Below are 144179 nucleotides of genomic sequence, written 5' to 3'. Positions count from 1 at the left end.
GCATAAAAATATATATAAATATTTTAATTAGAACAAGAAAGATATGTAAGTTTGTGTTTTCTCTCATAAATATGTACGTTACGAAGTATGATTATTTTCTTTCAAAGAATTTCAAAATAGTTTGTTTAAATTGAGTTTTTTTCCTTAAACCTATCTTACATAGAATCTGTTTTTTGTTGAAGAAAAAGAACGTACAAACTATTATTAAGTTTGGCCGAATTGTATTTCGAGCTGGGCCGAATTGTCTTTTGGGCCAAATTCACTATAATCCGGCATAAATGATACAACTTTCCCATCACCTCTCTATTTGATCCCACAGATTAAATCCACTTTTTTCTGGTAAACATGGTCTTTCGAAAAATGAAAGAACCCCTTTTCCCATCATCACTCTTTTGGTGTACAAAAGCACGATTGTACGCTATATCACATAGACATTTACGTGGGGAAAGTAAACACGTGAATGGCTAGTTTGAATAAAAGGGATAAATGTACGTCATATCCGGTTTTTGCACGCGGAAAATACCGATTGTTTACGGAGATCGCCGAATAATTTTTCATTTAAACAAGCGGATTTTAAGTCTAATTAAACATTTTTATGGTGTACATACATAACCAATGCGTTTTGTATATAACTATAATAATAAGTAGTGAAGTGGGACGGTCTAGGGACTAGGGGATTTTAATGTTAAAAAGGGGTATATCCACGCTGGGGACTATGTAAATTTAACATGGGAAGCACAGGATATCCACTCTGGGGACTATGTAAATTTAACATGGGAAGCGCAGGATATCCACTCTAGAGACTATGTAAATTTAACATGGGAGAAAAAACTATCCACTCTAGGGACAAGGGGAATTTAACATAGGGAATTTTAACATGGTGGGACTATATAGCGTCAAGGGAAATTGAACATGGTGGGACTGTCTAGGGACATTGGGGAAATTGTATAGGGCCTGTCTAGGGACAATGATGGTAGAGGGCCAAACACAACAGAGACAGAGACAGACATACACTAGTAAAAGCCTGAGATTTATATATAAAGCATTACTAAGACCTGAAATTTTGCCGGGGTGTTCAAAAATTTGCATAATTGTAATGATGCTATAAATAGCTATAATCAAGGAAATGCTCAACGACAAAATGGATGTGACTAAAAGTAACGCTAAAATGACGAAATTGTCCCATGATTTAAAACATATCCCCGAAAATTAAGTTACAATGGTTTAGACTAAAATGGATAAAATTAGTAACTACTTACAATATCAACTTGTGTGACGATCGTGGATAAACACCCATGTATCTATTTATAGCTATAATCAGCTGAAATTCCTATGAAATCTCACTATCTATTTATAGCTACAACTTGTGGGTTATTCCTTTGGAAAACCGCACTATCTTTTTATAGCCTCAGCTTGAGTGACGTTCCTGTTTATGAACTCTAGTACATATGTATAGCTACAACCTGTGGAAAACCCCAAGTCCATATTTATAGTCTCAAAATTTCCAGCGTCAGTGACGTCACTGTACTGAAAACTAGGGGATAAATGGCAACAGTGTTGCAAGTGGCTGACCTGAATACGCGCTACTGCAGGTTGGTAGGTAGAGTGTATTTGATAGGGATAAAGTGAGTTTTATAGGGAAAAACAGAGACCAATACACACACACACACACACACACAGAGGGAAGAGGAAAAAAACAAACCCCCAAATATACTATCAACACAGAGGGAAGAGGAAAAAAAAAACAAATGTACTATCCATACAAACGTACGCGAACGCATACAAACCCCAAATATACTATCCACACAACGTCGCTAACGCGTACAAACCAAAAATATACTATTCACACAACGTATGCGAACACACACACACACACACACACACACACACACGGAGGGAAGAGGAAAAAACAAACAAACCCCCAAATATACTATCAACACAGAGGGAAGCGGAAAAAAAACCAAGATATACTATCCACACGGAAGGGAGGGAAAACAAACCCAAATATACTATCCATACAAACGTACACGAACGCATACAAACCCCAAATATGCTATCCACACAACATCGCTAACGCATACAAACCCAAAATATACTATCCACACAACGTACGCGAACACACACACACACACACACACACACACACACACACATACAGAAGGAAGAGGAAAAAAACAAACCCCAAATATGCTATCTACACATGGAAGAGGAAGAATACAAATCCCATACCTACTATCCACACAGAGGTGAGATGTAAAAAAATAAACCCCATATCTACAATCCAAGCAGAGGGAAGAAGAAACAAATAAACCAATATACACTATCCTCAAAGAGGGAAGAGGAAAAAACCATAATATACTAACCACACAGAGGGAAGAAGAAAACCATTATACACTATCCACACGGAATGAAGAAATGATCCTTTATATATACTATCAACATAGAGTGAAGAAAATAACTCATTATATTCCATCAACACAGAGTGAAGAAGAAAAAGTTTTTTGAAAGCACCTAAACCCTCACCTGCAATGACCAACTGTGCCAAACACCTACACCCCACCCCCACCCCCAACACTACAAAACCCATTTAACCCGTTATTTTATGGCATCAGTACGTGATTTTAGGAAACATTAAGACACAAAATGATGGATGAATAGACTGACTATTGTTTACCGACTTACATGCCTAAAGAGCGTGCGTGAAGGAAAACATCCTTCCATTTCAATTCTAACTAAAACATGATCCAGAGGGATAGAGAGAGATGAAAGAGCACACTTTCATGAAGTGTGAGTAAAAACAAAACACGCCATCCTTATTATAGAATGTCAAGACCAAGAGACACGTACGTTTTCTTTCTGGTCTATTCTCTTTTAGAAGGTAGTATGAAATTTCACATCAGGGCCAACGCATCGGCTCACATTGTCAATTTTTCCATTTCCATGTCTTCACTGGCACAAGTTCTTCCTCATCTTCAATTTCTTCTTCTTCTGAATCCCTCTCCTCTTTTTCGTCTTGTTTCTGTTTCTTCTCTTTTCTCTTAGGGCACTCTGAATCCCAGTGTCCTTTCTCCCGACAACGATAATAGGTATCTTGACTTTTGTTTCTCTTTCTTAGACGAAGCAGGTATTCTGGGGACAAATACCCATTTACCTTTGCAGATATAGCAAACTTCATCAGCACTTCTACACTTTCGTATGACTCTCATCAAATCAACGACCAAAAGAGTAAGTTTTGTTGTCACTTTCGCCTGTGAATTATGCTTTCGTATGACTTTTAGCAAATATTTGACCAGCAGGTCGATCTGTGCTGACTCTTCCGTCTTCTTGATCGTTTGAGAGTGGAATGAATACTCTGACTCTAAGACACTCTCCCTATATACAGGGACCTGCTGCGTATGAAACCTAGTCAAATGTAATTTTGCAATACGATGAAACGATTTCATTGAGAAAGTAAAAGGCAATGACGTGCCGTGTCGCCTCACACAAGAGCTGAAGTGTTAGCTCAGATCCGTGTCAGCGATTTCGAAGACGACATATCTGAGCTTTAATCAATGCTCTCCACTTGTGCCACAAAGCCACGAGTCCTGAATCACGCCAAAAGAAATTTCGTTCGGTCCATAAAAAATAGTATCACATTTGAGAAACGCAAGAAACGAACTTCCAGAAAACTGAGAACGACGGCTTACACCTACAACGTGAAATGTATGAGTTCAAGTAGTGCGTAAAACTTAGTCAAATTAAATTTTTATAGTCAAGACGAAACGATCTATTTTCGAAGAAGAAAGCAGACACCAAGCGACAATGGCGATCCGTGTCACACAACACTTTTCAAAATGTATTATTAGAGGTTTGTTCTAGCGATCTGCACGGTTAAATTAAATGGTTTACGCCAATGGTTTCTATTTGTAATCAAATTTTTGTACAAACTATATGTATGTAAGCGAAAGCTAACACACACACACACACACACACACACACACACATGTTACTGCCTTGGGTGACAATAGAACCGGCAGTACTTTAGTCTGGAGTGTTTTGAGAATGGGCAGACTTAACAGTACATTGGAGAGAGAAAGAATGGTAAAGAAAAAAACGTAGGTCACCATTTTTGGTTTGTTATTTTTTGCGGTATTATAGGACAAAGATAACTAAGATAACCTCACATTCTATGTGAGAAATGTTCATTGCTTTCATTCATTCATCAATTTTATTAAAAAAGGTATTGTGATATCTATTGTCAACTGACTGCTTAACATTTTGCTGTATATCTCAAATTTAAGAGATGTCCTGTGTTTCGTAGCACACGCGACTAACAGTGTTGAAGAGCTTTCACAAATCTAAGGCGGGGAAAAAATCAGCACCAAAACGCGCTTTGTCTTAGGAGTCACGGTATTAATTCAGTCCCCATAGTAAACCTATGCAAACCCCATGATCTTTAAAGTTCAATAACTTACAGTATTTGAGTACTCATGATCAAACCTATATTTATCAGTATAGATGAAACCGGGATGTCAGCTTCTGTGTAGAGGAAAGGATATGAGCCGCGGCATTTTCTGGACCTGCATTTGTTTGAAACATGTGCTTTCAATTCTGCACCAAACAGTCAGGTGCTAAGTTTAGTAATGAGTGTTCCAAACTCAAGAATGTTAAAGGACTGAAATTCCATCAATACAACAATGTCTCTTTTTTTCACTTGCAACTAGGATAAGGTCTCAAAAGATTCTTTTTCCTACAACATAACTTACATTATTAACCAATCCTGGTCAGTCTAACCCATATAAATACTCTATTTTAGCCAGGCTGGTTCCCATTTATCCCTACTATTAGTAAGTGTGTTCTCTATCGACAGTCTAAACTGAGAGAAAATAGGTCGAACATTGGTAAATTTGTTTCTGAACGCATGTTTTGGTTTTAGAATTCAGAGTTAAACATAGGCAGGGTTATACAGTGCAATGACACTCGCTTTATTCTTTAAAAAGTCATGTGTTTGTTGCCTTTCTGAGAAGAAAAAAAAAACGGTAGACCTAATGTTGCAAACTTTTCCGTGACACATTGCGGTGCCAAAATAAGGATAAAGCTAAGATACATGAATTGTCCACGCTCGTCAACTGAAGATTTTACTTCATCCAACGATTTTCTGATAAAAAAAATCATCGTTATACAATTGTTACGGTGTAAGTTTTTGGAAAAAAATGACATGACAAACGGAACAGCTCACTTATTTATGGTAACTACTGATCACATTTTTTGGAGAGGTATCTTCAAAATGAACAAATACTATTAAGATTTCAATAAAAACTACTATGAGAGAGAGAGAGAGAGAGAGAGAGAGAGAGAGAGAGAGAGTATGTTATTCCTACTTTTAAAAAGAATTACGACAATTACGTTTTATTTTTTATGGCATATTTTCCCTAAGAAATTTTCATGGAAACACACATTACACTTAGAAAATAAAATCCATCGGAAAAAAATCCACCATTGTAAAATATCACCAGAGTGAACTGCTGACAAATGCGACTAAAACGTACTCACAGAATAGTACAATTAAACATCATTCTTTGATGTATTTTGCAATAAGACTGACACAGTTTCCATGGGATCGCCCATGGTACGATTGTTCGTGCATTAGTTTAATTTTTTAAATTCTTTTTTTTATATAAATAGTCTATAGGATAGACCCAGTAAAGCATGACCATTCTCGCCACTGTGTGAATAGCTACTCAAGTCAATTCGAAGTGAACGCGGTAAGAAAATAAGTATAGCCAATGAAATGGCTTACAACGGGTGATGCATTGTTTTGTTCTAAGGCTGTGTGCCAAAAGTGTGTGCGTGTTTTGGAAAATGGTAAAAAGTGGATATACAATTTTCTCGTGACACTTATAAAGTGAAGAGTCTGTGCAAGTGTCAAAAGCCAAAGTCATATAAGTTTTGTATTTTGTACGGCTTGTAAAGATTTCCACTTTAGAAAATGTGAGGTATCACAAGTTATTATCACAAACAGAAGTGGAACATAGGGGCTTGCAAGAAAGAAAATAACTCAGGCAGTTGGTGTCATCAAGAGTGCTAGAGACGGTGCCCGAACTTGCTTGCTTGCTTACTTGAATTAAAGTGATTTTCGCTCCAACGGAGCATGTATCACTGGTTTAATCACGCACCGCGTGATTTTTAATTACTCCTGGGGAAGGAAAGAGAGTCTCATCCCCCAGGCTTTTATGTACTCACAGAGTACTTTTAAATTTAGCCACTCAGGTGTAGGACTAACTAGTCCTTAACAACCTGACTGAAAGGCTTTAAACATGAGTGGGAATAGTCTCACCACACACTCATTTTTCTTAGTTGGATTGAAATGCCTCAGGTGTCAACCCAAGCAGTATGTAACGCCCGCTACAATTGGTCGGCAACGATGACGTCACATTAGGACACATGGGCGTGTGGCAGGTGGAAATCGTTTCACATTCTGCCACGTGTACGATGTCTGAGCGTGGTAAAGGAGGAAAAAGGTGCTCAGCAAGCCAGCCATGGATGTTAAGTACTCCCCAAAACGCCAGCCCGTACTTATTTCAAATCAAGTCCAGTTTTTGCTAATGGACAATAAAAAGTACCAATAATGTTTTAGCCGCCTGTGCAATTAGTTCAAATCTAACGATTCTGTTAAATTTCCTACTTCCTAACGTATCTATTTAATATTAGTACTTAGTGTACATAAAAATAGCCATACTGGTTTTATTTAAATTAATATGTCTAAGCGACATATATAAGTTTTGTCACTGGTAGGTTTAACAAGTTAAGTTTGTTGCGGTGTTCCAATGGGTCAAGTTTGTTTCGAGAATAGTTTAGTCAAGGAGGGATACCAAGCCAAATATGGTTCCCCATTTAATTAAAGGCAATCTTTTGGAGCCCTAAAAAGGGCTGTTTTTCTGCTAGAATGTACCACGTCCCTCTTTCGCCCTCTCGATCTTTTCCGCACTCCTAGTCTCATGATTCTTGATATCAGGCAATGAGTAGCTATGATGGGCGGCACTGTAAGCAGCGGCTTCTACCAGTTGACTGAGGGGATATCCAGTGTAGGCTTGTCTGTAGAATTGGGGGAGAACTCTGACCCCAATTTTTTTGTGGTTTTTTTTGTGTGAACTGGAAGCTATAGCCATCTTTTAGGTTCTAAGATGGTGGCCTCCTCTGACGATAGGCTTTCTCCCAGGATAAGGTCTGCTTCTTCGGAAAGAGAAGAAGAACTCTTTGGTATTGATACGACAATCGACAAAGCCTCTGTCAGGTTCAGGTTGCTGCTGCTGTTGCTGTTGCTGCTGCTGCTGTTGCTGCTCTCTCTGCTGTTTCTGAAGTCTGTACTTCTCTGTCCATTCTTCTTTCTCCTTGTTAATTTCTTCTCTGAAGAGCTCTTCTATCAGGTCTTCAGTGACTTTTAAGATTCTCACATTCTTTATCTCTTCTGGCTTCGTTATCAGACTGTGTCTGACCCTATGAAAATTCACGTAGGCTTCGTTTAGCTTAGCTAGTCTGGAGCACATCTTCGTAGGAGGATGGGTCGACAATGTATGGTTAGACTGGAGACTAGCCCCGGTTTTGTGGTCAAAGCGCGGACGTGAAGGAAAACATCCCTACATGGTTTTCGAGTGGGAACGTTCAATGAGTGTCATGAGAGGGATAGTAAGAAGTCAAAGAGCATGAATCAAGATTCCTATAGCCAAACAAACCACAAAGGCATTTTTTTTCAAAACACAACATTTTTTATTCAAAATTACTTAACACTAACAAGTAACTATAACATTTTAACAATAACTATTCAATTTAACATTAAACATTTTTATGAAATCACAAACATTTTTTAACTAACACATTATTTTGGACAGGGCTGACAACGTTGTGAATGAAATTGTGATTTCCACTGTTGGAAGTCATTAGGCCATTGATGGACACTACGTTTCCTAGCTTGAGACAAAAAAAAAGTATAATGGTCACAGAACCATCGATCTACTTTCACGTCGTTTCTAGAAGAAGAACGAGGATCAAAATGAGTCACTAAATGTTCTAAAGAATAGTCCAGACTGCGATGATGCAGAAAGTACACACAATATTGTCCACACACCAAGGAATCTGTGCCTTGTAATTTCACATTATTGAATCGTGTGGTCTGAGCATTTCTTCTCATAAAGTCAATGATATCGTCTTCCAAAAGAGGCTATCCATACGAATAAAAATATTCCACACATCCTTTTTGAGGAAAGTAGACGGATACTCAGTGGGTTCCTGGGAGATGACTGTCGTCCGTGTTGATCACATAAGCTTGATGGTTTTGAGGTGTGCGATGAAAGGGTTCATCTTTAGCACATACGACAGGATTCCAAGAAGCAGTGTACGAACTGTGGTTCAAAAGGTAATAAAGTTCCCAGGTATCCATGTTTTGTGTGGGTTTTTTCTTCACAGGTACTGATAAGTGATCAATTCGATCCTGACTTTTTGCATAAAAATGTCTGACAAGTAACGGTTTCTTCGCCTCGTCTCCCAACTCTGATCCAAGAGAGCTTCGATGCGATGGATCTCTTGAGTTGTTAATGGAGGACAAGCCTTTATACCACTGTTGCAACGCGTCTTCTTCCGAGATGAGACTCCAAGCTTCGTGCAGATATTCGTCCAAGTTTTCTTCTTGACTCAGCATCAGGCATTTATCGTGTTGAATTTGACTTGGATGATCGTTGTGACATCCATAGCAATCTTTCTTGATCAATTCCTTCATTTTTTTCTGCCAAGACTATAGCAAAACAGGAGACTAAATGGGCTTCTTGTTCTGGCCATCGGGACTTCATCATGAGACTTCTTCGTCTTTGTCTTGAGGTTCTTCTTTCATGGTCTCCTCACATTCCATGTCCAAAGTTTCTCCACTACATAAAGAGGGATAACAGTCTTCCATGGTTTCTAATAGTCTAGAATGACTTCTCTCAAACTGTTGATTTCTATCGTATTATCAAATTCTGCATACAGGATGACGTTCACCGTCTCTGTTAGATTTGAAGCAAACTGAAGTTCTACACGAATCTGGCTGGATTTTATAGGGTGGAAATGTCCCTCGTCGCTGTCTTGACTTACAATTCGTTAGAGAACCGTTTTCGAAAATGGAGTTTCACTGTAACTTTCCCTTTGGAGAATGGAATATTTTGTCCCAGATCTCCTTTTATAGCAATGTTGACAGTCTCCAAATGCGACTTACTGACTGGTAAATAGTGAGGATGTACAAATTCACGGTGTACGTGATAGGTGTTTGCACCTTCCTGGTCATTGTTCGTGGAACTATCCACTTTGAAAGGAATGACACGCAGTAACGGCACAGAGGTGTGTCCCACCACGTTGTACTCCACCACATCGGAATACACAAAGATCAAATTCAGTCCTTGGTTCAGTTCTACCGGGTTTCCAAAAGCTCTGTAAAAATCCATATTACTGCTGATCTTGGGGCTCAAATTGTTTGTGACCATTTCTGCATGTCCACCCAAAATTTCAAACAAACTACCATTGAACCTGAGGGACAACGTATCCGTATCTTGAAATTTGATCACGAGACGATGAGCCACTTTATGGTACTCAATCTTCACACTTTTTTGGGCTCTGTTCAGAGCTTTGCCAAAGGCTAAGTTGAACCTGTCCGCAATAGTGTCCACCAAATGTTCACCACTAAAATAATAACCTGAAGGAATTTTCAAGGTGTAGATAATGAAGGCTGGATTGCTGGCTGGTCTTGTGTCCCCTAAAAACCCGATTTTATTGATTTCTTCTTCCAATTGGGCATTCAGGATTTCCACCTGGAAAGTGTTTTGCTTTTCGGTGATGTTTTTGATTTGTGTTGGGTGAATGATTTCCACTAAAGCCACTTCCCAATGGGCTTCGTGATCTAACTGGATGACCTGAGGTAATTTGGCCGTGTAACAGCACAAAGTGTTATTGGGAAACACCTCCATGGAACTCTCACTGGGTAATGTTAAGTAAAATTGGTTAGTGTGACTCATGATTCCAGAGTTATGTGGCTGTCGGAGGGGTTACTAGAAGTCAGAGGAGTGTCTCCGCCTAAAATGGTGTTGTTGTTGTTGGAGTGGTGACTGGCACTGGACACAAGGTTCCCGTTGTTCCCGTTCGAGGAGAATTTCAGGCAGGGATTGGGAAGCAGGTAACCGATGCAACTGCTCAATAAAATGGTCCACAATTGTTTGTCTCCTTGTTGCAAACTCAAATTGGCAATGGCTGCACCGATGACACAATACACCACGAAGATTTGTCAGAAAAAGACGATTTGCGTTTTAGGCACACGTTCTCCACACCACACCCACAAGGGTTGTTTCTGTAAATCTTGCAGAGAAGAACTGGGTGAAGGAGTGGTCGCAGTAGCTGAGTCTGTGTGAAAGGGCATGATGGTCACTTCTTTTTATAGTCGATGACTTGCGAAGCGTCGATCCAAAAATCAAAACTGGGTGGATATCCTTTCCAACGTACTTTGACTTCTTTGACACGTCGTTTGCCCACTTTACGGGTTCTGCGTTTGAGAATGCTTTCCATGTCGTACACGTCTTCTTTTTTGGTGACACGACTTGATTTGAAATAAGTACGGGCTGGCGTTTTGGGGAGTACTTAACATCCATGGCTGGCTTGCTGAGCACCTTTTTCCTCCTTTACCACGCTCAGACATCGTACACGTGGCAGAATGTGGAACGATTTCCACCTGCCACACGCCCATGTGTCCTAATGTGACGTCATCGTTGCCGACCAATTGTAGCGGGCGTTACATACTGCTTGGGTTGACACCTGAGGCATTTCAATCCAACTAAGAAAAATGAGTGTGTGGTGAGACTATTCCCACTCATGTTTAAAGCCTTTCAGTCAGGTTGTTAAGGACTAGTTAGTCCTACACCTGAGTGGCTAAATTTAAAAGTACTCTGTGAGTACATAAAAGCCTGGGGGATGAGACTCTCTTTCCTTCCCCAGGAGTAATTAAAAATCACGCGGTGCGTGATTAAACCAGTGATACATGCTCCATTGGAGCGAAAATCACTTTAATTCAAGTAAGCAAGCAAGCAAGTTCGGGCACCGTCTCTAGCACTCTTGATGACACCAACTGCCTGAGTTATTTTCTTTCTTGCAAGCCCCTATGTTCCACTTCTGTTTGTGATAATAACTTGTGATACCTCACATTTTCTAAAGTGGAAATCTTTACAAGCCGTACAAAATACAAAACTTATATGACTTTGGCTTTTGACACTTGCACAGACTCTTCACTTTATAAGTGTCACGAGAAAATTGTATATCCACTTTTTACCATTTTCCAAAACACGCACACACTTTTGGCACACAGCCTTAGAACAAAACAATGCATCACCCGTTGTAAGCCATTTCATTGGCTATACTAATTTTCTTACCGCGTTCACTTCGAATTGACTTGAGTAGCTATTCACACAGTGGCGAGAATGGTCATGCTTTACTGGGTCTATCCTATAGACTATTTATATAAAAAAAGAATTTAAAAAATTAAACTAATGCACGAACAATCGTACCATGGGTGATCCCATGGAAATTGTGTGAGTCTTATTGCAAAATACATCAAAGAATGATGTTTAATTGTACTATTCTGTGAGTACGTTTTAGTCGCATTTGTCAGCAGTTCACTCTGGTGATATTTTACAATGGTGGATTTTTTTCCGATGGATTTTATTTTCTAAGTGTAATGTGTGTTTCCATGAAAATTTCTTAGGGAAAATATGCCATAAAAAAAAACGTAATTGTCGTAATTCTTTTTAAAAGTAGGAATAACATACTCTCTCTCTCTCTCTCTCTCTCTCTCTCTCTCTCTCTCTCTCATAGTAGTTTTTATTGAAATCTTAATAGTATTTGTTCATTTTGAAGATACCTCTCCAAAAAATGTGATCAGTAGTTACCATAAATAAGTGAGCTGTTCCGTTTGTCATGTCATTTTTTTCCAAAAACTTACACCCTAACAATTGTATAACGATGATTTTTTTTATCAGTAAATCGTTGGATGAAGTAAAATCTTCAGTTGACGAGCGTGGACAATTCATGTATCTTAGCTTTATCCTTATTTTGGCACCGCAATGTGTCACGGAAAAGTTTGCAACATTAGGTCTACCGTTTTTTTTTCTTCTCAGAAAGGCAACAAACACATGACTTTTTAAAGAATAAAGCGAGTGTCATTGCACTGTATAACCCTGCCTATGTTTAACTCTGAATTCTAAAACCAAAACATGCGTTCAGAAACAAATTTACCAATGTTCGACCTATTTTCTCTCAGTTTAGACTGTCGATAGAGAACACACTTACTAATAGTAGGGATAAATGGGAACCAGCCTGGCTAAAATAGAGTATTTATATGGGTTAGACTGACCAGGATTGGTTAATAATGTAAGTTATGTTGTAGGAAAAAGAATCTTTTGAGACCTTATCCTAGTTGCAAGTGAAAAAAATAGAGACATTGTTGTATTGATGGAATTTCAGTCCTTTAACATTCTTGAGTTTGGAACACTCATTACTAAACTTAGCACCTGACTGTTTGGTGCAGAATTGAAAGCACATGTTTCAAACAAATGCAGGTCCAGAAAATGCCGCGGCTCATATCCTTTCCTCTACACAGAAGCTGACATCCCGGTTTCATCTATACTGATAAATATAGGTTTGATCATGAGTACTCAAATACTGTAAGTTATTGAACTTTAAAGATCATGGGGTTTGCATAGGTTTACTATGGGGACTGAATTAATACCGTGACTCCTAGGACAAAGCGCGTTTTGGTGCTGATTTTTTCCCCGCCTTAGATTTGTGAAAGCTCTTCAACACTGTTAGTCGCGTGTGCTACGAAACACAGGACATCTCTTAAATTTGAGATATACAGCAAAATGTTAAGCAGTCAGTTGACAGTAGATATCACAATACCCTTTTTAATAAAATTGATGAATGAATGAAAACAATGAACATTCCTCACATAGAATGTGAGGTTAGTAGTGAATGGGGCCACCCTAGCCTCAATGGGAATTATCATTACAGAGACCCCTGGGCCACTCTAGCCTCAATGGAAAATTAACATGGAGAAAAATCGTGGGCTACTCTAGCCTCAAGGGGAATTTAACATGGGAAATAGTCTTGGGCTACTCTAGCCTCAAGGGGAATTGAACATGGAGAAAAAACCCTGGGCCACTCTAGCCTCAAGGGGAATTGAACATGGGATTTTTTTTTAAATAATTTTTTTAAAATTTAAATTTAAATTTAAATTTAAAAAAGGGGTAGGCAATTGAATAAAGTCATTCTCTTTTCGAGAAATATGGCTGGCCCTGAAAAGGGCCTTTGGGTTTATGTTAATGTATCCATTAACATAAAGGGCACCGCATTGGTCTTCTTCTTGTCCTTAGGCTGCGTTTCACTGTAGGACCGTAAATCAGGACTCTTTTGAGGCATCCTTGTCTTTCTACGTAGATCCTACGTATCCACAGACTGGTGTTTGTCCTGTGGACAACGGTCCACTTGGATCGGACATACATGGGTATGTCCGTCCGGAACATCATGGAAGACACAAGCGTAGAAGATTGCACATCGGTCCACATCTTGAAGCGACGAGAACAAGTGAATCAATGCACTGAACTGCGCTTATTTATAGGTAGAGGTAGGATTGAAACGGATTGAGTTCATTCACCAATCCAAACACGCGTTACAAAATTCAGTCAGCCCGCATCCAATCCGAAGAGATTAGTCTGTGACGTCAGGTGGTCTATATAGATTCGCTAGCGCTTGTGTGCAGTCAATCTATGCGACAGTGATTCAACATGACGGAAATTCAGAAAACGATCCATTGGGGTGCACCAGTAGGGGAGACCGCCCAAGGGAACCCGGACTTACTTTCAGAAGAGGTACATTGGGATTTTGTGGATTTTCTTACCTCGCAAGAATTTGTTCCGGAACCTTCGTCTCATTCTTCATTACCGCAAGTGGAGAATTTTAGACAGAGACAGAAAGAAGAATTGGAGAAATTTATGCAACTACAAAAGGAAGCGGAACAAGCTTTTCTCCTACAGCAACAGCAACAGCAACAAGAAGAGGTAAGAAAAAAAATAACAGCAACAACAGCAAGAAGAAGTAGCAGCAAAGAAACAAGAGGGTGAAAATCAAACGGTCACGGTACTGTTGGACATTTTAGCGGAGTTAAGAAGTCTGAAACAAATGTATCAGACTTCTTTATCACGACCGAAGAGAATACGACCTTCCCGAGCTAAACACGCCAACCCTGTGACTAAGCCTATCGTACCACCCTTAGTGATTTCAACCCAATCATCAGAAGTAGGCCTTGGCCGTGGCAAAGGCTTAAGGCAGTTAAAGTTGATTGGTTAAACTCACTCCTACACCATAAAGAAAAAAGGCCCTTTTCAGGGCCACCCACATTTCTCGAAAAGAAATACAATTTCAATTTGCCAATAACTCAAAAATAAACCCCACCCATTTTACCCTTATAGTACGTGTCTGTGTATGAGTGCGTGAGTGTAGCTTCTTCTTTTAAAATCAAAACTCAAAGACACTTACCTTATATCATTAATGTATTCTTTTCTCCATAGTTACAATCCAATTCACAATTCACAACAGAACACTTTAATTAAAAGTTCATTGACTTCTTCTTTCTCCTTGTTTAGTCTCTCTGTTTTTTGAATTTCTTCACCGTTTTTTCCTCATTTTCTTCCCTTCTTCTTTTCTTCTCCTGTTTCTTTGCCTCTTTTAAATAGAATTGTCTTCTTTCTTCCTCTTCTTCCTCTGAAGAATCCCTCTCTTCTTTCGAAGAATCCCTCTCTTCTTCCGAAGAATCCCTCTCTTCTTCTGAAGAATCCTTCTTTTCTTCTGACTCCTCTTGTTTCTTTTTTGGGCAATCTGGAGACCAATGTCCTTTTTCTTTACAATAATAACAGGTATCTTGACTTTTGTCTTTTTTAGCCCCTGTTTTTTTGCTTTTTTGACGGTCTGGACACTCTGAAGACCAATGCCCTTTCTTCTGACAGATATAGCAAGTATCCTGACTTTTATCTCGAAAGGAAGGAGAGTAGTCCGTAGGCTGGTCTGAAGAGAATTTTCTAATGACCCCTCGCAAAGCTCTGACGAAACGTTCCATCTGGGTAGTCTCTTCCATCGTTGTGCTCGGTTTGAGAGTGAAATGAATAGTGAAAGGACAAGACACACACCCTTTTATATACGCTGGTTTGTCATGACTATAAATTAGTCTATGGTGTTTAAACTTTAGTCATTTGACGTTTTTCACTCAAGATGAAACGATCCTATTCATTCGAGAAGAAAGAAGAAGAAGAAGAAAGTAAGAGGCAGAAACGTGATCTATCGCCTCGTACCAGGGCTGAAATCTTGGCGCAAATTCATGCCAGTGATTTTGAAGAGGACATGAGTGAACCAGAATCAGAACCCTCTAAACCAAGTTCACCACCCTTAGTCAACCCTGAAAAGTACTATTCCATTCGAGAGACGGAAAAGCGCTCCTCTAGAAAATTTAGAACCACGGCTTACACCTACACAGTGAAGTTTAAAGATTTCAAGGCCGACGTACCCTTGGAGAAAGCAGAAGGGTTTATCACCGAGATGTGGGATTCTTTGCTCACCGCACTCAAGCGACAATGTCAACCCAAAGAAGACGATCGCTTGACACTATCCACAGATCACGACGGTTTGAAATCCCCTGTTTGGATCGAGTTTAGCAGACCCGCAGAACTAACCCTTTCCAAAGTCATGGACAAGATTCAACACGTACAACAATCTAATGACCAGTTTGACATCACCGATGGTAAAGCCACACTGAAAATGGCCCACGTCTCTCCTCCTCAAGGGACTGGACGCAAAACGATGTTATTGGTGGACGACCTTCGCAACACCAAAACAAGTCTCGTCCGAATTAACAACCTTCAAGACCAGATGTGTTTAGCTCGAGCCATCGTGGTGGAACGAACCTATGCCAACAAGAACGACACGGTAGAATGGAAAAGAGCCTGGAAAACTATTCGACAATCGGACCGAGCCAAACAACGAAACGAAGCAGAACTCCTGTTGCAACAAGCTGGTCTGTCCAAAGACACACCCTGTGGCATTCCTGAGATGCAAAAATTGCAAGATGCCCTAGCTCCACGCTACACCTTGAAAGTGCACCCTCAAGAAATGCGCGGACCTCTGTTGTTTCGAGGCCAAGACTTTAAGGACGGAAAATACATTCATGTTTATTATCACAATGACCATTTCGATACCATTACCACTATCACCGGATTCCTGGGATACAGATATTACTGTGAGAAATGTGATTATGGTTATAACAATCGAGAGCAACACAAGCATTGTGGATGGAAATGCCCAGGATGTTTGGCCTCTCCACCCTGTCTGAGCGAAGAACCAGTGCCTTGTTCGACTTGTCTGCGCACGTTTGTCAGCCCTACCTGTTACCAACAACATTTGAAAACACAAGGTTCACAGAAGAAATGTGCTTGTCAACTCCTGAGATTGTGCCCTACGTGTAGACAAGGCATACGTACCAACAGTACCAAGGCACACGTATGTCGAGGAAAGAAAAAATGTCACATTTGTCACCACATCGTCGACTTGGAACACCAATGCTACGTGCAAAAATACCAACCCCCACCAGAGAAAGAGGACGGTCACAAGAAGAAAAGCAATTTCATCTTTTTCGATTTCGAATGCATGCAAGAGACTGGCATTCACATTCCTAATTTCTGCGTGGCTCATCGAGCGTGCGGGAAGTGCATTCAAGAACCTATCTTCAGTCATTGCCCTCACTGCAGCAAGATTCCTGGAGGACGTGAAAAAATCTTTCGAGGACCGAACACGTTAGCCGATTTTGCCCAATGGGTCTTAGATCCCATCGACAAGACGTGGAGCCAAGAGGACATCGAACGTTACGGAGATTGTCATCGTCATGCCACGGTGATGGCTCACAATTTCTCCGGATACGATGGACAGTTTCTTCTCAGATACTATACGGAACAAGGCACCGAGCGTCCTAAAGTGACTTTGAACGGAGCCAAAATCATTTTCATGCAAGTGGGACAAGTGCAGTTTAAAGATTCGATGAGTTACTTGGCCATGCCTTTGAGTCGAATGCCTAAAACGTTTGGAATGACAGAAATGGCTAAAGGGTACTTTCCTCACTTTTTCAATACGGAAGCCAATCAACATGCCGTTCTACCCCATTTACCTGAGGCTCACTATTACGACCCCGACAACATGCGTACCGAACAACGAGAAGCTTTCTACGATTGGTACCAAGCTCACGCCTCGGACCCTTTCGACTTTCAGGAAGAAATGCTAAAGTATTGTCGTTCCGACGTGGACATTTTACGGCGTTGCTGTGGAAAATTTCGAGAACTGTTCATGGAACACGGAGGGGTCGATCCTTTGAAAGAAGCTTGCACCATTGCCAAAGCGTGTTCCTTAGTGTATCGACAACGATTCATGCCTGAAAACACTGTGGCTGTCATCAGTCCTCAAACGACCCACTTTGTCAAACGTCAATACTCGGTCAAAGCCCTACGTTGGTTACATTACTTGTGCGACAAGGAAGACAAGTGGATTCAGCATGCCCGCAACGGAGGGGGCGAAAAGACCATCGGAACGTATTCGGTCGATGGCTGGGACTTAGAAAACCCCAAGATCGTATACGAGTTTAACGGTTGCTTATTTCACGGATGTCCAGTCTGTTACCCTGACCGTGGCACTAAAAATCAGTTTTTGCAACGAACCATGGAAGACTTGTACCAGGACACTTGTCAGCGGCGCCTAAAGTTAGAACAGGAAGGATACCAAGTGGTGGAAATGTGGGAACACGAGTACGATCACCGTATGAAAACCGATCCCGAGTTTAAACGCCTCGTGGAAGGTTACCGGTTCATGGACCCGCTGAACGCGAGGGATAGTCTGTATGGAGGAAGGACGAATGCCACCTGTTTGCTGTACCAAGCCGACGAAGAGAAAGGAGAAGAAATCAAATACTTGGACGTGTGTTCGCTGTATCCCTACGTGTGCAAATATTGTCGCTTTCCTGTAGGGCACCCGCAATTGTTAACGGAACACATCGACCTGAAAAACATTCGACAATACGAAGGCTTGATCAAGTGTAAAGTTTTGCCTCCCACGAACCTATACCATCCCGTCTTACCTCACCATTGTCAAGGCAAACTGATGTTTCCATTGTGCCGTACTTGTGCCGAAACGTGCAACCAAGATCAGCCTTGTCAGCACACCCAGGAAGAACGTGCCTTGACGGGAACCTGGGTCAGCATAGAATTGTTCAAAGCTCTGGACATGGGATACCAACTGTTTAAAAGCCCTCGAGATAAATCGCAAGTGCAAGTCTTAGCCAAACAGTTAGGAACGCCTTGGCTGACTCAGGCGTACGACGATGCCACTCAAACTCCACACGCCTATTTACTCGTCGATTTGAAACTTACGACCCCCGAGTATTTGCGATTTCGTACCCACTTGTTTCACCACTGGTGCCAAGACGGAGGGCCTGTCCTGTACACGTCTCCGTCCTCGACTTCATTTCACTCCCCATAAAAAAATCTATAAAAACCTCAGACCCTTTTTCGTCTGTCTCACTCTCAGTGCGAACATGACGTCCCTTCAGTCGCATCTTCCCGTCAAATTGATTCGTGCCTTGTATGGCATCAGTCCAGAAAAAGATCCACAAACACGAGCTCGTGTCTTAGAAGCTAGTCTCAAAGAAGTCTTACGATGGTTCACGGTGACGGCACGTCAATTACTCCAAGGAATCATTCAGATTCCTCATCAAACCAAACGCTTTTTTGATCGAAACAAAGTCGCTTTGGTCCAACTGGCCGATCCCCGCATCGACACTCAAACCAAAAAACAAATCATTTTGAAACCTGGAGGGAGCGGTACTCTAGGAGGGGTCATCATTCGCTCACTTTTAAGATGGGATCCTAATGCCCCCAAAGTTATACCCAAGACAAAAGTCCAACGAAGCCCCAAGAAGAAAAAGACCAGGTCCCCAAGGAGAACTTCTCCAGTGGCAGGACCCTCCTCTTACCAGACACCACCCCGGAAAAAGAAAAGAAGCCCCCAGAAAAAGAAACAGAGAAAAAGTCCCCAGAAAAAGAAAAGTCCACAGAAAACTAGTCGCAAGAGAGGCACTTCGGCCAGGACGCAACCTTACACTCGCAAACCACGACCTGCCACGGCGGTGACTGCGTCTCCGGCAGCCTCACGTTTGTCCACTTCTCCGTTAATGACACCCAGAACTGAAGAGTACTTGGAGACGTTGATCACACCAAGAACTTCTCCGTTGATGACCCCCAAAAGAACTTCCCCAGTGGCAGGACCTTCCAATTTAGTGGCAGTGGCTGCTGCTCACAAAGTACCTTCTCCCAAAATCAAAGTTCAAGAAAGATCGGGCATGTTACAAAGTTTACTGGATTTGTCCACGCAAGAACTGGCTCGATTTAGTCCGTTACGTACCCCTGCACGACGTGTCATGCCTGTCCTCAAACTAATACGACGTAAAGACAATCAGTGGCGACGCGTTCCAGTATAAAAAAGGCCTGTGACCAAGTCGGGTATCAGTGTTTTTTGGTGCTCCTGAAGACTCAAAGATGTCACCCTCCAGAAAACCCCAAGGAAAGAAAAGGAAAGGACTGCCACCACGTTTAACCAAACATGGGGACATGTTATCTGTCCTGTCCAAAGCTTCTCCACCCCTACGAAAAAAACTCATTCAAACAGCCTCCAAAGAGGTCATCGATACCGTGTGCGAATGTTGTTTGAACGTTTTGAAAGGCACGATCCCTTTGTCCAAACACCAGAAACAATGCTTAGGCAAACATCGTCACGTTCTTCGCCAAATGGTTCAAAAGAAAATTCCCATTCGTCAAAAAAAGAAGATGTTAGTGCAACGTGGAGGTATTTTACCTCTCTTGTTAGGCCCCATACTGAAAGGAGTCTTGGGAACCATGTTGGGAGGACTGGTGGGAGCAAGATAAAAAGGCCTCGGAAGTTCCAAGATCTCAGAATCGACCCCTGACAACCCCATGGAAGGACGAAAACTAGCTTTAGTGCCTTACAAACGATGGATGGAATACCATCGGTGGCAAGAACAACACACCCCGCATTTACCTCCCAATCCCAATTTGAGCAAGATGTCCCAGTTACAATACGAATTGCAGTCCTTGATGGATCGCCAAGATTTGTCCGAAACAGAAAAATCGCAAAAGTACGGTCAACTCTTGCAACGACTGCAACTCTTTCACCAGAAAGCTTTAGACGAAACAGCTCTACCCACTCTGAAAGATTTTAAGACCTTGATGAAAAGTCCAGCACCATCACCAGTACCAGTACCAGTACCAGTGACCAAGACAGAAAAAGGAAAAGAAGAAGAAGAAGAAGGGTTTCAAACTCCGCCAGAAAAAGTACGCAAGTTAACAACACCACCTACCTCCAGAATTGGATGGATTAAAAAGATGATGGCCACCCCTTCTTCATCACAAGAGAAAAAGAAAGTGAAGACAGAAGTGAAGACAGAAGTGAAACAAGAACCGATATCCCCCGCTCAGACATCCTCCTCCTCTTGAACACCTATTGCCGGTCGCACACGCAAAGCATTGCAATCCAAGAAAATACCCCAAGAGAAAAAGAGTAGCATCCTCCAAGAGTGGGTGCCTTATTAACACACCAACCAACACAAAAAAATGGAAAAAGTCTTAGCCAGCATTTACTACGATCCCTCGCATCCTGCAGGTTACGCAGGAGTTCAAAAATTGTATCGTGCTGCCAAAACGCGACTGAAAAGTCTCCGTTTACCTCAAGTGCAACGATGGTTACAAGAACAAGCTACCTACACTTTACACAAACCCATTCGACGCAAGTTTGCCAGAAGTCGCACCCGAGTGTGTGGAAGGCATCGATCATCAATGGCAAGCCGATTTAGCCGATGTCTCTCATTTAGCCAGCTACAATCGTGGCTACAAATATTTGTTTTGTGTCATCGACGTCTTTTCCAAATTTGCCTGGGTCGTACCCTTGACTTCCAAATCCAGCAGCGAGTTAGTGCGAGCCCTGCAACGGGTGTTGAAACAAAGCGGTCGTCACCCTCTTCGATGGCAAACGGACAAAGGTACCGAATTTCTGAACCAAGCTTTCCAAAAAGAATTAAAGAAAGGTGACATTCATTTTTTTACCACCGAGAATCCCGAAACCAAAGCCAGCATCGTGGAACGTTTTCAACGCACTTTGAAAGAACGCATGTGGAAATATTTTACGCATCACCACACTCTGAAGTACATCGACATCTTACCGCACCTGGTGCAAGCGTACAACCAATCTTACCATCGAAGCATTGGACGTGCCCCGCAAGACGTGACTCCCGACAACGAAGTATTGGTGTTTGAGCGCCTGTTTGGTACGTCCCCGACGAGGGCTATCCCCAAGAAAAGTGGAGACTTGGCCGTAGGAGAGTGGGTGCGCATTGGCAAAACCAAACGCACTTTCGACAAAGGTTACTTACCTAACTGGACGACCGAATTGTTTCGCGTCACTGGACGAGTGCATGGCCGTCATCCTGCCGTCTATAAATTGGAAGACATGAACGGAGAAGTGCTCAAAGGAACGTTTTATTTGCCCGAGTTACAACGTGTCACCAAAAAAGAAGACGACGTGTACGACATCGAAATCATTCTCGAACGCAGAACCCGTAAAGTGGGCAAACGACGTGTCAAAGAAGTCAAAGTACGTTGGAAAGGATATCCACCCAGTTTTGATTCTTGGATCGACGCTTCGCAAGTCATCGACTATAAAAAGAAGTGACCATCATGCCCTTTCACACAGCAGACGCAGCTACGTCGACCACTCCTCCTTCACCTAGTTCTTCTGTGTAAGATTTACAAAAACAACCCTTGTGGGTGTGGTGTGGAGAACGTGTGCCTAAAACGCAAATCGTCTTTTTCTGACAAATCTTCGTGGTGTATTGTGTCATCGGGGCAGCCATCGCCAATTTGAGTTTGCAACAAGGAGACAATTGTGGACCATTTTATTGAGCAGTTGCATCGGTTACCTGCTTCCCAATCCCTCCCTGAAATTCTCTTCCAACGGGAACCTTGTGTCCAGTGCCAGTGCCAGTCACCACTCCAATCACCACAATCAGAACCCCATTTTGGGCGGAGACACGCCTCTGACGTTCAGTAACCCCTCGGACAGCCACATAACTCTAGAATTATGAGTCACCAAAACCAATTTTACTTAACCTTACCCAGTGACAGTTCCATGGAGGTGTTTCCCCACAACACGTTGTGCTGTTACACGGCCAAATTACCTCAGGCCATCCCCTTAGATCACGAAGCCCATTGGGAAGTGGCTTTAGTAGAAATGATTCACCCGACCCAAGTCCTCAATGTCCTTCCCAATTAAAATTTTTTAAATGTGGAAGTTCATGACGAGCAATTGCAACAGGAGTTGGATAAGAAAGTCATATATGACAAGAAAACCTATAATGACAAAACTCAAAAGTGGACCTACCACTTGTTCATTCCCCCAGGCTATTATTTTAGTGGTCAACATTTGGTCAACATCATAACTACCAGGTTTAATGGCGTGTTTGGGAAAGCTTTGGAGAATGTCAACAAAAGTGTCACCATGGAGTACCACAAAGTAGCTCGTCGCTTCTCAATGAAATTTGAGCGGAGTAAAATCATGTCCATTTTATTTTGTCCTGAATTGTTTGACATGTTGGGCGGAGACATGAACATGAGAATGACCATATTCAATAACAACGAATTACCCATCGTTTACGACAACGAGTCTTTTAGCAAGTTATTTCGTACCCCAGTAGAACTGAACCAAGGACTGAATTTGATGTTCGTGTATTCCGATGTGGTGGAATACAACGTGGTGGGACACACCTCCGTACCGTTACTGCGTGTCATTCCTTTCAAAGTGGATTCTGCCGCGAACGCTGACGAGGAAGGTGGAAACACTTACCACGTCCACCGCGAATTTGTACATCCTCACTATTTGCCGGTCAGCAAGTCGTATTTGGACACGGTCAACATTACTATAAAAGGAGATTTGGGACAAAATATTGCATTCACCAAAGGAAAAGTCACGGTGAAACTCCATTTTCGAAAACGGTTCTCTCACGACTCGTAAGTCATGTATCCAGTGTACCGAGGGGTTGCTCGACAGCGAGGACACGGTTTAGGAGACATGTTAAAATCGGCCTTTCGTTCGGTGGCCCCGGTGTTGAAACCGATGGTGACACGCGGATTGCACGCCTTGAAAGATGCGGCACTGACGCAAGGCAAAGAATTTCTCCAAAATGTCATCATCGACAAACAAAACCCTAAAGAAGCCTTCATGAGGGCAGGCAAAAATGTCTTGCTGCAAACGGGCAAAGACATTTAAGGCCGACGAGACACACCTATAAATGCCCTGCACGCTACCGAGTCAGGCATTCAGCAAGGACAAGGCAGAAAGAGACGACGAGGAAAACACCCTTTCACCAGACTTCAAGCTAGAAAGGCCAAGAAAAGAAGAACCGTTCGAGACTTAGACGTTTTCGATTATTGAGAAAGAGAAAAAAAAAAATGATGCACCGAGAGTCTTGCGCTTGTTCCAAGACGGAACTGGACCTGTTTGCCATGCCACCCACCATGATGACGATGCAAGAATCCCAATGGGTGGAATTTCATCCCGTCTCCTCTTTGACGGAATCGGCTCCCATCGAGTTTGAAATCAAAGGACAGCCCGAAGATTACATCGATCTAAATAGCAGTTACCTGTATTTGAAAGTCAAAGTGAGCAAAACGGACAACAGCAATCCTGGAGCCAATGATAGGGTAGCGCCCGTCAACAATTTCATGCATTCCTTGTTCAGTGAAGTGGACTTGTACTTGAATAACAAACTGGTCAGCAGCAGCATAGATACTTACCCATATCGTGCCTACCTGGAAAATCTCTTGACGTACGGAAAAGAAGCCAAAAATACTCATCTGGATGCTTGCGTGGTATGGAAACCTGACACGGCCGGTGAAACACGTTTAACGACACAGCACTGACAGAAGATGACAATCCTCACAATGTGGGGTTTAACACACGTAGAACTAAAATTCTGCAAGGGCGAAGTTTAGAACTGATGGATCGTTTGCATTTGGACATGTGGTTACAAGAAAAGTATTTGCTCAACGGCGTGGATATCCGCCTGAGACTGAATCGTAGCAGTGCCACTTTCCATTTGATGGCCCATACCAATGAATACAAAACTGTTATCCAAGAATCCAGACTCTACGTACGACGTGTGGAAGTGTTACCCAAAGTGAGAAACGACGTCAGTCAGACGTTGAGTAGAACCACCGCCAAGTATCCGATACGAAGAGTGGAAGTGAAAACCTTCACCATTCCCACTGGACAGCGATCCATGATCGAAGATCATCTGTTCCAAGGACAGTTACCCAAACGTTTGGTCGTTGGTATCGTCAGGAATTCATCTTTCAATGGAGTCCACAACGAAAATCCTTTTGAGTTTCAACACTTTGGCGTGTCCAAGATCGAAGTCAGTCGCGACGGCAAGGTCTTGTGTACCCGACCCTTTGAGCCTAACTTTACCCAGAACAATTACTTGAGATCGTACTTGTCCCTGTACGAAGCCACGGGACAGTTAGGAACCAACACCAGTCACGGCATTACGTACGAGGATTATGCAGGAGGCTACGCTTTGTGGGGTTTTGATTTCACTCCAGACCAAGGCAGCGACGAGGGACATTTCCACCCTATAAAATCTGGCCAGATTCGTGTGGAAATTCAGTTTGCAATCCGAGACCCCGCTGTTACTAATCCAACGTTGAACGTCCTCCTGTATGCAGAATTCGACAATACCATAGAAATCAACAGTTTGAGAGAAGTTATTCTAGATTACTAGAAACCATGGAAGACTGTTATCCCTCTTTACCTAGTGGAGAAACTTTGGAGATGAAATGTGAGGAAACTGTGGAAGAAGAATCCCAAGACAAAGACGAAGAAGTGATCATGATGAAGTCAAGATGGCCAGAACAAGAAGCCCATTTAGTCTGCTGTTTTGCCAAACACTTGGTGGAAAAAATGACGGAATTGATCAAGAAAAATTGCTATGGATGTCAAAACGATCATCCCAGTCAAATTCAACACGATAAATGCCTGATGTTGAGTCAAGAAGAAAAATTGGACGAGTATGTGGACGAAGCTTGGAGTCTCATCTCGAACAAAGACGTGTTGCATCAGTGGTATAAAGACTTGGGTAAACATTCTTGTCCACCATTAACCACTCAAGAGATCCATCGTATCGAAGCTCTCCTGAATCAGAGTGAGGAAACAGAACGAATAACCGTTTATTCGTCAGACATTTTCAAGCAAAAAGTCAGGATCGAATTGACGACTTATTATTACCTGTGAAGAAGAAGAAGAAAGAAAACACACACAAATTAATGGATACCTGGGAACTTTATTACCTTTTGAACCACAGTTCGTATACGGCTTCTTGGAATCCTGTCGTCTGTGCTAAAGATGAACTCCCTCATCACAAACCTCAAGACCATCAAGCTTAGGTGATCAACACGGACGACAGTCATCTCCCAGGAACCCACTGGGTAGCCGTCTACTTTCCTCAAGAAGGATGTGTGGAATATTTCGATTCGTACGGATTGCCCCCTTTGGAAGACGATATCATCGACTTTATGAGAAGAAATGCTCAGACCACCCGATTCAATAATGTGAAATTACAAGGCACAGATTCCTTGGTGTGTGGACAATATTGCGTGTATTTTCTGCATCATCGAAGCCTGGGCTATTCCTTAGAACATTTAGTGACTCATTTTGATCCTCGTTCTTCTTCAAGAAATGATGTGAAAGTAGATCGATGGTTTTGTGACCATTATGCTTATCTTTTGTCTCAAGCTAGGAAACGTAGTGTCCATCAATGGCCTAATGATTTCCAACAGTGGAAATCACAATTTCATTCACAACGTTGTCAGCCCTGTTTAAAGTAGATTGTGAATTGAGAAAAAAATGTTGGTGATTTGAAAAAATTGTTTGATGTTATAGTGTTGGATTATTGTTAAAAATGTTAGAGTTGTTGTTGGTTAGTGTTAAGTGATTTTTGAATAAAAATGTTGTGTTTTGAAAAAAATGCCTTTGTGGTTTTGTTTAGCTATAAGAATGTTGGATTGATGCTCTTTGACTTCTTACTGTCCCTCTCATGACACTCACTGTACATTGCGACTCGAAAACCGTGTGGGGGATGTTTTCCTTCACGTCCGCGCTTTAACTTTAAGAACCGGTTTGTTTCCAGTCTAACCATCCATTGTCGACTCATCCTCCTAAGAAGATGTGTTCCAAACTAGCTAAGCTCAACGAAGCCTACGTGAATTTGCATAGGGTCAGACACAGTCTGATACCGAAGCCAGAAGAAATAGAGAATGTGAAAATGTTAAAAATCACTGAAGACCTGATAGAAGAGCTTTTCAGAGAAGAAATGAACAGGGAAAAAGAAGAATGGACAGAGAAGTACAGACTTCAGAGACAGCAGCAACAGCAGCAACAACAACAACAGCAACAACAAGAACCTGAAGCTGACAGAGGCTTTGTCGATTGTCGTATCGACACCAAAGAGTTCTTCTTCTCTTTCCGAAGAAGCAGACCTATCGCCAGAAAGTCTATCCTCAGAGGACACCGCATTCTTAGAAACTAAAAGATTGCCATAGCAAACAAAAAAAAAAACAGCCCTTTTCAGGGCTACCCAATACTCTAGAAAAGAAATAACTATCCATTTGCCAATGTGTGTAGGTAGAGTAGTGTGAAAAAAAACACTAACTCTTTTTAAAAAAATGTGAGGGTATGTGTTTGTGAGTTTGTGTGTTTGTAAGTGATCAAGTACGTTGGTGTGGTTAGTAGATTAAAATGATGTTTTTATTTGGTGTTTGAGGTGTAGATTTCGGGGTTAGATTGGATTGCTTTGAGTATGTGGATAGTCAATTGAAGTGATTTATAAAAAATTTTAAAATAGTGATCTGTAGAATAAAAAAGTGAGTGAGTGTTTCTTTTAGGTCCGCGCGTTGTTGTTTTTTTTTTGGTCATGATCTAGGTAAGATCAATTTTATGTTTTTAGGGGGATGTTTTCCTTCACGTACGCGCTTTCACTATAAATTGAAACTCGTTCGGCAGTCTAGCTACCCTTGTTGATTGATCAACACAAGAATGAATAGTAGCAGAATAAGCAAACTTCTTGAACTCCAGATACATCTGGAATATGTCAGGCGCCTGGTAAATGAACTGGCTGCGGAGGCTATAATAGAAGAAGAAAGAATAAAGAAGGAAGAGGAGGAGAGAAGACAGAGGGAAGAGGAGGAAAAGAAAAGAGAAGAGAGGATGTCGTTCAATATTCCCGAGACAGAGGATTGGGGTGCTGAAGCGAATCATCCTCCCTCTTCGCTCCCCAGAAGAAAGGTGAAAGGAGACTGGGGAAGAAGATGCGTGTGTGGCGCCAGGCCAGGAAGGTGCAATCATTAGATAGTTGCATCTGGAGTTAAAAAAAACAGCCCTTTTCAGGGCTACCCAATACTCTAGAAAAGAAATAACTATCGATTTGCCAATGTGTGTGTGTGTGTGTGTGTGTGTGTGTGTGTGTGTGTGTGTGTGTGTGTGTAGGTAGAGTAGTGTGATTATAAACACTAACTCTTTTTTCATAGTGCGAGGGTATGTGTTTGTGTGTTTGTGTTTGTAACTGCTCACGTAAGTTTGTGTGAATGGTAGATTATGGGTTTCTTTATTGTTTCTTAGCGTATGTGAAGAGTATAGTTTGGGTTTTGTAACCGCTCACGTACGATTGTGTGGATAGTAGATTATGGATTTTGTTTATTGTTTCTTAGCGTATGTGGAGAGTATAGTTTGGGTTTTGTAACCGCTCACGTACGATTGTGTGGATAGTAGATTATGGATTTTGTTTTAATGATTTGCGTGTGTAAATAGTAGATTTGGGGTTTGTTTATTGTTGCTTCACTTATGTGGATGGTATATTATATAAAATGAGAAAAGTAGGGGATGTTTTCTTTCACGTCCGCACGATGTTAGGTCATGATCTAGGTAATATCAATTTTATGTTTTAGGGGGATGTTTTCCATCACGTACGCGCTTTCACTATAAGAACCCACAGTATTCGTCGTTCAAACCATTCTACAAAGAAGATGGTTTCTAACCAAATTGACAAAATGCAAACATTGCAAGACGTTTTGGACAATTTAGGAATGATGGAGCAGATGTTAATAAGACTCGTTGAAGACCACTATTCCTATAGTCCCCATCGTGTAAAGATGGAAATTAATAACTTAAGAAAGGTAAAGGATAAGATAAGTGGTGTAATGAAAGAGATAAAGGAGGAGAAGGAGGATGAAGAGGAAAGGATAAGAATACGCAAATGGAACGAAAAAATTGAAAAAGAAGAAGAAAATGAGAAGAGGAAGAAAGAAGAGGAGGAAGAGAAGAAGAAAGAAGAGGAGGAGAAAAAAAAGAAAGAAAAGAAGAGAAAGAGTGTAGGAGAGAAAATAAGAAGTTGGTTGAGAAAAAGAAGAAATTAGAAGCAGAAGAAGAAGAATAACCAAAGGCCCTTTTCAGGGCCAGCCATATTTCTCGAAAAGAGAATGACTTTATTCAATTGCCTACCCCTTTTTTAAATTTAAATTTAAATTTAAATTAAAAAAAATTAAAAATAAAATCCCATGTTCAATTCCCCTTGAGGCTAGAGTGGCCCAGGGTTTTTTCTCCATGTTCAATTCCCCTTGAGGCTAGAGTAGCCCAAGACTATTTCCCATGTTAAATTCCCCTTGAGGCTAGAGTGGCCCACGATTTTTCTCCATGTTAATTTTCCATTGAGGCTAGAGTGGCCCAGGGGTCTCTGTAATGATAATTCCCATTGAGGCTAGGGTGGCCCCATTCACTACTGAGGTTATCTTAGTTATCTTTGTCCTATAATACCGCAAAAAATAACAAACCAAAAATGGTGACCTACGTTTTTTTCTTTACCATTCTTTCTCTCTCCAATGTACTGTTAAGTCTGCCCATTTCTCAAAACACTCCAGACTAAAGTACTGCCGGTTCTATTGTCACCCAAGGCAGTAACATGTGTGTGTGTGTGTGTGTGTGTGTGTGTGTTAGCTTTCGCTTACATACATATAGTTTGTACAAAAATTTAATTACAAATAGAAACTTTTGGCGTAAACCATTTAATTTAACCGTGCAGATCGCTAGAACAAACCTCTAATAATACATTTTGAAAAGTGTTGTGTGACACGGATCGCCATTGTCGCTTGGTGTCTGCTTTCTTCTTCGAAAATAGATCGTTTCGTCTTGACTATAAAAATTTAATTTGACTAAGTTTTACGCACTACTTGAACTCATACATTTCACGTTGTAGGTGTAAGCCGTCGTTCTCAGTTTTCTGGAAGTTCGTTTTTTGCGTTTCTCAAATGTGATACTATTTTTTATGGACATTATCCAAAATGTCGTGTGTTACGCTTAGAGTCTATAATATCCACCCACCCACACTGTCCAAAGCGTCTTGTGTTAGAGTTTAAGAGAAGGGACAAAATCCAACAAAAATGCTATGCATGCATCATCTTTGCCATCCAATACCTCATGCACACTATCCAGAACATCTTGGATTACCTTAGAGTTTAAGAGGAGATGAAATCTAACAAAACTACTCTCACATACTACTTATACTATCCAACACACACACAAACACACACTATACACAGCGTCTTGTGTTAGCTTTGAGTGTAAGAGATAGATCTGAAATCCAAGAAAAACACTATCCATCACACCATATATACCATCTAACAATACACACACGCATATACACATTCTTTTCCCCCATGATATCTGAATAGTGCACGTGTGCTTATTCATATTATAAAAATATCTAGACTAAGATTTATTTACTAAAAGAGAGTATTTACTGAAGTTTACTTTCATTCGCACAAGTCGTTTTGACCTAGGTACATAAGCTAACCATAACTTTGTAAAATGTAGGATTGCCAAATTTTTTAACATTTATCCTTCTTGAGCTCCATATAGAATTTATAAAGAGAGAAACAATGAACATCTCTAACATAGGATTATCTTTGTCACTATACGCTCATAAAACAGTAACTTAATTCTAATCATATTTGATTGAATTTATACTTGATTTAATTTAATTGTTTGTAAGTTTTGAAATCATTTTATTTTATTTCATTACATGTTAAGTAATGCAATTTTGTTTACTGGATGTTGATACTTTCCAGAAATTAGTTTGACCTGACTGTTTAGTCGAAGACACCTAAACATAGAACTTTGTATCTCTTTGCTGACCTAGTTCCTGACCTTGATTGAGAATCAAGCAAACAACTTTTTTTAAAATTTATATTTATTGTGGAATACATAGTGAGATCGAGGCTGTACTGAAATTCGTGACCTTAGACATGTATATAGCTTCTAAACTGTTCTGGAAGATGATCACGAGACCCCCATCCGGGCATCTGTTTCGCGCAGTATTCAGGTTTTCTACCGATGTCTGTTGAGAATTTAGTTAGTTGGGCTTTTACACTGGAAAGTGTTTGTTTGTGACCAGCTTGGAGTTAAATTATATTTTTTATTCAAATTATTTGGAATTTTTAAAAAAGATTTACTCTTTTTCCTGGAAATGTTTGAGTGCTTATACGGAATTCTTGGACAAAGACATTTCTCTTGGACAAAGACATTTCTTAAAATTTTATTCAGAAGTTCAATCACCGGAATATTGTTTGTGAAACTGTAGACACAACAGCACAAAACTAGCAGCAGTATATGTCATCGCCTTCCATTTTGGAATGTTTGAACTTGAATTCATTAGAACATTTCATTACTAGGACTTCTAAAACTTAATTTGTGGATTATTCTTAGATTATTTCTGAATTTGATTTATTAAAACCGTAAGTTCTTATTTTTTCGTTTTTGCATTGTTTTTCCATGTAAATAAATTATTTGTTACATATTTCAAAGCTTGTTGTTTTCACACTTTCTTTGTTACTGTTTATTAGAGCCTAAGCACGTAACATAAGATACTGCTGATTTATCTTTGACCTATATTGCTCCAAAATAATTAAAATAGTGGCCTACCTTAATTTCTTCTCTCGATTCTTTGGCAAAATATAAATAAATAAATAAATAAATAAATAAATAAATAAATAAATAAATAAATGAACAATACATTTCTTTCTAAACATGTAAAAATGGTGGCTTATTCTTAAATTCACCTTGCCATTATATATTTTTTTTACCTTGTTTAATATCGGTGCTCCATTGTCGCTACAAATTCATACCAATGGCAACTTAATGGTAATTTCTCCTTGTACTATAATGTGGCCCCCCCCCCCCCCAACCCAAAAAAAAATGGCGGCTTAATTTCATTTTTTTTGTTCACTCCTCTGCTAAAAATATGGATTATGAGAACAGTAAAGGGATTGGTTGTTTTTAATTTTGAAGGCTGTGATGGACGGTAGGGACATTAGAGAGGCCATAGCATTTCGTACGACTAATATTCAAGAGGATATGCTTGTGGGAATTGAGTTTCAGTCCTATGCTTGTGGGAATTCAGTTTCAATCCAGATCAAGGCAGCTAATAAAGAGTGTGATAGTGAGTATATGGTTATAGTTTGTATGTTAATTTTTGTGTATATTTATTATGTATTGTGTGCTTGACCTTTGTATGTAATCGAGGGTAGAGTTTTAGCATACCTGACTATTCTCGTGTTTTTTTTTTGTGGCCATGTTTGTAAGTTCTAAATAAGTTCTTTACTGATATTTAAAGTCAAGGTCTAGCTTTATTTAGAATCTTAAAATGTTCGGGAAGAGAACTTGTGACACATATCCTTGCCGTTTAATTGTATCTATTTTTTAAAATATTTTTTATAAGGTTTGGTAAACCAAACTATTAATTTCCATTTTAAGTTCAGTCTGTGGAATCATTAACTGCTGTGTTTAGAGAGGATACATCTATATAAATTATTCATTAGAATGACAAAGTTCTCATTGATTTGTTTTGGGACGAAAATAATATTTTGGACTTGTTGTGAATCCATTCAAAGACGTTCTGGGTTATATTATTGTGATACATGAAGACTGTAAATACATAAACACAAACAAATACAATATCGGAATTCATTCGGAACACTCTGTACCTTGTACTTGTGATTTGATATTTAATTCACAATGCTGTACGTTTGTCTTAGATTTTCACTTTGTATCTTACATAAATAAATTTATTGTTGATTTTGCTAAACTTTCTTTTCTTCTTTTTTTTTACATAATTTAAGACTTATAGTAGTAACATAAATTGAGGGCTCGTTAAGATCTGATCTCTTAAAAATATTTCAGAGATATTAAAAAATTATCTTTAAAATTTAAATTTGCTTTGTTTCTAAATATTTATTTTGGTTGCCCTTGGTAAAGATTTTAATTTCATATATTTAAGAAATCTTGAGCCAGACCTGCAGGCTTTCAGAATGTCATCGAGAGTGGAGAAGTTTGTTTTAAATCATACCCATGAAAGGTTTACAGTCTTTGATAAAGTACAAGTTACTTGAGCTTTAGATCCTTTGAAACGAAAGATCCTTTAACAAAAGAAGAGATAAAGAATATTTTCGTTCAGTATTTAGTAGGAAATAAAAGTTTGGATGATATGACTTTGGGTTTGATTATTAAGCCTGTCTCTGGTTTAGGAAGGATATTAAAGAATGATAGTTTAAAATAACCCAGATATAACTGGAAATATCAAAGCTTCGGCTTCAGAAAGAAATGCTAGATATAACAAACTGCTGGCAATGTAGGTTGAAAAAATAATTTTTTGAAGCCGGAATTTTCTTTTCACGTTGAGTAGGTGTGCGATAACTTAGAGATGGAATATTATTTGTATTGTCCTACTTGAACGTAATTAGATTTCAATGGCTAAGGTAATCCAGCTATCGTGAATATATAAATGCACGGATTGTGTTACCTCTGAAAAAGAAAATTGGCATGATGCAATCAATGGAATGTGGTTTCTTGCATTCAGAGCACCTCAGCGATTTTTACTGTACAAGCCACCGCATCCATTCAAAATTTAGTTGTTCAAATATGAACACTGTTCCTACTTGAATGGACTCATAAATAAGCACTTTTCCACTGCCAGTCCGTGTTTGTACAAATAAATTTCACCCAAATACAAAATGTAATGTATTCACTCTGATACGTATTCATACCTTCGATGTTAAACTTACAAAGTATACTTTTGAAGTCAATTACCTCCACCATTTTTTGCCGATGTACAATGCACCACTGTTACACGCTATTGGTTAGTTGGAATTACATACTAAGGGAGGCTACTCATGAAATTCAATAGATGTCGCTACGACAAAGAACTAAAATATCTGCTTGATCCACCAAGTTGTGGATAGGGTTAACATATCGGAACCTCAGTTGGCGAATGTGTATTGTGGTATGTATTGCCAGAACAGCAAACCACAACATACCAGTATACCGGCATATCGTTGGGCAACTACCTTCGTGGTATGTGTAGGTCTTGAGCCTACCCCTTCACCGGAAATGGACTCTTCCAGTAATCAAAAGGTGAAAGTCAGCAGGTTCATCATTTACATTGAAAACTTTTGTTTGACTTGAAACGCGAAGATGACAATGTTGTGGACAGATTAGTGACAATGGCGTTAAACATTAATGAATGAAATGAGTAAGTTTTGTGCATTTTTAAAATATATATCCTTGATGCTTTTCGTTTTTGAAATAGGTAAGGGGGTATATGCTGCAAGGTGGAGGGGGAGGCTCGAAAATATAACATGACCTACTTTTGCGACTACTGTTTAAAGCAGAGTTTCTTTCTTTCTAAGCCAAACACTGAATCAAATTGAGCGGAGCATTTAAACTCATCGGAAAGCTAATGCTTATATTTTTTACATTCCAATTTCAGTACTGCATTAAGCGTCTGGGAACTTTTGTTTGAGAGAAGAAGCTAGTGATCTCTCTCTCTCTCTCTCTCTCTCACACACTTTCTCTCTCTCTCTCTCTCTCTGTCTCACACACACACACTTAAAAAATAAAAATAAATAAACATAACTATATTTTTTACCACAAAAACGAGTGGGACTCTTTGATTCAACGATGTGCACGTATTCGAGAACCGTATTTACATCTCTCAAATCGAACCGGTTCTTGGTGCGGCGCCCGTTTCTGAAATGAAATTTAGTAAAATAAAATGGAAGTAATTAATTGGCAAATGTATTTCAGCAGTAGACGTGAAGAAAATTCTTAATTTGAATAATTGTAAGCGATTAATTACAGTTAAAATATTGAATGAAGATTCACCGTGTTGAAAACATCCTGAAAACCAAGAGTATTGAGCGGTGCTGCTTGCATTTAACGAACGTTGAGACTCATCTTCCTGTCTTCCGATTTTCGATATCACCCCCAAGAACAAAACTATCGGGTAATGTTTCTTACGTAGCACTTAAACAAAAACAAAATGTGCTATGTCTTACATTGTAGGACTAGGACTACGTTGTAAATATACCAGTATATAATATGGAAAAGCAGGGACTTGTACGTATATGCCTATAAGCACAAGACCTGGAAAAAGTGGGTAGTACATTAGTAATGTCATTAGCTACGATGTCGTGGCCTCAGCTTGATTTGTTGTGGTTGAGGTAGGAGTAAGGATACTAATATTAGTACTAGGTAGTATATGAGCACGTCAGTTTGTAGCCAGATTTACGTTTTATGGAAAAGGTTGTTGTTGTTATGGGGTTTAACGCCATTTTCAGCACAAGATAGGCTATACATGGCGGCCAGTATTAATGGCAGAGGAAGAACCCGGGAAAACCCCTGAAAGAACCACCGACCCACGAGAAGCTACTGGTAAGCTTTCTCACATACCCACATAAGCCGAACCTGAGACTCGAACCCACGCAGACAGGTGAGATGGCACAGATCCTTAACGGTGAGCGCTTTATACCACTCGGCCACTTGGCGCCCCTTATGGAAAAGGTAGTTCTATCCGGTGCAAACTATGTTATCTTGAATTGAGAAACAAATTATATCACTTGGATTTACAGTGCAATATGCATTTTAAATCTATGCTTTGTTTTCTTGAACTGAGAAAGATTATGTTACTCAGATTCGTTGTATTGATGGAAACAAAACACTGTAGAATGTAAGTGGTAAACAGCAGACATTACCTAAGAAATATGCTAGTGTCAGACTCATTATACACTTTAGCTAGTGAACTTGTTTAACCATAAAATCAAAAGAAAATTTTGTTATGAGCGAGTAATGAGTAAGTTTTGTGCATTTTTTAAAAATATCCTTGATGCTTTTCATTTTTAAAATAGGTAAGGGGGTATAAGCTGCAAGGTGGAGGGGGAGGCTCGAAAATATAACATGACCTACTTTTGTGCGGCGCATGTGTCTGAAATGAAATTTAGTAAATTAAACTGGAAGTAAGTAATGGGAAAATATATTTCAGCAGTAGACGTGATGAAAATTTATAATTTGAATAATTGTAAGCGATTAATTACAGTTAAATATTTAATGAAGATTCACCATGTTGAAAACATCCTGAAAACCAAGAGTATTGAACAGTGCTGCTTGCGTTTAACGAATGTAGAGATGCATCATCCTGTCTTCTGATTTTCGTTATCACCCCGCAGAACAAAACTATCAGGTAATGTGTGTTACGTAGCACTAAAACAAAAACAAAATGTGCTCTGTCTTACATTGTAAGACTAGGACTACGTTGTAAATATATCAGTCTGTAGGACTAGGTAGTACATGAACACGTCAATTTGTAACCAGATTCACGTTTTATGGAAAAGGCAGTTCCATCCTGTGCAAACCATGGAAGTGTTTATTCACACGACCGCAGTGTTCCAACTTTTGGAAAAACTTTTAGCACGTCCGCCATGTACCCACAGTAGAAGAGACATGCACGGCGACCGGTCAGTGTATTATATTCGGAATGTATGATGCAAACTCGGCTAAAGATAAATATACCCATCGCTACCTATACAAGTTTTGGTGATAGTCCTACAATGTAAGACATATCAGTTATCATATGTTATTTATGTTTTAGTGCCAGCCGCCCAAAACATAAATAGTGTCGAGTTCTTACATGTAGGAATAGTTTGGCAGCCGATTCATTGGACAACAAAACATAAAAAGGGACATTGCCCCATTGTGTCTATTTCTTATGTTGCCCATGTACTAAATTTTGCAAAGAATTTAACCCCATTAGCTAACAATATTTGCACTGCAAGCATTGTCTCACAGTTTGGATAATAATTGCACACAATATGGTGTACAAACAGTTAGAGATTAGTATGTGACTTAGTGATTTTCCTCAAAAGAAAAGATGCTGATAATTTAATTTACATCAACAGTCCAGAATATGCAGCCATAATAGTATGTACATGTAGTAAAGAAATTTCATCCTTTAATGTATTAATTCCAGTAGTAGGCTGTAAATATGCTGACCACTCAAGCATAGGTTCCAGGATTGATCTCACTGTTCTTTTTTAAAGATAATTATTTTGGTACGTGTTTTGTTATCTTGAATTGAGAAACAAATTATGTCACTCAGATTTACAGTGCAAATGTGCATTTTAAATCTTTGCTTTGTTTTCTTGAAATGAGAAAGGTTATGTTACGCAGATTTATTGTATTAATGGATATAAAACACTGTAGAATGTAAGTGGTAAACAGCAGACATTACCTAAGTGTCAGACTTATTATACCCTTTAGCTTGTTTAACCATAAAATCAAAAGAAAATTTTGTTATGAGAGTAATGGAAAAAGTACATAGACTAGGTGGCATTACTGAAATTTTTCTCCTTTTAGATAAACTCCATATTTATTGTACAATTTTAACAGCATTGACCTGCAAATATGGAATTAAAGGCAATAAGTTGTGAAAATAAGTATGATCAGATGTGCAGCATTCATAAGAGTAAATTATATGTAAATGATTTATCTGGCAGCTGTGTGAATAATCTTTCCAGACAAGGTACCTGGCAGCTGTACAAACTCTTTCTCAGAAAAGATGCATGGCAAATAAAAATATATAAAGTATACATTAACAGGGTAATGTAGGTGCCGTTATCTTAAATATGATATTAACTGTTGTTTTAAAATGTAATAGTTGTTTAAATGATTTAGTTTGGACAAAGCTGGTTCTTTTCTGATTGTTGGGTGATATGCAACTCAGTTGTCATTACAACTTGAAAATTATTGATCACTTTAGACTTGTAAAGTGGCAGTTGGATACCAAAGTGAGTAAAGAAAAGGGGTCTGGTTTAATCACTGCCAGTGCCAGGTAATACACATTTTTTATATCATTGATGCCTTTTGTTTTAAAATTGCAAGGGGAGTACAAACTGCAGGGGTAGGTGTATACTTTAATTAGTACAACATGCCAACCTAGTCTTCATGACTTGTAATTTGCAGGGAGGTTAAACTTAACCAAATGAGTTTTAAAATGTATGAAATTTTGCTGAATCACGCAATACATCACTATTAGTACATGCATACATTAGATGAAAACCACAGTAATTCTAGTACATTATTACACAGATACATGATCCAGGCCTGCCAAACATTTTTGGTAAGAAATCCTGAGAGTTTTATTTAGTATCTGCCTTTTATCCAGGGCTTTGGCAGGCCTGTACAAGAAATTGTTGTAAAAAGGAAGTGGCAATAAATCAATCATAACTATTGTTAGTAATCAAAAAATGGCAGATTGTGTTTACAGGAAATCCAAAATTGCCTCCAAACTTCTGTCTTTGGTGTTGATTAGTAATTAGTTGATGAAAATACATTAACCAAATAAAATTTATCATAAATGCTTTTGTTTCCTGCTCTGGGCTAAGCACTCAGTAACTCGATCAACAATCTACTGTGTAATCTACGCCCAAATGATTACATGTATTAACAATTTGAGAACCTGACATCCGGAAATTTGTTAAAATACAATAAAAAATCATGAGAAGGAGCTAAAAAGCTGGAGAATCTGGCTTTTATCTGGATATTTTGTAGTCCTGTACACTTTACTATGTATTATACTTTTAGACTTTTGTAGCTATATGACATTTCATGTATGCAGATCCAGTAATGTTTGTTTGATAGTGAAGATTAAACTAAACTTAAAATGTTGCATCTCAAGTGACCACAGGGGACATTCTCCATCTTCCAACTGTCATTGTCTCTGTAACTGGAATAAATCCTCATATCTTCATCATTACTGGGGACAGCTCAACCAGAGTGCAGAGTGCAACATTAACATATTTTCTATAATGTTAATATATTACTTCAGACTTTAGCAACTAGTGCTTCTTGCCTACTGAAGATTTCAAAACTAAACAACGCATAGCAGGGTACCCATAGTACAGGTGTTGTACATAAAATAACCATCCTGACATACATTGTACTATAGCTGACTACTTGATAAACTGATTTTAATTTGAGTACATGTAGCATGCTATATTTTGTGGCACACTGTAAAGGTGTCCATACAAGGAGGGGTTATAAATATGAGTCCTCATTCAGCATAGGTGGCAACATTGTTGTTATCCCTATTGTGATAATAAAATTTGAGGCATATAATTTGATGTATTCATTGTACTAAACAACTAAAACAATTTTTTGCAAGCATTATTAAAGCTTTTTCTTGAAAATTTTTGATATCATTAATCTGATTGATCAGTGAACTGCAAAGTTTGCTTAGTTTGCTTCTGGGATGAGTGTTGTGGAAAAGGACAAGTCTTTCTGCACATTGAATATAATGTTGTTTCCTAAAGGAAACAACAATGGTGTTTATGTAAAATCTGCCACCACCAAGTTGGTTTTTAAACATGGGGTCATGAAGATGTCCTATAAGTAAGGTGCTTGCCTCGACAGGTCATTCACATTCATTTGTGTGAGTTCCAGTATTGGCTTGGCCAACATGGGAACGTAAGAAAGCTTTCTGATAGCTTCCTGTGGGTAGGTGGTTCTTTCTGGGGTTTCCCCCAGGTTTTTCCTCCACCATATATACTGGCCTATAATAGGCTGAAAAATGGTATTAAACCAAAATAAAAAAGAATATTTGAGATGTACATCTATCTTGTATCTATCTGTCACATAATTTTTTTAAAGGTACCTTTATTTTTGTTTGTGTTGAAAATTTGTGTTGGGACTTAAGTGTGGTAAGAATTTATTTACAGTGATGATATTTTACAATTTCAGGTGTTTTGCTAGAAGTAGATAAAACATCAAGAGGACATTAATGAATGGATCATACATGATACATATAAGTTCCAGCACATGTAGGAATTTGAGGAAAGATTCTCAATGTCAGGGCAGAACCTAAAGATTTAAAGGTTAGTTGTGGAGAAAACTTCAGAATGTTTTTTTTGTCATGTTTTTTTTGTAGAACATCCTGTGTAATAAAATACAATTTCCCTGGTAAAATTTACTCTAACCGATTTCTAAAAATGTCAAATTAAAGTTAGTGAAAATTTAGATTGTTGAAAATTACCAACCACTTTACCTTCTTTGACTAAGGCTTTTTTTAGGGTCTGTAGGGGACCTTGAAAACCTTGAAAAGCCTTGAAAAATGAATTGTTCCTTCATGGCCTTGAAAACACCTTGAAAATTCAAAATATTGTCTGGGTACCTTGAAAAACCTTGATTTTCATCAAACCAGAAGGAATTAATAGTTTTTGTTTTACAGACTTAAATAAAAGAAAAAGGAAGAACAATTGCTAAGTTTGTGCTGGAATGGAAATTTTTCCACAATTGGCCACTGCACAGTCTTACATTTTAAACTTTGATTGTATGAAGCCTGGATGTTGCAGTGGTTTAAATTTGAATCATTCGCTTCATGTCTGACTGCCGATTCCAACTTTGGTGACTAGAAAAATATAGAATTTGGATTATGAGATCTTTCTCAGAGAGCATTGCAAAATGCAAGTTCTGCCAGAAGGATATTGATTTCTTTGCAATGGGAGAGAGTGCTCCATGGTCACATGCAGCTGAAAAAAACAAGCTCTTATAATGGCACTTAATACAGGCAAAACAAGAAGTCTTTAGCATGAAATCATTTTTGTTAAAAGAGGTACGTGTGTGAACAAGAGATTAAAGTTTTAAAATAGAAACCGTATATAGTCTTAATTTGGGATTGAGTGGAAATAGGACAGACAATAATTGCAATGAACACAATAACTCTAAAAATAGAATACAGCTAAGCTGAGAGAAATATTAATATATCTAATATATAATAGTTTAAAATATCCATACGCTGTTTTTAAATAAGCAATAATATAAAAAAAAACAAATATCTTAACTTTTTGTTTATGGGGATGAGTGAATAAGAAAGGAAGGTACTGAAAAAGACACTGAATCACTGACAGCTGCTGATGATGACTATGCACTGAAAGCAAAGATCCATAGGAAAATTGCCATTATCACGACATCAAAATAATTTGAGGAAAAGTGAAAATGACAAAATCGTTAAACTTGGAGCTCATGAAAAACAGCTTGATGACAAGCTACAAGAACTGAAAAATTCACTCTAAAATATTTTGTAAATAGTGTAGTGTAGACAGAGTTGTTGTTGTTGTTGTTGTGGGGTTTAACGCCATTTTTCAGCACACGATAGGCTATACATGGCGGACAGTATTAATGGTGGAGGAAGAACCCGGGAAAACCCCGGAAAGAACCACCGACCCACGAGAAGCTACTGGCAAGCTTTCTCACATACCCACATTGGTGTAGACAGAGTAAAATGAACATTGTTCAGTGACTACATTATTCTAATTTCCAGATGTAGCATGTTTAATATTAATGGGAAAGATATCAGTGATCATACTAATGACTTCATGTTTTATTTATTTTAATAAAAAAAAGTTTGCAAGAAATATTCCTTGTATAGAGTAATAGTAAGTATTAATTTGTGTTTATATACAGTTTCATTTATGTATCCTTTAAAATTAATGTAATAATGCACCTTGAAAAACATGATTTTGAACCTTGAAAAACCTTGAAAACTTTGAATGAAATATGCTACTAACCCTGTTTTTTTGTTGTTGCTGTAATGTTTGTATTCATTGTAGAATATATCTGCCAGCCATTAGTATAGAATTGTATTGATTGCATGATCGATGCAAGTAAAAATGATTTTGATTAGTAAAATATTGTGACCAGAAACATAAAACGGGCTATTGGTTTCCCTTTTTTGAAATTTGAAGTCAAGGAAGATGCAGAAAAAAATGATCTACCAGTTATACTGAGACAAGCCAGGAAGCATTACGTAGAGCTGTCTTAGTGGGTTTTTCTGCTACATCAGATTTTGTTTGCAAGAATATTACTGATGACAAAATCTTCTGATGGGGGCTGGGTGTATGGAATATGACCTTGCGAGTTAGAAAGAGAGAGAAGAAGAAGAATATTGAATACAAGTCATTCCCTTTCGTATGATATGTAAATCTGAACTGCGTTAAACCTTTGCTGTATAGATTTATGATGGGAAAATAAGGGCAGAAAGTATAAAGTACATTTAAAGAATGTGCCTTTTTAAAGAACTGCAGTTTTTTCAATGAGTTAGTGCCCAAAATATTGACTAAATTAGGGATCAGTTGTATTCATTTTCTCATTGTGGCTTATATAATATAAATGTTAGAAAATATGCCAAATTTGAATTTTTGTATTTGAATGCAAAGTATTTTCATAATACTTTACAATTGTTTTCATTTATATTCCCTTTTTTCTTCTGATCTGTTGATGACCATATTAACCTTTGATCTGTTGATGACCATATTGACCTTTGATCTGTTGATGACCATATTGACCTTTGATCTGTTGATGACCATATTGACCTTTGATCTGTTGATGACCATATTGACCTTTGATCTGTTGATGACCATATTGACCTTTGATCTGTTGATGACCATATTGACCTTGGATCTGTTGATGACCATATTGACCTTTGATCTGTTGATGACCATATTGACCTTGGATCTGTTGATGACCATATTGACCTTTGTTGATGACCATATTAACCTTTTTGATCTGATGATGACTTTTTTTACCTTTGATATGTTGACCATATTGACCTTTGATCTGTTCAAGACCTTATATACAGCATTGGTCTTTTCATTTCTTAAATTTGCATAAATTCATACATCCATAATCTCTGTGTTAGCAGGTTCTTTGTTCCAGTAATGCATCTCTTTCATGTACATAGCAGTAATAGGTAATACCTGTACAAGTTTTTTGAGCATCTTAATTTCAAATGCAATTATTTGTAAACAATGCAACATAAATTTATAGGAAGACTGATAATGGGGTTTTTAGTTATAAAAGATCAAAAACTGAGTTGAAAAAGAAACTCAAATAATCAACTTTTTAAAGTATTGCAGAGAGTTCAGGAAACATTAAAACTTAACAGACTGTTTATTATCTAGTTGTATACATAACCAAAATAGTGAATTATTAGGAAGTCAGTTAATAAAGCTGCATTATAACAGTAACAAGAGTTGATTGAATATTTTGTCATATGTCCATATTGCATTTTATGGTTTGAGTCTAAGTATTAGCAAGACTCTTGAGAGCAATAAAGGATAGGCTACAATGCCCTTTAACATCTTAAACCTGCAAGCAAATAGTTCCTTCTTTGCCCCTCGCTAAACCCTTTTTACATTTTATTGAAATAAGGTGATAAATTCTAATAAAACATCAGTAGCATATTTTATTTCCATGTCATTCTCAAAAGATCTGTGCCATTATATGCTGTATTAAGTTTTTATAGAAACTTTGTCCCTTGTTTTTTCAAAAGTGACATTGAACTTTGACCTCGAGTACCCCAACCCACCCCCAACACCCACCCCACCCCCAATACTAGGTTTCCTTTTTTGGTCCCAGGTGCAAGCCATTCATTTAAGTTGATCAATTTAAGTTATGTGGTCAAGCACCAAACTTAACTGCTGACATAGTTTGGTTAAAGAACTTGGTCTACTACAGAAGTTACTGTTATTTGCAGAAGCTCTTTTTGGTTCAGTTGCAAAGTAGTTTCTGATGATAGATTACTGATGTCTCTCCATCCATCTGGTATGAACATTCAGGTTTATGTCATTTTCTCAAACACTGCAACTTGAAGAGCACTTATGATGTATTTTGGATATATCATTGGAGTACTACACCTTGCAGTGAAAATTAGGTCACTGTGACATATTACAATAGATTGATTTTGGTTAACCTTTGCATTTTCTCTCATTTTCTCAGGCATTCTTGCCTGTGGAGTCTTCAAACATGATATCTAATTGTATCCAGAGAATTTCTATGCCCTTCATTGAAAACTAGGTCACTATGACCTTATTTCACGTTTCATGAATTGATGCTTCCCATTGCATCAAACTCAGTTTCTCTAGGTTACGATTGCTTAAGATCATTTTCTCAAACACTCATAAGGTGATGCCCATAGAGACATAAACATTGGTATTTGGGTCAATCAGTGGTTCCAAAACAAAACAATGAACAAAAGCTACAAAGAATGTTACTCCATGAGTAAAAATTAAATAGTTTGCAGTCAGGCCATACTGCCATTGGTAGTTATTTATTCTTATGGTTACGGTAACATTGACCTTTTGACCTCCAAAATCAATAAGGCTTTGTAAGCACTAAAAATGAAAGTCATCAGGGTATAGAATTGAAGTTATTGCATTCAAACCTTTTTTATTTGTTAATCTTTGTATTTTTTTAACCTTTCAACCCGAAATTCTATAGGCTTTGTCCTGATCCCAAGTACAAACAGTTGTCTAGCTGGGTGGATGCAAATGACTAGGAAGAAATTATTATGAAGGAACCAAAGAATGCACAAGGAGATGGATAGATGGACAATTTTATAGCATAATTACCTTACAGATGATATAACCAAATTGCACATATCAATCAGGCTAAAATCAAACCAGCCTGTTCATGTAAGACTGTTTTAATGCTCAGATTCCCACATTTCTATTGCAGGACATGTGTGCATTTTCACCTTAGAACCATTCTGGGATGGAAAAAGTATTTGTCAACACAGATCACAGACCTCAACTGGTCAGTCAACTGTCTTCTCTCTGGAGATGCAAAAAATACTGTGATGCAGTTATTCATCAGGGGAGCTCATGCTTTGAAGTAAGCAATGGTGAATACTAGTTGTAAAATGCAACCAATCATACAGCTGACAGTTCTTTATCAGAGTCCCATACAGTTAGAACAATGTAAAGTGTTTTGATTAGATAAAATTGGAACATGATTTAAATTCATGACACAAAAATAAGGCCAGAAAATGAAAAGAAAAATATTTAAGATTTTTATGTAATTTTTTATTTATGAGTCACCTCAAATTCCATCTTATTTAACATGAAATTCTTGAGCAATTAAATGAGGAAAGTAACAGTGAAATTTACTGTTGCAAATAGAGTTTTATTGGCAATCCATTAACATTACTGCTATCCCATTCTAACAGAGCTTGAAAATTTCAGTTTGAAAAGAGCAGAAAGTGTAATTCTCAATGGCAAGAAGTTACATTAATTGTGCGACATTATATCATATTATATCATAGATTTTATTGCTGCTGATTTAGACTTTTGACTATTCAGACAGCATATTGCATTTGCTGTGTTTATTCCAGAAATGGAAAAAGTGGCATCCATTGTCCCTTGTCAGGTCAAAATAAGGAGTCATTTAGAGAAACAAAAATTGGGTTGCAAATACCCTTGCCTGTTTTTTGTTTATTGAAGAAATTAAAATATACATTATTATCAGGATTTTATGTCTTTGATTTATTAATTTCTACAATAAATATTCAGTTATATGCTTTGAATCAATTGATCTGGATTCAGACTACAGTATGGTTTTCTACAAAATTCTTGTCTGCTAAATAACTCAGTTTAGGACATGTTTGTTTTAGTAGACATGGAAACAAGCACATCGTTGGTGCAGAAGGTTGTGGGTTCAAACACTGGCCAAGTCAGATCAGATATTTCAGTGCTTTGGGTCTGTGAATCTTCATTGGATGTGGTGGCAAGCCACCGCATCCAATCAAAATCAGGTTGTTTAAACACTGTTTCTACATGATCAAGAGAAGGGGAACACAAAACTGGAATGGACTCATAAATAAGCAATTTTCCACTGCTGGTCCATGTGTGTATAACAGATCCTTTCCCCAAAATACACTTGTAATGGCTTCTTTCTGGTATGTAGTCATACTTTTGATGTTAAATTTACAAAGTTTCATTTTGAAGTCAGTTGTCTCTACCATTTTTGGACAGTTTCAAAAGCACTGCTGTTGCATGCTGTTGGTTAGTTGGCATATCAGAACCTTGGCTAACGAAGATGCCATACTCCTCTAAACTTTATTTTGGACATTGTAGTCTACAGTTTTTATTCCTTTCATATGCAGCACTGTTTTCACTGAAGAGCTCATCTTCTCTTTTTGGCATATGTTACCAGTGATTCACTGTGTGCTTTTGATTGGTGTCTTAGCAAATCAAAATCAGTAAAACATTTCTTTCAGCCAATGAAATTGATCATCTTATGATTCTTTGGCAATGAGTGCACTCTATTCATTAAGCATGTATGTGCTCTGTTCAGCCTAAAGTCAACTAGCACAGTCTTTTATCTTTATTTTTTTTTTGTTGCACTGTATGGGTGCCATGATGGGAACTTTATTGTGCCAAAGATGACCCATAAGGATTGTTGGCCCAAGAGCATGCCTTGAAAAAATCCTGCATTTGCAGATGTGTTACCATAAATCCTTACCAGTCCAACAAAGTTTGAGTGTGTTCCTGGCTACTGCTCATTAGGTCCTTTCTTATAATTTAGAAAAAACTTTCAAAAATTGTTTACCAAGATTTTTGAACAATATTTCCATCAGTCTAAGCTAAGAAACATGTCAAAGAATCTAGATTTGTGTAGGATCAGGTTGGCACATTCGTAAAGCAATGTTTGTAACTAAATCTTTTGCTTTGACACATATGGGCATATTCAAAACTTATACGTATAACTTAAGTACAGTTTAATTGCATTCTTGTTTAGAGGACGACATGATGCACATTGCATTTATGCACTATTTGACACTAATAAATGATGTAATTATGCTTTTGAAGTTATGAAACATTTGGAACAGCCGCTGCTATTTCTGCAAAAGAAAAATATGCCTTGGATGTATGTTGGTGCAGTACTTTCCAGAAAAATGATACATTTTGTTTGCTATATTTTTTTGTGCAAAAACGAAACCCCAACCTATTTGGACCATCTCTGGTTTTCTGTGATTGGATTAACTGTAGAATTGGCAGAGAAGATATGAATGAAATATAGCTTGATGCATTCGTAACCCTCGTTTCATAAATAGCCAACATGGTTCTTATAGCAGCTTTCAATGTACATTCATCGTATCATCCAGAGGATTGGCTTTGACTTTGAAAATCGTCATGAATATCTGCAGTTGATTTTTATTATTGAAAAAACAAATTTTGCCAGCTATTCTTGTTTGCAACAAATTTTTATGGTAAATCAGATCATTTTGTGCTCTTTATAATGACTTGAAAACTTGAAAATGCTGTCTTTTAAAAGTTATATTTGTACTGATAATAATTCATGTGCATGTGTATCTGCTAGGGAAATCCCACCGTGGGTGTCAGATAGGGAAATCCCTCCCTAAGAATCAGAATTTGTAGGTAGTACAGCAAAGCCTCATACCTACCCATAAATTCTGATCTTCAGTGGAATTGCCTTATCCAACATCAGTGCATATTTTGGATTCTATTAATCTGTTTCAGTCTTATCATTGTCTTTCTGCCCAGTCATGTCATTTTCCATCGATTTAGCTTGATAACTTTTGAAGGACTTCATGGATTGAAACCAAATTTAGTATAAAGATTTATCTTAGGAAGACTTGTATCAGGTTTGATTTTTGCCAGTTTACAACAGAGTTTTCAAGAGTTATTGCCCCTTTTTGTACTACTCTGCCTTTCAAATTTTTGAGAGCATCTGTGTAGTATTGATTCATATCTAAGTACAGTTGAAGGTTCTCATTACTTCACGCCTTTTCATTTTTACCATGTTCTCTATTACTCTAGCATGTCTGACTTCCAGAATATAACTTGTTTAAAAAGTTGTTACATACAGATACATGTATAATTGCAGATCTCCTCTTTGTTCCTTTCAGCTACATAAAATAGTGCTTTTTGCCTCATGTCCAAATGCCTTGAAACAGCTTATGCATACGGAAGACAACAATGTGTTTGATTTCTATCTGACCGAAGAATTTGAGGACCTGTCTGTTAATGCATTTCTAAGTTACCTTTATGATGGCACCATCCAGCTAAATCAGAACAATGTAGAAGGGCTTGAAAGGATAGCAAAAAAGCTTAAATTGCTTCCATTATTGCAGTTTTGCAAGGAATTTTGGAACATGCTCGAAGGACAGGCTGGCTTTCAGAGACAGATTTCATCGGTTCATGATCAAAGGGATGCAGCTTTGCAGTCTTCGTTTAAGCCTGCAGCAAGGGATAATCTTCATACTCCAGATAGCACTACCAATATTTTAACAATATCAGAAGTAATCCATGAAGAAAGAGGTCAGGCATCTTCAACTATAGTCGCACCATCTAAAGGGACCAGCTCCATAAAGAGGACATTAGAGTTAACAGACATACAGATTAAAATAGAACCTGAGGAAATGGAAGAGGATGTGTTATATTTAGGACCTGGTTCTTCAAAAGTTGGAATTCATGTAATGTTTTTTTTAATTATTATTATGTAATAATATCATGTCATTTCAAGCCCTGAAGTATGATTGATATTACAAAATCAGACCAGACTACACATTTTTAAAATAGACCTTTTCTATAAAAGACTTACATGACATCATTAGTTCCTTATTAAATTGTTGAAATAATGTTTTTCTTACTGTTGCTGTGTCTTGTAAGTATAGGTTAAAATGTGTAGTTTTGTGTATCTTGACTGTAATTAATCTCATTTATTTAGTTACAGCCTTATTGTGTGTCAGTATGCAATTCTGTTTTGTGTCAGTGTCATAAATGGTTATTTATATCAGTCACTGTCAGTTATTATGTCTTTACATTCTGTATCACTGTCATAAATGGTTATATATTTCAGTTGGTGTCTGTCAATCTGTCTTTCCATCTGCATCAGTGTTAGAAATGGTTATTTATATCAGTCAGTGTCTGTCAGTCTGTCTTTCCATCTGCATCAGTGTCAGAAATGGTTATTTCATCTGCATGAACGTCAGAAATGGTTATATATATCAGTCATTCTGTCTTTCCATCTGCATCAGTGTCAGAAATGGTTATTTATATCAGTCACAGCATCTGTCAGTCTGTCTTTCCATATGCGACTGCTGGTGGCCTAGTGGTTAGAGCGTCTGCCTCAGAAGCGGGAGGACATGGGTTTGAATCCAGGCAGAGTCATACCAAAGACTTACAAAAATGGTACTAACAGCTGCCTCGCTTGGCGCTCAGCATTAAGAGGTTAGTGTTAGGACTGGTCAGCCTGGTGTCAGGATAATGTGACTGGGTGGGACATCATGCTACATGTCTGCGGCATGATGCCCCAGTGCTAGACATCACTATAAACTGCCACACAGCAGACATAGCGATATGACTGAAAAATTATTAAAAGCTACGTTAAAAATCCTAATCACACATAATCATACACTTTCCATCTGCATCAACATCATAAATGGTTATTTATATCAGTCACATCATCTGTCAGTCTGTCTTTCTATCTGTGTCAACTGTCAGTGTTTTCAGAGGTATAGTATAATGAAGAGTCAAATAACATTAGTTGCAGATGATGTAATAAATTTACAAATCACAAAATCTGCTCTCAGACCACTAAATACTGGTATGGTGTAAGGTTTTTATGTGCGAGTCTTATTTCAAGTGCATTCAGCAATCCATAGAATTCAGTTAATCTTTGGGTTCCTGGGTGGCCGAGTTGTTTAAAGTGCTCACCTTTACAGATCACTGCTATCTCACCTTGGTCTTCATGGGTTTGAATCTTGGGCATAGCCAATGGGTTTATGTAAGAAAGCTTGCCAGTTGGTTCCCATGGGTCAGTGGTTCTCACTGGGATTTTCCCTGGTTCACTCCACCAGTTATACTGGCTGCATTGTATAGCCTGTCTTGCACTGAAAAACAGCTTTAAACCCAAAAGAACAGGAACAGAGTTATTCTTGAGTTGAAGAAAACACATGAACACATACTCAGCTACTCTGTATGTATAGCTTATTTGTATCCAGATTATTAGCTTATGTGCAAAATGTATTTAATAAAATCCTTATTTGAAGTTAGAAATCTGGTGGTTCTCACCAGGGTTTCCCAAGTTTCTTTCTCCACCATTTATGCTGGTCGCCATGCATAGCCTATCTTATGCTGAAAAATGGTGTTAAACCCTACAACAATTTATCGTTTACTTATTCTGGTGAGAAGTTGGGTTAATAAATTTCTTAGGTCTTTCACCCTCTGTCTACTTTTGATGTACCATATCTTGACATGTATTTGCATAAAGTAGGCTCAAGGGCTTGTGTATTGTAGGTGGAGTCTGTGTCTTCACAAGTAACTGACTTGGGTCAAATATGGAAAGTGTCAAAAGAAATGTCAAAATGTTCAATGCATTTTTTTCAAACCAACTGCTTCATTTGCATAAATAATTCGGTCACTATCAATACACTGAAGTGACAACCTAGAGCAGTAAGAATCCATTGTCTGGTTAGGGAACACTTGATCATTGACTGCGAAAAGCTGGTTACCATCAGCACAATAAGTCTATCCTGGATATTTTGTGGGAAAAAATGTGAATGACTATTGAGGCCAGGTGAGTAAAGGTGAACATGAAGACAGATTTAACTGTATTTTCAGTGTGAAATTCACTTTGCAGGCTAAACTCACAGGAAGCACTAACAAATCAACCAGACTCCCAGCAGGTGGCCCTGCCAAGGTTTCAGCATCCAGAACAGAGACTGCCCCTAAGCCAGCATTCTTTAGAGAGAGCAATGTGGAAGTTGTATCACAAGCCCTTAAAACACATCCCTCTGACCAGCCGGTTAAAGTTGAGGACATTCAGGTATACTATGGATTTGAATAATATGTCAAATTCAGAATTGCTGCTGATTTTGGTTTTCATTGCCACCACTGCCTCATACTGTTTGTGCACACTGCTTGTTTCAGCAGGTTGTGTGGTCTTGAATTAAAGGCATGTTATGAAGTTGATGTCACATTAGTCCTGCAATGTAAGATGTATCACATGCTATTTATGTTTTAGTGCTACATCTTACTGCTCAAATGATGGCCTTGTGTAGTGTGTTCCAATGTTCACCGACATTGGAACAAATGACCAAGAATATCTTATACACTTGGCATCAGATAATGAAGCTTTTCTGCAAATTTGATTCATGTTGATTTAGGCAGACTTTACTTACTCAGATGTCTTTACAAAAAAAAAAAATCAAATTCTTGCACATGCAAATAGACGTGTTCTCAAGTTCCATTGATCTACATTTCAATTGGTTGGAATGCAATGCATGCCTGGATTGCTGAAATTAGTTTAAAGGATGATATGTATCTTGAATGAAATGAAGCTGTCTCAACACTTTCAATATGAGTACATTTTTATTAATTTCATTAAAGAAAGATTCTTCAGCTTAATCGGATTTTGCCATTTCCAGCTTCCATCGCATACCAACCAGCTGAACAGAACATAAAAATGTGTCCATTTGTTACTGCCACAATTTGATTCCATAAGGATAAAGACAGCAAAGTAAGTATAATCAGTTAGATTTGAATTTGTATAGGACTGTCAATATGGGCTGCCAAGTGTGTGAGATATTCCTGAAAATGTTACTTGTTCTCCTCTCAGTCAGTTTGGGAACACGCTACTCAAATCTGTAAATAAGGCATTAAGACATAGCACCAGAACAAAAATATCATGTGATACATCTTACATTGTAGAACTAAAGTCAGAGTCATTGCAGCTGGCATTTTGCCAGAATCTCGTCTGATTTTTACTGTGGGAAATGTAATTACTGGATAACCTTGGGAACTGTCAATGCATTGTTACAACAGCTAATAATTGTGTCTGTGTGTATGTTTAAGGGAGAGAGAGAGAGATAGGGAGAATGTTACAGTTAGATAATAGCTTTATTCAAGGTATGGATCAACAAACATTATATGCTTGTCTAATGGAGTAAAACTTAAAATATAAAGGAAGTATTTACTCATTAAAGTCTAAAAAGAGTAAACCCTCTTCTGTGGAACAGACTATTTGGTAAGCTGGCCAACATTTTCTCTGGCTCTCTGAGAAGAAACAGTTGGACCCCAATCTCTACCAAAGGCTACAACCTCATGATAATGGACACATTCCAGCATCATGGCAGAAATGTTTCTGGCATTATATAGACCTCTCAGATCCTTTAGACAATTTTGGTCTCAATCGACCAATATCCATCATTTTGTCTCCAGATGTAACTAATCCTGGGTTTAACATGGCTTGATTCAAATCCATTTAAACCTCTAGCCTACATTTCACTAAAGTCACTCTCATACAAGTCATGTTTCCTGATTGCTTTAGCTTTTGCATGCAGGGTAAGAGAGCTGCATATCCTTTACGTTGACCTGAACTCCCTTCAGTTCATATTGGAGGGTTCGGTGGTTCCCTTGATACAATCAGGGTTTGTAGCCCAAAACAGGTTACCATCTGTCGCCAATCAAAGAGTCATCACTCACACGCTTTCTTCCATGGACAGATCAAGAACAGCAGCCATGCAAGATCCTGTTCTTGCTCTTCATCACTAACTTGAAGCGTACAGAGTCATGGCATGCACAAACACTTCTTCCTTCCAGTGTGAGCCGGAACACAGGATATCACACTTCAAGCCCTTTCATCATTTTTTAATTGGGTCATACGTTTGGTGCAGTCGCCAGATCAGAGTCACCTCATGTAGATTATTGCACAGAACTTTCTAGCAATCTCTGCAAACTTCACTTTCGAATATGACATTCTGACCTGAGATATAATAGAAGCTATTGGCTGGCATTCAGAGTCAACCTTCTTGAGCCTCCATATCAGAAATTTAACATCACTGAGGCAACCTTGAACCTGGTAGGTCTAGTGGCAGCAGCACATATGGCCACCAGACCCAACTGATTCAATCAACACAGCCTGTTAGCTTTGCTGGATTCAATGGTGAAAGTTTGTATGTAAGATTTCAATAATCATGTTGTTAACCAATTTTAGTTTTTGAGTAGGGCTGGATTCGTAAGATAGCAGGCTAATATTCCCAATGTAATGTGACTGGGTAAGTATTCTTGGACAAGCAAATTTTACTTAAAAATGTGTTTTCATTTGGAAACTCAGAAGTTGACAGTGATATTGCCACTTTGGGGATGACATAGCCACACTCCATACATATGGATCTGATGGCCTTTAATGACACTTGGCAGTTAGTGCACAGTATTATTACCATGCCTTTGATCTTGGATTTCATCTCTATGGCTTTCTTCCAACACAAAGAACATAGCTTCTCTTTTCCCACAATGAATACCTCCAGGCATGCATAGGAATCGGTTTCAAGAATGGCCTGAGTACTGAACAGAGCCACTGAACACATTTTGGCCAATGCTGTGTCCACAGTTACAAATTTACAATTGGCAGAATGCGACTCGGTGCTCTCTGCCTGTACTTTCCTGAAGGACCACCATAAGGCCAAGCTAAGAGCACGGCCTTTTTCCAAACTGAAGTCTGCAAACAAGCCATGAAGGAGACCAATTTCTCTCCTCCACAACCACAGCGTCAATACAGGGATAGTATGGGAAAGCAACAAAAGGATTCAGGGGTCACATGTAAGAGACAGTACTCTGAAAACCAACCTATCCAAGCTCGCAAGACAAAGTGGATAAAGCACCAAAGAGGGTCCTACCATTCTAATGATTATCCAGGGTTTTATCCTAGATACTTTTTGGTCCCAAAGGCAACAGCAATCTTCCTTAGGTCATCGATCTTTGTACCTCAATTCATTCACACCCTTTGGTTCTCAATGGAAACACCATGGTGCAGTTTGGAATGCTGTCCAATAAGGAGACTTCACCGTCAGTGTGGACTCCTACCTTTATGTCCTTATTCACAAGGCTTCCAGAATGTTCCTATAATTTGCCTACAACTTCATATACCAGTTCAGGGCACTCCCATTGGGACTCGACATCAGCCACTGGGTCTTCACTTGTATGATGAATTGAGCAATGGTGCATGTCAGGACCATTTCTATGGGGGTAACATCAAGTTACCTGGGCGACATCATGCATAAACATCAGGTGAATAACATATCTAAACACAACATGATAACCCTTGTTACACTGCTTACCAGGCTGAGTATCCAACCTAGTACCATCTCATCAATTTGTTCACCAAGGTATGCAGTTCAATACAGAGGCATCATTGTTCATCTCCCTCAGGATTGGGCATTGAAAATATATGCCATGTTGACTTCTTTACTATAGAAAAAAATTCTATCCACATGGTAATTCCTTCGCTTACTAGGCTTTCTCAACATGGCAGCGGATATCATTGTCCTAGGTTACCTCTTTATGTGCTCATTGCCAAAAGTTTACCCACTGGACCAACCTTTCCCCATCTGCACACATTTGAGGAACCATCAGGGGCATCAGCTTGGCTCATGGTAGGTATAACTCTTCAAGTACAACCACCCGAGGTTACAGTTTGTACTGAGGCAAGTATGGAAGGCTGGGGAGCCCACTGTATACCATCCTTTTAGGAAGCCAGCGGTGCATGGTCTGTCCAGGAACGCCATCTGCATATCAATCTTCTGGAGATGAAGTTTATTGTGAAAGCCTTTCAGTGGTGGCAGGAATGTTTAAATGGCAAGGAAATTCTCATTCTGTCTGTTAACTCTACAGTAATGACATGTCTCAAATGACAAGGAGGAATCAAGTCCCCAGACCTTTGCATCAGGGTGTGGGACTTTCTACGGTGGTGTTGTCAACAACAAATCCACATACATGTTTGACATACATATCCCGGGACACCTAAACATACTGGCCAATTCTTTGTCTCGGAACAATCAGCTAATACAGATGCAGGGATGGTCCTGGCTTTTAAAAAGCTGTCGCCAAAAAAATCGGCAACCTCAATATTTTGTCGCCAATTTTCAAAAAGTGTCACCAGAACAAGTAGTGTACAGTTTTCCAAGTGTTAATTTAGTCTATTAATGTAACAGGCAATGAAAATTACAAAAGATGAGTTACTTAATTCTTTAATTACAACAAGCATTAACAAAATGTTACAAAGTGTTACATGAAGATCCGTCGCAATTTTAGGGCTGCCCACTTGTTGAATGCAGTTTCAAAGTCTAATTTTTCACATCTGTACATGCTGATTCTCATGAAATTCTCGAGAGATGAGATGCAGAGTTTATTTCTGATGTCAGTTTTTATGAGGTTCATCTTACTGAATCCACGTTCACAGTCCACAGCACTGACAGGTGACACCAGTAGTCTATCAGCAGCCCCCCACCCCTTATGGCTAGCTTAACAAAGCTTGTAGTGAATTGCTTCCTAAATCCCAAGAATGATCACTGAATGCTGTATAAATTTTCTCGACAAACAAAATAGGATCTACATTCCCACGAATGAAACTTACACGAATCAACACCTGGCAATATTGGACCGTATATATAAGCATAAATTCACACCCAATTTAGAGATTCTTTCACTCTTGTATTTTGAGAAATAAATAAATATTATTAATTATGCAAAACTGGTTGTTGTTTTTGTTTTGTGCTATTTCTTGTTTTGGAGTTTAAGTCTCAGCAGCCGTAACACGGATTGATGGCAAAAGGAAAAGATCAATGAGTAAAATGCTGCACTGGCGACAGACATAATTGTGATTGAGATTTTTCCATTTGCTTTGTATTTATACACAGTAGTCGGTACTTCAAAGGTTAAAAGGTTATCAGTTTTCTATGAAGGTTCAGCAAAACTATTGTACTGGTATATGTAAAAAAAAAAAAAAAAAAACCAACAGAAGATTTAGCCATTCAATTAATTGTATCTGTTCTATTCGCGTCTTCAGAAGTCGGTCAGTTGTAGGTATAGTTCGGTAGCATGATTGACTGTATCACAGCATACTCAGCCCAGATGTCAGCATAAGCAGATTATGATGTAACAATGCACTGTAAAGATGGGGTTGTTAATATGAACAAAGGATTGTTTGTGTAACAGATTGATTCCAATGCATTGCTTAGTCAAGTTTGTGGCTTCCTTTCGTTCTCCCTTTTAATTTATCCAGTCCAAATCTATGATTGTATGTACAAATTAAATAACCAAAAAGTCTGTCGCCAAAAAAATCGCCAGATGGGATATTTTTGTCGCCAATAAGGAAAAAAAATCGCAATTTGCAACATTGGCGAAGCCCAGGACGATCCCTGCAGATGGAATGGTATCTACAGTCATCAGTTTTCGCTCAGATATATACCCAATGGAACCGACTATTGGTGGACCTATTTGTGACAAGTTGGAATATCGTAACTCCCAACCTTCGTCTCCAGTTACGGACCCAAAAGCTTGGGCAGTCAACTCTCTATCACTGAATTGGAATGACCTGGACAGATACACCTACCCTACAACAAATCTGATTCGTGATACAGAAAGCAAGAGGATAAGCCTGTCACATCATCCACATTGCACCACTCAGATAGGAGAAGTTGTGGATCAATCACCTCATCAGTCTTGCATTGGAAACTCTTCGGAAAAGTTGGATTTTTTCTCTTCTACTCAAACAACTATGATGGCAGTTGTTTCATCCCTGCCCAGAGCTACTGAACCTGCACATCTGAATCAGAATTAAACAGTTCTCATGGAGAGAATTGCTCAGGCACAAAGGCCCTCCACTCTGAACGCATACAAAGACAATGGCACATTTTCCCTTAGTCATGCACAAACAAATATATCCTGCCACTCCAGGCATCTATACTGCAGAGAATTTCCTCCTCTGGCTCATCGAGGAGAGAATGTTAGCACTGAGTACAATAAAAGGTTAGCACTCTATGATCACTGACACCTTTAGTCATCATTGAAGAGATGATAATGAACAAAAGGACTTGTCCAACCTACTCACCAACTTTGAGTACACATGACTGAAACATTAACCCTATGCCAAAGTGGAACCTATCTTGCGTAGTAACCTGGCTGAACAAGACACCTTTTAAAAAATTTTTGGGAGTGCCTGTGGCACACCTTTCGTGCAAGACTTGCTTCCTGATGGCGTTAGTGACTGCAGGCAGAATTAGCAAAATACATGCCCTATCAGCAGACCCGAACTCAATGCAATTCCAAGACAGGTTGGTCTTACGCATGATGGCATCCTTTTTCATTGCCTAAAACTGGACTTTCATCATGGAGGCTCTGTCTCATCTGGACACATCATATGAAGGCCACCTACAAGACTCAGTTCAGGCTTTGAAGTGGTACCTAAAAAACAGCTGTTGCATCGAGGGAGATCACGCCTCTTTCTACCTTTCAAGACAGAACAGGAGGATATATCAACACTATCTCATCCTGGATTAAGTGGGTTATTTGCTCAGCATATAGAGAAACAACTCCAGCTTTCATGAACTTGTTATGCATTTCATCTCAGAAGGTTAGAGCAGTTGCCACCAGCCTAGTTTTCATCTGGAACCACTTGTTAACCGACATCATTCAAGCTGCATGATGGAGATCCGAGTCCACATTCTCTAGCATTTATCTCCAAGATCTGTCATTCCAAAGGATCCAGTTCGATATGGTAGGACCTATATCCACAGCTCAACAGTCAACCTTCCAGCTTCACGACTTCTGCTGACTTAACTGAGAGGTTCTTACACTTTGCCACCAAATTTATATTTAAAGGGAGATCACTCTGTCTGACTGCCAGATAGGCTAGCAGACAACTTTTAGCTCCCTTGTGCTAAAAGTAGTATCTGGGAGGGCTGGATTTGTGGGCTAGTAGTAGTTCTCAAAAGTTATTATGTTTGGGTAAGTATTGTTGAAGAAACATTTTTTAGTAGGAATAATTGGTTTCCAAGCTTTTTTTTGAAAAATTACTTTTTGCTGGTATTTAAATGTGTTGATTTGTGAAGGGGTCCTACTGTTTCTTGTTTAAATATGTTGCCCTATCACATTAACAATGGGATTATAAGCCATACTATCACCCAAATCCAGCCTTCCCAAAAGACAAAAAATCCGTCTTTCCTGTCTATATTGTATAAGCAAAGAGAACAACTCTTGCCATTACCTCCCCTTGCTGACTACAGTTGGTGTTTGAAGCATGTGTCTTGAACTAACAATACATTGTTCATGGCCTTCCAAAATACATAGGAAATTTGTGTTAAATTTCATTCATCCACTGCAGATTTTGTACAAGTCTAGAAGTCGCTTGTCTGATCTATTATTAGAACAAAAACGAAAATACCATGAAGAAGTTTTAAACCTAATGTTTTGACAGACTCCAGATTGACACAGTAAATAGAGTTGAGATTGAAACTGGTATGAGTCTTTCTATATTGGAGAGGGGACAGTAAAATTTTATTTGTTCTTTTGTGTTTAATATCACTTATAATAGATTATCCATGATGGTCAGTATATATGGTGGAGAAAGAACCCAAGATAACCTGGGAAAAACCACCAAACCCATGGAAAGCTACTGGCAAGTGTTTTCACATATGTTGGCCAAGCATGAGACTCGGACCAATGCAGACAGAGGTGAGATGTCGGTGATCAGTAAAGGTGAGTGCCTTAGCTCACTTGGCCATCTGGGACAGCAAAGTGTAGCTTATACAATTTTTTCTGTATATTTCAGGATGTATCTGGTACTGGCATAGACAGAGACATTTTTGGAATTGAGAGCCTAGGATCAGCTTCCTTGGATGATTTGGCAGGAATTTCTGACTCTATGCACTTAAATGCTTTTGACACTTCATACAGAACTGTAAAAAGACGGAGAACTAACAACCATTACTCACCCGAGATAAGGGCTGAGATAGGGAAATATGCCCTTGAACATGGCAACACAAAGGCGGCCAAAAAATATAGCAAGGAGCTAAACATGTCAGTGGGAGAAAGCACTGTGCGCAGCTTTAAGAAGCAATACCTTGACATTTTAAAAAGTTCAAAAGGGGAGATAACTGAATTGATGAAAGCACGTAGGGGTCGACCATTGGTGCTTGGTGATCTGAATCAAGAGGTTGCAGATCAGATTTATCGTATTAAAGAAGCTGGAGGTGTTATCAGTCAGGACATTGTAATTGAAACAGCTCAAAGAGTTGCAAAACAGCATAATATTTTGGATAGTTTACACATTGCTAAAATGAACAAATCCTGGGCAACTTCATTTTTAAAAGGGCTAGGATTTGTAAATATTGGAGAAAAATCATCACAAGTCAAAACAGTGCCCATTCAGGAATTTGAATCTCACAAGCAAAATTTTGTTTCACTTGTTAAAGCAGTGGCTAAAGAGAAGAGGATACCAAGAGAGTTGACAATAAATTTCCATCAGGTTTGTCTGAATATGATTCCAGTATCAGATTGGACACGTGCTGCTTCAGATGCATCACAGATTACTAATAATGATAGATTTGATGGGGCATACAAAGTTTCTCTTTTGATAGCTACTTCTGCTTCTGGCACATTTTTGCCACCACAAGTAATTTATGATAATCGGGCCAAGCAAGAATGTTCCATTGATTTTCCAGACACTTGGGATGTCCTGAGTACAGAAAACCATCAACCAACTGAGGACAGTATGATCCAGTATATTAATAAGATCTTGATACCATATACAAATAAAACAAAAACTAATCTGGAATTTTCAGACACAAAAAGGGCAATGGCAGTATTTCATATCCATCCTCAAATATGTAGTGAAAAGGTCCTGGTAACCTTAGAAACTGCCAGAATTGATCATGTCTTTGTGCCAAACAATTTTTTGGAAGAATTACAACCAGTCACTCTCAGTGTTGTTGCACCAATTCAAGCAGGGTTAAAGGAGAGTTTTATGAACTGGTATTCTAAGGAAGTGGCAGCTCAGCTTCAACACTCTGCCCAAGGCAGTGATGGTCAGAGAAACAAAACGGGCATGTCCATTGATCTCAGCATTCAGACACTTAAGCCTTTGCATGCAGAATGGTTGGTCAAAGTGATACAAAACCTTGAAAATGTGAAGGATTTAATACTGTCTGGATGGAGCATTTCAGGTACATTGGATGTGCTAGAGTAATGTACTCCAATGGAAACTGTAGCAATATGCATTGTAACATAGAGCTTTCTGCAGGGTTTGGAAAACAAATGTTTTAGGACTGCAGGTCAAAAGCATAATTATTAAAAGTTAGAGTGTAGGACCAGAGACATGAGGAGGTTGATACAACCATGGTAATTATAGCAAATCTCTTGTAGCAAAAACAGTTATATCTATTACAGAAAGGTATGGAATGACATGCTCAAGGACTTTTGCAATACTCATATTGTTCCTGTTAGGTAAAGAAGGATCTTAAAGTAGCGTTCATAATGTATGTAAATCATGAAGGAGTTGAATAATATTTGTATGTCATGTTCTACTTGCATGAAGTGGCATATTATATTATTCAGTGATTTTATTGAAATTTTAAAGTACAATGAGAATGAGTGTAACGATCTGTTGGTCACATGACATTGATGACATTGTATTCATTGATGACATTTTTTGAGGAATTTCTACATATCTTGTTTGGATGCTACTTAGATTTATGCACATTGATCAGATGAGCTAGTGGGTTGGCCTGTTGTCCATTGTGCAGTGATCTTCTGTTAGCATTTGTGTTCTTGTTACTCCTAAACTACTTGGAAGATGGCATGAAACAAAAAAATTTTCCCCAAGGTTGAGTTGGTCCCAAGTGAAAATAGTTTTGCTCAGACAAGCAATTTTGCTACCACAGCAGCCATCTTGAAAATCTTATTATTGTTACTCCTTTTGAATGGATGGTCATAAAATTTGTTCTTAAATGAAAATTCTGCTGATCTGACATCATGTATGACTGGTCATGGCAGCTAACTTGAAAATCTTATTGTTACTTTGCTGTAATGTAAAGTTATACTGACTTCTCATGATATCTGGTACTTTCAAAAAAAAAACCCCAAAAATGGTTCCACTTGGTCATCTTATCATTACTCTTCCTGGTTGGATGGTCATAACAATGGGTTTTCACCTAAAGACATATGTACAGTTGATCCTAAATAAAGATGGTGTAGATGTGACATCCAAAATAGATGTAATGTCAGAAGACTTCATATGTCTAGTTGGTCCTAAATTGTGCTTCTCTGACATCCATTATAACATCTTGAAACTCTTGTTATGGTCTCTCCTGAATGAAATCATGTTGGCGTGGAGTTATCACCAGAATTCTTAGTATTTCTGATTGATTCTGAATGAAAATGATGCCACCCAGGCATCCAGTATGGCCACCACAGTGGCCATCTTGAAAATCTTATTGCAGCTCCACCTGAATGGCTGAAAGGCCATATCAACATGGGTTTTTCTCTGATAGATTTCTCATGATGTCTAGTTCATCCTAAATGAAAATCTTGCCCATCTGAAATCTAGTATGGCCACTTCAGCAAACATCTTGAAAATTTTGCACATGTTACTCCCCCTGAACAAAAGCTCATATCAGCATGGGATTTTCACTGGAAGTCTTCTTACAGTGATTAGTTGGTTTTAAATAAAAATATGCTGGTCTAATATCCAATTTGGTCACCACAGTTGCCATTTTGAAAATCATATTGCTAAACTTGATAGGTGCAAAGTCAAATTAAAATTAGGTTTTCACTTAAAAACTTCTCATGTTTAGTTGATACTAAAAGCAAATGGTGCCAATCTGACATCCAATATGACCACCATGGAAGCTATCTTGAGAATCTTGTTATTGCTATTCTTCTAAAATGGAAAATCATATCGACAGTGGGTTTTCAGTGTTAAACTAGTTATGAGAACTAGTTGGTCATAAAGAAAATGGTGCTGATCTGACCACAAATATAGCCACCATGGCAGCCATCTTGAAAATCTTGCTGCCACTGCTTGTCAACATGGAGATTTCAGCAGAAGATTTCTTAAGGTGTCTAGCTAGTCCTGAATGAAAATTAAGCCATACTAACATCAAATATGACATCTTGAAAGTCTTGATACTTCTGCTACTATAGATTTTATCGCCATATCAGCATGGGATTTCACAAAAAGGCTTGTTATGATATCTAGTTGGTTCAAAAAAAATGAAAATGATGACCTGCATACATTTAGTATGGCTGCCACAATGAATATATTGAAATATTGCCACTAATTCTCATGAATGAATGGTTATATTGGCTTGGAATTTTCAGCAAAAATCTTCTAATGGTCTTAAGTCTTACAGTCAATATAGCTGCCTCAGTAGCGGATTTGAAAATCTTGTCACTTAGGAATATCGTAAATGGTTTCAACACTCAGCAGTTGAAAAGAAGAAATTGTCTTGAATTCCTGGAAATTCTTTTTGATAGTAGCATGTCAGTACTTTTGAGGACACGATGGTTTCAACACTCAGCAGTTAAAAAGAAATGGTCTTGAATTCCTGGAAATTCTTTTTTGGACAGTAGAGTGCTAGTCCCTTCAAGGGACTCTTGATACAAGTCTGTCTTATGGCAGAGTATATTATGTTATCATGTAAGTCTGTCTTTTTCTAGTTACGTTTTTGCACATTTGCATGGTAAGTTTAGTTCAAGGTTGCTAACCATGACTGGAATTCATGGTCATTAAGACCCATTAGTCAATAATCTTTGAAGAAAGGCATGGCCTACTAGTGCTTACACAGAGGAATAATAAACACAAGTTGGGCAAATAATGTACCTTGTTATGACACGATATCATGAGAATGATAAATATGAATATCAGATAAATATTGGACAAGAGTATGATCATTAATTCTATTTTTAACTCAGAGTGGTTTCTACGACTTACAGACCTGACCTGTATTCTTGAAAACGGGTTTTTTTTCTTCTTTTAAAGTTAAGAATAGTTTCTACAACAAACAGGCCTCATCTGTATTCTCCCATATTTTAGGAGGAACCAGTGGCTTAGTGGTTAGCATTCTGGACTTGTGACAGAATGGGTGCAGGTTCAAAACCTACCATTGGACAATCCTGGGTCAGCTACCATGGTGTGTCCCTAGGCATGGCACTTTACTCTGATTGCCTCAGCATTAAAAAACCTACTTGTGTTGCTGTGCCATAAGACACCAAACCAAACCAAAATTTCAGACACAAACACTTGAGTTCAACTTCTGACATATACATTTACATAAAATTGTTTTATAATTACGGAATTTTAAAGTTTTCTCAAGTGGCTCCCATATTTGAGTTTGAATTTTCTTGCCCCCAGAGTTTCAGTAACACAGGATATAGTGTTCCCAGTCCAAAAATAATGATGTTACCAATTTGTTTTATTCACTGGTATGTGACATTTCCGGGACAAATGTTCAAAACCATACAACCTACCGCTAAGGAATTTGGTCCACATTTTAAACTAGTGTGTAGATGTGCTTTTTTCTAATCACAATTCTTCAGTTGCAATATTTTTACTGTTTTCATCTGCTTCTTTATCAATCCATCCATTATCATCACTTTTGGGCCAAAACTTACAACCATATAAGTTATCACTGTTTTAGACTACTGTGTAGATGTGTCTTTCATTATTCTCAAAAGTTTCATTATATTTAAGATTTTCATAAAACTGTCTGTTTGTCCATCATTGACACTTTTATTTCACAGAATTCCTGAACTGTTCAGTGTATTATTATTAATATTAGTACACATATGAAACTAGTGACCCAGGTTTGACTTTAGCTATTCACACTTCTTTGGTTTAAATTTTTTTTTTTTAAATTGTCCATTTGACCATATATCCAGCCATGGTTTCTAGGACAATACAGGAAAAATGTTAAAGATATCTCTTAAGAAATTTGGTACTCATTTGTCTAGTGATGTAGTGTCCCTTTTGCTATTGCAATTTTCAATTTTAGTATTTTTAATGTTTTAATCTCTCAGTTGATCCATTCATGCTTTCATTTCTGTTGCAAAACTCATGATGCCTATAACTTCCCTGTATGCTCTGGACATAAGAAATACAAATATTTGAAATTTCTGACAATTCATTCTGACCGTGGCATATATTTTGGCAGGGTTGGGAATGAAATGATTGCTTTATTTTGGCCCCTGACCTTTCCCAGTATGTATTTCATTGGAATTTAGCTATCACAATGTCCATATATGTTTTCATTTTGCATGGCAAAACTCTCAAACCTTTAAAGATATTTCAGTGAAAATTGGTACAAGCTGCACAATAGGCATTAACATAAGTAGTATAAACATTGTCAGTACAGGACCATAGAGTGCTTACTGTTAAGTGTCTTTACCTACCATACATTTCTTGCTTCCAAGTCAAACAGCCAACAACAATCTGATCTACGTAGCATAATGTGCCTGCAGATCAGTGTCTATGTTGTTTGTTCTACAGATTGATTCAGACACACTGCACAGACCCAGGTGTATTATACAACAGTAGATCTTGGTCTTTGCAGTTGGGCTTGTCTTATAAGTGAGCATATATGGTACACATAACCAAGGAAAAGAGGGGGTATACGAAAGTTCAATACAAGTAACGTGGCTTTAACTGGGTACTCAAGTCCGACTCATAAACCTAATGTTTATTGGCTTCAAAAGTGCTATATGCATGCACACTGTTTAATGTATATCTACATTGTTGTGCTATTAGATTAAATAAAATGTTGTCACTGATGTTTCCATTGGTAAATGTATTTATTATCAAAGTTTAATTTTTGTCTTGTCTGCGTTAGCATAAGCAAGTTATATGTATCACTTCTGGTGGTGGCATAACAAAAAAAATTATTACATTTTTGATTAAAAAATGTTCTGAGGGTCAGTAGTCCCAGTTTCTGGGAAGGATAACTAAAATGCATGGAGATGCAGAATTTATGCATTTATTTTCACCCAGTCATTCGTTCTTTCTCATCCTCCCTGTGGTTATATTACTCCTTTTCCCCTGGAATTCCTTGTCATTTTTGCCTGGAATAGGGGTAATAATAAGAAAAAAATTTGGCCGTTTTTTTAATATATACTTCTGATTGCATCCAAACACATACATCTGTTTCACCGAGATTGTCATTTTTGCCAGATGCTTAAATCTATAAAATCTAATTTCCAATGTCTATTTTGCTCATATTGGAGCTGAAGAAGTAAAATTGGACTTTTTCGTTTTGCTTATTGGGCCCATAATTTTTGACATCCTGCCCAATTTTTGCTAGAAATCTCAATCTTATCTTACTGTTTGCAAAGGTTCATTGGTCTGTGCAGTTGGATAGGTCTGCTTCTAATCTAATGGCAGAAAGTCTGAAATCCTTGCACAAACTCTGGCTCCCAAAAGATTATATTTAGCTTTAAAAAATCTGGTTTAAAATGTTTTTTCCCTGATGTTTTTTTTTTAAGTAAGCAGAACGTGTACATTAATTGGTATCATTGTAGAGCTTAATTTTCCCCATTTTCTCTAATACCACCCTCTTTTCATCTCATGGCTTTGATGCCACGAAGCTCGGAACTAGGTTACTACCTCAAGATGCCAAAACATGGCACACAGGGATAGTCAGTTAACAACTGACCGCTCCGGTGGCCTAGTGGCTAAAGCGTCTGCCTCGGATATGGGAGGTCATGGGGTTGATCCCCGGCCGAGTCATACCAAAGACTTACAAAAATGGTACTAACAGCTGCATCGCTTGGCGCTCAGCATTAAGAGGTTAGTGTTAGGGCTGGTCGGCCTGGTGTCAGGATAATGTGACTGGGTGGGACATCATGATACATGCCTGTGGCATGATGCCCCAGTGTTAGACATTGCTATAAACTGTCACACTGCAGACATCGTAGCAATATGACTAAATTTTTTTTCAAGCTATGTTAAAAATCCAAATCACACATACACACACACAAATTGAGGCTTCTGACTGACTGAACCTGCTACCACTGTGTTCACTGGTAAACAGTGTATTAAGCTTAAATCACCGAGTTAAAAAATCAAAGAGCAATGCCAATCTTGGGATCAGAACTCATAAAGTCATGGAAATTGATAAAAATGGTGACATAAAGAATAGGAAAAGATGCAAGAGTAGAAAATGATGTGATTTTATAGAAAATTCTGTTTTCTGGTTTAGCATAAATTCAGTTTCAGTTGCCAAAGATTTTGTATTTTAAATGTATGGTTTGTAGCAGCCACAAAATCTACAAAAGGATGGAAATGTTATATATGTGGGAAATTATAATTTGAAAGGTGGAATCCTTATCTTGAATGTAAATTTTTTTTTGAAGTATGGAGCCACAAGTAAAATTTTGATTCAGTATCCATTATCCAACATTATTTCTACAATAAATTCATGTAGCTTAAAAGGGCTGCAAGATAATATTACTACCCCCACGATAAATTGGCTGAATACAGGATCTGTTTTAGGACTGCGTTTCCCCATGACTACAGTATGCTATACCTGACTACTTCTAGTGTGCACTATTGCCACTTGCCAGTGTTGTATGACTTAACATGATGGTAAGTAATTTACTAAATCTATTGTTGCTTTCTGCTATGGGAACTGACCTAAAGTTTTGTCTGGTGGAGCCTAGCCCCATCATATAGTAAAGTTGGATCAAAGTTCTCTCAGGAGAAAAAAAACAAAACAGTAAAATAATGTGTATTACTGTGCATTAGAAAAAAAGAAACCCATTTACCATGCAAATGTACAGTTTACCATACTTGAAAAAAAGTAAATTGTCTGTGTCAGTGAGAGAAAAAAGAGAGTCATAAAATTGAAACCATGTCACACTCTTTCAGGAAACAAATAAGAACAGTATAGTAATAAAGCAAATAAACTTAACATGACTGCTACCATGGGCTAAGCCTTCCTTGTTGGTACAGTTGATTTTTATCCATCTAAAAATGACTTGCTACTAAAAATAGAAAATATTTAAAGACTATCAACAACAACTTGAAAAAAGTTGGACCGTATTTGACAAGTACACATTAAGACTTTAATTTTGTACACAAGAATGAGCAGATTGTAATTAAATATGGCTTACATTATTAAAAGTGAAAAATCATTTTAAGTAATTTTGTGTAAGAAAACCCCAACTCCTGTAACAGAATTGGACCAAATTTAATTGAAAGCATCCAGACACCAAGGCCTTGGATGAAGAAGATCCCCTTCAAATATGGCTATTGTTACTAAAATTAGAAAAGTTTGAATTTCTTTTTTTGTAAAAAGAAGTTCAAGAGCATTTTACTAATTTTGGCATGAATCTGGCTTAATGGCTCTTCAGCTAAAGGTGCCAGGTGAGCAATCTTAAGACCCACTTTTTTTTGCTTTCCTTTTAATGCAAAAAACTTACACCAAGCTGCACCCAAAAATGTTGACAATAAATTTTAGCAAACCAAGCCATAATGTAAATTGAGCAAATGGTGTGGTGTTCGCAGCTGTCAGCATTGGTTAATTTCAACCTTTTCAATAAAAAAAATATTAAAAAAATGAGAGCAATTTCAATCTTTGACCGAGAACATCCTGGCATCAAGATCCATGAAATTTAAACAAATGATGCGGTAAAACAGAAGAACCTTTCAACAATTTCTTAACAAGGTTTATCAGAGACCACAAAACATGCCTGTAAGCAGTTATTTGTCTGATGCTGTAGATAACCTGTGCACAACAAAGTAGTGTTCAAAAGTGAGACAACTCCAGTGGCCTCAGTGGTTAGAGTGTCTGCCTTGGATGGGGGAGGTCACAGGTTTGAACCCTGACCAGGCCATACCAAAGACCTATAAAAATGGTATTAGAAGATGCCTCACTTGGTGCTCAGCATTAGGGGGTTAGTGTTAGGACTGGTTGGCCTGGTGTCAAGATAATGCGACACATCTGCAACATGATGCTCCAGTGCTAGACATCTCTATAAACTGCCACACTGCAGACATCATAGTGATTTGACTCAAATTGTTCAAGTTATGTTAAAAATCCCAACACACACACACACAGTGTTACTGTGACCTATTTTCCCATGGGGGAGAGGCACATTTATGCAAGAACATACTGACCAAGGTCATGTAGATAACAATGCATACAGCTGGAGATTTGTCTGATTTGTACAATATTTGTACTCTGGATTAAGAAATAAATAATGATGGGGTTGGAAAACGTGGTTCCTGTGACCAATATTTACTTGAAATGGTTTCAATATCTGTACAGAACATTCTGACCATGTTCCATGAACAACGTACCTACAGATGGGGTTTGCTTGGAAGACAAAAATTTTACAGCAGGGTTAACCTGTGAACAAAAAATTCATTAATGTAAGAAAAGAAGATCACCATGATCAACTTTCAGCTGTGATGGCTTAGAAGGATGCAAGGAGCAACCTGACCATGTTCAATAGAAACAGCATAGCTACTGTTGGAAAATTATGATTAAGAGACCACTTGTAGACTGAAGTTAACAATGACAATGTTCATAAATGCAGACCTGCCAACCTTGATGAGCTGTCTCAGTAAGGCAGTTGAATTTTTCCCCGTAAGATTGACCAGTTTTCAGTAAGGTGTAACAAAATATCAATAACTGCCACTGTAAAGCTGGAAAACGTAATTAAAAGTTTGGCACATCGACGATAAACATTATGTTCAACTGAAAAGTTTGTAAAGTATGTGTAGACTTTATTTACAACTAGTACAGTTGCACAAACTCTGCTTCCAAACCCTATGCAGCTCAATGGCTTGTTGCTATCTCTACACTTGACATGATTCTTGGAAATTCTTTTCCATTTCACATGACGACGGCAATCATATCTCCCGCCACAAGACTTACTCAAATTGTCATGTGATGTTTAATAAATGTAATTGTGTCCTTTCCAGCTTTTATTCACTAGAATCTGAATACTCCTTTTTATTCTTCTGTGTTGATTATTAACACTTTTCTAGAAGCTTATTTTCCCTTTCATCTTAAACGTGCATTGCTTTGTGGATGCCATTTAAAAAAATTCTATAATTAACAGTTTGATTACACAGATGCTTCGCTTGAACAAATAGGTGCAGTTTAAAGTGTCTGGGGTGCTGCTGTAAAGTTAGTCTGGTTCCCTGACTAATTTCACAAATTCAGTGATGAAACCCGGATCCAAATAAAACCCGGATGAACCAATTATCAGGATTTTTCGGCAATGATCATTCTTCTGTAGTTTTAACTAGTATGCCGTAAGTCCGTATTTTATGGGTAATTTTCATAAGACTTATGACAAAATCGTAAAAGTTGGCAGGTCTGTAAATGTACATGTAAGAAAACACTACTGTGAATGACATTTATCTATGGTAGTTCACAATGATGCAAGAAACACCTTGATCAAATTATATACACACAGCTAGTCTACAGCTGGAGATCTGCCTGAAGACAAAGTTTGAATCTTGGTTTTAACCCTCCCAAAAGGTCATTTATATTTAACAAAGTAGGTCATGGTACCTTGTCTCCCTTGGGACACCCTAAGTTCCATGAAGATTGAATGCATAAAGGAGTAAAACCAAGCTTTTACACTATTATCCTAAGGATGATGCTAATAATGATGGTGTAGACTGTACTGCATAGGCTCTCCCGTGAGGTGAGGTAAAAAATATCCCACATAATGGAATCTGACCACATCTAATTTCATTTAATTTTAGCTCTTGTCTGATAAAAACTGGTCATCATTTTATTTTTATTTTTACCTAGACAGTGGTATACTTTTATTCTTACTGTGGAGCTATACCGAAAAACAGGGATCGCTGTTGATTACAATAATGAAGTCAAGTCAGGTGATATTTAGTATCAATATTAGGATCTTTTACAAATCACAGAAGTTATAGAGGATAGCACGTTCTTGAGAACCAACTCCACAGTATTGCATTCCATACAAGAGATGTACCAATGTACTAATATTTTGTAAATACCACATTTCAGATATTAGTTCTACCTTTTTGTAGTGTATGCTGGCCATTTGTGGACTGCACCCAGTCAAATATTTGTCAAAATGACTTTATTCCGATATTATAATGTTATAATGGTTTCCTCAGACTGGTTGCACATAGATTATTGAAAAATTAACACAAATAAATAACAATATCAGTGAAACAGATGAGAACAAGCGGAAACAAATACTTGTAAATTTGAAATATGTTTTTATATGGATTATACTTGATGTGTCACCACTCTCCGAATACAACTCAACAACCTCATGTCTGCCCAGTTTTAATAAATTTACACCAGACATGGAAGCTCAAAAGCCAACAAGCTAATAATGATAGTAGTTCTGATAGAGCTGACTAGTATCAGTTGTATAATGGCCTACATTAGTTTGATCGTATGTATGTTGATTGGCAATTGGCACCGATGAGATCGTCACAGATGCAACTTCTGCTGATTGGCCATTCTGGGGATCATGTTGGAGAGTGGAAAGAACAGAACCAGAGACAGAGGTCAAGCTGCCTTGCTGGCTACCTAAGAGGTAGGAATCAGACGCTGCAGGCTGAAAGTGAAGGGGAATAGCTCCTGTTCCTGTTGAGTCTGCAGCTGATGGGACACTTACTAGTTTGAGGGAGGTTTTTGTTTGTCCAGGATTGGCTATTCCAGGATTAACTGACTGAAGGGGGGATTCTGTTGCTCTGCCTTGAAGGGCTTCTTGAAGCATGCTTCTGTGCCCTGAACGGAAATTGGTCTGAGACTGAACGAGTAATAATTGGTCCCTTTCTTGAGGATGGGAGTTTACAACCATCCCATTAGGATCTGGAAGTACACTTTGTGTTACCTGAACCAAGTTTTCATCTGAAGCAAGTGATCTTGAATCCATTGATTGAATTTCCTGTGACTCAGTTGTCTGTGTTTGCACATCTGACAGGATGGATCTAGCTTCTGATGACTGGAGGATATCACGTATAATCATACGATTGTCTGCCCCTACCTGTTGGTCTTGGGTGATGTTCAAATGCTGATCTGGACGAAGAGTGTCCGGTAGACTAATGATACCTGATGATTCAGAAGGTTGAAAGTCTGATGGCAATAGGATTCGATACTCCTGTGTTCCCTGCATGTTTCCAGGATCGTGAATCAGAACTCGCACATGCTGTGGAATTGATTGATCAGTGAAAAAGACCTGTGTGTCACTACTAGACCCATTCAGTAAAGTATTCTGATCTACAAACAGAGCCTTGTGTGCTGAACTTTGTGCACCAATCACTTGCATGGCTTGCTGACTATCTGTATTATCTAAATTCAAGTCTTTTTGTTTGTTTTTCATTGTCTGAATATGAAGGTATTCCAAATTTTCTGCATCTTCTGACATAGTCTGACTCACTCCTCGATGATTAACTGCCACAATCATTTGCCTTGTAGTACAAGACATGTTCTTTTTACCCATCTTTCCTTTCTTTACAAGAGGAGGTGATACAGATATCTCTGTTGACTCCAAGGATAAATCATCAACAGTTTCCTGCAGTGTCTCTTCATCTGTGGTACCAGGCTGGCACTTGATCTGCATCATTAAGTCTCTGATTTTCTCTGCATCTAACTTGTGACGATTTGTAAGGTGCAACCGCATGTTGCCACGTGTTGTGCTCTTGTAATGACATTGAGGGCAGTGAAAAGGCTTTTCACCACTGTGTGTTCGGAAGTGTACCAACAACTGTGTTCTGGTTTTGAATGTTTTGGGACACTGGTTACACTGGTGACTGCGTACACTACTGTGACGATGAAACACATGACTATTTAAAGAGGTTCTACTTTTAAATCCACTTCCACAGTGCTCACATACAAATGGTGTTGCTTCAAAATGTACCAGTTTGTGATCTCGAAGCTGAAATTTTGTGAAGCATTCCTTTCCACATATGTCACATGTGAATGGTTTCCAGCCCTTTGGCAATGGGACTCCATGTCGGAAGTATTTATGATAATGGATATAGTAAAAATTGGGATCTTTTGTCTTGTAGCCACAAATGTCACAAACCTTAGGGCTCAGTACATCTTTGCTCTCGACGAATATGTACTTAATAACCTCTTCCAAATCAATATCATGTGTTTTTATTATATGAGAGACAACCCTTTTGGGAAATATAAATTCATTTCCGCATAGAGTACATTTAAATTTGTTATCACCTCCTGTGTCTTTAGCCATCTGTTCAACCTCATTAACCATACGTGTGATGGCATTATTTCTTGGGAGGTATCTTCGCTTTGCACGTGGTTTGGTCCCTTTTCCTTTCTCTGCTGAGCTAGATGGTAAATATGTTTTATCTTCCGAGTCTTTGCTATCAAGAAAAGAATCAATGTTTTCAACAATTTCCCCACTCTCATGTTCCATCATCTCACGGATCTCCTTTGTCCGCTTTTTGGGTGGTGGTCTCATTACAACTTCTTGCTTCACAATGGGCTCTGGGGATGCAACTCTTCTGTGAGATAAAAAGTGAAAATAAAGTTTAAATAAAATGACTATCAGTGAATCACACTTAATCTCAATATTTTGTTCTAAAGTGCAGATTCTAGAGCTTTCAATGAATGTGACTTATAAAATCCATGATTACATGTTTTTTGATTGGATATCAAAAGGTCATGTGATCTTAAGTTATTCAACATAGTGCACTGACTTGCTGTAATTGACATTTGCACAATGTAATGACATTATTCCTGCATCATGCTGCTGAAATTGCATTTTCAATATTGAAACAAATTACAAAGTTTTGCACTAAATAATTTAATAAAACAAACTGTTTTGGGTAAATACAGATCCTGAATCAGTTTATTATCCTGATAAAAGTGGAATGCAAATTAAATGCAGCATAAATGCATACAAAACTGATAACTACATTTCGATGAAAATGGAGAGCAAAAATAAAAATTGAGAAATAAATGAAAAGTAGAAGTCGAAAAATAAGTAAATGTATTTCAGGAAAGTAATTTTTTCAGGCTGCTCCTAAATTTCTATAGTCAAAGGCAATTTTGCATGATGATCTGGGGGATATTCTTTATGATGACAGTTCTTCAAACTGTGTCATGTTCTTGTTCCGTTACCCGTAGCAACCACCAGTAATAGCATTACATCATCACTTGTGGTTGTACCTACATGTACACAATTTTTAATATAATGAAATATACCTGCAGCAATGAAACCTTGAACACTGCATTAATGAAATCATCACTGTTTCACGTTTCTTCTGACATAAATTTCTATGACTACTCAAATTTCAAAGGTTGCCATGGTTACCAGACCACATCATTATTCAATCAACTGCAGTAGTTTCAAGGCCAGTGAAAAATACTGGAAGTTCTTGACTAGCCAGCAAGTTTTCCATTCAAACTGCCTGTGGCTAGATCTATTTTCAGTATTACAGCCAATGGTCTTGTTTTGTTTTGGAGGTGGGTGGGTTTTTTTTAGGCCATGTCTGATGCTGCTCTTATAAGTTCTTACTAATGAATAAAGCCTTGTACTATATCTCTAACATTCAAAGTATAAGTATGACATGTTTTAATTAAAAAATACTAAGATTTTCCTCTAAAAATTGCACAAACTTAAAATAATAGGAGAGAGATAAGTGTGTGTGTTTGTGTCTACACTGTTAGGAACATGTATGTTTTCAGGAAATTGTTATTTTTCAAGCTTCTTTGGCACAATAGATGTATATTTTTGCTACAGAGAACAGCATGTAATACAGTGATATTTTGCTGTATCCATTTTGTGTTATTAACATTTCCATTCTTGCAAAAATAATTTATATCAGTTAAACTAAATTCTCTTGACAACCTTGGGGTTTTATGAAGTCAAGTTATTTACACATAATAATAATAATAATAATAATGAGGACTTTGTATAGCGCCTAATCTTTAGAAGCTCTATAAGCGCTTTACAACATTAGACAACACCTATAAGATAAAAAAACATATACATGTATAATGATATGATTACAAAAACAAACACCATGAAATTAGAAAACAAAAAACATGCTGGGAATATTTAAGGCAGGAAACATTTTTATGTCTTTATGTTTGTTCTTGCAGTCGAAATAAGTGAGTTTTGAGAGCACTCTTGAATGGTATCACTGTGTCTTTGTGTCTAAGTTCAGTGGGCAATTCATTCCATGTTGCTGGGCCCTGGTATGCAAAAGAACACTGTCCATATGACTTTGTTTTCATAGTGGGAATAATAAGTATACGATTGTCAGAAGAGGAGTGTAAGTATCTTGCTGGTGTGTACACATGAGTGAGGTCGGATAGGTATGTTAGACTAGAGTCCGTCAATGAAACGTAGCACAGAGAACAAATTTTGTATTTGATTCTGGATCGAATGGATAGCCTGTGTAGGGTAGAGCAGCGGGGAGGTGTGCTCTGATCGTGGTGCTCTTAAGTATGATCCGAGCAGTTGTGTTTTGAACTTTCTGGAGTAGATATTGAGATGAACCAGACAGAACTGAGTTACAATAGTCCAGTCTTGAACTGGGCTATAGTGTATTCCATTTGCAGACACAGTTTGTGTCCTGTTGACCAAGTAGGACTCGAACCACAGTAAGGCTGTATCATGAATGCCAAATAACTGCTGGAGACGGTGAAGTAATATATCATGGTCTATTGTGTCAAACGCTGCAGACAAATCAAGGACAGTGAGGACTGTAATCTTTTCGCTATCCAAAGCAGAGAGAATGTCATTAACTACTTTTAGAAGAGTAGTTTCAGTACTGTGGGAAGGGCGATATGCAGATTGTACATTGCTAAAAAGACTGTTTGAATTCAGATGAAATACAAGCTGGGATAGAACAACCTTTTCTAAGATTTTTGATATGAATGGGAGATTAGAAACTGGGCGGTAGTTCTGTAAATCATTATGGTCTAGTGTTGGTTTCTTCAGCAGAGGCTTTACAATGGCAGTTTTGAAAAATGATGGGAATTCCTCTGATGAGAGAGAGGTATTAATAACATCAGTTAGTGAAGGCAATACTGGATCTAAGCACTCAAGCAGCAGTGATGTTGGAATTTGATCAAGTTCAGATGACTTTGGTGCACTCTTCATCAATTTTTCAGTCATATCACTACAATGTCTGCAGTGTGGCAGTTTACAGTGATGTCTAGCACTGGGGCATCAGGCCACAGACATGTAGCATGATGTCCCACCCAGTCATATTATCCTGACACCAGGCCGACCAGTCCTAACAGTAACCTCGTAATGCTGAGTGCCAAGTGAGCCAGCTGTTAGTACCATTTTTGTAAGTCTTAGGTATAACTTGGCCAGTATTCGAACCCGCAACCTCCCGCTTCAGAGGCAGATGCTCTAACCACTAGGCCACCAGAGTGGTCTGCACTAAATGCCAATTCGTCACAGACGACACCAGCTCTAGTGCAGCATCATATTACACCTTACGTTTCTGATACTGAGTACAGTGATGTTTTTTTAAAATGGAATATTCATTTCTGGCAATGAGATGCAGATAGTACCAAACATGAAGATGTGCCCATTCCAGCATTGGTTCTGACTCAGACATTAAATAAAACCAGCACTGGACTCGTGCAAGCATCTCAGATGGCACCTTACAGGTGAATTAATCCTGGATATAAATAGTGAACATCTGAAGATAACTATGTCTCAACACTGCAAGACAAGAACCCCAGCCTTCTTCAGCCTTGTTCACCATGTTTCAACATACTTCCACAGTTCAGTCCCATGCACTGCCCGAGGCTTCTCTATCATCATATTCCTTAGTCTGAAGATTCACCCCCATAAGCTAATTCTTCCTTTTTCACTTAACAACATACATCAATGGCCACTAATAATGTTGCCTTATCTGCCAATCTATTATTCAACAAAGACCAACCGTTATTCAAACAATTACCGCGCTCTGAGTTGGAGCTTTAAGATGGTCAACAGGCTTTTCTTATCACACTGTTGTTATTCTACTTTCATCCTATCTATCTACAGGACACATAGCTGGCTTTTCACACACAGTTTCCATAAATATTAGCTCTCTCAACAAATTCATTTAGGATCCATGGTTCAGAAATGAAGACACATAGACTGGTTCTTAATCTAGTTCATAATGGAGATTATGCAGAAATTCCTTAAGTTTGCATTTATGAACCCAGTTTACCAGCTGAAAGCACACACATTTGGTGTGAATATGAATCACAAGGTCCGCACGAAAGTTATGGACATAGGTATGTAACACTTTAAGTCCAACTACATATTATACATATTTAAATATTGCACAAGGTAAGTTATCCTAGGAATCAAGACACGAAAAACCTTTGTTTTGCTTTTCCTTCATCATCGATTCCTTGATAACAAGAACAAATCCAATCTGATTCCATCCCAACATTTTACAAAATCAAGTATGGAGTTTAAAAAAACCATTTGAACTGAGACTTTTCTTGACCTCTTGGGTCACATCAGTGCAGCTGCAGATCTTCTTATCCTGGGCTACCTATTCATAAGACCACTGCAGAGGGGTCGATATCCCAGTGGCAGCCAAAACTCTGAACACCAGATCAAGCAATTCCAGTTTGGGAATTTGAAGTTTCATCTCAGCCAATTGGACAGTCTCATTTGGCCTATCATTGACATCCAACTGCACGATCATCCACTGGAAATTACAATCTGCAGATACCAACATGGCATGCTGGGATACCCCTCCAATGCCCTCCTTCCAACAAATAATTGGGGTTTGAATGCTTTAGGAGTATAATACCAATCTTTTGAAAATGAGGGATGTAGTGAATGCCTTTCATTTGTGGCAGATCACATTATGTGGAAGGGCATTTTCATTCTATATGACAACTTAACTGTTGTTGATTGCATCTACATTAAAGTGTGCCACATCCTAGAAATGTTCAGTGCCCTAGAAAATTCACTGTCCCAATGGAATCAGTCAATACAATACATACCATATGGTCCACTTTTGGGGTGAAACGATACACCTGTGCCATAATTCATGATACACAGCCTGTGATAAAATACATATCGATACCCTTGATGGTCTTTCCATCTTTGAAAGGTCAATGATGCACCTTTATGTATGTTGAAATAATGTTTGTACTTCCAGCATGCAGATTATGGATGGAGATATAGTTTGTTGAAATAATGTTTGTACTTCCAGCATGCAGATTACGGATGGAGATATAGTTATCATATATTTATATGCAATTCTCACTGATCACAAGAAAATAAAAATAATTTCAAACAGGCTACCTGTTGGTTGTCAGTGAGCTTTATTCATCATTTTAGGCCATTTAATGGTGGCTCCATTAACTCACTTTAGCCACAGGTCCTTTGTTTTGCACTGCATGAATTCTCTGAAAACAGCTTATTACCAATTTCAACTTAAACTTGAAGACAAGAACAGTTAAATAAAAATTGTATAATTTGCAAATCTTATGTTACAGGTTTAGGTTCAAATAAACAGTAACAAAAGAATGAGCGAAAACAACAAGCTTTGAAAAATTTAACAAACAATTTATTTTCTTGGAAAAAACACTATAAAAATGAAAAAATAAGAACTTACGGTTTTAAGAATCAAGTCCAAAATTAATCCAAGAACATGGTTCCCACGCTTTTCTAAATATAAATTTCCAGGTCTTTTCCAGGATTAAATTAATTTTTTCAAGGTTAACATATGACCATTACTGAATGGAACTAAAGAACGTTTTGGATTATAAAACATGCATTTTCCAAATCTGAAGATGTTTATCTTTCAAGACCCTCCAAAACATATATGTCAGAAAAGAACTGATCATGTACAAAACCAAAAAATGGGTCACACGAAACAAATATGACTATATTCCTATAAACTGGCGTTTAAAGCCATTTCAATGTACAGAATACAAATTCTAACTTACTTTGCTGACCTGCATTATGTTGCTACGTGGAAATAACATAATGAGCATAAATTGTTTTGTTTCCATTCAAACCTTTAATTCTAAAGAATTTTAGAGCAATATATGTGCATGTTATACAAAGTAAACATCTACTATCATAGTATGAAAAAAAACCAATAAAGTAAAGTATTAGAATCTTATCTTGTAGCGAAAAAAGTTTAACCCTGAATTTGTGTGTGTCAATAACATCTCAAACAAGATTTTTCAACCAACTGAAACTCCTTAAGACGATTTGGTTAAAAATTCCATCATTTAAAGACATTTACAAAAGAGTTTCAAAATTATACATTGTTGTATAAACAATGGCTGAATTTTCTGTAAAATCAACTTGTCTTCTTGTAGTTCAATAAACCAGTCCCCAAACCTGTATTAATACATGGGCTCTTATCATTTCTTAACATATAATAAAAGGGACGACAATTTCCCATTTCTCCTGCGGTCCATTAAAGATCTGAAACCAATGCTTCAAGCTACAAGTCACTGTTTGCACCAAAGATCAGCTCAGAGATTCAACATTTTTCTAATCCGGGTTTCCTCCGAATATTCCAACCATATGTTTCACATCTGGACATTTCGGATGGAGTGTGGGTTCAGAGCAATTACATATAAAAAATTTGGAATATGCCACCACTGTAAGATAGCTTACCAGCGGGACTAGCAAATTTAAAATTTGTTATATCGATTTATACCTGCGTGAAATCGATAGGAAAATTATTTATTTTCTCAAAAATGGCAAGTATTATGATCATTATGTCTTTAATCCGCTGACGACTAGATGAAACTCAGCATGGATGAAACCTGACCCGGTACTAGCCATTTGTGTTAATAGTCACATGACTTCACAAATCTTAAACAATGACATCTTAAGTCTAACAGTCACGTGATAGCAAACAAAAAAAACTCCTTTTCAATGTTGTTGTACAAAATGTAAATTATATTAAATGAAAGTCTGATACCTTTTGTAAAAGCCAGAAAGAACATATAATTCTCAATATTTTTATTTCGAGAACAACTACAAGAAACTTGGCCAGTCTGATTCATCAAGAAGAGTAGTCTGGTTCCCTGCTTCGTATGCTCCCTGCATGAGAGAGCACATGTCAATGTGGTAGTCACGTGATACAACAAACTCCGAAAGTTGGTCTCAGAATAAATATACAGAATTTTGAGCCCTTTTGTTTTTGTATTTTTATTTCAACAACTTTCATTTAAATTTTTTCTACAATATTTGAAAATGACGATTGTGAGATTGTGTTCCTGTGCAACTAGCAATCGAAATAGCTAATACCAGCTTAAATTTCATCAATGCATTAGTTTTATCGTCGTTCAGCAGATTAAAGACATAATGATTTTAATGCTCGCAATTTCTGAGAAAATAAATAATTTTCATATCGATTTCATGCAGGTATAAATCAATTTAACAATGTTTAAGCTTGCTAGCCACCTGCTAAGCGGCTATGCTTTAACGCCACCACGTTGGCCTCTTGTGATGCTAGACTGGTTTTCATACCTTCCATAAAAATAAAAATAAATATGTATATCGAGCTGTGAAACAAAAAGTCTTCTAGATGAATCTAATCCAAGGAGTGTTTGGATTGTCTCTACAAATATATTTATGGCAAGCACCCAAATGCTCCATACTACAACATCCTAATATTCTAGTTAGAACTTGATAAATTTAACTTACGATCAGTTCAGTTACGACTCGATTACATAACTGTTTTAGGCATCAAGTTGTGGAGATAAATTTCCGGGTTTTCCCAACTTTCATCAATATTTGCAAAATTCAATGACTTTTCACGGTTGGGAGAAAAGTTATCATTTCTCCTGACTTTTTCCTGATAGCGGGAGAACATTGCAAGAATAATCCACAAATAAAATTTTAGAATGAAATGTTCTAATGAATTCAATTTCAAGTCCCGACGAAGAATCCAAGATGGAAGGTGATGACGTATGCTGTATCCTGTACAGTGCTGTTGTCTACAGTTCCTTGTAGAAACACAAGAAATAATACTCGTGTTGGAAATCTAAATAAAATTTTAAAGAAATATCTTTCTTCAAGAATTCTGTATGAGCACATATATTTCCAGAGAAACTAATTAATCTTTTAGAATCCAAATAATCTGAAGAAAAATTAACATGCAACTCGAAAAATGGGTACAACAGAAGAAAATGACTTGACATCAAGTGTTTTAAGCCCAGACTGAGAAAAATCTCTTTAAACAATGAGTATACAGTAACTCAAAATGCAAAACAAATTCCCGTATAAGGGTCAACTTTCCAGAACCTTCGAGAAGTATTTATGTATAAAAGCACATAGTTCCAGTATGACCTTGACAACAACCAATCATTTTACTCTAAGAATAAGACAAAAATAAACTTTAGGTGTTTACAACTTAAGAGTCAAGTTCAAACTATTTTCTGAAAAAATATCAAGTTCCTAGTAAGCAAAACTACATTATTTTGACATAATGAAATAAAAATAAAAAGATTTAAAACTTACAAACAATTAAATTAAATCAAATATAAGTTAAATCAAATATACGTAACACAGCACATTTTCATATGTGAGACTTTCAAATAATTTGTGGGAGTTCTTGCGCATCACTGATCTCAGAGTGTGTGAATTTGTAAATATTTTGCCCTATTCACGCAATCAGACACCCTGACAGAATCTCTGTTTAAGTACTTTATATATCAATGACTTTAGAGCGAAGTTTCTCTGTTGCTTTGCTAATACTTTCTCTCTATCACACAGGGAATATGCTATACTGATTCCTGATTGGTAGTTATTATTTAACCTCATCCGGAACAAGCAGTAACCATCAATAAGATTTGAACGTAACATATTTCACTGTGTTACACACTAGAAGTGTACCTTTCAAATCAACCAAAGCAGACAAGATCAAATTCAATGTAGAAACTTCATGTAAAATTGGTTATTAAATGATAAGTAAATTATTTCATTATTATTATGCATGTGGAACACATTTGGAATGTATCCTTTATGCTGAACATGTTGCTGGGTTAAGAAAATTAGCATGAAATTGGAGTGGGGGGCAGATTACAAACCATTTCACTTGTTTGAAAACAAATTTGCAGATGGCATGTGAGTATTCTCAGTCATCTTTTTACTAATAAAAATGATTGCCTAGGACTGCAAATGCTGTTTCAGATGAATTCTATATTTAAAGAATAAGAAGGCGAACTAATAATAATTATTCATAACTGATGAAGACTACAACTAAAATAACATGTATCATATGGTAAGTATCGTTTTGTATCGATTCTCCTTCTCTTGTATCAGTATGTGTATCATTCCAGTAAAAGTATCAATGCATTGATATACTGATGAATCGTTTCACCCCATGTCACTCACACCTCGGTCTTAACTGTAATTTGCAATTATTGTGTTGACCACTTGTGGACCTACTTATGATGAGGTGGAAGGCAAAGCTCTAATTTTATTTCTCGTCTCAGATATAAAAGCCAAGATAGTCAACTTTCTTTCCCTGATCTGGTCTTCCCTCAACCACCTTGATCCCAAAGATCAAAATGACCCCAGTGAAAAACTTCTTAGAACAAGTGTTGGACATGAGGGGAAATGGAGTTTTCTCCCAGTGATGTCAAAGGTAACATAGATTTTTCAAAGCCATGTTACCACAGGTAGCTAACTTCATCCTTTGGTTCTTTTAGAAAAAGTTAGCTCTCATCACAGCAAGTACTACTGTTCTAGAATTTCTGACAAAGACAAAAAACTCTGACCTTTCTACAAACTTTGCAGCATCTTGTCTGAAGTCTTTGGCCACTATAAATGGAATCTTCTAGGGGTTCTGATTTTGTTGAACAAAGAGCCTTTCTAAAGCCCCCTTGATTCACCTTTGTTCAAAATCTACTTCCTAGTCATTCCATCTACAGCAGCACAATCAGTAAGGTATATGATAGACAGTGGATCCAAACTATCTACAGTTCTGCCATGATGGTTCAGTTCCACTCATCATGACTCCTGCTTTCATTGCCAAAACAGGCTTTCACTTAATGAGAATCAATTCCTTGTCTCAAAACCCTTGTCTTCTCTGTAAGGGCTCTCAAGTAGTAATTAATGTGAACTGAGCTAATTAGGAGGGAGATCTTGCTTGTTATTACCACTCAAAGAAGGAAGGGATGATATTTTAGCTCCGTCTCTAACATCCTCAATATAATAGGTTATCCAGTGAGCTTAAAGGATCTAACCCAAGACTAGATAAAGCCCTTGTACATGACAGCTTACAAGTGCAACTACTTATCCAAATGGCACCATCCAACAGTGGGATGGAGGTCAGAGATGAAATTCTTTAGTTTTTACTGAAAATACTTGTATCCCAGTTTGGCCAGGTGAAACCTGTACGAACACACAACAGACTACTTTTTAGGGTCACATAGCAATTTCATAATGATGTGAGTTACTAGATTATTGCTGGATCTAAAGCATTACATTTTTTTCTCTCTTTAAATTGCATCCATGCATCTCACATAACTTAAAGTTGCTCATGTATATTTAGAAACAAGAGAAACTCTGGTGTAAGAGAATATAACTCCCAACTCTGGTGTAAGGTATATAACTCCCAACTCTGGTGTAAGGTATATAACTCCCAACTCTGGTGTAAGGTATATAACTCCCAACTCTGGTGTAAGGGAATATAACTCCCAACTCTGGTGTAAGGGAATATAACTCCCAACTCTTGTGTAAGTGAATGTAACTCCCAAATCTGGTGTAAGGGAATAAAATTCACAACTCTGGTGTAAGAGAACATAAATCCCGCTTTCTCTTACATATTCTTCATGAATACTAATATCATTTAATGTATTTAAAGAAACCAATTTTCAGATTAAAAAATGTTTCTTCGACAATGCTTGCCAATTATAGTATTGGCACACCCTCATGGTTCCTCCTGCAGCCACATCCATGGAAGATGATGCATAGCTATTCCAACAAAAAGTGATGAATTCACAGAATTTGGTGCCAATCTCTCAATTTCAGGGGAGAACACACTCTCATCTAACTTCCACCCTTGTAAGCAGATGATATTTAAGCAATTCTGTCACTAAGACAAGCTAATAGACATGGCAACAGCTTTTGTAGCTTGAAAGGATGGGATCTGCAAGGTAGTGGATGCACTATTAATCTACTATTTTTGGATATATATATTACAGCCCCCCATACTTTGTTCCAAATTGTGTTGTTTTTTAACGGGCTTTAAATTCACCCTTATACAGGAACCATGATTTAGATAATTTAAATACCTGTTACCTATAGCACATATGCTTTTGAATTTTGGAACAGTCACGAATATGTGTATAAACCTGCACTATCATGGCAGAAAGAATTTTTATTCTTCAGAAGTATTTCTAAGACTGTAATTGAAAAACAATGAGAAATGCAAACATGCAGTGCAAATGAAACGAATTCTGAATGCATCTTAAATGCAAGAGAAATGCAGCTTTGGTAACATTACCTGTTTTTGTGTCTCGATGAAGTTTAATGAGCCAGTAAAGCAATGATAATGAATGTGTTCATCAATATGAAGTTCACTGTTCATAAAACTTAATATTCACCTCAATGAAGGTCAATAATTGTATACTGCTATACTTTAAATGAAAAAATTATAAGAATGTCTTAAATTGACTAATTTTCTGAGTGCATCTGCCTCTCAAAACAGTATAATTCAGAGACAAATCTTGTGATTTTGTTTACTAAAAATTAGATTGGATTTCATTAAAACCAATGTTTTCTTTTGGTCCTGCTGAAAACCATAAACCAATACTCAATAGGTTTGTTTTCTGAATGCTGCAAAAATCTCCATATGTTTCAGAATCAAATCTGAAAACATGAAGTAGAGGCACTGATCTATTTTTATATCAAAAGTGCAGCTTCATGTTTCATGATTAGTTCATGTCATAGTGCTGTTGATGTCTCACAATTACAGAAAACAATCGCTCTATAGATCAACTTGACCAGCGTGAACCAACTCTTCTAACGAAATGACTCAAAATACAATGTAATTATCTCAGTTCCTTTTGGGTGAAAAACGTTGACTTATAGGATTTTACTAAGTTGCTAACCCCCCAGCTTAGCCAAACTGTCAAATAATCATATTGGTACTGCTCAATATATTAAACCAGTGATGCATTACCAAGTCAGTGTGAGCCTGGGACAGCTCATTATTATTAATGCATGACAAGTTAACACTAATTATAAGTAACCAATGAAGTATGGAAAACCAATAGCATTGTTCCCCATTTACCAGTCCCATGCCTTGCTTTATACACAAAATTTATAGCTTTTGATACAATCAGTCAGAGATAAGTTGGAGGGACCTACAAATGGATGTGGCTTAATATTAATAAAAATTTACCAGTGTCTTTCAAGAACTTCAAAATGAAAATGGCTCATTTCACTGCTGCTCAAGGTTTCTTTCAAGCAAATGTTATGACATTTGTTCTCTTAAGACTGAGAGGAAACTCATTTAGAAAATGGTAGAGGCTTCATCTCGATTTATAGGTGCCCCAGGCATTCACATATTGATTTAGCTTTTGCTATTACCTGGATTTTCCTCTTTTTCCAGTTACAGCCTTCTCCATTAGATTTTCCATTTCCGAGGCAACATCCACTGTATTAAACTCTGACAAAGTCTCCGATGACTTGTCCTTGACTCCACCCTTACCCTTGCCTCTGCCCTTCTTTATCTGTCCAGTGGTTGCAGGACTCAACTCCCCATCTGCCTGCTTCTCGATATCACACTTTTCCTTCATCTTCACACTCGAGTCTACCAGCACTTCTCTTTTCTTCCCCATAGAGCGTGTGAACATGTATGTTTTAGGTTGGGTGGAGTACGATATTTGTATTTCATCATTGGATGCACCTTCATCAATACCTGAACTAGATACAAGTTCATTAAAATTTACATTGGAGACACTTTCTTCAAAATTTGATTCCAGTGGTAGTGATAAAATGGTTTTTTCCTTATCACTGTACACGAATAATTCCTTCAATACCTTTGTATCCTCATGTAAATTTGGTTGAACATCTTGCAGATTTTGCCTAAGGTCATGTTCTGCTGTTGCAATGTTCTGGTCATGACTGCATCTAGTTCTTCCTCTCTTTCTTACTGGCATGTTAGACTCAGATTTGTGTGCTAGAGAATTGAATGATGGAAGAGTTGCCTGATTTGTATAATTTGAAAAAGTCTTTTGCCGATCAACTTCCAAAGTACCTGCCAACTTATGGTCTGCATTATCTCCTGATGGCAGTATGTTAGAATTCATTTCCCTAACTTCAACACCCCAAAAGAGCAAACTCTTTGGTTCACCTATCACAGCTTTCTTTCTGATGTTTTCTGCAGCCTGAATTGCTTGTAGAAATGCACGACAGGAGTTTTTCAGGTCTTCTAGATTAAAAAATGTTGAGACTCTGTGCAAATCTGAGACATTATTTCTTGTCAGTGTGATTTTACCAGAGTATAGGTATGCAGTGAAACTCTTGACACATTCAAAGTTGATATTGGAGGGAAGATCTATGCGGAGAACTGTGCCACTTTCATAGTCAGCTGGATTATGTAAGAGGAGTGGATTTATGGCTGCAATCAAGACTTTGTGCACCTGAAAAGATGAAGATATCTGTATGAGTACAGAGCTGCAGCTAGCTTATATACACATTTCCCATTTCTTTTTTAAAGCAATTTTTCGCAAAGTTTTGACATTTTGTTACTTATCTTAGCATAAGATTAAAATCATAGAACCTTTGGTATAATCTCAGCTTTTGGTTCTTACTAACTTAGAAGACAGTGTTGTTATCACAATATTTTATCAGACGGTGTTGTGTTTAGTCCAGAACTGAAAGATGCAAATAGTTTTAACAGGTCCAGTATATCAAGCCCATATTTAAAACCTTAACAAATGGTTGACACTGCCACTGCCCGAAAAGGGACTGCTCTTTCACTTACCTCTTATGGGTTTGACAAAAAGGTGTTCTAAGGAACCGGGTGCCTTGTCTATGTCTTACATGCAACTGAGTGTTAATGTCTCCCCGTGCATTTAACTAGAAAATCTTCAACATAAACTTAACATTATTGATGACGATGACACCGTTGCTGCCAGAAAAGTGATACCAATGTCTCACCTTGCTCATGCAGACAAAACCCAAGAAAATATATAATGACCTTCATGTTTGTTGAATTCTCAGGCATTGCAGTAAACCTCCTTATCTTGTCCACAATGACAAAGAAGCAAGTGAGCATGTCACAGAATTGTGTGTAGTGAAATATTTATGCATTATATATGAATGAAAATGAAGGCCAGTTTTGTTGCTGTGTACAGCATTACCTGAGGGTGGTTTAGTTTTAACATTAGCTATTTAAAAATACTGAGCCTGGTTTATCAACTGCTGCACACAGAAAATTCAGACAGCAAGAAACACAAATGCCTTAAGTTCTCTGGCTGTGGATTTGACCAGTGTAATTGTAGCCCTAAATTCTCTCTCTGTATTCACAATACATATGAGTTTTGTCAGGAAGCTGTCCACTTTCCAGAAGCAATCTTCAACTGTAGAGTTGTTTATGGGGATGCCAGATGCCGCAGTTGATGTTGGCTTGAAGGATGGTACTGGTTTACTAGTAGATCGGGACACAAAAGTCTGCGTGGAAAAATGTTTCTAGATGGATCCTTCAGCAGACTGGGAGGAGTTGCCATGATACATGGTTTACTGAAAGTTTCCCACTGAATAAATAATATATTTATTCTTACTTCCAACTATACTGGTCAAAAAGTGCTGTACAAAATCAGGAACAAAATCTGTAGCCACAAATTAAACAGATACTGAACATACTGAAAATCTGTAGCCACAAATTAAACAGATACTGAACATACAGTACCTAATTAACAGTGCTCTTCTTTAGTTACAAGGATGTAGTACTAACAGATGCATCCAATTATAAAGTTTCATGATTCTGAGATCAAAAGCATCCAATGTGTCCTTTAAACACAAAATTTCAACAAAGTCACTGATGCATGAAAGATAGGTCTCCAAGATCTCTTTTGCATTAAGGGTGTAGTACTTATCAAGATGCATAATCTCATAAAGTTTTCATGATTCCAAGTATAAATAACAATAACATAACATAATCCAGTACAATGTAAAATGTAGGTTGCAATGACCTTCTGATGTAAGGGTGTGATAATAACAGAAAGGCATACAATCATCTAGTTTGATGACTTTGCATGAACAGTGCTGAATAAAAGTGAAGCATGAAATGTGGGCCGATCATCAACTTTTGCGATGAGGTATCATGATACATCCCTTGCATATTATCATCTAATTTGATAATTCTTGCATGTTGCTTGAGAAATATAATAATGAAATAATCAGTATCGGCAATTTTAATAATCGGCTATACGTGGTATCGGCATAATTGTGACCGGTACAGCTTTAGTAAAAGTGGGTCACTGTGACTCATATTTCACTGTTCATTAACTTCATTTTTTTTTCTTCAAGTTTTTGTTTTATAACAATGACTGGTTCAGAAGCATAAAACTATTAGTGTAATGCAAGCAGGTACTTTGCAGTGTGAGTTATAACAAGGTTGTTTATGTGGCAAGTGAATTTGAACTTCTATACAAAAAGAAACAGAATATGGATAAGAAGTACATTGCTATTTATAGAAAACAACGATCACACAAACATAAAACTTGAAATTTTTGCAAACTAACACTAATAAGACTTATGGTCTGTCAATTCAAGATATAAATGAATAAAAATGTATTAAACAAGTATGTTAACTTATGTTCAACGATGCAGGTCGCCATTACTAAATTTCAATAAATGACCAAAAAAATGTTAATAATGATAGCCCAATAATAAAAACGCATACTTTAAGACTAAAGTCAGACGCCACTGTACACTGGCTGCAGCTAATACTGAAAGCCTAGTAGGTTGTATTTAAGCAACAGTAACATTTCTCTCTTCCCGCCAAGTAACGATCCACAACGATCCAAAAAAATCTGGCCTGCGCCACAAAATAGCTGCTCGCTCGGAATACTTGAAGCTGGTGCAGACAAATAACGTCTAGCTAATTTGGCCAAGTAGGGGAACTGAAATCTGTGAGCGTTCCACCAGCTGTATATGTCTTCTTCTCGTGGCAACAGAGGGCTGGCCAGATACAATTCAAGCATCACATCAACGGCGTCATCCATGTGGGTTGTTTCATTGACGGTAGAGACAGGTTCGTCACAGGCCACAGAAACACATAAAACAAATCCCAGTGACGCGAAGTTGATGGTCCAGTGGCATTTGTTTAAGTTTCAGTTTTGTTTTTTGTTTTTTTGGGTTGGAGGTTCCTTCTGCTTGTCAGCTGATGCAACTATGATGCATTCTGCTCTAAGCCATTCTTTGGATCTGGTCACAAGTAATTCTTCGCTGAATAGGCTATGTTTGAATCGTGGATCCAAGATGGTAACCAAGACAAGCTTCTTGTTGCTGGCAACATCAGCAAAGCATGTGTTTAGTGATGTCAACATATCATGGTGCACTGTCTGAATACCTTGACTCGCTTCATGCTCTCGAGCCAGCAACATTTGGAGCATTTTCAGCATAGGAAGAATAATGGATACTGATGTTTGGCTATCACATACTTCCTTTAATGGATAATGTGTCCACAATATTGTTAATCAAGACCCACTGTTGGGCTGTTAGGCTAGGCAAGTCAGAGAGAGTAGTGAAAGCCCCCAAGACTTGTTTTTGTTCATATAATGAAAGCAACATATCGTATGTAGAATTCCAGTGTGTCTGGACATCCTTTATGTGTTTCTTATGGGCAATGCCAAATTTTTCCTGCTGCTCTTTGAGCTGCTGTTATGCCAGGATGGAGTGCCAGAACTAGCTGACTAAGGATCAAGAGATCGCCAAAATATCTTTGACAGCTTGTCGCGACAAAATGCCATCACTGACAATGAGCTGCAGCGTGTGTGCAAAACAGCTGATGCTGTCGAGTTCAGCCAGATGCATTGCTTTAACAATGTTTGCACCTCCGGCACGCAGAAGAATATGGATATGAGTTTTGGGAATGTTGTATTCCTCGCATAATTTGTCCAGTTTGCTCGCCAAATATTCTCCAGTGTGTGATCCATCGATAGGCATTGGTGCTAAAATCACCTGTTTCCTATGAAAGTCTTCCATCAGCCAATGTGCCGTAAGACTCAACAAGGCTATGCCGATGGACGGGTCTGACCACACATCAGAGGTCAAACTAAGGTCAGATTGGGCAGAAACTAAATCACGCACCTTGCTTTGTATCACCTTATTCATGTCAGGTATCAAAGATGTGGAAAAATACTTCCGACTTGGAATTTTATAGCGCGGTTCTGCCTTGGCCAAAAGTCTTCAACAACAGAAAATGGTTGCACATCTACTGCCATGAACTCTGCAATAGCTTGTTCCAACTAATAGCTCTCGGGTTGTCAAATGAAAATGGCTGCTTCCAGTCTAGCATGGCGTCAGTAGTCAGAGTACGGGGGAGTTGATGCAGCTGCTGAGGTTAACTGCGCAGCATCCTTTTCTTTTTTATCTGCCAGAAACAGGCCATGTTCGACGATGTGCTTGCAGCACAAGTGCTGAACAAGATTTGATGTATAGTTTTTAGAATCTTTTTCACCTCTGGAAATGCATGCTTTGCAAAGTGTGCAATTTGCTTCAGACTCATCGACTGCATTTACTTTGAAGTCATTCCAGGCTAAACTTGAGTGTTTTGAGTTTGACATTATGCATAGGCTTGGTAGTATATTTAATAGTGTATAATCATTAGTCAATATTAATAATCCAAATGATTTGCACTCTTGAAACAATGTTTTAAATTGAGTAAGTTACTATTAAGTGGTCCATGTGGCTGGATGGATGCGTGCATCATGCTGTGAGTCGCGCACTGAAGCAGCTAGGGTATCTATGGGTAACGTTGCTGGCGCTGGCATGCCAATATCAATGCTGCATAATATTTGTATGTCAGTGTTCAGCTGCTTCAGCGAGCGAACACTATTCATTGATTAGCAGCATTGCAGGACTGGTTAAAGCACAGATTAACTATAGCGAGTTATAGTTGGAAATATCGCTAGCTATCTAATCTGCCTAGCTATCTGCTAAATCAAATGTTTATTCCTTAATTTCCACTACTTAATTTGTTTACACTGGTACCAATTATTTCTGCCGATACTGATTATTCTAATAATCGACCCGATTATAAGTATGGCCGGCTAATCGGTACAGCTTTAACTTTTACTCAAGATGTATCCCCTCACATAGTTTCATGATTAAAGTATAACAGTATTATACAGTGTGCAAAAACCCCAGCTAAATGCAAAATCTTGACCAAAAATGTACAACTAATGCACACAGTAGCCTTTGCTCCTTTCCCAATAGTTATGTGCTATGAAAACCACTCCAAGCTGTTGTCTAGGACCTAATAAGGGCGAATGTCTGAGATGCACTGGGACTATGCAAATGTATCTGCTTTTAGCTGTGCATCGTGATGCTAACACTGAAGCTGCTCTTTTCTATTTTGGACATGTAAGCTAAAAATGTTAAATCTGCAGCAAAGCAAAGATCTAATCTGTCCTCTTTTAAAACATGCAAATTTCCATTCTACCATACAGACATCATATGCCTGCTTTTAGCAGCCTAGGTTTAAACATAAAACAAGAATACTTAAAAAGATATTTTTATCATATACAGTTTATCACTTTTGTCTGACATTGTTTACATGACTTTCCAAAAAAGTCAGCTCCCTTTTCTTCCACATGATCAAGCCTCATAATAATGTAATGAAAGTGTTAATAAAAGGCAAACAACCTAAAATGTGACCTTGAAAATGGTAGTAAATAATATCAGTTCAATCCATTAAAAAAGAAGACCAAAGCGTGCATGACAAGCCCAAGGTCAAATCAGTGCTGTAAAAACTCTGGGTCAAAAGGATGACCATGCATATTGCAGAATGAATTGACAGAGATTCATAATGATTCATCCTAAGTAGGGGTAAAATAACATGTATCAACACCCGAATGCAAATCTTCTATGACATTCACCTTGACCTCAAAGTCATTTGGGCAGTGTGTGTGTGTGTGTTATTTGGATTTTTAACGTAGCTTTAACAATTTTTCAGTCATATCGCTACGATGTCTGCTGTGTGGCAGTTTATAGTGATGTCTAGCACCGGGGCATCATGCCACAGACATGTAGCACGATGTTCTACCCAGTCACATTATCCTTACACCAGGCCGACCAGTCCTAACACTAACCTCTTAATGCTGAGCGCCAAGCATGGCAGCTGTTAGTACCATTTTTAAAAATCCTTGGTATGACTCGGCCAGGGTTCCAATCTATGACCACCCATATCCGACGCAGATGCTTTAACCACTAGGCCACCGGAGTGGTCTAGCACACATGTTGCAGACTGAATTATTGTTTCTTCCTAATGATTCATCCAAGTATAAACAAAATCCATCAAAGGGTTTATGAAATGTTGAAATGTAGGCAAATGAAAGGCAATAACTGAAACCATAACATAAAAACACAAAACTGAATGGACTGTGACCTTGGTGGACAAGTAAGCTTGTTGAATGTATATTCCAAGCTTCATAATGATCCATGCTAAGTACGAGGAGAATCTATCGAGGATAAATATAAATATATAAAAATGGAAACTTAATCCTATACAAACTATTGACAATGTTACAGCTGGTGAAAAAATTACTGCTAGGTCTCACTTTTCACACTAATGTTGGCTGTTTATATACAAACCAGTTTTATTTTACTTTGCAACTGGCAATGGTTAGCATTGAACTAAAATGTGCCACATTACAGAAAGATGCATATATCCCAAATGTATTTACTTTTATGCACTTTGGCTCATATCTTTGAATATCTTTAATATATTAATATATATTCCACGAAGGTCAATGGTCATCATTTCAGAAAACTAAATTTCACAAAATGATTTCAGTGAAATGAGAATGAACAGATCTTTTAAAACACAAAATGCATAGTATGCTTACAGCGCTTTTCTCCAGGATATGAGATCATGCAAACCTCCCTAAATGTAATGAATTCCCCCTTAAATACAAGTGAGCCTGCAAAAATGGTGCACAGTCAATATGCCATGAAGGTAGTCAAACCTGTAATGTAAGTTAATATTAGCATGGTGATAAAGCTTTAACTAACCTGAAAAAAAAAGACGGCAAGAAAATATCAACTTCACTAATGAATATTGGCCGAACAAAAATCTTAAGTACTTTTAAGTAAATTTTTTGTAAATTACAATGGTTCAATATCATTTTATACACAGATTTTACCAATGAATACATTTTTGCATAAAATACATGCAAATGATAAATATAATTTACCTTTTCCAATGGTTCACGAGAAACAATAGTGCATTTATTCAAGGAATGTAATGTGATTAATATTAATAGATTATGGAGTAATCTTTCCCTGGATTTGAGATGTACTAAAATAAGCGCTTATCCCAAGTGCCAGAATGATTTTATTTGGAGATACCGATGTATAGCAAAGGAATGACAAACCTTTATATTTTTTGCTTCTTCTTGCCAAGTATTACAGATATATACAAGATGGAAAAAATATACACCTATATTAAATGGCTTTAGAAGAAACATTCCAGACAAGAAAGCAGGTTTCATGATAATCTGGGAAAGGTGGGAACCATTACTTCTTACCATGCATAGTTAATTTCTGTATTATACACTACATATATGCAAACTTACAGTTGTGATATAAAGTTTAACATAGCCATTGACAGAAATAATAATCACTCGCTCTCTGTCTTTCTCTCTTGCCCATCTTTATTTATTTTCTCATCAGTGAACAAGATATTAGATATAATATTTCGTACCACCAATGCTGGTGATTTGTATCTGAAAGACATGCGATAACAAATGGTCCAATCCTTGCCAATCTTTACAGAAAACAATAAAAATGTTTGAAGAAAAAAAAAAAATCATCTCAGCATCATTAAGCTCCAACTTATCATGTAAGTGATTCAGTTCTATGTCAGCCTCCTTCAAGTAATTACTGACTTTTTGTGATTATCAATGAGATACATTCATTTATTATCTGGCTGTCAAAAGCACTGTATTTGTCAAAACTACCATGCCAGTCATGCAGGTTTTGCTACTTGGGGGTAATGTGTCTGCTGTTACCATGATTACATGTAATTCTGATGCATTTTCCTCTTTTCCTCTAACCAGCATCATGTTAATAACAACCTGAACCATATTCAGGGCCTGAACATTTCAGTTCTGATGCTCTGGTTCAGTACCAGTATGACCCAAATTGCTCAGATTCACAAAAGTCAATGACTGGTAAAAAAATCTAAGTCAGATGTGTGAATATTTGCATTAACATAAACCAAATACAAAAGAAAAGAAAAAAATTAATACAAACTTCAAATTCAGACAACTGCGGAACTTAATTGCTTTTTCAATCACATAAATATTTTACTAAGCTTAACATTTCACAATTTTCAAATCATGTGATCTTTAATTGGTTGATCCCTCTCTGAATCCAGTTGTTTTAGTTAGCTAAAACATCAAGTCTAGAAGTTTTCAACATAAATAAAATAGAACACATTTGCCATTAAAAGCTTGTTCTGTGAAATAGATGGGAAAACAGCCGACAAAGCAATTTATATATGGTCAGTGGCCCCAAAAGAAACGATTTATTTGGCAGAAAGTCGACTTCATTGCAACTTTCCCACCCCAATTTTAGACATTTTGACATTTTTGTAATCAAAATATCTAAAATGGAGTGGGAAACGTCAGAGAAAACGCAGATGACCTGGCAGATTGATCAACCTCAGATGAACATTGCCTTGACCCTTGGAGTGTATGTGTCAAGTGCAGTATTTTCTCTGAGAAAGCAGTCAGTCTGCAATGATCTTATCAGGTCAGAACTCAGGTGGATTTGGTTCCTTTTCACCTTAGCTTTGTAAATGTTCAGGCAATAAGGCTTTTATGATTGAGAGGGGTATTTTATATTTACTAGCAATAACATTTCTGGTGCAAGTAATGTGCTCTTCACTTGCGTCACATGCTATCAACGGGTCAGCTCTAAAATTGGATGGGTCTTTGAATAAGGCACTTGAACGACTGACTGACTCTGGAAATGCCATACATGCTGAACGAAACATAAATAAACATAAATAACCTCTGTTTATCATACTCAACCCATGGCAAAGTCTTTTTCCATTGATCCTGGAAAGTCTGAATATGTTTATTCGAATCATAATATTCATCCTTTTCAGACCCGGAACATTTTAAGCCTTTCAATGCAATACTTGTTGTAGTAGACGAATTCCCTGTGGTCAATTCTTGCCTCGGCCAGTAAATCCATACCTAAACAAACTCATAGCATCTAGAACATAGAGTAAGCCAATGCTGTTGATGCTTTGTTTTAGAATTGGTCAAACTCTGTTTGGTCATCAGCATATTTCTTGCTAAATTTGCAGAATTTCAGCAGTGTTTTAAAACACCAGTCTCCTATTATCAAGCAACATCTGCTTGCATCAGTGCACTTTTATGACTCATTTCAGATGTATCAAGGATTAAAAAGCACATTTTCTTCCATTTAAAAGAACAACTATGAATATTACAGATGGACTACTTTCATGTCTAAAAAAGAATTAGCCCCAGACCCTGAACCAGAGTAATTTAATGAGGTAAACTCAGACAACCATAAATATGGATAAATACACTTATCTATTATTTGTTTAAACTTGCATGATACTCTTCCATTAGCAGGACTGATGGAGAGTTCAAAGTACTCCATCCAATTTGGACTAACGACATACACAACAAAAGTTGTTGAATAATTTTGATTCTGGCAATCTTGAGGGCAACTGTAATAATTTCCTGGGCAACCATGGATTTTCAAAATTTGTCTACCCATGATATGATGTAGTGCCATTGCCCTAACAATTTATTGGCACTTTAATGCCACTGCTGCACCAGTAATGAAGATAAACTAGTGCAAGTTTCAACTTTATTCATTGAAAGTTTTTATCACACACACACACATTTCTTAAAGTGTACTATAAAGATTTTATTCATTGATACATTTCTCATACAAAAGATGCCACCACTTCAAAACTAAAAATTCCAGGTTGGAATCCCCCTTCTGTGTAAAAAATCCTGAAGAAATCACCATTTACAATCAAGCTTTATGGAATGGAGTGTCTCATCTGTACTCTGTGCTATAATGTACCATTATATCTGACTAGCAACAACGCCAACATAAAAGTTTTATACAACTGTAATTAGTGTTGACAGCAATGAAAAGTCATCACCTTAGCTGTCTGAAAAAGAGATACCTACGTCTCACTATTTAATTGTAAGACAGGCTAGATAAATAATAAAAATTATACCTTCAGTTGGTGGACTCCTACAGTTATAACAGCATCACACAGCTTCCCATCCTTCCATAGGTCAGCCAACCTCTTCAGAACAAACTCAGATAAATGTGAGGAGTAAATATGTTCTTCCATTACTGAGTTATCTCCCTTGCCCATTTCTCCCCCACCTGCTTGTTGAAAGAAGTCCATATCTCAGCTTCTCCTTCAAAAGGTAGTTAAGTGTCAATATTGTACCTACCAAAAAAGATAAGAATGGAGTTCATGTATTTGAATTAATACTCTGACCATAATGGCAAATTATTTGGGTGGAGGCACTTTGCAATCAGGAGCTTGAAAAGTCAAGTGTTCTCATTTCTTTTCCACTGTCAATATACGCTACTGTAATAACTTGTGTACACTGTCTACTTCCTTTTCAACACTGTGACATTCCCATGTGCCTATCCCATGCCTGTAATATTTAAAACTATCAGTCTGTAAGACCTAACAAAATGTTCTCTGAGATTTTAGTAAATTCTAAGAGACCTGATTATTTTCTGAGATCTTCAATGCTTATATGCAAAATGAAACAAACTGTCCTTTGGGTTCACACTTAATCTAATTCATGGTATAGCAAAAGACCATACTTTAAAGTCATTAAATATCACTAATGCATTCTTAAAGTCATCATCTTTAAGACAAAGTCACGATACTGGCACCAATTGCTAAAATGTTATGCAAGATTGACAATTTTCACTCTTTAGTGTGAGTATTTTGTCTTCAAGATATTTCATAACAAAACAGTAATGGTCCTATACCAATGACAATGATCATAACAAGAAAAATCCCCATACTTTCTACTTTCCCATGGCTAAAACTCGTACAACTGTACCAAAAGACAGTTTCTTTTTTCATACCAACTTCCTATAAACTTCTGGACAATTAACAGGTAAATGGACTTGCCTACCAAAAGTCTCAGATTCTGTCCCAGAATGCTCAACAGTGGACATTTTAGTTATTATCTACTCAAAACATCAGTCATTATCTCCTCAATCAGTAATATAATTAATACTTTGTTTTTGATTATATACACTGGCTTTGTGAATAAATGCTGCTACAAAAATATGATTCTTTTAAATGTAAAAAAAATATTTTAATATGCAATGAACCAAAATATTCATCACTAAGAATTACACATATATGCACAGGATTTAATAGCACATCAGCACAATACTGGCATGTACTCCTAAAATGTAGATATTTGGAATTGCAAGAAAACTTAGAATTGTAAGCCATTCCAAAATAAATATAAACATGCAGAACAAGATAAAATCAAGGATAAAGTCAAAATAAAAAATCCTTAAAATATACATAACGTCAAAATTTGTTGCATTTCCTGAAAAAGCTCATCATTTTTTTTTACAACAACATAAAGTTTCTTAACTGAGTTCACATCAAAGAACTTTCGCAAAAAATGAAAGAAAATACATGTGACAAGAATGTGTTATGTATGTACTCTGGGTGAAGTTTACCATTTGGGAGGAATGTAGAAATGAAATATGCGTGTCCTATATGCAATCAGCACAACATCATCTAATCTCTGTAATCGTTTCATAAGGAATAGCATTGTCCAATGATAGATTTAATGTTCTAAAGCCAAGTATGTAGAAGATACAAATTTATATACAGTAATATTTGAAATCCCTATATGGAACATTTCATTCAAAAACAGGTGACTGCACTGCTGCTTTATCTGCCCTTCCACTGAAGCTCTTGTTTCACTGAATTTACTCTAAGACATGACATAACTGACATAATAAATTGGTTCATTTGCCTCAGCAAAGAGGATTTCTGAATGAGAAATTCTAACACACTCATACAGTCCAAATCCATAAATGTGCATTCACAAACATGTGTGAAGCTGTGTCAGGGTTGTATTTCACAAAGTTTAATTATATTTATATTTGTATTACTCCAGAGGAAAAATGTAACTTAAGGCAATCCATATGGACAATTATTAAAACTAGCTGACTACTGCATAATGCAACTAAATGTTGGAGGATACAACAATCTTGTTCAATGCATATTTTTAACATAATATAATTATTTAAAATAACCTAAATTATTATTACTTTAACATAATAATAATAATAATAGTATTTTCCACTGTGATGGTCTAAAATACATGTTTACAGGTGTTATGTGTTAAGCAATTTGGAGATTTACTTATCGTGTGATCAAAATATTTGCTCTCGTATGAACGACTTTTATTTGCACACCAAATCTACAGTTTATTTCAATCTAGTTTCTACTTTCCTAAAACAGACTACAAACGACCCATTGACATAATGACGTTTAAGGAATCGTCATTTCAAATTATGTTTTGTATCAAAATTGTGCTGTTATGGTACGTCACATGCTGTGTCAGTGCAAATATAGATAAACTGCGACTATTGACGACATCGAAAAACAACCAAAATGTATAAAACTGTCAAAATGGGATAAATACTTTCATTGACAATGTCCAAAATTAGTGACAAATACAGAACAAACATGGCTTCACGCCTTGGGCATTCCAAATAAAAATCCATTTTCTAAGCCATTTTAGGTACTTATAACCATTCTTTAACTGTATTACACCAAAAATGATGCGAAATGATCGTTTTGTCTTACCTGTACAATACTAATATACGCTATAGATAATTATCAAGGTCATTTAGAAACTATGTCTTGCTCCATTTTATCGAAGCCATTTTGTAAGGCAACGTCATATCGATAAATACTTTGATTGGTTGAATCGATCTTTGTAAGGGAATTAAGTGGAGTGAAACGTAAAAGTCCGAAATGAGTTAGCTGCCCTAGACTGATGCGCTGACGAACTGTTGCCGGTTTTAATTGTTATGTGGCAGATTTCTGCCGATCATTGCCACCAATCCACTTAAATTAGTCGACTTATTCATTCAAATATGTTGACATAATTGTAAATAAGTTGTCTTAGGACTAGAAATAAAATAACTATGTAAAGTCTAAGTAGACATACCTTGTACATTTCAGCTTAATAACAGGATAATTTGATCAAAAAATGTGTTAATACCCACAAATGCCATCTGTGGTGGCAATATGCCTGCCACTTATTCATTAAAATTTGTCGAAGTATTTACAAATAAGCTGTCTTCAGACGAGAAATAACTTGACTATTCCAAATCTTAAGGCAACATAATCATTTTTCTACGTCGACGTATTAACAGTCAAGTTGAACAAAGGTCGTGTTAGTATCATTTGCAGTAGCAGCAGGGAGGGTGAACAGACCCCTTTTTTTAAGTGTCTAAAATTGAAATAAACCCTTGTAGAAAAGACGATTAAATAACGTAAATAACGTTCAAATCAAAATATTCTAATCACCAGTGGAGGTTTCTCTAATTGGGTTAGTTCATTTTATTATTTTGCTTTTTCCCGAACTGAAATATAAATATGTACTCGTATGTTACGAAATTGGACTAACTCGGTGGTCGCACCCTCCCTGCTGCTGTGATTAAATCATTATCATATCAATAATGCCACCAGCCAATGAATCTTACACAACTAGGTTAGCTCGAGAACAGTTAGACACAATAAAGAAATTTCTTCCTGTTCGTGATTCTGTCCGGAGAAAACTACAAGAACGACATTAAAGCTCAAGTTGAATTTGTACAAGGCTCAGAACAATTATTTAAGCCTATTACAAAAGTTACTGAAGGAGTTGTGGAAGCCACTGACGGTCTTCTTCCGACGTTAAAACAAACTGCTGAACAAATTAAAAAGATAGCGAGAAGAAGTCAACAAACGAAAAAGATTTTACGAAATCTTCCAGCTGGAATAGCTGCTGCTCAACCTCCTCCTGAAGAAATAATTGAAGGTATTAGCAGAGTTCGTGCTGATATAGGTAAAATAAAAAGTCATATATCAAAACCAAGACAAGACGATGAAGATTAAGATAGGGTTATTCTGGGTGATACATTTACCATTGGGAGTATTAATTTTATAAAAAGAGATATTAAAGACGTTGATACATTATCAAAACTTGAAGCGGAAAGTATTAATAAAAAAGAAGAATTTGTTAAAATATAGATACAATCCTAGTTATGTAAGTCGTGAGACCTGATAGAAATGGAGATTTCGTATACACTACAGTGCAAATCGGGTCCTTTCTGATGATAAAGATATGTCAATTATCGTTAAAAAAAATAGAAGAATATCTTGCAGAAAAAGAACAGCCACAATTAACGCAATCTCTCGGAACAATAAGCGAGGAAGAAGAAGTAGCAAATGGAAGTGGTCTTGATACCTTGACAGTGTCAAGAAGTAGCAACTGGAAGTGGTCTTGATACCTTGACAGTGTCAAGAAGTAGCAACTGGAAGTGGTCTTGATACCTTGACAGTGTCAAGAAGTAGCAAATGGAAGTGGTCTTGATACCTTGACAGTGTCAAGAAGTAGCAAATGGAAGTGGTCTTGATACCTTGACAGTGTCAAGAAGAAGTGGTCTTGTCGCTTGTCCTAACAATGTTCTTTCTGACGTAGATAGATTAGAAATTCTGATTGGAGAAAAACGTGCTGGAAATAATTCTCCAGAAATCATTAATGAAATATCTGATGACCACAGATAGCATTCAGAGTAATATTGCTGGGTTATTTACATGGCATATTGCATCACAACAAGGAGTTTCTTGCGCCAAAGCATATATTTATCTCTTTACGAAATGCTGATCGATTAGATAATCAAGAACATATTCATATGATATTTGACAACTTTACGGTTAGTGAAGTTTCTTTACGGATAAATGGACATCAAGAACTATCCGAAGATATAACCTTAAATTTTGAAAATAATTACATAGCACATGCATATCATCGTTTAATGATATTTATGGGACGTGATCAAAATATAGATACCGGTTTACAAATATCACAGTTAGATTTTAGAAATCTGTATCCGATTTATTACTTTTCGTTGGAACATCTTGATTTATCTAGACAATCTGTTGCTGATGTTCATTCTGAGCTCGTGTAAATCCAGGGGCTGGTGTTAATTACAGAGCAGTTGCTGTTATCCTCATCGACAATCAATATTGCTTGAATGTACTGGTGGACGGATGAGAGCTATTGATGCCACATTTGAAAATATGTAACATCGTGTACAAAGTGATGTGTAATTAGATCACTCACTATTTTTATGATGTCATATCATCATGTTAGTGTTAATCTGACTCCTGGTCAGTTTAAGAAGATTCAATCAAATTCAGCAAAGAACTGCGGAATGAAAATATCACTAAAGTAAGATCTACTCGTATGTGGTGAAAATAAATTATCATTATCAGAACGTCAACTTAAATATATCAATAGCGCCAAACAATCAAAAACAGGCGTTAAAGTTAGTCTCTCTGCGGGTGCGATTAAAGACTCAGTTAAAACAAGTGGTATATTTCCTCTTCTTGCAACTATACCAGCGTTAAGTGTCGCTGCAGCTCCAGCTGTTACAAAGCAGTCGCACTTTGTGCTGTTGAAACCGCCGCTGGAATGGCACTAAAGAGCGCAACAGGAAAAGGAATACAAAAAAGGGAGAGGTCTGAGATTATCAGGAACCCTTTATCTATAAGGAAAAGGTCTGAGACTTCCAGGAACACTTTGTTAGACACAAAGCGTCTTCTTCTAATGTCAAATTTTGATTTACTTGATACTGCTAAAAAGTTAAATATAACAAAATTTCAGGGGTGTTTTTATGCGTGATCAATTATCAGAACGACCCAATAATATTGAAACTGGCATCATTAATCACGATGACAGTTCTCGCCGCGGTACTCACTGGGTTGCATACACAGTTGATCCACGTGGAATTGTTTATTTTGATTAATATGGGTCAGCTCCACCAAAAGAATTTATAAATTACGTAAACACAATAAAATCTCAGGCGTTGAAAACGCTTATCTGGTACTCAACATTACCAACGCAAACAATAACAGATCTGCCAATTTGCGACCGTGAAGTAATTTCTGTACTTAACGCTGTATCGAGATCAACATTACCACCTCATAAGGTCGTGCACGATTATACAAGTAGACGATTTAAATAAATCTTAAAGTATAATGGTAGATATTCACAGAAGATCTTCTACGATCACTTGAGGCAAGAAGAAAAAAGATGATATCGATCTGTCGAATTACGCGACTAAAGATGAAATTGCCGATATTATGAATCTTTCTGGAATTAATCCAGATGAGGTTGTTATTTTTCAAGATAAATATGGTGTTTTGAAGACGAGTAATAAATATCAAATAGATTGACATAGTTCGTAGAGTTCCCGGATCCTGTGCTATATAAGATAACTAATACTCAGAAATCCAAAAGTAGCTCACGAATGGGCGTGGCTTATTTGCTGTTTGTATTTGTATTTTTTTATTATTAATTATTATCGCTGACAAAATCTAGATAAAGCAAGAACCCTGACAAATTATATTATGGTTATATTATTTGCAAGACGATGGGGAGACCCCCCCCCCCCATATAATTTTTTTATAAGCGAATAAAATACAGGCGAGATAACTCTTTACCGCATTACGTATCATTGACAGAGTTATCTCTCTTCTAATAAAGCTCAAAACAATGATCATTGAGAAATAATAATAATAATAATAATAATAATAATAATGATAACGAGGACTTTGTATAGCGCCAAAACTTTAGAAGCTCTAAGCGCTTTACAACATTAGACAACACCTATAAGATAAAAAAACATATATAATGATATGATTACAAAAACAAACACCATGAAATTAGAAAACATAAAAACATGCTGAGAATATTTAAGGTAGGGACATTATTAGGTCTTTAAGTTTGTTCTTGCAGTCGAAATAAGTGAGTTTTGAGAGCACACTTGAATGGGATCACTGTGTCTTTGTGTCTAAGTTCAGTGGGCAATTCATTCCACGTCGCTGGGCCCTGGTATGCAAAAGAACGCCGTCCATATGACTTTGTTTTCATAGTGGGGATAATGAGTATATGATTGTCAGAAGAGGAGCGCAAGTATCTTGCTGGTGTGTACACATGGGTGAGGTCAGATAGGTATGTTGGACTAGAGTCCGTCAATGAAACGTATTACAGAGAACAAATTTTGTGTTTGATTCTGGATCGAATGGATAGCCAGTGTAGGGTACAGAGCAGCGGGGAGATGTGCCTGATCGCGGTACTCTAAGTATGATCCGAGCAGCTGTGTTTTGAACTTTTTGAAGTTTCTGGAGTAGATATTGAGATGAACCAGACAGAATTGAGTTACAATAGTCCAGTCTTGAAAGTACTAATGAACACACAAGTGTTTTAGTGGCATCTTCTGAAATATATTTGCGAATGGAGCTGATGTGTCTCAGCTCAAGATATGCAGCCTTGCATATGTTCATGACATGTGGGTGCAATGTGAGAGTACTGTCCAGAGTAACACCTAGGTTTCGTACTGATTGCATGAATTTAATGTTGGTGTTGCTGATATTTATTGTTTGAGGTAAAGGATGTGAATGAGAAAGTCTTTGTGTTGTGATCAGAATGGCCTCAGTTTTATCATCATTCATCTGCAGCTTGTTACATGTCATCCATGATTTCACATCAGAAATGCACCTCTCTACACCTTGGATGGTAGCATCAACTTCAGTTGGGTGGCTAGATTTGTATATTTGGGTGTCATCAGCGTACAATTGGTGAGACACTGGATGATGATCTATGACACTTGAAAGCGGTAGAGTGTATAGAATGTAGAGAACAGTTCCAAGAACAGACCCCTGTGGAACACCACAACATAGATCAGCTGGGCTGGAGTGTATTCCATTTGCAGACACAGTTTGTGTCCTGTTGACCAAATAGGACTTGAACCACAGTAAGGCTGTATCATGAATGCCAAATAAATGCTGGAGACGGTGAAGTAATATATCATGGTCTATTGTGTTGAATACTGCAGACAAATCAAAGAGGGTGAGGACTGTACTCTTTCCGCTATCCAAAGCAGAGAGAATGTCATTAACTACTTTTAGAAGATTAGTTTCAGTACTGTGGGAAGGGCGATATGCAGATTGTACATTGCTAAAAAGACTGTTTGAATTCAGATGAGATACAAACTGGGATTGAACAACCTTTTCTAAGAGTTTTGATATGAATGGGATTTTAGAAACTGGGCGGTAGTTCTTTAAATCGTTATGGTCTAGTGTTGGTTTCTTCAGCAGAAGCTTTACAATGGCAGTTTTGAAAAATGATGGGAATTCCCTTGATGAGAGAGAGGTATTAATAGCATCAGTTAGTGAAGGCAATACTGGATCTATGCAATCAAGCAGCAGTGATGTTGGAATTGGATCAAGTTCACATGACTTTGGTGCACTCTTCATCAGGATTGTACCTACGAAATCCATACGGACAGGTTCAAATGCTGATAATGATTGCCGCTCATATTCTGTATCCCAACTGTATGGTGACGACGAGTCAATTGAAATTGTGGTGTCAAGCTTATCTCTAATGGTTTGTACTTTGTCACGGAAGAAATTTGCAAACATGCCTGGAAGGTCGACTGGAGAGAAGGTAGTTGGAAGTGGTGTAGATTTGTTCCTTGACATTATCTTGTTAGTAATCTCGCAAAGCTCTTTGCAGCTGAAACTTTCCATGATCTTAGTAGTGTAGTGGGCTGATTTCGCTGTATGAACTATATTTGTGACATTCTTCTTAACGGCTTCATAGATTTGCTTATGAATAGTGAGTCTGGTGGAAAGCCAAAGCCTCTCAGCTTTACGGCGGTCTCTTTTAGCAGTGCGAATCTGGTCCCTAACACTACTATACCATGGAGAACACTTTTGAATTGATACTCTGCACTTGGTAGCTGGGGCATGTTTGTCGAGCAATGAATGCAGGCAGTTATCGAGTTGTTCTGGTGTAGGAATTAAACAAATTGTTAGGTTTGCTTGGATGTCATGCATTAGTTTGGTTCTATTTATCATACGGAGGTTTCTCTTAGTAGCAGATAAAGGTAGAGGGTTAGGGACTGATACGTCAAGATAGCATATAATACAGAGGTGATCTGATGCAAGTTCATGGGATACCAGGGAGGACCGTAGAATGTTATCATCCGGTCTATGAAGAATCCAGTCTAAAATGTGACCATGTTTATGGGTGGGTTGGTTAACTGACTGTTTAAGGTTGAAAACATTAATGGAATCTAGGAGTTTTGATGCGTTTGGGTTTCCGGGACAATCAAAGTGAAAGTTGAAATCTCCAAGAATAATCAGGTTGCCACCTATCGAATTTACATACTCCAGGAGAGTCGGAAACTGCTCCAAAAGGAGAGATTCGGTCAGCTTGTTTATTCTGCTAGGAGGAGGGCGGTATAGGCATAAAAAATGGACTGACCTTTGCTCCAGTGTGAGTGTGGTTTGGACTAATTCAAACGATGTGTGGTCGAAATTGAATGTTGTGGTGTCGTTAAGACGTTTGATCATGGAGTTCTTTGTGATGAATGCAATTCCACATCCGCGAGAGTTACGGGGGAAACGACTTGATGGAATAACCAGTGGGTGTTAGATCCGCACACTTGGGCTCATCGCCTGATGTTTTTAGCCATGTTTCTGTTAGAAAAAAAGACGTCAATATTCTGGTCGTTGATAAAATTAACTATTTCTGTGTGCTTTTCCGGTGGTCCTACTGATTGGGCATTGAATAATGCAATACGCAGAGGTATCTCTTGGACAGTTGACACAACAGTTGACGAATTAATAGTATCTGAATTAGGTTGTCTAAATGAACGATCGAATTTTTAAATTGTTGAGCCGGAATGGGCATAAGGCAGATAACTGGAATTCTTCTTCTAACTGTTGTAGCAATAAATATGATGACACAAAAGGAAACAAAAAAAAAAAAAAACCAAAAACAAAAACAAACAAAAAAAAAAAAACCCAACAAAAAACAAATAGCAAATACACAGAGCTTAATAATACTGAAAATTATTTTTTGTTTATATTTCTTGGAAAACGCCGATCTGGTAATATTAGCTGCAACATGTTATATTTGCCAGCTGCTTTCATTGACTGAAATATTATTTCTTCGCCAGTATCCACATTTGAAGTCTTGCAGTTTTTGAATGTTTACCAGTAATTTCCAAATCTGCTCTTCTGGCTTTGTGTAATTACATAAATTATTATCGATTTTTGCACCGTTGATATGATCGATCACAAGACCGTCTTCCATTAATCCATGATGACACTCGTAAATAAATTTAGATAAAGATAATTTGTATTTCCCTTAGTATTAATCATGAGATAACCAGTATTAGTGACATTATCAACTGGTATTTTTTAGTCGATAATTTTAAATTACACCATCACGAGATGCTTCGTAATTTTAGATAATGGGATGTTTCACAAACTCATTTTGCTCCATTTATATATAATATTATTTGTCTAAATCATTATTTTTAAAATCTAGCTAGATAATCTTTCACATTTCTTATAACTTTGTCGTTGTTATTGGTATTAATTTTTTTACTCATAATATCGCTTCAGCTCTCTGTATTTGTTACCATCACATTGCACACACAATTGCGTTTCTCCTCTAACCACAACACCACATTTCAAAGACTGTTCACGTCCTGAACTCCCTCTCCGTAACTTTCGTAAATGATATTCGCAGAATTCATTTACACAAGATTTGTTACAAGGAGTTGTAGAACCTATCATTAGCCAAATAATGTTATTATTTGTTTGAATCATTATATATACAATTATATATCGATTTAAATATATATTTGTCTCAATTATAACAAAGAAGAGTTTGAGAGATTATCTACAATCGAGCCTTCTAAAGCCAGATTCGATCTTGACAGAAGAAAACCAGACTTGCCGAGGCGAGCTCTGGTTAATCGTACGAAAACTCGGATTAAAAGTATTCGTGACACCAAGAAAGAATTTCGTGACGATGGTGCATCTCATGTGTGGTCGATGTTTATAATTATTAACAATCAAAATGTTATCAATGCTACAATGAACGATGATCGAGAAGCGACGATTATTAATTATCTCGACAATCAAAGATTTTTTTTAGAAAAAATTTATTGCGGAAGTAGACGATACTTGGACTATCCGCGATAAACGTGACCCTGTCGTGTTCACACTGGAAATATTATTACATTAAATAAAATTTCCAAACCAGGAATGTTGACTGGTATTGACAAACTTTATTATGAGCGAGTGTGTCATGTTACCGCAGTTATTTTTGCAATATATCTGTCGAATGACCAACCTAGCGTTAATAATCTCAAACCAATGAAATTTACGTCCTCGACATTAAATTGTGTAGCCGAGCAAATTACTGAACACTTCACGATACGTGGAAAGAAACTAACAGATCTACGACGTGAAAAAACTATACAAATGGGCAGAATCAGTCCAGGAAAAAGGAGTTACAATAAGCGATGTTGCTAAGTTAGAAAAAACACTAAAATTCCAAATAATAATAAAAACAATAATATCAGAAGTATTATACAAATCGAAATATAAATCGAGAGGAGTTCCGATAAATATCGTTGATCACAATTCGCATGCTTGGACTTCTACGGTGACAATATTTCCAAAAGAACATGATAAATATCTGGTACACCAGGATTTCCTGAGGAAAAACTAATGACCTGAGCTCAAATCCAAATAAAGATGTTTTCAAACAAAATTAATGATCTTACTTTGTAATCTACAACCATAGACAAAAATTAGCTTTCAATATGTTATTGATAAAGAAAGACATTATTCAGATAGGCCCAATCTCCTACCCGCAATTATGGAGAAAAAGCAATCAAACAATAGAAATACTAACAGTTTGCCTTTCAAAACAAACTAATTGTATGTTGTTTACACATATATGTATGTTTGCGTGCGTGCATGTTTGCGCATTAGGATATATTTTATATTTCAAACGGTGTAATTGTAGATATAACAGTATGTCGTACATTTATTCTTAATGACGTTGTAGAGTTTTGAAATTGCAGGCTGATTATAGTTCTATTTGTTGTCCTCTGAAATGTAATGAAACCCATGGCAGGTTGATCATCTAAACATTTACATCTCCAACGATGACTTTCCTAGATATGACATTGTGCAGGCATAAACTTTGAACTCTTGTGTGATAACGAACGAGAGAGAGAGAGAGAGAGAGAGAGAGAGAGAGAGAGAGAGGTCAATGATTGTTTGATACAGTAATCTGTAAATAACACAAAAACATTGTGAATGGGAACTTAGTATCATTCCTTTCAGTCTGGATTTGAAATCAGTTCAATGAAATTCGAGTCAAAGTTGGCTGGAGAAGGTCAAACGTGAAACGAGGTTTACAGACAGACATAAATGTTGAAATAAATTGAAGACATCTCTTAAAGAGTATTCTAGTGTCATAAAGTAAATGATAATAACACGTTCAGTACACTGAAATGTTCTTGTGTTAAAATAATTAAGGGCGATAGGCATCGTCATCCGGATTTAAAGATTAACCTCTGACTGAAAAAAGAAGGTTATTACGCTCTTCCTACAGTTCCAATTAGAAACTCCTTATAGACAAGATAAGGATCTGTCCCATTGTAATGGAAAGCTGTTTTGCACCAACATCCATGTTTTTTTCCGGGAAGCGAGGGACACTCAGTGTGAGACATCCAAGCTTCTGATTCAAGGACTGTTCCAATTTCAGTTGTGAAGTTGGCATAAAACACAAAAGTGAGCGAAAATTAGACTAGGGCAAGAAAGAGTTATTACAAATATTGGATTATGCAAACATTCCAAAATTATAAAATTTTTTTTGCATCGGCCGGGAATCGAACCCGGCGAGCATTCTACCACTGAACCACCGATGCACATTATTCCCTTGCTTCGTAAGGGCCTATCTCCCCACCGTGTCTTTACCTTAACTGCCTAATGTCATTTACATGTCTGTGTCATCTAATTCAGTAGGCGTTGCTTTATTGATTGTCTGCCTATGGGGTTACAATGCATGCTGTTAGAACAAACCGACACAACACATCTCTTTATTTGATTCTGAAACGGCGTAGATTACTTGGATTGAAGCACTTTCTAAATTGGAGACAGCCACATGATTTCTCACTTGCTAGTCTCTTCAAAGGTATTGTCTGCTTTGACATATCGTAGTTTAGTTGCTAGTTCTAACTAATAACTGCTCCCCTTAGTAGCTGCAACATTAGATAGGGACTGCTCCCGGAGGCAGAACGCCCCGGGATTTATCATGGAAGCTTATTGATGTGTACTCAGCACGTGTGTGAATAAATGCTGTTTGTGTAACAACTTGAGACTCCCTCATTTTCATGACATGGTGTCAGATGTGTCTCCAAAGGATATATAAACTTTTGCAGTGAGTGAAAATGGCGAAATTCCAGGCACCGGAGAGCTTTAACTTTGGGAAGCCAGTGGAGTGGCCGGATTGGAAACAGCGTTTCGCGCGCTTTAGGATCGCCACCAAACTAAATAAGGAAGATGAGGCAGTTCAAGTAAGTTCACTAATATATGCAATGGGGAAAGAAGCAGAACAAATAATTAAATTATTTGAGTTTGCTAGCGACGAAGATGCCGACATATACGCCCCAGTTTTGCAGAAATTTGATGATTACTTCGTCCCCAAGAGCAATGTAATCCATGAAAGAGCGTGTTTTCACCAACTTAGTCAAAAACCAGGAGAGTCTGTGGAGGAATTTGTAAGAAAGCTGTATGAAATCGCCGACCATTGTGACTTTGGCGCACAAAAGGATGAAGCAATAAGGGATAGTCTTGTAATTGGAATTCTGGATAAAGAAGTTTCGGAAAAGCTACAAATGGAGGCCGACCTTACCTTAGTGAAGGCCATACAAATAGCGAGAGAGTCAGAACTGGTAAAAAGTCAGATACGCAACCAAAGTCAGACGGTCAAAGTTTTGGATGAAATCTCTAAACAGAACAAGGCATCAAGCACTAAACCAGGATCGACCAACCGAAATGGACAGCATCAGTGGCGCAAACTAAATCAGATTGGTCAAACAACAGCACAACAAACATGTCACAAATGCAACAGGAGGCATGGTAGAGGTGAGAGATGTCCCGCCAAAGGAAAACGGTGCAAGTTGTAACAAGCTTGACCACTTTGCCATTGTCTGTCGCTCAAAAAGAGTAAATGAGGTCACATTCAATGAAACACCAGCTACAGATTATGCAGAACACCAAGAAGCATTCTTCCTTGGCTCAGTAACTATGTGTGATGATGATAAGGAGGCATGGCGTGTGATTTTGAACATTTGTGGCGCCTCACTTCACTTCAAAATAGACACTGGAGCGGACGCAACAGTTATGTCTGAAGCAGCATACAACTCTCTTCCAACAAAACCAAAGCTGAGACAATCGGAATCCAAGTTGTGTTGCCCTGGAGGGATTCTGGATTCAAGAGGAGAGTTTATTGCACATACTACCTATAAGAATGAATCATACCAGTTTCGGGTATTTGTCGTCAAGGGACCACGTGCCAATAATCTCCTTGGACGTGCAGTTGCACATGCAATAGTTCTTGTGAAAAGAGTTGAAGAGATCAACAAAACAGCCTTTGGGCACTTTGGCCTGTTGAAGTGTGAGCTAGTAAAGATCATTCTCCAGGATGATGCCAGGCCATACAGTATAGCTGCACCCAGGCGTGTACCATTTCCCTTGTTGTCGAAGGTGAAAGAAGAATTGATCCATATGCAGCAGGAAGGCATCATTGAGGAAGTAACTGAGCCCACAGAATGGTGTGCGCCTATGGTATAAGTCCCTAAGAAAAATGGCAAAGTCAGAATTTGTGTTGACTTGAAGAAGCTCAATGAGGCTGTCAAACGGGAAAGATATCTGCTCCCTACTCTAGATGATATATCACCGAAGCTGATAGGCTCCACTGTCTTCTCCAAACTTGATGCAGAAAGCGGATTTTATCAAATACCTTTACATCCAGAAAGTGCAAAACTGACCACCTTTATTACACCACTGGGTCGCTTCTGCTTTAAACGAGTTCCATTTGGTATTACGTCGGCTCCAGAGATTTTTCAGAGAAAAATGACAGAGCTGCTGACTGGCTATGAAGGGGCAGAGGCCATTATGGATGATATACTCATTTATGGCAGAACCTTAGAGGAGCATGACAGACGCCTAAAATTGGTACTGGAAAAGCTCAACAGGAGTGGTCTCAAGCTCAACAAAGAAAAATGTGAATTTAGGAAGAACAAACTGGAATTCTTCGGTCACGTGATTAGCTCGGATGGCATACTCCCCAGTTCAGCAAAGGTTGCCGCAGTGAAGGAGCTACCTGATCCATTAAATATCAGTGAGCTTCGTCGCACCATGGGCATGGTCAACTACCTTGGTAGATTTCTCCCAGACATGTCTACAATAATGCGACCAATTATGGACCTGCTGAAATCAAACACAGCCTGGTATTGGGGCCCAGACCAGGATTATGCCTTCGCGAAAGTCAAGGAGATGCTGACATCTACACCAGTCTTAGCATTTTATGACCCTGACAAGTTAACAGTTGTCAACGCTGATGCCAGCAGTTATGGAATTGGTGGGGCAATATTCCAACAACATGGAGAGAAACTCAAGCCAGTTGCCTTTTGTTCCAGAACACTCACCCCTGCAGAGGTTAAATATGCACAGATAGAGAAGGAGTGCCTTGCATGTGTGTGGGCCTGCGAGAAATTTTCACGATATCTTGTTGGGCTGGACTCGTTCAGATTGCACACGGACCACAAACCTTTAGTGCCATTCATCAACACACATGATTTAGATAAAGCTCCTTTAAGGTGTCAACGACTGTTGATGCGGTTGAGACGCTTCAACGCAAAGGCAGAGTATGTAGCTGGGAAGCTTTTGGTAGTTCCAGACACCCTTTCTCGGAGCCCTCTCTTGGGCCAGGAAGCCACATACGAAGACGAAATGGAAGTTTTTATAGAGTCAATGGAGGCATGCAGGCCAATTTCCGATATGAAATTAGAACAAATAAAAGAAGGTTACAGGAGTGACCACAATCTGCAGACTGCAATGACTTTCACCAAAAATGGATGGCCGGATAAGAAACATAGCTGTCCCCTAGATGTACATCGATACTTTGCTGTACGCAGTGAACTCTCGATTCAGAACGATCTATTTCTCTTCAGGGACAGAGTTATCATACCTACAGTCTTAAGGCCCGGAATTCTTGATAACATTCACGAGGGTCATCAGGGATTAGCCAAATGTCGTGAGAGAGCCAAACGTTATGTATGGTGGCCTGGAATCGCGAGACAGATCCAAGACAAAATAGAGACATGTGAATTTTGTCAGATTAGGAAGCCAGCACAGAGGAGAGAACCATTGAAGACAACCTCTCTACCAGACAGACCATGGCAGAAAATTGCAATTGATATTTGTGAAGTCAAACAAGAAAGATTCCTGGTAGCTATTGACTACTTTTCACGCCATTTGGAAATTATGCATCTAACAAAAACAACCTCCCAGCAGGTAATTGGAAAGCTAAAGAGCACATTTGCACGATGGGGAATCCCAGAAATTGTAGTTTCAGACAATGGGACCCAGTTCACTTCCTCAGAATTCAAAGAATTTGCTGAGAAATACAACTTCAGTCAAGTATTTACCAGTCCTCACTACCCACAAGCGAATGGTGAGGCAGAAAGTGGTGTCAAAATAGCAAAATCCATACTTAAGCAGGATGATGTATTCCTTGCCTTGATGGCTTATAGAGCCACACCGACAGCTGCGACAGGTGCCAGCCCAGCCCAACTGATGATGGGACGCCAGATGAGGACCACATTACCCATTATTGAAAAGAAGTTAAACCCCAAGTGGCCAAACCTCAAAATCATCAGGCAGAGAGACCTTAAGACAAAACAAAGATATGAATTCTTTTACAACCGGCGCTACACTACACATAATTTGCCAGATATTACTGAGGGAGACAGCGTCAGAATCAAATGGCATAGAAATGATAACAAGTGGTCAACGCCAGGCGTAGTTATTCAAGCTGACAAAGACCGAAGAAGCTACTTGGTAAAAACTCCCCAAGGGATATACAGGCGCAATCGAATCCATGTACAGCGGATGAAAAGCCCTGAGAATCTACTTCCAGTCGAGACAAATACGTCTACAGACATTGCAACAGAGTCCCCACAGTGTCCTGTTAGGAGTCATTTGGAATACAGCACAAAGTCTCTCAATAACATGGAGCCCGTGCCACCATCTGATGATTGTACCACCCAGTGTGACCCAGTCCAGCCAACCCCCAGCAATCCAGCTGTACCCAATGGGCCAAACAGTCTAAACACTCCAGTGCGGACTTTAAGTGGGAGAGTCGTCTGAAAACCAGCCAGATTCAGTGATTTTGTCTAAGAAAGTGACTTTTATAAATGTGCCAACGCGTTGTTTTGTATTCGTTTTCTGAATTATTGCATTAGAATTGGACTTTTAGGTTTTTCTATAGTATTAGAATCAGGACTATCCTGTGCAAGTTTACAGTAACCTATTATATAAATCAATTCCGTTAAATTCTTTCAGTGGACAGTTCAGATACAAGGACAGTAAATTCATTGCTTACGTATTTAATGTTTTCATATTGGCGGAATTTTATCATTGTTTTTCATATCTACTCATAAGCAAAATCTTATGTACAAATAATCTTAAAAGAGGGGAGATATGACATATCGTAGTTTACTTGCTGGTTCTAACTAATAACTGCGCCCCTTAGTAGCTGCAACATTAGATAGGGACTGCTCCCGGAGACAGAGCGCCCCGGGATTTATCATGGAAGCTTATTGATGTGTACTCAGCACGTGTGTGAATAAATCCTGTTTGTGTAACAACTTGAGACTCCATCATTTTCATGACATCTGCTTGAATTTCATCTCACATCTATCCACAAGATGCATTTTAGTAGAAAACGGTATTCGTTTTCAAGGAGGTTGTAAATAGAACAAAGTCTATCCGGAATTGGTTTTTAAGCAAAATATTGATGGACGAATTCATAATATTTATACAGATTTCCTATCATATCTTTAACGAAAGATGAATGTGCTGCTTAGAGAGAACCTAAAACGAACCTTGCCTAATCCACCTACTGGAATTATCTTTTTTGTTGTTGTGAAAATCAACTGTCAAACTAATGGTATGACCGTCGACTAGAATGGCAAATTTGGCTTCCATCGACATACATCAGCATGCATTCATCTTTATGCATAATCCAAGTGTCAAACGGGGACGCCGGCGAATGGAGAATGCTGTTTGATCAACGAATTGTCCAAGGGTCTATCGGCAGCAATTAATATTATGTAGATCTGAAACTCTTGATTATTATCAACAGTAAAATTCAGATGAGTTGGATTTCATTTAGAAGCATGCAAATAAAATATCATTTTAATTCTAAATATGTCTTCGTCATCGGAAATCGACTTTATCTTAAAGCATGTTAGTCTAACCAAAGTCAACTAATTACTTTTCATTTATTACCCACAACAACAATCAGCTTGATTGCATAGTTTCGGTCATGAATTTAGAGAACCAGTCTGTGTATACAACAATGAATAATGTCATCCATAAATTACATATATTACAAAACACACTCTTCAGAGAAAACTAAGAGAGAAAAAGAAAACACTTTATAGGAACATTAAGTTCCTTTCTATCATCTGGTCTTAAATGATGCAAAGATTATTAAAATTCATTAAATTTAGTTTGATCATGGGTCATTTGCGACAGTTTTTTCTCCTTGGAAGAAGGACTTATATGTGTATGTCTCATAGATTTGGGAGATTAGCTTTGAAGCAAACTGAATAGTAAATGATATCAAAAGACTGATATTTCGAAACAATACTATTTGTGCATGAAATGTACACAAGGAAATGAAATATGTACGTTTAATCTATGATATAATCTTTTCATGTGCAAGGATCTGAGTAACAGCAGCGCACTGATATCAAGCTGTCGATAAGGTAGCGGCTCGTATGCAGGACAAATATAAAGGCGGATAATGGCACGATTATTTCCCATGTGAGGCTCGTTGGTCTAGGGGTATGATTCTCGCTTTGGGTGCGAGAGATCCCGGGTTCAAATCCCGGACGAGCCCACCATTTTGGAAATGAAAGTTAATACTCATTTTGTAGTATCCTGGTAAATGGTTGAAGCAATCTCTCGGGACAGCCATGAGTGAAATATTTCATTTTCAATTATTCGTGTAAATGCAATACTTTTGACGGATTGATTTCGGAAACGCTGGTGAATTGCCATTTCTCCAAAACTTGAAATAGGTTTTCATATAGTTAGTCAAGTACAATTAATTGGAAGTTAACTTCCCAGAACCCCATTTACGACTTCAGCTTCAGGGGATGTACTGAAATTCTTGAACAAATATAACTACTGTATGGACCAGTGGATTAGCATAGTTTTTCATTGCACTCTTATCTTCCTCTGAACAAAGTTAACCTCCACACCCATACAGAAAAAGTTTGTTTTAGACATCCTTATCAAAATGTATGCTAATAATTATTTAACTTCTGCCAGTTTTGATTGCATAGTTTCATTCTTGAATTTAGAGAACCAGTTTATGTATACAAGAAAGACTAATCTTAACCACAATTACATATGTCAGAAAACACCATCGTCAGAAAAAACTAAGAGAAAAAAAAACACTTTATAGTGACACTAAGTTCCTTCTTATCCTATGCAATAATGATTAAAATTCATTAAAATCAGTTTTTCCTTTGGTCATTTGCGACAGTTTTTTTGTCCTTGGAAGAAGGATTTATATTTGGGTCATTATCTTCATTATTTGGACATAATGTCGACAAGTAACTGGAGAAGAAAGCCTGGCGATGAATGTAAAAACAAAAGTAATTTGAAGTTATTCTGTCTTCTTGTTCTGAAGCAAATTGAATAGTTTAATGATGACGAAAGACTAAGATTTTGAAACTTTACTAGTTGTGTCTGAAATGTACGCATTCTCAAAAAGGAGCATGCCCATCAAGATATATAGACAGATAAAGCTATCGGTCAATCGATAGATTGATATATAGATATATATTTCATCATTCCAACGAAGGAAGATACCCATCAAGAGAATCAAAATACTTGAACAGGCAATACAATAGACATATAGGCAGACAAACAGGCAGACAGGTTTACAATGGATTGAGATTGAAACAGACATACAGTTATACATAGAGACAGACAGATAGATGCGAATGAATCTATGTACCATAATGGTCCCGAAGAATGTTCATTAAAAGTAAATAAATTAAATGCCTTTTGGTTTCCTCTGCATTCTCTTTATACAGTTTAAACAATACATAACATAAACAGTTTTCGCATCATATGAACGATATTTTTAACTTTACAATTTTCACTTGTTTTAACGTTAATTGCTAGGTCTGAATTAATTAGAAACATTCACCACTTACTACCATTCGATTTACACTTTTAAAAACCAGGCTTGTCGATATTCGGAAGACTGGATCACGCCCAAAAGGATCCTTATATTTTCATTTCCTTTGTAAGCTCTATTCAAAGTGTAACTTTGAAACGCATCAGGAAATTGTTGTTGCAAATCACACAAATATTCTCTGGCAAACTTTGATTCATATGCTGAACATCGATTGAAACTAACAAATAACGTAATTGATATCTTTTGTTGTGTAAAGTTGTAAGGAATGTAAAGAAGAAAAAATAAGAACGTCGATTAAAACCAGCAAAGAACATGTGTGCGTGTGCGTGTGTGTGTGTGCGTGTGTGTGTGATTTGGATTTTTAACGTAGCTTTAATAATTTATCAGTCATATCGCTACGATGTCCGCAGTGCGACAGATTATAGTTATGTCTAGCACTGGGGCATCATGCCGCAGACATGTAGCATGATGTCCCACCCAGTCATATTATCCTGACACCAGGCGGACCAGTCCTAACACTAACCTCTTAATGCTGAGCGTGAAGCGAGGCAGCTGTTAGTAGCATTTTGTAAGTCTTTGGTATGACTCGACCGGGGATCAGCAAAGAACGTAATTGGTAGGTTGTGATTTTTCTTGTTGAGAATCTTTATTCTTCTTAAAACATCAGGTCTCAGTTTACCCACTTTCTTGATTTTCTAACCTATTCACGAAAAGCAACAAGCAAACGTCATTAAATGTTGTTGATTGTTACAAATCGTGTGGGAGATATGTATTGGGAATTTGACAATGCTCCTGAACGTATGACTTACTGGAAAAGTATTTTACGTAACAATTGATGAATCTCCTTTGAAAATATTCTAGTGTCCAGATTATGTTTTAAAGTAAATATATGATACTAGTTTAAGATGATGCGCCAAAGCATATTCACGCCTGAATTTTCAATCAAGTGTTCGGTTCATTAGAAAGCGAAACCATACAAAAGGCATATGGTCAATTAAGTGTTTTATCGTTGCAGTTCAAAGATGAACAAGTAAGTCAAATTAGGAAAATTTTGATGTTCAAAGCAATTAATATTTACTCTGCGAATGTATGTCTGTCCATATAATCAGTAAGAATTAAGAATAAAATGTCTTCAGTTAGTTCGCTCTAAAATTGTAAGACATGTTCATGAAACTTGGTCTGTCCTTATTTCGAAATCAACAAATTTCATTTTACTCCCGTTCTCTTATTGTGTGTGTCTGAAGGTGATAAATACTGACTACCACTTGATCAATATCATAAGTAGGTAACATCTGCGGCTAGAGAGTTTATTCTGTTTCTCGGATTTTCAAATGCAACTGTTTATGTTATAACTGTGCATCACCACGGTTCCTGTTCATTCACTGGCTTCGTATGTAACTGCACGTGTTACATTTCCAATAAGTACCATGTGCTTGAAGAGGGTTTCCGTTCTTTTAAATGTTTTGAACGCAACTGATCGTGCAAAAATTGTGATAATCACCATGTCCTGGAAGTGTCTTCTGCTCTTGCTGAGGAGTATAATGCAGTGTATGGCTTCAGACACCATGTGCGGCCAGTGATTTCTCTCCTTTTAAAGGTTTCAATTGAAATAAATAGTCGCATAATTGCGATTCGAATTCAATTGAATATATTATAATTTTCTTCCTAAGTTATGCTTTCGGTGAAAATAATATCAGTGTTTTATCGTTGTGTATGTGACATATGTTGGGAAGTTATATTTGTAGTTATAGATGGCTAGATGATCAACCTGTCTTGCATTTCTTTACTTTTCAGAGATCAATCTTCAGGACTTCAATCGGCCTCAGCTTTGAAAAGTTGACAACCCTATTAAGAATAAATATGCTTGATAAAGTTATATTTACAATTATACGGTGCAACATTTTGGAATTGTTATCTTCACAGAGCTGTAACAACAATAAGTCATCTTGCAGATGCGGAACGTCGATTGAAACCAAAAAAGAACATAATTGTTAGTTTTAATTTGTAAGCTTGTAAAGAATGTAAGAAAGAAAAAAAGAAGATCGACTTTAACCAACAAAGAACGTACTTGTCACACTTGTTTTGCAAGCTTTTAAGGAATGTAAAAGAAAAAAAGAACGTGGACTGAAACCAACATAGATCGTAATTGTTATTTTTTGTTTTGTAAAGTTGTATGGAATATAAAGGAGAAAAACTAAGACTGTCGAATGTAACTAACAAAAAACGAAATTGTTAGTTTTGTTTTGTTGAGAATATTTATTCTTCTTAAAACTTCAGGTCTCTGTTTAACCACTTGCTTGATTTTTCAACTTATTTCTCGAAATACATCGAATAAGCGTCATTAAATCTTGTTGATGTTGCAAAATCGTGTGGGAGATATGTGTTTGGAATTAACAATGCTCCTGAACCCATGCCTTACAGGAAAGGTATTTAACGTAACAATTGATGAATCTCCTTTAAATATATCCTAATGTCCCTATTATTCCCGTTTGCAAGTTTATTCTGTTGTATAATGTCAAATTTAGGAAATCTACTCCTTATTCCATTTCTTTTTCGTTTTAATTTTAATTGATGAATGTTGGTTGTTTTATCCAGTCAGGAAACTATTTTTCGTCCACATGGGTCCAAACGAGGAAACTATCCTCAATAAACCTAACGTACAAAAATGGTAATTTATGGCCGTTGCACACTTTTCTTTCTCCCAGTATACATTTTTAAGAGGCTGTAAGTTTGGTCAGTTTTTTCCAGGAAATCATTTGTATCTTTAAAATATGGATAGTGTTTCTGCGCCAAAGTGTTGCGATTAAAATAAATCCGCTCGGCAACACGCTCAGTCTGTCTTGAACAATCTGAAACAATGTGCCACTTGTCCGAACTTCGCTTGGCATAGTCCAGTTCTAGACCGGTTTGTGACTTTTCGGATAAATATAACAATACCTTGGTATTGAATTCGGAATACAGCAGTCGAATTCCCTTGTGTTCAGAAATCTACCTAAACATACTTTTCCAAGACTTCGTCTGATTTCCATTTACTATTCAAAAATTTCGTCTGACTTCCATGTTTTCTGCAAGTTTCCGTCTGACTTTTATTTACCTTTCCAAGATTCAATCCGAGTCACATTTTTGTCTCACTTCAAACTGGGTTTGTAATAGGCTGATAATATTGCAAAATCATTTCATTGTAGCTCTAATTCCAAAATGTACTGATGAAAGACATTGGTGGCATTACTTTTACTAGATTTCTTGATTGCCAGAGAATTGTTTTAGCATTAATTTTGCAACTCCCTATTTTATGATTTACTGAGGTTTGAGTTCTGGATAGAAACATCAGGTGTGCTTTTGTTTCGATAGGCAGAAATGCATTTCTGCACATTCTCAGGCATACAGTTCTATGAATGCTATGGCATGCAGTTTAATACATCCTCAATGACAAAATAATTGCTTTTGATTTTGGATTCACGGGGCATCTATCAAACGAGGGACATTCTGTATGAGAAACCCCATCTCCTGATGGAAGACTTTAAGTTGTGGCGTTGGCATACAAAACATAAGTGAGCGACAATTAGGTTACAGCGAAAAACGCTAGTACAATTTAGGACCATGCACACATTCTGAATGTAAAAGTATCCTTTCATCGACTTGGAATCAAATGAAGGTCGCCAGCGGCTGTGTATATATATATATATATATATATATATATATATATATATATATATATATATATATATATATATATATATATATATATATATATATATATATATATATATAGATAGATATATATATATATATATATATATATATATGGCTCTTAGATCTTTCTACAAGACACATGCAAGTAGAGAAATGGTGTTAATTTCTAAGGAGGTTGTGAATGAAATAAAATCCGTCCTGAATTAGTTTGTAAGCAAGACATTAATGGACGCAATTCGCACTATTGGTACAGTTTACCTATCCTAAAGTTTGGTGTATTGCTTAGATAAAACGTACAATCAACTTTGCCTAATGCATCTACTGCAAATATATTTGTTTCGTTTACTATAATATTCAACGCTGGCAGCAAGATCATGTTGAATACTAAAGGTTTAGTAAAGAACATGCCAAATATCTGGTACACCAGGATTTCCTGAGGAAAAACTAATGATCTGAGCTCAAATCCAAATAAAGATGTTTTCATACAAAATTAATAATCTTACTTTATAATCTACAACCATATACACAATAAGCTTTCAATATGTTATTGATAAAAAAGACATTATTCAGATAGGCCCAATCTCCTACCCGCAATTAAGGAGAAACTTCAACCACACAATAGAAATACAGTATAGATAACAGTTTGCCTTTTAAAAAAATGATTGTATGTTGTTTACACATATATGTATGTTTGCGTGCGTGCATGTTTGCGCATGAGGATATAGTTTATCTTTCAAACGGTGTAATTGTAGATATAACAGTATGTCGTACATTTATTCTTAATGACGTTGTAGAGTTTTGAAATTGCAGGCTGATTATAGTTCTATTTGTTGTCCTCTGAAATGTAATGAAACCCATGACAGGTTGATCATCTAAACATTTACATCTCCAATGATGACTTTCCTACATATGACATTGTGCAGGCATAAACTTTGAACTCTTGTGTGATAACGAACGAGAGAGAGAGAGAGAGAGGGAGAGAGAGAGAGACAGAGACAGAGACAGAGAGAGAGAGAGTGCGAGGAAGAGAGAGGGAGAGAAAGAGTTTAAGCGAGAGAGAGAGAGAGAGGGAGAGAGAGAGGTCAATGATCGTTTGATACAGTAATCTGTAAATAACACAAAAACATTGTGAATGGGAACTTAGTATCATTCCTTTCAGTCTGGATTTGAAATCAGTTCAATGAAATTCGAGTCAAAGTTGGCTGGAGAAGGTGGAGAAGGTCAAACGTGAAACGAGGTTTACAGACAGACATAAATGTTGAAATAAATTGAAGACATCTCTAAAAGAGTATTCTAGTGTCATAAAGTAAATGATAATAACACGTTCAGTACACTGAAATGTTCTTGTGTTAAAATAATTAAGGGCGATAGGCATCGTCATCCGGATTTAAAGATTAACCTCTGACTGAAAATGAAGGTTATTACGCTCTTCCTACAGTTCCAATTAGAAACTCCTTATAGACAAGATAAGGATCTGTCCCATTGTAATGGAAAGCTGTTTTGCACCAACATCCATGTTTTTTTTTCCGGGAAGCGAGGGACACTCAGTGTGAGACATCCAAGCTTCTGATTCAAGGACTGTTCCGATTTCAGTTGTGGAGTTGGCATAAAACACAAAAGTGAGCGAAAATTAGACTAGGGCAAAAAGAGTTATTACAAATATTGGATTATGCAAACATTCTAAAATTATATAATAAAAAATTTGCATCGGCCGGGAATCGAACCCGGGCCGCCCGCGTGGCAGGCGAGCATTCTACCACTGAACCACCGATGCACATTATTCCCTTGCTTCGTAAGGGCCTATCTCCCCACTGTGTCTTTACCTTAACTGCCTAATGTCATTTACATGTCTGTGTCATCTAATTCAGTAGGCGTTGATTTATTGATTGACTGCCTATGGGGTTACAATGCATGCGGTTAGAGCAAACCGACACAACACATCTCTTTATTTGATTCTGAAACGGCGTAGATTACTTGGATTGAAGCACTTTCTAAATTGGAGACAGCCACATGATTTCTCACTTGCTAGTCTCTTCAAAGGTCTTGTCTGCTTGAATTTCATCTCACATCTATCCACAAGATGCATTTTAGTAGAAAACGGTATTCGTTTTCAAGGAGGTTGTAAATAGAACAAAGTCTATCCGGAATTGGTTTTTAGCAAAATATTGATGGACGAATTCATAATATTTGTACAGATTTCCTATCATATCTTTAACGAAAGATGAATGTGCTGCTTAGAGAGAACCTAAAAGGAACCTTGCCTGATCCACCTACTGAAATTATCTTTTTTGCTGTTGTGAAAATCAACTGTCAAACTAATGGCATGACCGTCGACTAGAATGGCAAATTTGGCTTCCATCGACATACATCAGCATGCATTCATCTTTATGCATAATCCAAGTGTCAAACGGGGACGCCGGCGAATGGAGAATGCTGTTTGATCAACGAATTGTCCAAGGGTCTATCAGCAGCAATTAATATTATGTAGATCTGAAACTCTTGATTATTATCAACAGTAAAATTCAGATGAGTTGGATTTCATTTAGAAGCATGCAAATAAAATATCATTTTAATTCTAAATATGTCTTCGTCATCGGAAATCGACTTTATCTTAAAGCATGGTAGTCTAACCAAAGTCAACTAATTACTTTTCATTTGTTACCCACAACAACAATCAGCTTGATTGCATAGTTTCGGTCTTGAATTTAGAGAACCAGTCTGTGTATACAACAATGAATAATGTCATCCATAAATTACATATATTACAAAACACCCTCTTCAGAGAAAACTAAGAGAGAAAAAGAAAACACTTTATAGGAACATTAAGTTCCTTCCTATCATCTGGTCTTAAATGATGCAAAGATTATTAAAATTCATTAAATTTAGTTTGATCATGGGTCATTTGCGACAGTTTTTTCTCCTTGGAAGAAGGACTTATATGTGTATGTCTCATAGATTTGGGAGATTAGCTTTGAAGCAAACTGAATAGTAAATGATATCAAAAGACTGATATTTCGAAACAATACTATTTGTGCATGAAATGTACACAAGGAAATGAAATATGTACGTTTCATCTATGATATAATCTTTTCATGTGCAAGGATCTGAGTAACAGCAGCGCACTGATATCAAGCTGTCGATAAGGTAGCGGCTCGTATGCAGGACAAATATAAAGGCGGATAATGGCACGATTATTTCCCATGTGAGGCTCGTTGGTCTAGGGGTATGATTCTCGCTTTGGGTGCGAGAGGTCCCGGGTTCAAATCCCGGACGAGCCCACCATTTTGGAAATGAAAGTTAATACTCATTTTGTAGTATCCTGGTAAATGGTTGAAGCAATCTCTCGGGACAGCCATGAGTGAAATATTTCATTTTCAATTATTCGTGTAAATGCAATACTTTTGACGGATTGATTTCGGAAACGCTGGTGAATTGTCATTTCTCCAAAACTTGAAATAGGTTTTCATATAGTTAGTCAAGTACAATTAATTGGAAGTTAACTTCCCAGAACCCCATTTACGACTTCAGCTTCAGAGGATGTACTGAAATTCTTGAACAAATATAACTACTGTATGGACCAGTGGATTAGCATAGTTTTTCATTGCACTCTTATCTTCCTCTGAACAAAGTTAATCTCCACACCCATACAGAAAAAGTTTGTTTTAGACATCCTTATCAAAATGTATGCTAATAATTATTTAACTTCTGCCAGTTTTGATTGCATAGTTTCATTCTTGAATTTAGAGAACCAGTTTATGTATACAAGAAAGACTAATCTTAACCACAATTACATATGTCAGAAAACACCATCGTCAGAAAAAACTAAGAGAAAAAAAAACACTTTATAGTGACACTAAGTTCCTTCTTATCCTATGCAATAATGATTAAAATTCATTAAAATCAGTTTTTCCTTTGGTCATTTGCGACCGTTTTTTTGTCCTTGGAAGAGGGACTTATATCTGGGTCATTATCTTCATTATTTGGACATAATGTCGACAAGTAACTGGAGAAGAAAGCCTGGCGATGAATGTAAAAACAAAAGTAATTTGAAGTTATTCTGTCTTCTTGTTCTGAAGCAAATTGAATAGTTTAATGATGACGAAAGACTAAGATTTTGAAACTTTACTAGTTGTGTATCAAATGTACTCATTCTCAAAAAGGATCATCCCATCAAGATATATAGACAGATAAAGCTATCGGTCAATCGATAGATTGATATATAGATATATATTTCATCATTCCAACGAAGGAAGATACTCATCAAGAGAATCAAAATACTTGAACAGGCAATACAATAGACATATAGGCAGACAAACAGGCAGACAGGTTTACAATGGATTGAGATTGAAACAGACATACAGTTATACATAGAGACAGACAGATAGATGCGAATGAATCTATGTACCATAATGGTCCCGCAGAATGTTCATTAAAAGTAAATAAATTAAATGCCTTTTGGTTTCCTCTGCATTCTCTTTATACAGCTTAAACAATACATAACATAAAACAGTTTTCGCATCATATGAACGATATTTTTAACTTTACAATTTTCACTTGTTTTAACGTTAATTGCTAGGTCTGAATTAATTAGAAACATTCACCACTTACTACCATTCGATTTACACTTTTAAAAACCAGGCTTGTCGATATTCGGAAGACTGGATCTCGCCCAAAATGCTCCTTATATTTTCATTTCCTTTGTAAGCTCTATTCAAAGTGTAACTTTGAAACGCATCATGAAATTGTTGTTGCAAATCACACAAATATTCTCTGGCAAACTTTGATTCATATGCTGAACATCGATTGAAACTAACAAATAACGTAATTGTTATCTTTTGTTGTGTAAAGTTGTAAGGAATGTAAAGAAGAAAAAATAAGAACGTCGATTAAAACCAGCAAAGAACATGTGTGCGTGTGCGTGTGTGTGTGCGTGTGTGTGTGTGATTTGGATTTTTAACGTAGCTTTAATAATTTATCAGTCATATCGCTACGATGTCCGCAGTGCGACAGATTATAGTTATGTCTAGCACTGGGGCATCATGCCGCAGACATGTAGCATGATGTCCCACCCAGTCATATTATCCTGACACCAGGCGGACCAGTCCTAACACTAACCTCTTAATGCTGAGCGTGAAGCGAGGCAGCTGTTAGTAGCATTTTGTAAGTCTTTGGTATGACTCGACCGGGGATCAGCAAAGAACGTAATTGGTAGGTTGTGATTTTTCTTGTTGAGAATCTTTATTCTTCTTAAAACATCAGGTCTCAGTTTACCCACTTTCTTGATTTTCTAACCTATTTCACGAAAAGCAACAAGCAAACGTCATTAAATGTTGTTGATTGTTACAAATCGTGTGGGAGATATGTATTGGGAATTTGACAATGCTCCTGAACGTACGACTTATTGGAAAAGTATTTTACGTAACAATTGATGAATCTCCTTTAAAAATATGCTAGTGTCCAGATTATGTTTTAAAGTAAATATATGATACTAGTTTAAGATGATGCGTCAAAGCACATTCACGCCTGAATTTTCAATCAAGTGTTCGGTTCATTAGAAAGCGAAACCATACAAAAGGCGTATGGTCAATTAAGTGTTTTATCGTTGCAGTTCAAAGATGAACAAGTATGTCAAATTAGGAAAACTTTGATGTTCAAAAAAATTAATATTTACTCTGCGAATGTATGTCTGTCCATATAATCAGTAAGAATTAAGAATAAAATGTATTCAGTTAGTTCGCTCTAAAATTGTAAGACATGTTCATGAAACTTGGTCTGTCCTTATTTCGAAATCAACAAATTTCATTTTACTCCCGTTCTCTTATTGTGTGTGTCTGAAGGTGATAAATACTGACTACCACTTGATCAATATCATAAGTAGGTAACATCTGCGGCTAGAGAGTTTATTCTGTTTCTCGGATTTTCAAATGCAACTGTTTATGTTATAACTGTGCATCACCACGGCTCCTGTTCATTCACTGGCTTCGTATGTAACTGCACGTGTTACATTTCCAATAAGTACCATGTGCTTGAAGAGGGTTTCCGTTCTTTTAAATGTTTTGAACGCAACTGATCGTGCAAAAATTGTGATAATCACCATGTCCTGGAAGAGGTCTTCTGCTCTTGCTGAGGAGTATAATGCAGTGTATGGCTTCAGACACCATGTGCGGCCAGTGATTTCTTTCCTTTTAAAAGTTTCAATTGAAATAAATAGTCGCATAATTGCGATTCGAATTCAATTGAATATATTATAATTTTCTTCCTAAGTTATGCTTTCGGTGAAAATAATATCAGTGTTTTCTCGTTGTGTATGTGACATATGTTGGGAAGTTATATTTGTAGTTGTAGATGGCTAGATGATCAACCTGTCTTGCATTTCTTTACCTTTCAGAGATCAATCTTCAGGACTTCAATCGGCCTCAGCTTTGAAAAGTTGACAACCCTATTAAGAATAAATATGCTTGATAAAGTTATATTTACAATTATACGGTGCAACATTTTGGAATTGTTATCTTCACAGAGCTGTAACAACAATAAGTCATCTTGCAGATGCGGAACGTCGATTGAAACCAAAAAAGAACATAATTGTTAGTTTTAATTTGTAAGCTTGTAAAGAATGTAAGAAAGAAAAAAAGAAGATCGACTTTAACCAGCAAAGAACGTACTTGTCACATTTGTTTTGCAAGCTTTTAAGGAATGTAAAAGAAAAAGAGAACGTGGAATGAAACCAACATAGATCGTAATTGTTATTTTTTGTTTTGTAAAGTTGTATGGAATATAAAGGAGAAAAACTAAGACTGTCGAATGTAACTAACAAAAAACGAAATTGTTAGTTTTGTTTTGTTGAGAATATTTATTCTTCTTAAAACTTCAGGTCTCTGTTTAACCACTTGCTTGATTTTTCAACTTATTTCTCGAAATACATCGAATAAGCGTCATTAAATCTTGTTGATGTTGCAAAATCGTGTGGGAGATATGTGTTTGGAATTAACAATGCTCCTGAACCCATGCCTTACAGGAAAGGTATTTAACGTAACAATTGATGAATCTCCTTTAAATATATCCTAATGTCCCTATTATTCCCGTTTGCAAGTTTATTCTGTTGTATAATGTCAAATTTAGGAAATCTACTCCTTATTCCATTTCTTTTTCGTTTTAATTTTAATTGATGAATGTTGGTTGTTTTATCCAGTCAGGAAACTATTTTTCGTCCACATGGGTCCAAACGAGGAAACTATCCTCAATAAACCTAACGTACAAAAATGGTAATTTATGGCCGTTGCACACTTTTCTTTCTCCCAGTATACATTTTTAAGAGGCTGTAAGTTTGGTCAGTTTTTTCCAGGAAATCATTTGTATCTTTAAAATATGGATAGTGTTTCTGCGCCAAAGTGTTTCGATTAAAATAAATCCGCTCGGCAACACGCTCAGTCTGTCTTGAACAATCTGAAACAATGTGCCACTTGTCCGAACTTCGCTTGGCATAGTCCAGTTCTAGACCGGTTTGTGACTTTTCGGATAAATATAACAATACCTTGGTATTGAATTCGGAATACAGCAGTCGAATTCCCTTGTGTTCAGAAATCTACCTAAACATACTTTTCCAAGACTTCGTCTGATTTCCATTTACTATTCAAAAATTTCGTCTGACTTCCATGTTTTCTGCAAGTTTCCGTCTGACTTTTATTTACCTTTTCAAGATTCAATCCGAGTCCCATTTCTGTCTCACTTCAAACTGGGTTTGTAATAGGCTGATAATATTGCAAAATCATTTCATTGTAGCTCTAATTCCAAAATGTACTGATGAAAGACATTGGTGGCATTACTTTTACTAGACTTCTTGATTGCCAGAGAATTGTTTTAGCATTAATTTTGCAACTCCCTATTTTATGATTTACTGAGGTTTGAGTTCTGGATAGAAACATCAGGTGTGCTTTTGTTTCGATAGGCAGAAATGCATTTCTGCACATTCTCAGGCATACAGTTCTATGAATGCTATGGCATGCAGTTTAATACATCCTCAATGACAAAATAATTGCTTTTGATTTTGGATTCACGGGGCATCTATCAAACGAGGGACATTCTGTATGAGAAACCCCATCTCCTGATGGAAGACTTTAAGTTGTGGCGTTGGCATACAAAACATAAGTGAGCGACAATTAGGTTACAGCGAAAAACGCTAGTACAATTTAGGACCATGCACACATTCTGAATGTAAAAGTATCCTTTCATCGACTTGGAATCAAATGAAGGCCGCCAGCGTCTGTATATATATATATATATGGCTCTTAGATCTTTCTACAAGACACATGCAAGTAGAGAAATGGTGTTCATTTCTAAGGAGGTTGTGAATCAAATAAAATCCGTCCTGAATTAGTTTGTAAGCAAGACATTAATGGACGCAATTCGCACTATTGGTACAGTTTTCCTATCCTAAAGTTTGGTGTATTGCTTAGATAAAACCTGCAATCAACTTTGCCTAATGCATCTACTGCAAATATATTTGTTTCGTTTACTATAATATTCAACGCTGGCAGCAAGATCATGTATAATACTAAAGGTTTAGTAAAGAACATGCCAAATATCTGGTACACCAGGATTTCCTGAGGAAAAACTAATGATCTGATCTCAAATCCAAATAAAGATGTTTTCATACAAAATTAATAATCTTACTTTATAATCTACAACCATATACACAATAAGCCTTCAATATGTTATTGATAAAAAAGACATTATTCAGATAGGCCCAATCTCCTACCCGCAATTAAGGAGAAACTTCAATCACACAGTAGAAATACAGTATATATAACAGTTTGCCTTTTAAAAAAAAATGATTGTATGTTGTTTACACATATATGTATGTTTGCGTGCGTGCATGTTTGCGCATGAGGATATAGTTTATCTTTCAAACGGTGTAATTGTAGATATAACAGTATGTCGTACATTTATTCTTAATGACGTTGTAGAGTTTTGAAATTGCAGGCTGATTATAGTTCTATTTGTTGTCCTCTGAAATGTAATGAAACCCATGACAGGTTGATCATCTAAACATTTACATCTCCAATGATGACTTTCCTACATATGACATTGTGCAGGCATAAACTTTGAACTCTTGTGTGATTTCGAACGAGAGAGAGAGAGAGAGACAGACAGACAGACAGAGAGAGAGAGAGAGTGCGAGGGAGAGAGAGGGAGATTGAGCGAGAGAGGGAGCGAGAGAGAGAGAGGGAGAGAGAGAGGTCAATGATCGTTTGATACAGTATTCTGTAAATAACACAAAAACATTGTGAATGGGAAGTTAGTATCATTCCTTTGAGTCTGGATTTGAAATCAGTTCAATGAAATTCGAGTCAAAGTTGGCTGGAGAAGGTCAAACGTGAAACGAGGTTTACAGACAGACATAAATGTTGAAATAAATTGAAGACATCTCTAAAAGAGTATTCTAGTGTCATAAAGTAAATGATAATAACACGTTCAGTACACTGAAATGTTCTTGTGTTACAATAATTAAGGGCGATAGGCATCGTCATCCGGATTTAAAGATTAACCTCTAACTGAAAAATGAAGGTTATTACGCTCTTCCTACAGTTCCAATTAGAAACTCCTTATAGACAAGATAAGGATCTGTCCCATTGTAATGGAAAGCTGTTTTGCACCAACATCCTTGTTTTTTTCCGGGAAGCGAGGGACACTCAGTGTGAGACATCCAAGCTTCTGATTCAAGGACTGTTCCGATTTCAGTTGTGGAGTTGGCATAAAACACAAAAGTGAGCGAAAATTAGACTAGGGCAAAAAGAGTTATTACAAATATTGGATTATGCAAACATTCCAAAATTATATAAAAAAAAATTTGCATCGGCCGGGAATCGAACCCGGGCCGCCCGCGTGGCAGGCGAGCATTCTACCACTGAACCACCGATGCACATTATTCCCTTGCTTCGTAAGGGCCTATCTCCCCACCGTGTCTTTACCTTAACTGCCTAATGTCATTTATATGTCTGTGTCATCTAATTCAGTAGGCGTTGATTTATTGATTGACTGCCTATGGGGTTACAATGCATGCTGTTAGAGTAAACCGACACAACACATCTCTTTATTTGATTCTGAAACGGCGTAGATTACTTGGATTGAAGCACTTTCTAAATTGGAGACAGCCACATGATTTCTCACTTGCTAGTCTCTTCAAAGGTCTTGTCTGCTTGAATTTCATCTCACATCTATCCACAAGATGCATTTTAGTAGAAAACGGTATTCGTTTTCAAGGAGGTTGTAAATAGAACAAAGTCTATCCGGAATTGGTTTTTAAGCAAAATATTGATGGACGAATTCATAATATTTGTACAGATTTCCTATCATATCTTTAACGAAAGATGAATGTGCTGCTTAGAGAGAACCTAAAACGAACCTTGCCTAATCCACCTACTGGAATTATCTTTTTTGTTGTTGTGAAAATCAACTGTCAAATTAATGGTATGACCGTCGACTAGAATGGCAAATTTGGCTTCCATCGACATACATCAGCATGCATTCATCTTTATGCATAATGCAAGTGTCAAACGGGGACGCCGGCGAATGGAGAATGCTGTTTGATCAACGAATTGTCCAAGGGTCTATCGGCAGCAATTAATATTATGTAGATCTGAAACTCTTGATTATTATCAACAGTAAAATTCAGATGAGTTGGATTTCATTTAGAAGCATGCAAATAAAATATCATTTTAATTCTAAATATGTCTTCGTCATCGGAAATCGACTTTATCTTAAAGCATGTTAGTCTAAACAAAGTCAACTAATTACTTTTCATTTATTACCCACAACAACAATCAGCTTGATTGCATAGTTTCGGTCTTGAATTTAGAGAACCAGTCTGTGTATACAACAATGAATAATGTCATCCATAAATTACATATATTACAAAACACAATCTTCAGAGAAAACTAAGAGAGAAAAAGAAAACACTTTATAGGAACATTAAGTTCCTTCCTATCATCTGGTCTTAAATGATGCAAAGATTATTAAAATTCATTAAATTTAGTTTGATCATGGGTCATTTGCGACAGTTTTTTCTCCTTGGAAGAAGGACTTATATGTGTATGTCTCATAGATTTGGGAGATTAGCTTTGAAGCAAACTGAATAGTAAATGATATCAAAAGACTGATATTTCGAAACAATACTATTTGTGCATGAAATGTACACAAGGAAATGAAATATGTACGTTTCATCTATGATATAATCTTTTCATGTGCAAGGATCTGAGTAACAGCAGCGCACTGATATCAAGCTGTAGATAAGGTACGGCTCGTATGCAGGACAAATATAAAGGCGGATAATGGCACGATTATTTCCCGTGTGAGGCTCGTTGGTCTAGGGGTATGATTCTCGCTTTGGGTGCGAGAGGTCCCGGGTTCAAATCCCGGACGAGCCCACCATTTTGGAAATGAAAGTTAATACTCATTTTGTAGTATCCTGGTAAATGGTTGAAGCAATCTCTCGGGACAGCCATGAGTGAAATATTTCATTTTCAATTATTCGTGTAAATGCAATACTTTTGACGGATTGATTTCGGAAACGCTGGTGAATTGTCATTTCTCCAAAACTTGAAATAGGTTTTCATATAGTTAGTCAAGTACAATTAATTGGAAGTTAACTTCCCAGAACCCCATTTACGACTTCAGCTTCAGAGGATGTACGGAAATTCTTGAACAAATATAACTACTGTATGGACCAGTGGATTAGCATAGTTTTTCATTGCACTCTTATCTTCCTCTGAACAAAGTTAACCTCCACACCCATACAGAAAAAGTTTGTTTTAGACATCCTTATCAAAATGTATGCTAATAATTATTTAACTTCTGCCAGTTTTGATTGCATAGTTTCATTCTTGAATTTAGAGAACCAGTTTATGTATACAAGAAAGACTAATCTTAACCACAATTACATATGTCAGAAAACACCATCGTCAGAGAAAACTAAGAGAAAAAAAAACACTTTATAGTGACACTAAGTTCCTTCTTATCCTATGCAATAATGATTAAAATTCATTAAAATCAGTTTTTCCTTTGGTCATTTGCGACAGTTTTTTTTGGCCTTGGAATAAGGACTTATATTTGGGTCATTATCTTCATTATTTGGACATAATATCGACAAGTAACTGGAGAAGAAAGCCTGGCGATGAATGTAAAAACAAAAGTAATTTGAAGTTATTCTGTCTTCTTGTTCTGAAGCAAATTGAATAGTTTAATGACGACGAAAGACTAAGATTTTGAAACTTTACTAGTTGTGTATGAAATGTACTCATTCTCAAAAAGGAGCATACCCATCAAGATATATAGACAGATAAAGCTATCGGTCAATCGATAGATTGATATATAGATATTTATTTCATCATTCCAACGAAGGAAGATACCCATCAAGAGAATCAAAATACTTGAACAGGCAATACAATAGACATATAGGCAGACAAACAGGCAGACAGGTTTACAGTGGATTGAGATTGAAACAGACATACAGTTATACATAGAGACAGACAGATAGATGCGAATGAATCTATGTACCATAAAGGTCCCGAAGAATGTTCATTAAAAGTAAATAAATTAAATGCCTTTTGGTTTCCTCTGCATTCTCTTTATACAGTTTAAACAATACATAACATAAAACAGTTTTCGCATCATATGAACTATATTTTTAACTTTACAATTTTCACTTGTTTTAACGTTAATTGCTAGGTCTGAATTAATTAGAAACATTCACCACTTACTACCATTCGATTTACACTTTTAAAAACCAGACTTGTCGATACTCGGAAGACTGGATCTCGCCCAAAATGCTCCTTATATTTTCATTTCCTTTGTAAGCTCTATTCAAAGTGTAACTTTGAAACGCATCAGGAAATTGTTGTTGCAAATCACACAAATATTCACACAAATATTCTCTTGCAAACTTTGATTCATATGCTGAACATCGATTGAAACTAACAAATAACGTAATTGTTATCTTTTGTTGTGTAAGGTTGTAAGGAATGCAAAGAAGAAAAAATAAGAACGTCGATTAAAACCAGCAAAGAACATGTGTGCGTGTGCGTGTGTGTGTGTGTGTGTGTGATTTGGATTTTTAACGTAGCTTTAATAATTTATCAGTCATATCGCTACGATGTCCGCAGTGCGACAAATTATAGTTATGTCTAGCACTGGGGCATCATGCCGCAGACATGTAGCATGATGTCCCACCCAGTCATATTATCCTGACACCAGGCGGACCAGTCCTAACACTAACCTCTTAATGCTGAGCGTGAAGCGAGGCAGCTGTTAGTAGCATTTTGTAAGTCTTTGGTATGACTCGACCGGGGATCAGCAAAGAACGTAATTGGTAGGTTGTGATTTTTCTTGTTGAGAATCTTTATTCTTCTTAAAACATCAAGTCTCAGTTTACCCACTTTCTTGATTTTCTAACCTATTTCACGAAAAGCAACAAGCAAACATCATTAAATGTTGTTGATTGTTACAAATTGTGTGGGAGATATGTATTGGGAATTTGACAATGCTCCTGAACGTACGACTTATTGGAAAACTATTTTACGTAACAATTGATGAACCTCCTTTAAAACTATTCTAGTGTCCAGATTATGTTTTAAAGTAAGTATATGATACTAGTTTAAGATGATGCGCCAAAGCATATTCACGCCTGAATTTTCAATCAAGTGTTCGGTTCATTAGAAAGCGAAACCATACAAAAGGCATATGGTCAATTAAGTGTTTTATCGTTGCAGTTCAAAGATGAACAAGTAAGTCAAATTAGGAAAACTTTGATGTTCAAAAAAATTCACATTTACTCTGCGAATGTATGTCTGTCCATATAATCAGTAAGAATTAAGAATAAAATGTCTTCAGTTAGTTCGCTCTAAAATTGTAAGACATGTTCATGAAACTTGGTCTGTCCTTATTTCAAAATCAACAAATTTCATTTTACTCCCGTTCTCTTATTGTGTGTGTCTGAAGGTGATAAATACCGACTACCACTTGATCAATATCATAAGTAGGTAACATCTTCGGCTAGAGAGTTTATTCTGTTTCTCGGATTTTCAAATGCAACTGTTTCTGCTATAACTATGCATCACCACGGCTCCTGTTCATTCACTGGCTTCGTATGTAACTGCACGTGTTACATTTCCAATAAGTACCATGTGCTTGAAGAGGGTTTCCGTTCTTTTAAATGTTTTGAACGCAACTGATCGTGCAAAAATTGTGATAATCACCATGTCCTGGAAGAGGTCTTCTGCTCTTGCTGAGGAGTATAATGCAGTGTATGGCTTCAGACACCATGTGCGGCCAGTGATTTCTCTCCCTTTAAAGGTTTCAATTGAAATAAATAGTCGCATAATTGCGATTCGAATTCAGTTGAATATATTATAATTTTCTTCCTAAGTTATGCTTTCGGTGAAAATAATATCGGTGTTTTCTCGTTGTGTATGTGACATATGTTGGGAAGTTATATTTGTAGTTGTAGATGGCTAGATGATCAACCTGTCTTGCATTTCTTTACCTTTCAGAGATCAATCTTCAGGACTTCAATCAGCCTCAGCTTTCAAAAGTTGACAACCCTATTAAGAATAAATATGCTTGATAAAGTTATATTTACAGTTATACGGTGCAACATTTTGGAATTGTTATCTTCACAGAGCTGTAACAACAATAAGTCATCTTGCAGATGCGGAACGTCGATTGAAACCAAAAAAGAACATAATTGTTAGTTTTAATTTGTAAGCTTGTAAAGAATGTGAGAAAGAAAAAAAGATCGACTTTAACCAACAAAGAACGTACTTGTTACATTTGTTTTGCAAGCTTTTAAGGAATGTAAAAGAAAAAAAGAACGTGGACTGAAACCAACATAGATCGTAATTGTTATTTTTTGTTTTGTAAAGTTGTATGGAATATAAAGGAGAAAAACTAAGAACGTCAAATGTAACTAACAAAAAACGAAATTGTTAGTTTTGTTTTGTTGAGAATATTTATTCTTCTTAAAACTTCAGGTCTCTGTTTAACCACTTGCTTGATTTTTCAACTTATTTCTCGAAATACATCGAACAAGCGTCATTAAATCTTGTTGATGTTGCAAAATCGTGTGGGAAATATGTGTTTGGAATTAACAATGCTCCTGAACCCATGCCTTACAGGAAAGGTATTTAACGTAACAATTGATGAATCTCCTTTAAATATATCTTAATGTCCCGATTATTCCCGTTTGCAAGTTTATTCTGTTGTATAATGTCAAATTTAGGAAATCTACTCCTTATTCCATTTCTTTTTCGTTTTAATTTTAATTGATGAATGTTGGTTGTTATATCCAGTCAGGAAACTATTTTTCCTCCACATGGGTCCAAACGAGGAAACTATCCTCAATACACCTAACGTACAAAAATGGTAATTTATGGCCGTTGCACACTTTTCTTTCTCCAAGTATACAGTTGTAAGAGGCTGTAAGTTTGGTCAGTTTTTTCCAGGAAATCATTTGTATCTTTAAAATATGGATAGTGTTTCTGCGCCAAAGTGTTTCGATTAAAATAAATCCGCTCGGCAACACGCTCAGTCTGTCTTGAACAATCTGAAACAATGTGCCACTTGTCCAAACTTCGCTTGGCATAGTCCAGTTCTAGACCGGTTTGTGACTTTTCAGATAAATATAACAATACCTTGGTATTGAATTCGGAATACAGCAGTCGAATTCCTTGTGTTCAGAAATCTACCTAAACATACTTTTCCAAGACTTCGTCTGATTTCCATTTACTATTGAAAAATATCGTCTGACTTCCATGTTTTCTGCAAGTTTCCGTCTGACTTTTATTGACCTTTTCAAGATTCAATCCGAGTCCCATTTCTGTCTCACTTCAAACTGGGTTTGTAATAGGCTGATAATATTGCAAAATCATTTCATTGTAGCTCTAATTCCAAAATGTACTGTTGAAAGACATTGGTGGCATTACTTTTACTAGACTTCTTGATTGCCAGAGAATTGTTTTAGCATTAATTTTGCAACTCCCTATTTTATGATTTACTGAGGTTTGAGTTCTGGATAGAAACATCAGGTGTGCTTTTGTTTCGATAGGCAGAAATGCATTTCTGCACATTCTCAGGCATACAGTTCTATGAATGCTATGGCATGCAGTTTAATACATCCTCAATGACAAAATAATTGCTTTTGATTTTTGGATTCACGGGGCATCCATCAAACGAGGGACATTCTGTATGAGAAACCCCATCTCCTGATGGAAGACTTTAAGTTGTGGCGTTGGCATACAAAACATAAGTGAGCGACAATTAGGTTACAGCGAAAAACGATAGTACAATTTAGGACCATGCACACATTCTGAATGTAAAAGTATCCTTTCATCGACTTGGAATCAAATGAAGGCCCCCAGCGTCTATATATATATATATATATATATATATATATATATATATATATATATATATATATATATATATATATATATGGCTCTTAGATCTTTCTACAAGACACATGCAAGTAGAGAAATGGTGTTCATTTCTAAGGAGGTTGTGAATCAAATAAAATCCGTCCTGAATTAGTTTGTAAGCAAGACATTAATGGACGCAATTCGCACTATTGGTACAGTTTTCCTATCCTAAAGTTTGGTGTATTGCTTAGATAAAACCTGCAATCAACTTTGCCTAATGCATCTACTGCAAATATATTTGTTTCGTTTACTATAATATTCAACGCTGGCAGCAAGATCATGTATAATACTAAAGGTTTAGTAAAGAACATGCCAAATATCTGGTACACCAGGATTTCCTGAGGAAAAACTAATGATCTGATCTCAAATCCAAATAAAGATGTTTTCATACAAAATTAATAATCTTACTTTATAATCTACAACCATATACACAATAAGCCTTCAATATGTTATTGATAAAAAAGACATTATTCAGATAGGCCCAATCTCCTACCCGCAATTAAGGAGAAACTTCAATCACACAGTAGAAATACAGTATATATAACAGTTTGCCTTTTAAAAAAAAAATGATTGTATGTTGTTTACACATATATGTATGTTTGCGTGCGTGCATGTTTGCGCATGAGGATATAGTTTATCTTTCAAACGGTGTAATTGTAGATATAACAGTATGTCGTACATTTATTCTTAATGACGTTGTAGAGTTTTGAAATTGCAGGCTGATTATAGTTCTATTTGTTGTCCTCTGAAATGTAATGAAACCCATGACAGGTTGATCATCTAAACATTTACATCTCCAATGATGACTTTCCTACATATGACATTGTGCAGGCATAAACTTTGAACTCTTGTGTGATTTCGAACGAGAGAGAGAGAGAGAGAGAGAGACAGACAGACAGACAGAGAGAGAGAGAGAGAGAGAGTGCGAGGGAGAGAGAGGGAGATTGAGCGAGAGAGGGAGCGAGAGAGAGAGAGGGAGAGAGAGAGGTCAATGATCGTTTGATACAGTATTCTGTAAATAACACAAAAACATTGTGAATGGGAAGTTAGTATCATTCCTTTGAGTCTGGATTTGAAATCAGTTCAATGAAATTCGAGTCAAAGTTGGCTGGAGAAGGTCAAACGTGAAACGAGGTTTACAGACAGACATAAATGTTGAAATAAATTGAAGACATCTCTAAAAGAGTATTCTAGTGTCATAAAGTAAATGATAATAACACGTTCAGTACACTGAAATGTTCTTGTGTTAAAATAATTAAGGGCGATAGGCATCGTCATCCGGATTTAAAGATTAACCTCTAACTGAAAAATGAAGGTTATTACGCTCTTCCTACAGTTCCAATTAGAAACTCCTTATAGACAAGATAAGGATCTGTCCCATTGTAATGGAAAGCTGTTTTGCACCAACATCCATGTTTTTTTCCGGGAAGCGAGGGACACTCAGTGTGAGACATCCAAGCTTCTGATTCAAGGACTGTTCCGATTTCAGTTGTGGAGTTGGCATAAAACACAAAAGTGAGCGAAAATTAGACTAGGGCAAAAAGAGTTATTACAAATATTGGATTATGCAAACATTCCAAAATTATATAAAAAAAAATTTGCATCGGCCGGGAATCGAACCCGGGCCGCCCGCGTGGCAGGCGAGCATTCTACCACTGAACCACCGATGCACATTATTCCCTTGCTTCGTAAGGGCCTATCTCCCCACCGTGTCTTTACCTTAACTGCCTAATGTCATTTATATGTCTGTGTCATCTAATTCAGTAGGCGTTGATTTATTGATTGACTGCCTATGGGGTTACAATGCATGCTGTTAGAGTAAACCGACACAACACATCTCTTTATTTGATTCTGAAACGGCGTAGATTACTTGGATTGAAGCACTTTCTAAATTGGAGACAGCCACATGATTTCTCACTTGCTAGTCTCTTCAAAGGTCTTGTCTGCTTGAATTTCATCTCACATCTATCCACAAGATGCATTTTAGTAGAAAACGGTATTCGTTTTCAAGGAGGTTGTAAATAGAACAAAGTCTATCCGGAATTGGTTTTTAAGCAAAATATTGATGGACGAATTCATAATATTTGTACAGATTTCCTATCATATCTTTAACGAAAGATGAATGTGCTGCTTAGAGAGAACCTAAAACGAACCTTGCCTAATCCACCTACTGGAATTATCTTTTTTGTTGTTGTGAAAATCAACTGTCAAATTAATGGTATGACCGTCGACTAGAATGGCAAATTTGGCTTCCATCGACATACATCAGCATGCATTCATCTTTATGCATAATCCAAGTGTCAAACGGGGACGCCGGCGAATGGAGAATGCTGTTTGATCAACGAATTGTCCAAGGGTCTATCGGCAGCAATTAATATTATGTAGATCTGAAACTCTTGATTATTATCAACAGTAAAATTCAGATGAGTTGGATTTCATTTAGAAGCATGCAAATAAAATATCATTTTAATTCTAAATATGTCTTCGTCATCGGAAATCGACTTTATCTTAAAGCATGTTAGTCTAAACAAAGTCAACTAATTACTTTTCATTTATTACCCACAACAACAATCAGCTTGATTGCATAGTTTCGGTCTTGAATTTAGAGAACCAGTCTGTGTATACAACAATGAATAATGTCATCCATAAATTACATATATTACAAAACACAATCTTCAGAGAAAACTAAGAGAGAAAAAGAAAACACTTTATAGGAACATTAAGTTCCTTCCTATCATCTGGTCTTAAATGATGCAAAGATTATTAAAATTCATTAAATTTAGTTTGATCATGGGTCATTTGCGACAGTTTTTTCTCCTTGGAAGAAGGACTTATATGTGTATGTCTCATAGATTTGGGAGATTAGCTTTGAAGCAAACTGAATAGTAAATGATATCAAAAGACTGATATTTCGAAACAATACTATTTGTGCATGAAATGTACACAAGGAAATGAAATATGTACGTTTCATCTATGATATAATCTTTTCATGTGCAAGGATCTGAGTAACAGCAGCGCACTGATATCAAGCTGTAGATAAGGTACGGCTCGTATGCAGGACAAATATAAAGGCGGATAATGGCACGATTATTTCCCGTGTGAGGCTCGTTGGTCTAGGGGTATGATTCTCGCTTTGGGTGCGAGAGGTCCCGGGTTCAAATCCCGGACGAGCCCACCATTTTGGAAATGAAAGTTAATACTCATTTTGTAGTATCCTGGTAAATGGTTGAAGCAATCTCTCGGGACAGCCATGAGTGAAATATTTCATTTTCAATTATTCGTGTAAATGCAATACTTTTGACGGATTGATTTCGGAAACGCTGGTGAATTGTCATTTCTCCAAAACTTGAAATAGGTTTTCATATAGTTAGTCAAGTACAATTAATTGGAAGTTAACTTCCCAGAACCCCATTTACGACTTCAGCTTCAGAGGATGTACGGAAATTCTTGAACAAATATAACTACTGTATGGACCAGTGGATTAGCATAGTTTTTCATTGCACTCTTATCTTCCTCTGAACAAAGTTAACCTCCACACCCATACAGAAAAAGTTTGTTTTATACATCCTTATCAAAATGTATGCTAATAATTATTTAACTTCTGCCAGTTTTGATTGCATAGTTTCATTCTTGAATTTAGAGAACCAGTTTATGTATACAAGAAAGACTAATCTTAACCACAATTACATATGTCAGAAAACACCATCGTCAGAGAAAACTAAGAGAAAAAAAAACACTTTATAGTGACACTAAGTTCCTTCTTATCCTATGCAATAATGATTAAAATTCATTAAAATCAGTTTTTCCTTTGGTCATTTGCGACAGTTTTTTTTGGCCTTGGAATAAGGACTTATATTTGGGTCATTATCTTCATTATTTGGACATAATATCGACAAGTAACTGGAGAAGAAAGCCTGGCGATGAATGTAAAAACAAAAGTAATTTGAAGTTATTCTGTCTTCTTGTTCTGAAGCAAATTGAATAGTTTAATGACGACGAAAGACTAAGATTTTGAAACTTTACTAGTTGTGTATGAAATGTACTCATTCTCAAAAAGGAGCATGCCCATCAAGATATATAGACAGATAAAGCTATCGGTCAATCGATAGATTGATATATAGATATTTATTTCATCATTCCAACGAAGGAAGATACCCATCAAGAGAATCAAAATACTTGAACAGGCAATACAATAGACATATAGGCAGACAAACAGGCAGACAGGTTTACAGTGGATTGAGATTGAAACAGACATACAGTTATACATAGAGACAGACAGATAGATGCGAATGAATCTATGTACCATAAAGGTCCCGAAGAATGTTCATTAAAAGTAAATAAATTAAATGCCTTTTGGTTTCCTCTGCATTCTCTTTATACAGTTTAAACAATACATAACATAAAACAGTTTTCGCATCATATGAACTATATTTTTAACTTTACAATTTTCACTTGTTTTAACGTTAATTGCTAGGTCTGAATTAATTAGAAACATTCACCACTTACTACCATTCGATTTACACTTTTAAAAACCAGACTTGTCGATACTCGGAAGACTGGATCTCGCCCAAAATGCTCCTTATATTTTCATTTCCTTTGTAAGCTCTATTCAAAGTGTAACTTTGAAACGCATCAGGAAATTGTTGTTGCAAATCACACAAATATTCACACAAATATTCTCTTGCAAACTTTGATTCATATGCTGAACATCGATTGAAACTAACAAATAACGTAATTGTTATCTTTTGTTGTGTAAGGTTGTAAGGAATGCAAAGAAGAAAAAATAAGAACGTCGATTAAAACCAGCAAAGAACATGTGTGCGTGTGCGTGTGTGTGTGTGTGTGTGTGATTTGGATTTTTAACGTAGCTTTAATAATTTATCAGTCATATCGCTACGATGTCCGCAGTGCGACAAATTATAGTTATGTCTAGCACTGGGGCATCATGCCGCAGACATGTAGCATGATGTCCCACCCAGTCATATTATCCTGACACCAGGCGGACCAGTCCTAACACTAACCTCTTAATGCTGAGCGTGAAGCGAGGCAGCTGTTAGTAGCATTTTGTAAGTCTTTGGTATGACTCGACCGGGGATCAGCAAAGAACGTAATTGGTAGGTTGTCATTTTTCTTGTTGAGAATCTTTATTCTTCTTAAAACATCAAGTCTCAGTTTACCCACTTTCTTGATTTTCTAACCTATTTCACGAAAAGCAACAAGCAAACATCATTAAATGTTGTTGATTGTTACAAATTGTGTGGGAGATATGTATTGGGAATTTGACAATGCTCCTGAACGTACGACTTATTGGAAAACTATTTTACGTAACAATTGATGAACCTCCTTTAAAACTATTCTAGTGTCCAGATTATGTTTTAAAGTAAGTATATGATACTAGTTTAAGATGATGCGCCAAAGCATATTCACGCCTGAATTTTCAATCAAGTGTTCGGTTCATTAGAAAGCGAAACCATACAAAAGGCATATGGTCAATTAAGTGTTTTATCGTTGCAGTTCAAAGATGAACAAGTAAGTCAAATTAGGAAAACTTTGATGTTCAAAAAAATTCACATTTACTCTGCGAATGTATGTCTGTCCATATAATCAGTAAGAATTAAGAATAAAATGTCTTCAGTTAGTTCGCTCTAAAATTGTAAGACATGTTCATGAAACTTGGTCTGTCCTTATTTCAAAATCAACAAATTTCATTTTACTCCCGTTCTCTTATTGTGTGTGTCTGAAGGTGATAAATACCGACTACCACTTGATCAATATCATAAGTAGGTAACATCTTCGGCTAGAGAGTTTATTCTGTTTCTCGGATTTTCAAATGCAACTGTTTCTGCTATAACTATGCATCACCACGGCTCCTGTTCATTCACTGGCTTCGTATGTAACTGCACGTGTTACATTTCCAATAAGTACCATGTGCTTGAAGAGGGTTTCCGTTCTTTTAAATGTTTTGAACGCAACTGATCGTGCAAAAATTGTGATAATCACCATGTCCTGGAAGAGGTCTTCTGCTCTTGCTGAGGAGTATAATGCAGTGTATGGCTTCAGACACCATGTGCGGCCAGTGATTTCTCTCCCTTTAAAGGTTTCAATTGAAATAAATAGTCGCATAATTGCGATTCGAATTCAGTTGAATATATTATAATTTTCTTCCTAAGTTATGCTTTCGGTGAAAATAATATCGGTGTTTTCTCGTTGTGTATGTGACATATGTTGGGAAGTTATATTTGTAGTTGTAGATGGCTAGATGATCAACCTGTCTTGCATTTCTTTACCTTTCAGAGATCAATCTTCAGGACTTCAATCAGCCTCAGCTTTCAAAAGTTGACAACCCTATTAAGAATAAATATGCTTGATAAAGTTATATTTACAGTTATACGGTGCAACATTTTGGAATTGTTATCTTCACAGAGCTGTAACAACAATAAGTCATCTTGCAGATGCGGAACGTCGATTGAAACCAAAAAAGAACATAATTGTTAGTTTTAATTTGTAAGCTTGTAAAGAATGTGAGAAAGAAAAAAAGATCGACTTTAACCAACAAAGAACGTACTTGTTACATTTGTTTTGCAAGCTTTTAAGGAATGTAAAAGAAAAAAAGAACGTGGACTGAAACCAACATAGATCGTAATTGTTATTTTTTGTTTTGTAAAGTTGTATGGAATATAAAGGAGAAAAACTAAGAACGTCAAATGTAACTAACAAAAAACGAAATTGTTAGTTTTGTTTTGTTGAGAATATTTATTCTTCTTAAAACTTCAGGTCTCTGTTTAACCACTTGCTTGATTTTTCAACTTATTTCTCGAAATACATCGAACAAGCGTCATTAAATCTTGTTGATGTTGCAAAATCGTGTGGGAAATATGTGTTTGGAATTAACAATGCTCCTGAACCCATGCCTTACAGGAAAGGTATTTAACGTAACAATTGATGAATCTCCTTTAAATATATCCTAATGTCCCGATTATTCCCGTTTGCAAGTTTATTCTGTTGTATAATGTCAAATTTAGGAAATCTACTCCTTATTCCATTTCTTTTTCGTTTTAATTTTAATTGATGAATGTTGGTTGTTATATCCAGTCAGGAAACTATTTTTCCTCCACATGGGTCCAAACGAGGAAACTATCCTCAATACACCTAACGTACAAAAATGGTAATTTATGGCCGTTGCACACTTTTCTTTCTCCAAGTATACAGTTTTAAGAGGCTGTAAGTTTGGTCAGTTTTTTCCAGGAAATCATTTGTATCTTTAAAATATGGATAGTGTTTCTGCGCCAAAGTGTTTCGATTAAAATAAATCCGCTCGGCAACACGCTCAGTCTGTCTTGAACAATCTGAAACAATGTGCCACTTGTCCAAACTTCGCTTGGCATAGTCCAGTTCTAGACCGGTTTGTGACTTTTCAGATAAATATAACAATACCTTGGTATTGAATTCGGAATACAGCAGTCGAATTCCTTGTGTTCAGAAATCTACCTAAACATACTTTTCCAAGACTTCGTCTGATTTCCATTTACTATTGAAAAATATCGTCTGACTTCCATGTTTTCTGCAAGTTTCCGTCTGACTTTTATTGACCTTTTCAAGATTCAATCCGAGTCCCATTTCTGTCTCACTTCAAACTGGGTTTGTAATAGGCTGATAATATTGCAAAATCATTTCATTGTAGCTCTAATTCCAAAATGTACTGATGAAAGACATTGGTGGCATTACTTTTACTAGACTTCTTGATTGCCAGAGAATTGTTTTAGCATTAATTTTGCAACTCCCTATTTTATGATTTACTGAGGTTTGAGTTCTGGATAGAAACATCAGGTGTGCTTTTGTTTCGATAGGCAGAAATGCATTTCTGCACATTCTCAGGCATACAGTTCTATGAATACTGATGGAAGACTTTAAGTTGTGGCGTTGGCATACAAAACATAAGTGAGCGACAATTAGGTTACAGCGAAAAACGCTAGTACAATTTAGGACCATGCACACATTCTGAATGTAAAAGTATCCTTTCATCGACTTGGAATCAAATGAAGGCCCCCAGCGTCTGTATATATATATATATATGGCTCTTAGATCTTTATACAAGACACATGCAAGTAGAGAAATGGTGTTCATTTCTAAGGAGGTTGTGAATCAAATAAAATCCGTCCTGAATTAGTTTGTAAGCAAGACATTAATGGACGCAATTCGCACTATTGGTACAGTTTTCCTATCCTAAAGTTTGGTGTATTGCTTAGATAAAACCTGCAATCAACTTTGCCTAATGCATCTACTGCAAATATATTTGTTTCGTTTACTATAATATTCAACGCTGGCAGCAAGATCATGTATAATACTAAAGGTTTAGTAAAGAACATGCCAAATATCTGGTACACCAGGATTTCCTGAGGAAAAACTAATGATCTGATCTCAAATCCAAATAAAGATGTTTTCATACAAAATTAATAATCTTACTTTATAATCTACAACCATATACACAATAAGCCTTCAATATGTTATTGATAAAAAAGACATTATTCAGATAGGCCCAATCTCCTACCCGCAATTAAGGAGAAACTTCAATCACACAGTAGAAATACAGTATATATAACAGTTTGCCTTTTAAAAAAAAAATGATTGTATGTTGTTTACACATATATGTATGTTTGCGTGCGTGCATGTTTGCGCATGAGGATATAGTTTATCTTTCAAACGGTGTAATTGTAGATATAACAGTATGTCGTACATTTATTCTTAATGACGTTGTAGAGTTTTGAAATTGCAGGCTGATTATAGTTCTATTTGTTGTCCTCTGAAATGTAATGAAACCCATGACAGGTTGATCATCTAAACATTTACATCTCCAATGATGACTTTCCTACATATGACATTGTGCAGGCATAAACTTTGAACTCTTGTGTGATTTCGAACGAGAGAGAGAGAGA

General features: G+C 37.1%; 2 protein-coding genes and 7 non-coding genes across 11 annotated transcripts; 5 read left to right on the top strand and 4 right to left on the bottom strand.

Moving 5' to 3' along the window:
• Positions 1 to 33697: 33697 nt before the first annotated feature.
• LOC149785498 (uncharacterized) lies at positions 33698 to 64031 on the top strand. 2 transcript variants are annotated; one of them, XM_089979283.1, is made up of 6 exons: positions 33698 to 33826; positions 39367 to 39500; positions 44140 to 44295; positions 47333 to 47899; positions 50068 to 50253; positions 58036 to 64031. In XM_089979283.1, exons 3-6 carry the CDS (start codon positions 44176 to 44178, stop codon positions 59449 to 59451), a joined length of 2289 nt encoding a protein of 762 aa, XP_089835409.1. In that variant the 5' UTR covers positions 33698 to 33826; positions 39367 to 39500; positions 44140 to 44175; the 3' UTR covers positions 59452 to 64031. The 2 variants fall into 2 exon arrangements, with proteins under 2 accessions (XP_089835409.1, XP_089835408.1); XM_089979282.1 differs by lacking the exon at positions 33698 to 33826 and adding an exon at positions 34351 to 34579.
• A 187-nt stretch (positions 64032 to 64218) lies between these two features.
• Positions 64219 to 97381, bottom strand: LOC149785497 (uncharacterized). 2 transcript variants are annotated; one of them, XM_089979280.1, is made up of 4 exons: positions 97294 to 97381; positions 94657 to 94878; positions 83781 to 84835; positions 64219 to 71736 (listed from the first exon to the last, which is right to left on the bottom strand). In XM_089979280.1, the coding sequence occupies exons 2-4, from the start codon at positions 94831 to 94833 to the stop codon at positions 69588 to 69590; spliced, it is 3381 nt and encodes a 1126-aa protein (XP_089835406.1). In that variant the 5' UTR covers positions 94834 to 94878; positions 97294 to 97381; the 3' UTR covers positions 64219 to 69587. The 2 variants fall into 2 exon arrangements, with proteins under 2 accessions (XP_089835406.1, XP_089835407.1); XM_089979281.1 differs by having other exon boundaries at positions 64219 to 71733.
• Positions 97382 to 113701: 16320 nt separating this feature from the next.
• Positions 113702 to 113773, top strand: Trnap-ugg (transfer RNA proline (anticodon UGG)). Its single transcript has one exon. It is a non-coding gene; the product is annotated as a tRNA-Pro (tRNA).
• A 6710-nt stretch (positions 113774 to 120483) lies between these two features.
• On the bottom strand, positions 120484 to 120554 carry Trnag-gcc (transfer RNA glycine (anticodon GCC)). The gene has a single exon. It is a non-coding gene; the product is annotated as a tRNA-Gly (tRNA).
• A 1432-nt stretch (positions 120555 to 121986) lies between these two features.
• On the top strand, positions 121987 to 122058 carry Trnap-ugg (transfer RNA proline (anticodon UGG)). The gene has a single exon. It is a non-coding gene; the product is annotated as a tRNA-Pro (tRNA).
• Positions 122059 to 128628: 6570 nt separating this feature from the next.
• Positions 128629 to 128699, bottom strand: Trnag-gcc (transfer RNA glycine (anticodon GCC)). The gene has a single exon. It is a non-coding gene; the product is annotated as a tRNA-Gly (tRNA).
• A 1432-nt stretch (positions 128700 to 130131) lies between these two features.
• Positions 130132 to 130203, top strand: Trnap-ugg (transfer RNA proline (anticodon UGG)). The gene has a single exon. It is a non-coding gene; the product is annotated as a tRNA-Pro (tRNA).
• Positions 130204 to 136845: 6642 nt separating this feature from the next.
• Positions 136846 to 136916, bottom strand: Trnag-gcc (transfer RNA glycine (anticodon GCC)). Its single transcript has one exon. It is a non-coding gene; the product is annotated as a tRNA-Gly (tRNA).
• A 1432-nt stretch (positions 136917 to 138348) lies between these two features.
• Trnap-ugg (transfer RNA proline (anticodon UGG)) lies at positions 138349 to 138420 on the top strand. The gene has a single exon. It is a non-coding gene; the product is annotated as a tRNA-Pro (tRNA).
• The last annotated feature ends 5759 nt before the right edge of the window (positions 138421 to 144179 follow it).

Source organism: Sinohyriopsis cumingii, chromosome 13, assembly GCF_028554795.1.
Source record: "Sinohyriopsis cumingii isolate HCF-2022 chromosome 13, ASM2855479v2, whole genome shotgun sequence".
Lineage (NCBI taxonomy): Eukaryota > Metazoa > Mollusca > Bivalvia > Unionida > Unionidae > Sinohyriopsis > Sinohyriopsis cumingii.
This window is presented reverse-complemented; position numbering and strand designations above follow the sequence as displayed.

What these genes read in the sequence shown, in the direction of transcription:
- LOC149785498 (XM_089979283.1), top strand. Translation starts at nt 44,176, where the DNA reads ATGGAAAAAGTATTTGTCAACACAGATCACAGACCTCAACTGGTCAGT. An exon ending in AGGGGAGCTCATGCTTTGAA is followed by an intron (nt 44,296 to 47,332) that starts GTAAGCAATGGT and finishes TGTTCCTTTCAG; the next exon opens with CTACATAAAATAGTGCTTTT. An exon ending in TTAAAGTTGAGGACATTCAG is followed by an intron (nt 50,254 to 58,035) that starts GTATACTATGGA and finishes TGTATATTTCAG; the next exon opens with GATGTATCTGGTACTGGCAT.
- LOC149785497 (XM_089979280.1), bottom strand. Translation starts at nt 94,833, where the DNA reads ATGGACTTCTTTCAACAAGCAGGTGGGGGAGAAATGGGCAAGGGAGAT. An exon ending in TAGGAGTCCACCAACTGAAG is followed by an intron (nt 84,836 to 94,656) that starts GTATAATTTTTA and finishes TCATCTTTTCAG; the next exon opens with GTGCACAAAGTCTTGATTGC. An exon ending in GGAAAAAGAGGAAAATCCAG is followed by an intron (nt 71,737 to 83,780) that starts GTAATAGCAAAA and finishes TTTATCTCACAG; the next exon opens with AAGAGTTGCATCCCCAGAGC.